Here is a 121896-nt window from a genome sequence, read left to right on the forward strand (position 1 = left end):
AAAAAGAAAAAGAACATCCCAAATCTTGCAGAGACAGCAAATAAAGGCTAACAGCAGTGACTGTGCTCCTGGGGGATGTCAGCACCTGGTGCTGGCCAGTGCGAGCTCAGTACACACACACTCACTTTTTATGTTTGGCTTTTTGTTGAACGGTGGAAAAATTATTCTTAAATATTCCTTAAATTATCCTGACATCCTTCAGCATTCACATTTTGCAAGCAATTAGCAAGGAACAGGCAGGATTTCTCCTTGCTGACCCTCTTTGCCATCATCTTCAGAAGAAACTGGAGCTGGTGGAAATGCCCCTCCCTGTAAGTGACACTCCTGCTCAGTGACACGGGGACAGATCCTCTCCACAGGACAGAAGGGCAGATAAGGCAGAAAAATGCATCTGCTGAAGGCAGAGTCCAGCAGGAGCTCCCACCCAGCAGCAGTGAAGCCTTTGAGGGCTCTGCTTTCCTTTCTCCTCTCCTCTCCTCTCCTCTCCTCTCCTCTCCTCTCCTCTCCTCTCCTCTCCTCTCCTCTCCTCTCCTCTCCTCTCCTCTCCTCTCCTCTCCTCTCCTCTCCTCTCCTCTCCTCTCCTCTCCTCTCCTCTCCTCTCCTCTCCTCTCCTCTCCTCTCCTCTCCTCTCCTCTCCTCTCCTCTCCTCTCCTCTCCCCTCTCCCAAGGAAAGTTTTCACAGCAGGCATTGTGCCCAAGGTTTTCCAGGTGTTTTTTCCCCTGCTGACACAGCTCTCTAACCTCCTGCCAGCACCAGTGGGTGGCTGTTAAATGCTTGGAAGACTCTGGAGTTTACTTTTCAATTGCTTTCCACTCCAGCTCTCCAAAACCACCACTTACTTTTTAACTTCTGCTCAAACCAGGAGCCTGTTGCTGTCTCCTGGTGGGAGGATTCCTCACAATCTCACCAACTCTTGTTCCAACGGGTATTTTTTGAGGGTTTTTGTTTGGTTGGTTTTGTTTTGTTTTGTTTTTTATTTTGTTTTGTTTTTTGTTTTTGAGGGGGGTTTTTTGTTTGTTTGTTTTTTTCTCTGATGGTTGTGGCTGTATTTACACCCTTGCACAAAGCCAGGACAGTCCCTGGTTGAAGAATGTCAGAAGTAAATGGAGGCAAGAAAAATAACACAAGAAATTCTTCTGACCACAGGGGGGAAAAAAAAAACCGAAAGGGCTGAAAACTCCCACGTAAAGGATCAAAGCAGTGAGTGTGAGCACACAGGATGAGCACAGCACCTGCACTTCACCTGCACAGGTGAGGAGAGGTTCCCCTGGGCACAGCTCTGCCATGAGGATGATGGGCAGCGCGTGTCACAGGGCACATCCCAGCACCAAAACCTACATTCAGACTGGATTTTCTCACTCCTTTCCCTCTTTCGCCATCCAACAGAAGGGAGTGTAAAATCAAGACAGAAAAGCCCTCAGAAGACAGAAGCAATGAATGAAAAGACAGAGAAAACTAAAGAAAAAGCTGACTAGAAACTGAAGAAAAACCTGATTAAAACCAACCACCGTGTTGCTGCTGCTGACACATCCATTTGAGGATGAATGAAAGCTCTCTGGCTCAGATGATGAGAATCTGGGGCCTCTGGAGGACAGTCCCCAGGAGGGGACAGTGAAGGTGCAGCAGCTCAGCCATCCCCAGCAGGGAAACAGCCTTCCCCCAGTGCTGGGAACTCCTCAGCCAAAGCAGCTTTGCTTTTACCTCTTAGTGCAACAGTTTGGCTCTGTTGCCTTTTGCAGAAGAACTGCCCATTTGGGGATCTGGGTCCCCTAAACCTCCCTCTGATCCCTCCTGAGCCACCTCGAGGAGCAGCCTCTCCTCTCCATCTCTGCCAGGCTCTGTGTTCTCTAAATTTCTTCTTATTCTTTATGCAATGCCAACATCCCTCTGGTGAATTGACTTCCTTCTTTTCTGGACGCCTCCAAGCCCTCACTAAAGAGCAGAGAAACACCCAGCAGATCCTTCTGCCTCCTTCCCAGAGCAGCCAGCACAGCCTTACCTGCTCCAGCTCACTCCTGGTGCTGGGAATGCAGCTCAGCCTCCTCCTCCTCCTCCTCCTCCTGCTGCCTGTCCTTTAAGTGCCACTGTCCCACTCTGCCCTGCACAGGTGCCACACTGTGCCACCCCCAGGCAGGAAGGTCCCAGCCTGTGCTGGATGGGGTCCCTCTGTCCCCTGTGCCTCCCAGGACCAGGGATTACCCAGCCTGTGCCCCTGCCTCCCTCTCCTCACCCTGAGCTGCAAGCACCGACTTGCAAAGTCTCCCTGGTGCATGTGACTCTCTGGCTGGGCTGCGCTCACAAATGTGGGTTTAACCCTCTGTAGTTCCTCAAAATTGTTCCCACACTGAAGGCACGGCCACAGGGGGAGGTTCTCTCCTCACCTTGGGCAGGATGGGGACCAGAGCTGGAGCTAGAGCCTGAGGAATGTGCAGAGCTGAAGAGTGGTACAGACAGGAGGCTCTCCCCCTCCTCTTCTGGGATCTGCCAGGCAGGATTCACGAACTACAAATCCCACTGTTTCACCACATCAGATCCTGAGAGTGTTTCAGTCAAAGCCAAACCCCCAGGACAGGGCTGGAGACATCCGAAGAGGCAAGCGCAGATCTCAAGGCTGACAGGAGGTCACTGTTTACCCAGAGGTCATGGAAAGCACACAGAACAGAGACGACAGCCACGGCAGGAGTTGTAGCCCTCCCCAAAGCAGGAGGCTGTGCTGATGTGGAGCAAGTTTCCCTTCCAGCAGCTCCAGAAGAAAAGCAGGAGGCTCAGGCAGAGTCAGATGCAGCCGCACATGCTGGAGTTGTTTGCCTGACAATGCTGACACCATGAAAACAAAACTCCTTGGCCTGGGAATCGTGGTGTCAGAGCTCCCCAAAAGCTGCAGGATCCACACAGGGTTGGAACAAAGCAAATCCAGTGGAGAATGGTTGAAAGAAAAAGGAAAAAACCAGTTCTTGCAGTGTCTGTGTGCACTTCCTGGAGCAAAGGCTGCTCTTCTCCTGGAGGGTGGGTTCTGCAGCCCTGCCTGCTCCAGAGCTGGGACTTCATCCCATCACATGAACAGGAACAACTCCAAAGCCTCTCACCCTCATGAGATCTTGTTACTCTGGAAACTGGCAACACCACCCAGGTACTGGGAAAAATCCCATAAATCTGTCACCAGTTGGAGGCCCAGCTCCAAACCCCACCCAAGACAGGGCTATGGGAAACTTTGGGCTCTTTTGCAAACGCTCCTCATGAAAAGTTTTGGCTCTGTTTGCTCCCCACCCACACAGAGATGCTGACGGGGAACACGAGAAGCCAAGAGCACTGCCAGCTCTGCCCAGGAAACCACCCCAGGCAAATCCCAGTGGGACAATAAAGCAGAAAGCAGCGTGGGTAATGAGCTGCAGCACATCCCCTGTGCCCCTCTTGTTCGGCAAGACTCACGAGGTCTCGGCATCCAGCAGAAAACTCCTGCTCATTCCAGAGGAGTTTGGGACCAGCAGAGGCTGCGATCCCAGGATGGTTTGGGTTGGAAGGGACCTTGAAGCCCGTGTGATCCCACCCTTCCACCAGCCCAGGCTGCTCCGAGCCCTGTCCAGCCTGGCCTTACCCTGCCCTTTACCACAACACCTGCTGCCTCTGGGGGTGTCCCCCCAGCCCGTTTTCCCAAATCCCTGCGGCGCTGTGCAGCTGCTTATGGAATGCTCAGAGCTGGTGCATTTGATTTCACCTTTCTCAGTCACTCCTCCCTGCAGGGAGGCTCAGGCTATTGGTTTCAGATCATTTCTCCCACTTACCAAGATCATTTGGAATTGTGGTTCAGTGCTCTGTACTGTTTGTATCTCTTCCCAGCTTGGTGCCCCGGACTCACATTGTACTCTCTGTTCCACCTGCTGCATTAATGAATATATTGCAGGATTCCAGGAAAATGAAAAAAAAATCTGCTTTTTCAAGACAGAAGTTTGAGCACTGTCCCAGACTGACAGTGTCCACCTACCCCTCCCAGCCTCAGGAATAACCTCACCCTTCATCACGTCCTTAATGTCATTTCTGAGGTCACTCCAGCACCTATTTGAAGTCTCACTGCTTTAAATAATCAGACACACACATTTAGTCTGGTTTTGCCTATTCTGACCATGTTCTCTCTGTCTTTACTCCATGGTTTGATACACTGAGTTCCTTTGCAGTATTTGGAATCCTCACCCCTGTGATTCCAGCTTTTTTGGCCACAGTCTGCATCTGGCTGGAGCTTCTCCCCACGTCAGCCTTGTTTGGACTGTGCATACTGCAGCCAACACTGACACATCTCATTTTCTTTTGATGAAACTGCATTTTCAGGGGAGAACTGTGCCATCTTTTTCCTATTTTTTTCCCCTAGTGAGCCTTAATTAGGAGAACAAAGTTGTTGAAAGCATTGTCTTGCCCTTCTCCTCCTTTTCTGCACATGAAGTCCTTTGACTCTGCGTTGTTGGATTTTTTTTTTTGTCAGCAAAGCTGACAGATTGGCAGTCATTAAATATAAAAATTTATTTCACACTACCCATAAATTACAATTTTCAAATGAAGAATGACACTTGCTTAAGGCACGAAGTGTGTTTCTTATCTTTTTTTTCCTCCTTCTTTTTCCTATGAAGGCTTAAAGTATTATTCTTTTTACTATGGTAATGCAAAAACCTCTTTTTTTGAATCTCAAATTAAAAGAGGGGAAGCTTTCTATGTGCCTGGGATAATGATTCAGCTATTGATCCAGAAGATGCTTTATTAGATTATTTTGAGACACATGAATGTAATTTAATACCCATTTATTTTCTATTCTTATGCTAGTCCAAGATACAAGCTTTTCTGCATGAAATTAGCACTTTCAGCCTCAAAGAAACATTACACTGTGCTCCTTCCTTGGATTAGTTTGGGGAAACATTTTCAGCAGAACATTGATCTAGAGGGTTCTTGATAGTATTTTCTGTTAAGACTTTAAAGCCAAGACCTCAGCTGGGAACAGCAGGTTCTTGCCTTGTCTCTCCTATTATGCATTAATGCAAGAACTAGTGAAGAGAGATAAAAGGGAAAGAGATTCCAGATGAGGAAAATAGAGCAGGTTTAATGCAGGCAGAGAGAAGGGAAAGAAGCTGTGTTATTCTTACAGTCATCTGTCACCCCCCATGGGTTCTGTCCTGCTGGGTGGTCCCACCTGGGATACCCCATCCTGCTGCTCACACTTCCCACGAGCTGCCCCACAGGCCAGGAACTGCTGGATTTTCTGTAGGGTGACCAAATTCTGCCTGCTCCGGGGTCAGCTAGGCTCTAGGGTAGGAGAGAACAGCAGGAGCCCAAAGCTGGGGATGGCAGGAAAGAGATAGAGGGACTGCCAGCAGCTCACTGGGCTGTGACTATAATTAAAACAGTTCCTGATGATCTTTATTAAATCTGGAGCTGTGCAGTGACCCCACAAAAGCATAAAAATGGGGAATTTAAGGTTGCCAAATTTGGACTTGGCCCCTAGAATACCCTGAATTCCTTGATGTTGCCATCCAGCGCAGCCAGCCTGGCAGCTCGAGGCAGAGAGGAGATGGGCTCCAGGACCTCCGGCAGCAGGAAAATGTAGGGTCCTCTCCCTGCTGCAAGTGCCCAAATCCAGCTGCCAGGGGAGCTCCTGCTAAAGTACTGCCAGCCAGAATTGCTGCCCCTCTAATGAGTGCTCTCTGGACTCCTGAACCAGGGTTGGATGTGATTTCCTTCCTTTACTTCATAGAATCATTCAGCTGGAGTGTCCTGAGCTGGAAGGGACCCACAGAATCATCCCTGTCCCTGCCCAGACCCCCCAACAATCCCCCCCTGTCCATCCCTGGCAGCGCTGTCCAAACGCTCCTGGAGCTCTGGCAGCCTCGGGGCCGGGACCATTCCCTGGGGAGCCTGGGCAGTGCCCAGCACCCTCTGGCTCAGGGAAGAACCTTTCCCTCATCTCCAGCCTGAGCCTGCCCTGGCCCAGCTCCAGCCGTTCCCTGGCTCCTGTCCCTGGCCCAGAGCAGAGCCTGGAGCTGCCCCTCGGGAGGAGCTGCAGCCCCGGGGAGCTCTGCCCTCAGTGTGCTCCAGGTGAACAATCCCAGTGCCCCCAGTGTGCTCCAGGTGAACAATCCCAGTGCCCCCAGTGTGCTCCAGGTGAACAATCCCAGTGCCCTCAGTGTGCTCCAGGTGAGCAATCCCAGTGCCCTCAGTGTGCTCCAGGTGAACAATCCCAGTGCCCCCAGTGTGCCCCAGGTGAACAATCCCAGTGCCCTCAGTGTGCTCCAGGTGAACAATCCCAGTGCCCTCAGTGTGCCCCAGGTGAACAATCCCAGTGCCCCCAGTGTGCCCCAGGTGAACAATCCCAGTGCCCCCAGTGTGCCCCAGGTGAACAATCCCAGTGCCCTCAGTGTGCTCCAGGTGAACACTCCCAGTGCCCTCAGTAGCTCCTCATGGGCCCCTCCAGACCCATCCCCATCTCCCCCCTTTGGACACTCTCTCTCACTGTAGTGCCCAAAGTGCCCCCAGGAACAGAAGCCAGGTGGTATTTCCAGGGATGGGAGCCCAAATCAAGGCAATCTCACAGTGGTGTGTGTGCCCAAAGCAGCTTCTGCTTTTTCTATGGTCCATGACCAGGCTGTGGCTCAGCCCTGAGGGATTGTCACAGACTGCCAGACTGGTTTGGATTAGAAGGAACCTCTAAAGATCACCCAGTGCCACCCCCTGCCATGGGCAGGGACACCTCCCACTATCCCAGGTTTCTCCAAGCCCTGTCTAACCTGGCCTTGGACACTTCCAGGGATGGAACACCCACACCTTCTTTGGGTAGAGCAGCAGCAGGAAGAATTCAGACACAGATTTGTTCTAACAGCTGGTGTGGGCTTCACTCCTACTCCTCAAACTTGCTACAAAATGTCCCAAAAATCAGATTTCAGGGGCAAGAAGCAGCATGTCCCACTCCATACCTGTGTCAGGACTGTTCCCTGCAGAGCATTTCACTGGCACAGTCTGGCTTAGGCACACAGGGCTCCCTTTCCCAGAGCATCACAGGGAAGGAGGAAAAAATCTCAACTGGAAATAAAATCTCTGCACTGCACAAACCATGACAGCCTTCCTGGAGAGCAGTAATTGGAAATGCTTCCTTCAGTGCAAAGCTGGAGTCATTCTCCAGTTAAGTTTCAGGGAAGTATTACAGAAAATTATTATTCTTGCAAAACAGTAACAGTTCTGCATGTTCTAAAGGGAGCTTCTTCACAGCACATTTGCCAAGGAGAAATAATCAAGGAGGATTTTTTCCCCTTTTTCTCCTGCCTCTGTTCTAAAGGATAGAATTTCCTCATTAACCAAGGGAAACTTATGAACCAATATGAGAAAGTGGAGCACACAATTTTTTCTGGACAGAGTCTCAGTCTGTTACTGATAAGAAAAGGAATGAAATTGCTAATTACAGCCTGGAGCAAGGAGGGCTTTGAGGAGCATCCTGCTGGAGCCTGAGCACCTGCTCTCAACAGGGAGAAATGTCTCATCTCCAAAGGACAGAGCGGAATTAACGTGGCTGCAACCTTTTATGAGGCCATAACACCTCTCCACATTACAGCACACGGATTAAAACTGCTTTCATCCTGTACTGCTTGTACCCACCTGGCTTCTCCCCCAGCCTGGCACATTTGACTTTGCAAGCAGCTTTTGTTGCAGTTTTACAACCCGTTTAATAGCTTAAATTCCTGAAGAGATCTTTCCAGGAGTACAGTGCACTACCATAAAAATGAGGAGACCCCGGAGCTGTCTGCTCCTGCCTGCACGATTCACATCCACACCTATCCTGCATTTCCCCCTCCCTATAACAATTCCAGAGGTCCAAGAGGCTTTGCAATCCCTCACTGAGCTGTGGAAATCAAGATGTTTTGTCTGAGGAACAGAACAGCACCCATGATGTTCCTTGCAAAGACCCTGAACTGCAGAACTCCTGAGCCAGATCAGGGACATGCTGAGATCCCTTTTCCATAAAAAGCCTGGAATTTGAACTCAATAAAAAAGTAAAGCTGCATTTAATATTCTGCTGGTAAGAGGAAGAAGCCACTGAAACATGAAACCCCTCAATGTATTTGTGTATTTTTGATTAAAGAGCTAGAAAGTGATGCAGACAAGCCCAGGTCTCTTCATTCCCACTGTTCCCAGGCACAGGATGCTGCAGGATTCAGAATGACCTTGGTATAAACACGCAATGACCAGCACTGGACCCAAGGAAGGGTAATTACTGTGCAGCACCTGGCTATCAAACTATTCCAATGAACTGGCACCATTTTATTTCCCCTAATGGTCACAAGAACATTTGCTCCTGAAGGTTTTCAGAATGATCTGGCAGGTAAAGCATCAGACTAGAGCCAAGAGGAGGAGCTCTGTAATGGGTTTTAACTTACCTGCTGTGACCTTCAGATATTGTCTGTCTCTCTTAAACTTTCTTTTATCAATACTTGATGGTCACTCTGCAGAGTCCAGACTCCCCAGGTGCCCAGCGAGACCTGCCAGCATTCCCAGAACAAGCCAGCAGGAAGAACCAGACTGAGCAGAGGCTTTGGAGTGAAGGGTTTTTACTTTCAGGTGTCATAGTGCCAGACTTGTACCTCAAGCTAACAGCAGAATATACAGAGGATTTGATACAGAGAAACTCAAGCACCTGAAAATGATCAGCCAGGACTTGCACAGCCAGAGAATTCTTCTTACAGGGTTTAAACCCTGTGCAGAGGTTTAACAACACACTGAGAAATGCAGTTTGGTCAACAAGAATACAGGTACAGAGGTTTAACAATTACTGACACAGGCCAGCAGCTCTCTCCCTTTTCTATTTCAGAGGGAAGCCTCTCACTGAACACTCTCACCACGCAAAGGGAGCATTCCTGGGCCAGCTGGAATATCTATTTAGTGACTTAGCACAGATCTGAGACATGGCCACTTCATGTTTGAATAAGCTCTGAATCTGTGTCAAAAGAGAAACTAAGAGAACTCCAAGAGCTTACTGAAATAATTTAACACATGTACAAGGAACACAGGTAAGGTATGGCTAAGAGCTGTACATTCCACTCGAAGCTCAGACTTGACTCCCAGCACTGCCAGGACACTCCTCTCTGCTCCCAGCACTACCCATTGATGCGATAATTCACGTGGATCTCGGGTTTGATGTCGCACACCAGTGACAGCAGCTGGGACATCACCACCTCTCGGTTCTTCTGGAAGTTCTGCTGGATTACGCTCATCTTTTCCTGAGTCTCCTTCTCCACTTCAGTGGTGCAGCTGCCATGGGAGCCAAGGGCCTACAAACAGCAAAGAGGAATCACCATGCCAAGATCTCTATTTTGTTATTCTGGACCATCTCAGACATTAACTTTGTTGAGGGAATATTAATGTTCATATTAAAAAAATACTGCTGCATTTTTTGCTCAGATCTCACCTCAAACTTGTCCATGTATTTCAACCTCAGTCTCTGCCTTTTACCTTCTTTTATAGAATCATCAAATGGCTTGGTTTGGAAGGGACCTTAAAGATCATCTTGTTCCAACTCCCTGCCATTTATTCATTATCCACCAGTTTAGAGCATGACTTTGAGGAGTGCCCAAAATAAAGGTCCCGCTGTATAGACAACTGGAACCTCTGGGCACAACTGTACTACAGAGTGCAAGAAAAGTAACACACAGGACACACTTCAAGCACAATTCCCATCTTCCCATTCCTCTTACCCTTGGAGAATCTTTATAAAAATCTCAGTCTTCCCTTCTGGTGACCAGGGACATGGCAAGTGATCTCTGCCATGTCAGCACCACGGAAACGAGCCTCTGACAGGAGCAGTGAGCTCAATCTCTTTTGGACACTGCTACACACAGCAGCTTTTGGGAGGCTGTCACCCCTCAGGGCACCCAGGAGCTTATTAAGCTCTTTCCCTGCCAGTTGAGATGCAGCACACCATATCCTGAGCCACTTCCATGGGTTTTTCTGGGACACGTGGCTGTGCCTCACAGGAAGGCACTTGGGGAAGTGCTCCTGCTGCAACTCACTCCACCCTGGGGGTGCTGCCAGGGCAAAGAAGCCCCAGCACAAGGCAAAGGGGCTGGAAAGAAGTGAGTGATGGAGAAAACCAACCGCTGCCTCCTTGGCCTTGAACTCCTTCTCCCGCTGCAGGCGGTACTGCTCGATCTCTGCCTGGGCCTCCTCCTTGGCCTGCTTCAGCCTCCGGTTCTTCCCTGCTCCCAAAGGACAAACCAAGGCAAGGAAAGAAGAGAAAGCACTGAGAGCTGCTTTTCCTAATGCACAGGCATCACCACAGTGTTTACTGCTTCCGCAGGAGGCATCAGGCAAGCCCCCTCCCTGAGTGTGCTGATCTCAGGAGGAGCCCAGCAAACCATGGCCAAGGTGACCAAGCCATGAGCTTCCACCACGGAGCAGCGGAGAGCATCTCGGAGCATGCGGATGCTTCAGGCAACACCCAGGCCTGGCTTTATTCACAGAATGACTCCCAGACTGGTCTGGGCTGAAGGAACCTTAAAGCCCATCCCATCCCACCCTCTGCCACGGGCAGGGACACCTCCCACTGTCCCAGGCTGCTCCAAGCCCAGTGTCCAACCTGGCCTTGGGCACTGCCAGGGATCCAGGGGCAGCCACAGCTGCTCTGGGCACCCTGTGCCAGGGCCTGCCCACCCTGCCAGGGAACAATTCCTGCCCAATATCCCATCTAACCCTTTCCTCTGACACTTTCCATATAAAAAGTCCCTCTGCCCCCTTTTCAAAAGCCTCTTTAAGGCCCTAGAAGGGGCTCTGAGCTCTCCTTGGAGCCTTCTCTTCTCCAGGTGACTACCCTCAGCTTTCCCAACCTGTCTCCAGCCCTGGGAGCAGCTTTGTGGCCTCTTCTGGATCTCTCCAGCAGCTCCAGTGCTGGTTCCTTCCAGTGCTGGTTCCAGGGCTGGGGCAGCTCTGCAGGTGGGGTCTCACCTGAGCCCAGGGGAAGAGGGGAAGAATCTCCCCTCCCCTGCTGCCCACGCTGGGGCTCAGCCCAGGATGTGTTTGGCACTGAAGGCTGTGAAGGCACTGTGGGCTCATGTCCATCCCCTCATGCACCACAACCCCAAGTTCCTCTCTGCAAGGCTACCAAGGCTTCTCCCAATAAGTTCTCCAAGTCTGTACCCATGTTTAGGACTGCCCCAACCCACGTGAGTGTGCACCTTCTGCGAGATCCCAAAAAAAAAGCCCAGCAGAAAGAGCACTAATTCTTAATTTTGCCTGACCAGCTGCGAAACCAAGACCAGACCTGACCACTCCCTCAACTTCCCCTCCTGGACTTCCCACCACAGTCTCCTCTCCAAGATTATCTTCATTGGAGTCAACTACAAAAATCTGCCTCTTGCAACACCGTCAGGGGTTGAACTGCAAACCAGGACAGGTATATAAATACAGATATACATATGTATTTGTTTGAAGCAGAAAAGATTTCATAAACTTGAGGGTCCTTGCAACCAGAATTTCTCTTGCATAACAGAAGAGGCTAGCTTGCATCCATTAGGAATAGCTCTATAATTACCGATATGGAAACACGCTGTTTTCACCAGGAAAAAAAGCAGCTGAAGGTAGGAATGACAGAGAGAAGCACAGCCATGCCCCAAGCGAACGCCAGGTTACGGTGGTCGCGTCCTACAGACAGCCAGAGCCCCCGAGCTCCTGAGCCCTGCGCTGCCTGGCAGGAGGGCCCGGTGCGGCCGCGACCCCTCACACCGCACCGAGCCCTCGTGAGGATCCTCCAACGCTGTTCTCCTGGGCCCGCCGAGCCCCGAGCACCGCCGGGGTATGGCTGAGGGCTCCCCGCTGCCCCACCGCCCTCAGCACCGGGCCGCAAGGCCTGAGGCGGCCGCGCCGCGCCGGGCCGGGCCGGGCCGCATTGGGCCGGGCTCCCCCATCACCACACCCCTCTCGGCCGGGGCCTGGCGGAGCCGGGCCGTGCCGTACTCACTCTTGCGAGCCTCGGCCACCTTCTCCGCGGCGCGTTTCTCGGCCTGCAGCAGCTGCTGGATGCCCTGCGACTGGCTCGCCATGGCGGCCCCTCCGTCCGGCCGAGCCACGGAAGCGTCACTGCGTCACGGGGGACACGCCCACAGCGCTCCGGCCCCGCCCCCTGCCCCGCCCCTCACGGCGACAACTCCAGTGTGCGGGGAATAAACCCCGCCCATAACCCCACCCCCACAGCGTGGCCCCGCCCACCCACCAGCCTTCACAGAGCAGCCCCGCCGCGCTGCCCCTCGGCCACGCCCCCGTAGGGCCAGGCCCCGCCCCTTAGGGCCCCGCCTCTGCGGGCACCGCCCCTCGGCCTGTGAGGGGAGTCCGGACCGAGGCCTGTGCGGACCTCCCTGCCCCCGTTCCTGAGCCCTTTCCGTGCTCCCGGCCACAAAAGCCACTTAAACCCCTGCAGGAAGGCGCTGGTGGGGTTTGGTTTTGTTTCTTTCTTGGTTTCTAATCGCTGGAGCTGCGGCAGCCCTCGGATGAGCAGTGACAAGGGCACCGGGGATGCTTTGGTCCCTCTTGGGCTGTGGCATCTGCTCCGCACTGCTGGCGTGGGGGATGTCATCCCCAGCACAGAGCCAGTGGTGCTCAGAGGGCTTTACAATCATCCTGGACCACCTTTTCCAGGAGCTCCCAGGAGATCAGATGTCCCCCGAGCACCCCGCACTTCACCCCATCCCGCCCAACCCTCGCCCATCACACCCCAGGGGCCATTGAAAGCCCTGAACGCAGCTCCCCCAGAACTTTCGGAGCATGAATTACAATTATTGTTAAATAATATCGCTGTGATGAAGCCTCAGAGCCAGGACAGTGACTCATCGCTGCCGGGAGAGTCGGGGGGGGCTACCAGTCCGCCTCCTCCATCCCCCGTGATGGAAGGGACAGGAGACAATGAATCAAATGCATATTTATAGTGCTGAATAGGAATTATGAGTGTTTTCAGGGTGACCTTCAGCTGGGCCCAGCGGTTAAGTGAATGGGCTTAGCGTGCCCATCCATTTGGGAGGATATTTGCTTCAGTATAAGATAATAGACATGGGGAGAAGAGCTTGGACCATAATTCGGGGTTTGAAGCATGGCTTGGGTGCTGGGATGGGGCACTGGGAACTGCTGGGAGCAAAAGGATGAGCTGTGGCATCACAGCCGGGCTGTGCTGGCTGAAGGAAAACCCAGGAAAGCTGGTCCTACATCATGTGTCACAGATGGGGCAGCTCCAGCCAAGGGGACACACTCAGGTGCTGTGCTGCTTGTCAGGAACACAGGAAATCAAGAATGACTGGGGCTGGAAGGGGCCTCATTTACTCCCAACCCACCCTGATGTGCTGACTCTCTTCCAAAATGTGTCACAGCCAAAACAACTGGTGGGGTCAGCTGGGGCAGATCCAGGCTCCTTTACAGCAGTAACAACCAGAAATGAGGTTCTTCTCGTCTGACCCCAAGCCCCAGGAGCCCCCACCCTCCTCTCACCTCACACCAAAGCCACAAAATCATTAAACTCTCCCTCTGACTCCCACAGCCCTCAGAACATGCCCCTCAGCCACATTCCCGTCTAGAAAGCCACCGTGCTCATTAGCTGTTCCCGTGTTTTCAGGAATGTTCCCTGTTAATTAAATCACCAGAGGTGAGCCCAGAGCAGGATGCTCTGAAAGGGATACCAGGGATCAAACAGGGTTTGGATCAAAGGGGTCCAAAGGGGTCTGGCTCTGCCCTGAAGTCACAGGCAGCACTGGGGTCTTGTTTTTCTCCTGGGTGATGGTGATTTTCAGACTCACAGCTTCTGTCTGTAAGGTGATAATGAGAACACTGCCCTTTTCTGCCCCCTGAAATACTTTGGCACTCATCACACTAAATTTTCAGACAAAAATCCCTCTAAATTTCAGCTCTAGATTGCTTTAAAAAAAACCAGGTGATATGATTTTAGTAATTTCATTTTGACAGTTAATAAATGAGACAATAACAGTTTATATTTAAAACAACCTTTTGCTTGGTTGTCTTGCTTTCTAGTTTACAATTGCCCAAAAGCTAATTGAAACCTCATGGTGTGTGTCACATGAAACACATGTGAATCCAAAAGCTGTTGGAACAACTTCCCCATTCACTTAACGGTCGAAAAAATTGCTTCTTGCTGGTTGCAAAAAACAAAAACAAACCAAACCCCATCATTTCCAATCCTCAGACTTGCACAGGGATAAATAAAAGCTGCTGGAACCACTTGAATTTTACCAGAAATGGATTGATAATTAATTAGCATCAGGAGTACTTCTGAGCTTGGCTTTTATTCCCTCAGATTCAGGAACATGAGCTTGTCACTTGCTATTAGAGGAGGCAGCTCTTGCTGACACTGACATTGGCATCCCTTTATTTGTCCAGTATTGGGCAAAAGACATCTAAGGACAATAAACTTCACCAATCTGAAATTTCATGCACCTCACATTCAACGGAGGCTGAAGGAAGGATATTTATAGAAGGCTGAGGCTGGTCCTGCTCTCTAGGATGGGAAAACAAATTATTAAAATAAAGAAATGAAAGAATTTTCTATTTATTTTAGCTGTTTGCACAGATCACAATAATGAAAAATAAATTGAACACATATCTTAATTAATATTTATTATTTTTCCAAAAGCTTTTTAATTTTATTTTCCTGCAAGCATTAAATACTTATTTTCATTTTGGAGCAGCATCTCTCTTTGCTCTGCTTTAGTTCTACACTGGGTCACAACTCCAAGCATGTGTCACACAAGTTCCTGAAATACCAGCACATATTTCTAGAATCAAGGAAAAAAATATAGCTTGTTTTTGCTTTTCTTTTAGTTTCTAAGCCCAGTCAACACGTGCCATGTCTCATGATCCTGCTGTCATTAAGGATTCCCAGATATATTTGGGAAGAATGAGATTTTAAACAGTGTCTGGTCCCTTTCCAGAGCAGGTAATTACATTTTTCCTCTCTAAATTCCCTTGCACTTTCAATTGGATCCGTTATTATTCTCCCCAAGTTCAACTGTTGTACTCTGCAATTGTCTGTTCTTTTAAAGAGGTTTTGTGCTCACCCCAGGAATTGAGCTGATCTCTCTCTTCTGAGGTTTCATTCATTCACAGAAATGCACTGACGTGGTGCAGGTGTTGGATGTTGATAAAAGATCATTGGTTGATTATTAAAAGATGGTAAATGCATTATTATTAACTAGCATTTGTATTCTGGATGGACTTTTCCATTTATAAACCAAGTATTAAAAATCAAAGTACAGCATAGGAGTAGAATTTACACAGAAAAGTCAATTAAACCCTGAAATGCACAAATTGGTGCCACTTGTCCGTACCTGACCTGTGCCAAGAATTTGGCCCAAATATCCCAAAATGAGAAAGAAAGCTCCATTTATCATCTGGAGTTTCTCTGTGATCAAGGATGATTTAAAGCCCAGAGTAACCCAATTGCAGTGATGGAATTACACCAGAATGGACTTACATTGATATTGTAAGAATTGATTTTTTAAAAGCAGTTTAAGAAGCCATATTTCTGTGTCAGCCCGTTATCCTCCTTCGGGATAAGAGAGCTGCTTTGGGGTGATGCTTGGCTGTGCCAGTGGCATCCATCACCCACCAGGCTCAGTTTCATATAAATCAGGATTTCTCATAAGAGCCAGCGTGGGAGCTCTGTTTATATATTCTTCTGTTGGGATGAAGTGTCAGCAGACCTTATTAATTCCTTGTCCACCAAAGGAAATCTCCAATTCTGTTTCCTTGACATCTCCTGGCATCCATCCTTAATCAGAGGTCAGGTGTCCTTTGCAAAGCACATGGCTGGGAGGGTAACTGGACACGAGACTGGGTGTTCCGCATGGGGCAGCTGTGTGTCCCATCCACTGGGATTCCTCCATCAGGGAGCAGCCTGGGAGGGCCCTCATGGACTCACCACAGACTGTCTAGACCAGGATTTTTGGATGTGACAGCAAAGCAAAGCAGCTCCTGGAGTAAACACAGTAATAAATAGCATTTCCTGAAATGGGCAGCACCAAAGTTTTGGCTGCTGAAGGCAACTTCCAGTTCTTCACAAGTTCTTCTCCATTCAGTGGGGAAGAAACACATAGAAAGTCTTGGGTTTTCCCCACCATAAAAGACCTCTTGGCTTCTCAGTTCTGCTTTCTCTGCCCCAAACCACTGAGTAATGTCACTGTGCACGATGCACACTGACTTCCAGTGATGGATGAGACAATCCCCCTGCATGGAGATTGTTTGGTGCTTGGAACTCTTTGAGTAAATGACACAGCACAGCACAAGCTTCATTATCAATATTGCCTGGAAATATCAAAAACGTCAGAGGCCGAGTTTAATTTGGATGCTTATCATAAGCCTGGGAGAAATGGAAATGTGTGACAATAACAAAACACTGCAGTAGTGATGCCAAGCAACCTCAAACAGCTGATGAATTTCTAGGCCACGAGGGATGGAGCTGCAGGTGCTGAGGGATCCTTCTCCAATACTTGTTCAAACAAAAGTGATGCTGAGAAGTGACAATGTCTGGAGATCCAGCAATTATCCCTGAGGCCTCTGGGGCCTGAGGAGATGTAGAACAAGAGCTGCTGGTGTGCAGCCTCCCCATGGGACTGTTCACATCACTCAGCTGCAGGGCTCCTGCCTGCTAAATGAAGCAGATTTTTTTTCCCTAAAGGCAGTGGAGTAATAGACTCTTTGCTGCACAAGTTCAGCCAAACGCTCAGAACTACCCCAGGAAGGTGAACTTCCCTCACTCCCAGCTCAGAAAGTTTGGAGCCTGAAGCCAGACAACAAACAGCTCCTCCAGGAAGGTTTTTCAGAGGTACATAAGCACCTAGGCATGCAGATAGCTACCTAGTGGAACTAATTTGTTTACAACGTTCACGGAAAAATCTTAATAACCAATTTCTATATTTAGCCTAAATGCCTTTGAAAATCCAAGCTCTACATCCCTGTGCTCACTGTCCCCATCCACTCCTGTGGGACTATGGAAAAAAGCCAAAAGTAAACCCACAGCCAGCACGACCCTCCCATGGTCCTGATCTTGTCAAAACCAACCCAAAGGCTGCTGCCCTGCTGTGGCCACACTGCACCCCCAGCTTGGACTCTTAATTACCCAGTTGATTGCAAAATCAAGTCCACCCCGTTTACCTGAATTACCCCCTGGTTCTCCCACTGCTGTCCCCTCCCCAGATCAAACCCCTGCTCCATCCTGCTTGATTTCCATTTCGATTTGCCAGACAGCTCTCAGCTGCAGGGAAAAAGAAAATCGATCTCTTTTTCCACTCCCTCACCCAGCAGCTTCATGCTCTGCCCGGCATCGAGCCTCGTGCTGGCAGGATGAGCTCCCCAGCAACTGGCCACCACCAAAGCAGCCCAGGGCCATTTGGTCACTGAGTTTCAGAGCTGCTGGAGCAGGGGCTGCAATGATCTGCCTGACTGTGCCACCGGCTCAGGAGCAGAGTTTGGGCTCTGTGTAATGGGATTGCACTTCAGTGGCTTCGGGATATTAATAGCAGGATTAACCTGAAACAGCTGCAGTAAAAAATTGATTATCAAGAACAATAAATCATCTCACACATGCAGGTAGCCTGGGGGTTTTTTGCATTGCAAAGCCATGAGTTTCTCTACAGGACTGTAACAGCCCCCAGCACAGAGCAATACCGAGGAAAAAGGCAACCAAAATATGATCAAACTATTTTGGGAATGCAGAAATATTGTTATAAAGGGGGAGAAGGCTGCTGGATTTTACAGCTCTAAGATACAGACACAAGTAATATGACTTCTTTTTCCACCCCTCCCCACCTCCACCTGCTGACCAGTTCTTTCCAGAAGACTTTGGGAATGACTTTTCAGGGCCTGGAGCCAGGACAAGATGTGGCTGCTCTGGGCATGAAGGACATGGGAAGGAGTGTGGCTACTTCAGCATCCAGCAGGCGAACGACGACCTTCTCCTCCTGCATCCCAGGGCCCTGAGCTCCCTGGATTTGCTCCTGCAGTTTTCCATACACAACCCTTGGAATGCAGAAGGGCTACTGCTAAAGGCTCAGCCCGCTGGGTCCAGCTGCCTTCAAACAGAGCTGTAATGTCTGAAGGACACTGAAGCACCAGATACCCAAATCCACGCCACAGAATCCACAGCTGGAATGTGAGCTGTCATTTCCTTGGTGGCACAAGTGAATAACTCCTGCACATCGACTGAGTCATCAGCTCCCAGCTCCTGATCCAGACAGGAAACATTGAGAGAGCCCCGGGAAGGGCCCTGCTCACACCCAGAGAGGTGAATTATTGGGGCAGACTCCTTGACCATCAGCTGTAGCATTTGCTGCATACAGGTGGAGATATTATAAAAGAAAGGCCTTATAAAATATGGTTTAGGCCCTGCTACTCTAGCTAAATTAATTTATTAACTTCTAATTTCCCATGTGAAAGAATCATAAGAATGAAAGTCAGTTAGCACAATAATCTATTCTGGTAACAGAAACATTCATACCTGCAAAACAAGAAATCTGTCCCATAAGAATCAGTGAAGAAAATATGTGAACATATCTGGAGATCGAAAATTCGACAGACATATACAATAGCCCTTACCAACCAGTGAACTGAGTTTCACTGTATTGCTGACCAGTTAGGTTTAACACAGTGCCTTCCAAAATTTCCTATAAATATGAGCTATGGGAAGAAAGAGTTGGCTTTTCCTTCATGAAGAAACTGAGTCTTGTCTGCTTATTCCTGCAGCAGGCATTGCCATGGCGAATGCACATCCACGGAGCTGGTGAGGAGCGTGGCTGAGAGGGAAAAAGGATGTGCCTCAGCCTCTGAGGCAGGCTATTTATAACATCAAGGAACATTTCAGGGGATAATTTTAAAATATTCCACAGGCACAGAAGCAGAAAAAGAGACATTTGGTTTGGAATTGGAATCCTCTGCTATAGCCAGGCCCCATCCACACCAGCAGGACTTGGAGCACACAAGTGCCACCACTTCCACATGTCTCCTGGGTACTCTGAAGTGCAGTTCAGCTGTAGGAAGGTGCTCGGGTATTTTTACAACTGAGAAGGTCCCTGTCCTTTCCATCATCTCTGATCTACACTGAGAATGTGCAGATCACAGACCTTTCCCAGCCCTCTCCCAGTGCTTGAGGAATTACATCCCAGCTGCTCTGTGCTCCTTGTACAGAGGCTGAGAGTGGAGCAGGAGCCTTCACAGGGACAGATGGGACACAAGTGCCGACTGCTGATATTAAATCAAAGCAAGTCCATCCATCCAATTCCAATTGCTGGGCCACAGCTCACTGCTTTAGTTTGAGAATTATTTACAGCCAGTGACAGAAAACTAGATCCAAGTCAAGGAGATCTCTGAGACACCCAGGGATTGGCCACTTGGAACCATGGGATCTGCTGACCTGGATTAGTATTGGCATCAGAACCAAAACACCCACAGGGCTTGGAGATTTTTTGGGAACTGCAGCAAGGCTCCCTTGAACCCCCAGAAAGAGCCTTTTCTAGAGCCATGTCTGGGCCAGGAGGAATCCAGAGAGGGATCAGCAGACTGGGTGTCTCAAAGCCTGGCACACATTGCAGTGGTGGTGGAAAGTCTGGGATGCAGATGGGAGAACTCACAGCTCTCCCAGCAGTGCTCCCAGAGGGGTGAGACTGCTGCTCCCCTTCCCATTCCTGCAGTGCACAGAACATGGAGCTGATCCACACATCCCCCAGTCCTGGGGAGCAGCAGGCTTTGGGCAACAGTGGACTAGCTGCTGTGCTCCCAGGTAACTCAGCCTGGGCTGTAAATCAGCTCCACACTGCCAGTCCTTCCCTGCAGAGCCCCAGGCAAGGTCCAAGTGAGCCCTGAGTGCTGCAGGAGCCTTGAATTCCCTCCCACGGGAAGAGCCCATCAATATCCCATCCTCTCTCCCTGTATCCAGCTCACTCTGGTCCCATACCCCACTCCCTGTCCCTTTGGAACACTCTCAAACACACCTGGCACCAGCAGCAGTTTCTGCCTCACTGCCTCGGTTGTTCTACCCACCACAAAATAAAATAGAGTGAATTTGTAATAAAAAGGAAAAAAAAAAAACCATGTAGAGTTTATCCTTGCCATCTCATTCTGCTCCTGGGTAGAACTCTGGCAGTGTCCAAATTCCAGCTCCATTACAGCCAGTCTGGCAATGGGAATGGGACTGGTTTTAATCGTTCCTACCATAGACACTCCAGTAAACCTGGTTTTACTGTTGTCATACAGAAAAACACATTTATCAAGGGTAAAATCCCCTTTCCAATTCTGATCCTGGTTTATTGGTACGGGAGGCCTAAATCCTGGGCTTTTGCTCAAGAAGAATTCAGTTTGTCTCCAATGCTCCAGCAGAGAAGATCCAAAGCAGCAGCTGTGCATTTATCTACCACACCCACATCTGGAATTTTCTTCCCCAATGGCCAGCTCCAGCTCCCTGCTGAGATTAACCCCTAGTTGTGTTTGTTTTCTGTGTGATTTCCACCATTTCAATAAAGGTATTTGTCACCAAACCCTAACATTTAACATTTACAGACTGTACATATACACACATAGAACATCCCTGTCCTCCTCTCCCTCTCGTTTAGAGAGCACGTGGAATTTGGGGCTGACACTCAGGACGGATTGCACAGAGCTAAGAGAGACACCAGATACACATTTCTTTGCAAAAAGCCCAAATTTTCCGGTTTAAATCCCTTTGCCATGACTGATGGTTGGTATTTAAACCAGCACATCGCGTTTTCTGAAGCAGTTTATCCACTTTTTAATTAAAAGCTTATATTTATAGAGCAGGGCAGGTGCACTGTTACACAGTTACAGTCCCCACTTCGGGTTGCAGGTGGCTTTTTGCAGTAACCAGCACATAATCACTCCTAAACTGGAATAAGCACCATCGATTGCCGTCTCTAATAGAGGATATGATTTTAAAGAGCTCACAACACCAGGCTGTTCAAGCTTATTGTATTTATTGATCGAGACTATGAGGACCATGATCACGTGTGAAACACCAGGGTATTCATCAGCTGTTGGCTATTCAAAAGGAGCACCCAAAACTGCCCAAATGGTATCAAACAAGAGCAAACGCTGCTGTGGGAGGGCTTTGTCACCATCCCGTGACCACAGAGGGCAGTGGTGGGGATGCTCAGCACCCACCCGGCAGAGCTGGCTCCTGACCTCTCCTCTGCAAAAGGCAGAGCAGGAAAAGCCAAGCCCCACACCTCCCAAAAACATCTCATCCCCAAAAACAAGAGGGGAGGCAGCCCCTGGCTTCAGGTGCCTGCACAGCAAAGCAAAAATAGCAGCCAACAGGTTGGGCAGCCTCTCATCTAAATCAGAGGTCAGGAGTTTCCTCTCTGAAACGGAACCTGGCTGCTGGCAAACACCTCATTTTCATGCCCTTTTACACTTGCCTCTTCTCATCCAGTGACTGCTGCTGCCCAGGCTCTGGAACTGAAATGTGACAACACAACTTATCAATGATCATCCCTCACCTTTTTTTTTGCCATATCACATCACATACACGACCCCACAACCTGGGCACAGCATCACAGCTCCTCAGGGCATGAGGTTCCTTCTGCAGTTCCGTTGGGAACAGCAAAAAGGAGTTGTTGCTCCAGGGAGGGTGAACAGGGAGCAGAGGGCAGCATCCTCACCAAGGAGAGCACAGCACCTGGGTGGGAAGGAGAGGAGCTCTAGGTTGATCAGGAATCATTTCCAGACATCCAGAAATCTCATTTCCAGATAGGTCCCCAGGAAGCCAGTCAGGAACCCAAGGCACAAACCCACACAGGGTACAACACAACCTGAGCAAAGGGCTGAGCTAAAATTCATCTCCTGAGCCCTCCTGTGAGAGCCAGGGGGGTGACAACCATAGTGGGGCTGCCCAGGGCAACCAGAGCCAGGTGCATGGGGCTCCTTTAAGGACTGATTTTGCTTAAGAACTCCTAAGTCACTCTGGAAAAAGTGTAGGATGTGCAGATGAAGTGTTTTCCCTGGCTTTGGTACTGTCCTCCCTGCGTTCCTTGCAATCAGCAGTGTCAGTGGCTGCTGCCATCTCTTCTTTCACCAGACTGTCTCTCCATCTCTGTTTTCCCCAACTTCACTCAAACTTTCCCACCACAGCCTCATTACAGATGCTTTTCCCAAGGAACACCTACATGATTTAATGCCTTTCTGATTCCTAATCAAGCATTCTACTTAAAGAAGTTCTAAATTAGCCTTGTCTGTTCCTTGTCAGATCAGTAGCCATGTTGGCTTTCATGCTATTTTCCACTTAAATCTGGGCTATAAGTGTTTTCTCTTCCCAAGTTCTTCTAAAGCATCATGTGCTATTTATCAAATAAAAGGTCTCAGTTGCTGTTCTGGTGCCACAACCTCCCAGTGCTGGGGATTTTTGCAGTGTCCTGACACGACATTTAGACTTGAGTTCCTGTCTGCTCTGTGTTGCTGTTTTTATCAACAGCAAGTACTCAGCCTATTAAAATTTGGGTTTTTCTGTCTGTACCTTCAGGAGAAAGAGGTGACCAGAGTCTGGTGCTTGGGGAAAGCAGATCTCTGGTATAGCAGTTAATAGTTCAATATGCAACACTACACACAGTCCTTGTTTTGGGATGTGTCCTTATGCCCCAAATCAGGGAAATTATTTGGTTCTTAGAAAGCCAAATGAAGTTCAGTGGTGTCTGCAAAAAAGAAAAAAAGTCCTTCACAATTTGCTGCAGGCTGGATAGTCACCCATGTGAGAACAAGCCTTACTTTTTCTAGCATTTCTTGTTAAAATCCCTGCCAAGTCCCCTGCCTAAAGGGTAATTCAGAATTTCCAAGGTTAACAATGTTAGCAGCCTCCTGGCCTATGGGTCTCTGTTTTTATACATATTCCAAATACATCTAATTTACCACTTAAATGCTCTGGTTTGTACCAGGGGGAGAAAAGATTCCAAGACCAAACACTAGGCAGCGTGTCCTAATAAATACTGCTAAAATGCCATGAAACAGGGCTCATCCTGCAGGGAGAGCTGCTCCAGGAGCTGCAGGAACAGCCTGCGTGGTACAAACCAAGCTGCAGCCCCAGCCACAGCACTGACCACTCACACAGACAAATTAATTTAAACAGTAATTATTTGTGCCAAAACTCAGCAAATTACCTGTCACCAGAAACTTGTTTGAAACTAAAAATCTCCCTTTCCTTGGGAAGGAAAGGCTCGTCCTGAGCCAGCAAGGCTGTGGGCAGTGCAAGTAGACAGCAGGAGGGGTGGGAAGCTGAGGTGGCATTGGGGACTCTACCCTTTGGTGTCCCAAATAACCCAGAAGGAGCTGCAGATGTGGCCCAGCCAGCCTGAGGCTCCTCTGCAGCTCTGAGAGCCTCTCTGCACTAAGGCAGCAAAGGCAAAAAGGGAAAAAGAGCCATTTCCATGAAGCAATGGAACAGGGGCCACCCACCTGCAACTTCCCCAGTATAAATCCTGCAAGGGAATACAAGAAGGAACTTGGATGAGGAAAATTTGAAATCCCGGGAGTGTATATTGGTGGCAGGAGAAAAGGGGCTGGAAGGTGTGACAGGGTAAGGCAGGAGCCAGGTTCTCCTGGCAGAGCTCAAGGAGGAGAATTTGGCTGCACCAGCCTTGGGTTGTGTGGATTGGAAGAGCTGGATGTTTGTAGGGAGCAATAACAGAGAGCAATCACTTCACAGAGCAGTGGGGGAAATGCTGGGATGTGGGACAGGCACAGTGCTGGGAGAGCAGGAATAAGAGGTTAACACAGCCCCTGTGGGCTGGGATGTGAACACAGATCCCAGATCCCCAGGGCTGCTGGAGCCCCAGAACAGAAGCCTGGTTGCCTTCCCAGCCTGCCCTGCCCGAGTCCAAGGAGGAGAGGGGTGACAGGAGCTGTGTGTCTCTCCTGCCTGGCAGCTGGCAGATCTCCTCCTCCTTTATCATCCTGCCCAGCTCATTGCCAAGTTTTTATGCAAAGCAGAAAAGCCTCATTAAGTGATGCTGAAAGCAGTCCCCTCTTGCTGTTAGATGTGACACCCATCTAAGGGAGCAAAATGTTCTGGCTGGGTTCGTGTTTTGTGCAGGTACAAAATGACTCGGGAAGGTGCAGAGTGGGAAGAAATCCGGCCTGGGGAGGAAAGAGAACTGAGGTTGCAAAGTGTGTCAGTCTCAAAGTTGGGAAACAAGTCCAGACATCCTCATTGTAAGTCTGATATTCAGCTACACATGCCAAATGCCTTCTGACTTTCCTGACAGAGCTCCAGGGAGCAAATCCAGGACAGTGATGTCTCCTCTGGTTTATCAGTGTTTCCTGCAGCCCATGGGCAGGCAGAGCTTGGTTTCATGCTCCAAGCCCTGTCCATTCAGCCTTTGGAGCTGTTCTGTGGGATTCCTTGGGGTCTGGTCCTCAGGGGTTCAAGAAGGGTTTGGACAATGCCCTTGGGCACAGGGTAGGACTGTTTGGGTTGACCTGTGCAGGGCCAGGAGTTGAACTTTGATGATCCTTGTGGGTCCCTTCCAGCTCAGGTCCCTTCCTGTGGCTCAGGATTTTACATCAGGCAGCTCTGTTGCAGCCAAAGGTGCTGCTGCAGTTTATACTGGGTGAGTTTGTCCTGCAAAACCTCATGGCTGGAACTCCTTCTGTCCATCACTTTCAGGAGCATCAGACCCAAAAAGTGTCAGCTCAGACCAAATCCCCGTGGAAGATGACTCCATGTTATGTTCAGAGATAGGGTGGGAGCTGGAGCACCACCAGCCATGAGCTGGGTACCCAGAGAGCCTGCAGAGACCGAGGTGCCTCTGGAAGGGACCAGGGTGCCACAGGGCTTTGACTTTGATTGTTTTTCTCTGAAAAGTGCTGTGCTGATGGTGTGGGGGGAGCAGAGGGCTGGGACCTCTGTACACCTCCAGGGAATCCTCCCTACCTAGGCAGGTACAGGGAGCCCCAGCACCTGGAACCACTGGCAGCCTCCATGGCAGGGGGGAATGGCAAATTCTGACTCTTCTGGATAATAGGAGAAGTACTGAGATGGAGAATCCCAAATTAAAGCGCTCTGGGCCTTGCCAGTGGTGCTTTTATTAGGGCTGCTGGGAGAGCAGGGCTGGTAACAGCACTGTGCACAAATTGCTCTGGATTCTGCTGCTGAAAGCCAGGAACTTGGAGCTACTGGTGGAAGATTCTCCTGAAATGATGCCTGAGTGAATCCCAAATACCTCAGAGCCCCTGCTTCCCCAAAATGGGGTCAGACAAAGATTGTATTTTCCTTTTTTTTTTTTTTGGTAATTCATTACTTACAGAGGTCTCCAAAGGTTACAGAGGTGGCACCTGTGCAGATGAGCCTTACAGTGGGAGGAAGGGTTCAGTTACTTCTTCTCTGCTTATGCCAGGTAAAAATTGTTTCCATCTGTCTGCTGGAAAACAGAGTAGAGGATGTATAACTGCAGAATTTTGTCAGATAAACCAGTGTTTAAAGTATCCCTCCTCCCTGCATCCCATTCCATCTCCTCTCCCTGGTGCTTGTCTCATTCAGGATATTATTAACTCGCTCTCCGTAGCCGTGGCTCTGCTCACAGCACAGCATTAAACCAAATAGAGCAACAGCTGCTTGAGATGCAGCAAAATTCATCTCTCTGCTCTCCTAGCTGGAGGCCTTGGCCAACACCAGGGAGAAGGTAAAAAGCAATTAATCCAGGAAAGCTGGGAAATTCAATCTTGTACCAGAGAGGGATGTTCAGGCCACATGAAAATCCTTCTACTCCAGTAGTCCCTGCTGGCATTGCTGCTTTCCAGCAAGGACACAGTGACAGGGAGATGTTAACTTGGAGTCTTCTTTCAGCTACCCAGGTGAGCAGCTACTCAAAACCTACTATGAATGCAGATATCTTTATATAGTTTAGGCTGAATGAAGGTATTTTTATTTCAGGCTAAATGAGGTGTTTTTAATGTCAGCTACTAAATTATCCCATGTAATCTGCTCGCTGCCTCCTGCTGAAGCAATGAGTGTCTGTGCTTGGGAGAGGCAGAGTAATTTGCCTGCAAATGTCTTCAGAGCAGCACGACTGTGACCTTACACTCTGAGACTTGTGACACAGGTGCTGTGGAGCTGCCAGGAGCAGAAAACCCTGCCAAGCCCACCAAGGACCCAAGAGGAGGCAAAATAATTCAGGAGAGGGCTGAGACTTGTTGCTGGCTCTGCCTCTGTAGAGAAATCATTTCCTCACTCACCATTCAGATTTTATTTATTTACCAGCTTTTCTGTTTTGTTTTGGTTTTTTTTATGGAAACCTCATTGGTGGTGTTTAGGGGCAGAAAGTGAATGAAGGGGTAGGCAGCTCTAGTTCAGGTTGTACAGTCACAGATTGCTTTGGGTTAGAAGGGACCTTAAAAACCATCTTGTTCCACCCCTCGGGACATCTTCCTCTAGACCAGCTTGCTACAAGCCCCATCCGTCCATCCAGCCTAGACCCAGGTTCAGGCTGGTAATTCAGGAATGGCCACTGTGCCCATGGACTGCTTTCTCCTCTGGTGTTTGACTCCTGCTGGCAGCAGGAGAAAGGATGTGCTGCACCAGAACAAGCCTAAGGCTCAGCCCCTCTGCACCTCTTCCCAGCTGGCAGCACTTCCCTCTTCTCCCAAAGCAATTCCCTGACTCATTCCATGTGTGTGTGGAGCAGTGGTTCCTGCAAACCCTCCTCTGTGGGCTGCCCAAACCGTGGCCACTTATTTTGTGTCTTCAGCACCTCCCATGTCCTCATAGGGAGCATGTGGGATCAGAGTCTGACCCCGGTGTCTGTGTGCCACACATGTGGCAGAGCTGGAGTGTCCCCACGTGCCCAGGTGGCTGCAGTGCCATGCTGTGCTCGGGGTGGATCTGCTGGATTATCCACGGCATGGCCCTGCAGCAGCTTTGCTGCCTCTTAGCATGGAGCTAAGTCACTGAGGGACAGAGCTCTTCTTACTCCCTGTGCCTCCACAGGGTGAGGTTGCTCTTCCAGTGAGAGAAACCTGGCTGGGAACAGACTGGGCACGTTCAGCTTCTGGAAGTGGCTCTGGAAGAAGCTTGGGCTGAGCAAAGCAGGGAACTCCAGCACCTGGAAAGAGATTCTGAGTGGAGTTATGCAGAGGGTGTTTAAGATTCACAGCAGTGCTGGCTGCAGGGTGAGCTGCTCCTCCTGCATAGCTGGGAGCTCGGGGAGGGCCACAAAGGCAGTTCCTGGGGAAGAAATAACATAATTCCCTACAATAATCCTGCTGGCTTTACCTTCTGCATCTCAAGTGATGAGATCAGGTGCCATCTAGTGTAAACCCTTCCTCTTAATACACATCTGACTCCATCCAGTTATTTCTGTTATTTCTTCCTTTCCCTGCTTTGATAAGCAAGCTCTGAAATCCTCAGCTGCTGGAACAAAAGCAAATCAGGAGATTTCCCAGGAGATTCTGCAGCAAAAACTTCACTAAGTCCTCCTGATACTGTCTGCAGTGCCAAAAGGAGGGTAGGAGAAAGATCCTACACCAACACCTATTCCGATGGGATGGGATGGGATGGGATGGGATGGGATACAGGGTTCAGTCTGTGACTGGGGGATGGTACAGCTGCTCTGGACTGTCCCATGTGCCCCTGGATAGGTCTCCTCCCTCTGTGGCATCTGCCAAATGGTTCTGGAAATGGTTTGTTGCAGGGAAGAGTGAATGGACCTAATGCAGCCTGTGCTGAACTCAGCAGGAAATGTTCCCTCCCTTTGGACAGGGTGTGTTTCCATGTGCTATGCCCTGGGTTTTAAGGCATGAGAGCAGATTTCACAGCCCTCCCACCCCTGCTGCTCTCTCTGCTGAGTGTTCCTGGGTATTCCCTGGTCAGGGTCCCTGTGGAAGGAGTTCCAGCCCTTCCAAGGCCCCCCCCATCCCCACCAGCAGGTGACTGGGCAGCGGGTGCAGAAGGCTGAAAGCCCCCTTTGAGAGCTGATATAAGCCCAGCTGGCACAGATCAGTGCAGCATGTGTCTGTAAATATTTATTCTTTTCACTCCTGACAGCTGACTTAAGAACCACTGACTCCTCATGCTGCAAAGGTGCTTTGTGCTGATTGAACTGGAGTGTGGCTGCTCATCCAGAAATGCAAAGGTGACTGGAAAATACTCAGTTTAACTCCAGTCTGAGGTGTAAAGTCATGTGGTAAATTCGGGGAGCATGAGCTGATGCCGTGAATGTTCCCACCAGGGGATTCCTCTTTGCTGAGGACACAGGGAATGGCTGGGGCTCAGTCCGGGTGTGAGAGCTTTGCTTCGAGTAAATCTCCAGATCTGGAGCTCCCAGGGCAAGGCAATCCTGCCTCGGGGGAGGAGAATGAATATTTAAAAATGTAATCAGAGTCACTGGGGAAATGTGACAGGATTTAAACGATGACATAACACGCTTGTCTTGTCTTTGCTGCCGGTGCTAATGAGCATCAATTGAGAGCATTAGCGATCTATCCACGGGCATTAGTGCGTGTGAAGCAGGGGACCACAGCCCTAATTAGTCTCATCCTCGGCTGCCAGCGCAGCCACTTCGCCTGCCCGCCGCTCTGGAATTGCTCAGGCTTTACCACAGCACTGCCCATCACCTACACCTGGTTGTTGCTGGGTTTTATCACCTTCGTCTCCCTAAGAGAAGCCTGAGCGTTTTTTCCTGTCTTCTGGCATGTTTCAGAACCGTGATGGCATCTTTGAGAGGGTTTTTTGATCCGTTTTCTCTTGGCAATTTGTCACTTTAGGAGAACTTTTAGCATTCAAAACAGATTTCCTTCTCTCTCTTGCTGTTGTTGTTTTTGTTTGTTTGTTTATTAAAACTAGTATTTGTTCTCCCAAAAGCCTCATCTCTGCAAGAAAACCAGAGGGGCTGAGTTGGAAACAAGCAAATAAAAACCTGCAGAGAAAAGATCCAGGATTCAAGCTTGAGCTGCCTGTTCTTCCTATCTCTCCAAGCTCCCAATTCTTCACTGTGGGATTTTCAGTGGAACTTCACAGAGCCCCATCAGAAGGTCTGGGCTGGCTGCAGGGTGCGGGGAGGGAATGGATCCAGCTGAGCTTCTTGTGCAGGAGATTGGGCCTCTGGCATGTCCCAGCCTGTCCCTGATAGTAGGAAATGAATTTTGGAAAATCAAATGGGCCATATGATGGATTAGATGTCTTTGCCCCACTACATTTAATCGATGGCAGCGGATATTTATTGCATTATATACTGTAAATCTATAATAATTAGTACCTCATTAACCTTTTCTTTTGATTGTCTTCCTGCAGTGTTGTACTAAGGAAGCCCAGAGCTCTGCATCCCTCTCCAGCCTGGCAAGGATGGGTTTGCAGGCTGGAGGAGATTGAGAGTGATGCTTTGGATGAGGTGTGACCCTGCAGCCCCATTATCCTCTAAATGAGTAGAGGAATCTCGGTGTAAATCATCCCCACCACGAGAGATGCTCATGGGGAGGTTCCAGGCTCACAAAGATCTCAATCCTGGTTTCCTGTGGCAATGGTTGAACAGGGAGCAAAACTCCCAGCAATGCAAAGCTGGGGTGGGGAATTGGGGATGAATTTCCTGGTGCTCTGGCAGCATTCCAGAGCTTCACAGCAGCAGTGAGCTGCTCCCCGGGGAATTTTTGGTGTTGCACTTTCCCCTGGGACACAGACAGTCTCTACACAGATGCACAGGGAAAGAAAGAGTCTCAGTGAGGAGCTGTAAGGAGCACCCCCTTCCTGCCCTTGTCGTTTGTCCCCCAAATCTGTGCAATCAGACCTTGCAGCTGAGTTTGCTGGCAGGGCTGAGTTGTGCTCCTGATGCAAACTTGCAGGGATAGTCTGTACCACTGCAGTCACTTCCACCTCTGCAGAAATGCTTGGGAAGCTGGCCCATAAATCCTGCCAGACTGACAGGCTTTCACAACCCGCAGACTGATAAATATGTTTGAATTAGATAAATGTTTTCAAATGAGATAAATACCTTCCAATTAGATTAGCTCAGTGTGACTTTGTCAATTCCCAGCGTGAGTGAAGCCCCTGATTTTCCCACCTGCTGGGAGGCTGAACTTGTGCAAATGAGCTCTGCAGTGCTCAGGTCTGATGTGAAATTGTTTGATGTATTAACAGAGCTCTTCAGAAAGTGACTGTACTTCTCCCAAATTCATTTGGTACTCCCCAGCCAGCCCCTGACACAAGAAGGATGTGGAGCTGCTCGAGTGAGTCCAGAGGGTGTGAAGGTGCTCTGAGGGCTGGAGCCCCTCTGCTCTGCAGATGGAGAGAGCTGGAATTGCTCGGCCTGGAGAAGAGAAGGCTCCAGGGAGAGCTCAGAGCCCCTTCCAGTGCCTAAAGGCACTCCAAGAGAGTTGGAGAGGGACTAGGACAAGGGATGGAGGGACAGGACACAGGGAATGGCTTTTCCAGGATTAGATGGGATATTGGGCAGGAATTGTTCCCTGGCAGGGTGGGCAGGCCCTGGCACAGAGTGGAATTCCCAGAGCAGCTGTGGCTGCCCCTGAATCCCTGGCAGTGCCCAAGGCCAGGTTGGACACTGGGGCTGGGAGCAGCCTGGGACAGTGAGAGGTGTCCCTGCCATGGCAGGGGGTTGAACCAAGGTGATCTTTAAGGTCAACCCAAACCATTCCGTGGATTTCTCAGTAAAGCATGCCACCCTGTGTGTAAGGTGCCGCATTCCAAGAGTAGCCAAGACTTCCAGCAGGGTGAAGTCCCTGCCTGATGGGTGGAGACCAGGCTGGGGCAATGATAGACCCAGCAGAGAATTCAGGAGAATTCAGGGTTGGAGCCATCAATTTACACCCTGTGCACAAAGTCAACCGCACATCATGCAGAAAGGCACCATTGAAGACAAAGAGCCTGTGCTCCCCCTCCATCCTGCAACTTCCCAGCCAGCTCTCTGCCATCCAGCTCATCTGGTGAGAAGTTTGGATTTGCTTGATAATTTCTATAGAGTGAGTATACCCAGTCCTGTGTAGTAAGATATTCACAGCCCTGAGGCTGCCTCCTTCAGCAGGTACTCCCTATGGCATGGCTTCACAATCATAAAATGGCCTTAGAATTGTGGAATCACAGAATGGTTTGGCTTGGGAAGGACCTTAAAACTCTTCCAGCTCCAACCCCCTGCCACTAACCAGGGTCAGTAAACTCACCTATCCCATCCAAGGACAGTCAGTCCTCAGGCACAGGCTCTGTGTCCTTAAACACCAAATTGAGCACCCAAGGTGCTCAAATCAGAGAGCAGGCACTGACCTGATCCTGTGCCAGTGGCAGCTCTGCCTGCCTGTGACACCCAGGCCCACGCCGTGACTTAGCCATGATTTGTGCTGGGCATTAAAAGGAAAAAAAAAAAAGCTGATGACGCAAGTGGCTTTTTCTTTCAGGCATTTCAAGCAGGACTGGAGAGTGCATAAGTGCAAGAAATTGCCGGAGAGGGGAGGAGGATTGCAGCTCTTAAATCATCTGGCTCTGCGATGCAGGGTTACACTCAGTGGTGTTGGCACCGTGGAGAGATCACTGCAGGCAAATCAAGGAGGAACTTCTGCTCCTTGGAAAGGCTTTTTCATCAGAAGATGGAGCAAATGTAGGTTTGTTTGAATGTGAATTGCTTTGACTTAGGGTTTTAGTGTCACAGCATTCTAATGGCTTGAAATCAAAATATGGCTGGGTGAAACTATTGCTGTCTATTTGATTTGATTAACTTTTAATCCACACTATCTAAATGAGTGACAAACTCTAAGCCTGTGGTGTACACCCCGTGGAAACATTAGGGTTTGGTCCTAAAATTCTCATCTTTGACATTCTCTTGCACAATGGAAACCACCAAATTCCCACTCCAATGAAGCTGTTTCGGGCTGGTTTGGCTTGGGTACAGTGTGAGTGTGGCATTGAGCTACAAGAGATTTGTAGAATTGCAGATATAAAAGGGTTTAAGGAGAGTCAGAGCTTCCTACCCCCTCTGCCTGCTTTGACCCCGCTCTTCAGGCTCTGCCCCAGCTGGGATGTGTCAGACTGAACTCGGTCTGATGAAGCACAGCAACCTCCATTCATTGGAAACATTCCTGTTGTGAGTGATTTATGCTCATAATGCAGAGCCTAAAAAATCTCCCTTGAAATGATGATTTCTCACTGCTCCTACAGCTTTCCTTCAAATCCAAAATTCAAATTTCCTTCTGCCTGTTATATCTGGAGCTGAAGAGATGGAGCATGAGCCTGTTCCTGGCACCATGGGGAACTTGAGCCTGAACTGTGCTGGATTCAGCTTTGCTGCAGGAGCAATGGTGCTGGAAGCCAAGGCACCCAGGAATTCTGCTGTAAAATGCTCTGGATGCTTCTCCCTCTGTGCTGGCTCCTTCTGTGAGCACTCAGCTGATTCCTGCATATGTCCAAGCTGTGCAAACCAGCCTGGCCAGGGACAGAGGATTGGGAGCCAATCTGCTAAACAGGGATTTAGCCAAGAGGCAGCCCCAAGTGCCAGCCCTCTCCTAATACTCCCTTAAGCAGCAAAGGCAGCTGCTGCTTCCTCCCTGGCCCTCCTCACAGTTCACCTCAGTCCTCCAACTGCAGCAAGGCATTTCCAGCCAGAATTAGGTTTTCTTGGCTTCTTGCTACAGTGCCTTTTAATTAGAGCACAGCTGCTCTGGAAACACGGAGCTCACTTTTCAAAGAGTGCCTCTGGAAAGTGATTACAGCGGATTAAAGTGGAAAGGTTAGGCAATTTATTCAGGTGGCACTTAGCAAACGCATCGGATTATTTTGTGCTGCAAGGATGATTTAAAATCCCACAAGAATAGCACCTTTTGGGCTCCTGCTGGCCTTGAGGGACTCTGCTGGGCAAGGCTGGTGGTGGAGCTGAAAGCTGTTTGGGAATGAGCAGTGCTCAGCTGCTCTGGAGCTCTCCACTGTGAGCGGGTGCTGAGGTCCCACTGCCAGGGCCTGTCAGGTCCCCACAGTTAACAAAGGTCCCGTTCAGCCAGGAGCTATCTCAGGAATTATTGTGGACTCTCAGTGTTCATGAATCTTGTCTCCAGAGGACGTTTGCAGGTGATGCTGTTTGTACCTCGCACTGATCCTCTGCTCTGAGCACTTGCTGCCAACTCTGCCCTGGCAGAGCTCCCTTTCTGAATCATCACAGGATCACTGAGGTTGGAAAAGACCTCCAAGACCATGAAGTCCAACCTTTGATTGATCCTCACCTTGTCACCAGCCCAGAGCACTGAGGGCCACATCCAGGCTTTCCTTGGACACCTCCAGGGATGGGGCTTCACCATCAATGGTTTGGGGTTAGGAGGGCCATAAAGATCACCCTGTCCTACCACCCTGCCACGGGCAGGGACACCTCCCATTGTCCCAGGTTGCTCCAAGCCCTGTCCAAGCTGATCTTAAACACTGGCAGGGATGGGGCAGCCACAGCTTCTCTGGGCAACCTGTGCCAGGGCCTCACCACCTTCCAATTTCTTCCTAAAAAATCCTGAAGGACCACTTTGATGTAGTGAGTCTGGCCCTTGGAGCCCTGCAGCCCTGCACAGGTATTGCACACTGATGGGGGGCATTTATTCTGCAGCATTATCTGGGCTGAGGAAGTTTGGAGAAGTTTGCAGAGGTTTTGCTCAGGTGTGGGAGCACTCCTGAGCCCAAGAGCTGCACGAACTCCCTCTTTCCCTCTGGCCCTAGGCCATGTGCTGCTTCCTCTCAACTGCCTGGTTTAGTGTTCACAGCAGTGGAAAGAATAAAGCCCTCAGAAATCCACCAGATTCACTTCAAAGCTGAGGCTCCATGAGAAGACCTCAATCCTTTTCTTCTCCAAAGGAAAAGCTGTGGCAGCCCCTGTCTGGAGTGTGTGGTAAGGATCCAACTTGCCAATGTGTGAACAATCTAAATGTAAAACCTCTCAGAGGAGAAACTAAAACAAGGATCACATCCAAAGGGAAGGCTCAGAGCTGTCCTGTGGCAGCAGCAAATGGACGGGGCATCCCGAGGGTGAGCAGGGTCTGCTGGCAGGGCTGTAGTGACAGCAAGAAAACAGAATTATTCCCAAATGCAGCCACTCTGTGTGTTTCTGCTGGGTAGCACTGGATTGGAGTTGTTCTGGGACTGGGAAACTGACTTTGTGACATTCTGGAGTAGTGGTCAAAAGATCAGGGACCAAGTGGCAGCACTGGGCAGCTCTGGCCATGGAACAGCCCTGGTGGCTCTGCCTGGGGCATTGCTGTGCCCTGCTGGACAGGGGAGCGATGGATGCGCCGCTCGAGGCTGGAGCTAGCGCAGAGCAGGGGCAGCTCTCACGGCAGCTGCTCGCGTTCACACTTTCGGAGTCTTCGTGTAGGATTCAAAAAGGCTGGAGGAGCTCAGACACCGCGCTGGTGGGAACAGCAGTGCTTTAAATAGAGGAGTCTGAGCAGGACTGAGCACTAGCATCGTGTCTGAGAGCAATTCAAAGACTTGCAGTACCTTGTTTGCCCTTCTCTCACTTTGTTTGGCTGATGTAGGCGTATTTTTGTTTTTACTCACTTCTCTGTCCTATATTGTCCCTTTTCTTTCCAGTAATGTTGACTGTTCCATCTGCTTATTTATCAGCCACAGTTTGAACGCGAATTTCAATTAGCAATCTGCTTTGTTTAGTTTTGTCTTAAACAAGGCATTGAGAGCTCCAACAAAGCTTTAATACATAAAGCTACTTGTAATGCAGCTGTTTAAGCTCTTCCATCATATCCACGAACAAAATGAATTCCACTGCTATCAAGCTGCATCTGATGAATTAGGTTTAATCCTCCTCTACTGTAGCAGATGGAAGGTACTCCAACAAAGACAGAAAGATTTCAAATGACTGAGATGGAAAATAGTCTTTGCTCAGTGCTCCAGAGACATAAAAGAAACTCAAACTTCACATAGTAAGAAATAACTCATCTAGCAACCAGAAAAGCAGTTACTGGATTTCTGCACTGATTTCTGATCCTGATGCTTCTCTTTTGGGTCTGAGGTCACAAGTTATGGGTGTGGAGGCAGAGAAGAGGGTGGCTACCTGTGCAGGAGCATCCCAGGTGGGCATGTGCTTCCCTGAATCCCACCTATCCAGGTTTGCAATACCTTGTGCCTGAGGCCCTGCCAGCTTCTTTATCATTGGATCTGGAACACCAGGATCCCTCAGGGGAAAGACTTCTCTGTAGGGTTTGTGTTTGCTAAATGAGGAGTTAATTGCTGTGAGTTTGGGGTGGACTCCAAACCCGACATCACCGGGTGTTTTGGGTTGGAAAGGACCTTACAGATCATCCCACCCCTGCCATGGGCAGGGACACTTTCCTCTGTCTGAGGTTGCTCCCAGCCCCAATGTCTAACTTGGCTTGGACACTTCCAGGGATTCCAGAGGCAGCCACAGCTTCTCTGGGCACCCTGTGCCAGGGCCTGCCCATCTTCACTCAATACTTAAGAACAATTTCTAAGATCTAATCTACATTTCTCCTTTTTAAAAACTGCTCCCCCAGCCATAGAGTCCTTCAACACCCTGTCAGTAACAAACGTGCCTGAATTTTGCTTAGGCGTGACTAAAACAAAGCCTGCGCTGAGCTGAACGGGTGCATCCCCAGCACCGCAACTCAGCAGTTCCGGCGCTGTGAGGTAACAACAATCCCACACCTGGCACGCCGGGCGATGGAAAAACAGCCCCGCGGGTCAGGTAACGGCTCCGTGCGCCGGGGCCGGCTGTCCTCAGTGTAAAGCGATCCCTGGCGAGCGTCCTCCGCCGTGCGGCCTCCATCCCGCGTGCGCTCGCCATGCTGGGACGGAGGGAATCTGAGGAAGCTCTGGGATGGACGCGCTCCATCCCGGGAGGGCTTAGGAAGGGAGCCAGCGCTTTCCATCCCGCGCAGCACATCCCGCTGCGCCGCGGGCAGGGCAGGGCAGGGCAAGGCAAGGCAGGGCAAAGCAAGGCAGGGCTCGGCGCGCTGATAAGCGCTGATGAGCGGCCGCGCTAATTGCGGGTCCCGCGGGGGCGGGCGCTGGGGCGGGGCGGGGAGGGGAGGGGGGTCCGGTCCCGCCGCCGGGCCGCTCTGTAGAACCCGTCTCCCGGCAACAGCGGCCGCGTCACTTCCTGGGGAGCCGCCGGCGAAAGCACGGACAGGTGGAGCGGCGGGGCCGGCCGGCACCGGTGCTGCCCGGGGGGCTCCGCTCCTGCCCCGCTCCTGCCCCGCTCCTGCCCGGCCGCTCCGTGCCCGGGCGCGGTCGTGGCGCCGCGGCGATGAGCGCGGAGCTGGACGGCGTGTCCGTGCACTCCTCCTCCTCCTCGTCGGGCTCGCTGGGCTCGGCGGCGGGGCCGGCGCCGCGGCCGCTCTCGGCGAACGTGCGGCGGCTGCACCAGGCGCTCACGGCGCTGCTGAGCGAGGCGGAGCGGGAGCGCTTCATCCTCTGCCTCAACGCCTACCACGGCCGCCGCAACGTCTGCGACCTGGTGCGCTCCCTGCGCGCCCTCCTCGACGGGCCCCGCCGCCGGCAGCTGCTGCCGCTGCTGCGCCTCGTCCTGCCGCGCTCCGACCAGCTCCTCTTCGATCAGTACACGGCCGAGGGGCCCTACCTGCCGCCGCCCGGCCGCCCCCCGCCGCCCCCCGCCCCGCCGCCGGTGGTCCCGGGCGAGCTGCGGCAGGTGACGCTGCGCCGGAGCAAAGCCCACGAGGGTCTGGGCTTCAGCATCCGCGGCGGTGCCGAGCACGGCGTGGGCATCTACGTGTCTCTGGTGGAACCGGGCTCTCTGGCCGAGCGGGAAGGGCTGCGCGTCGGCGATCAGATCCTGGGAGTCAACGGCAAGTCCCTGGACAGGGTGACCCACGCCGAGGCGGTCAAGGTAAGGTTGATCCGCGCCGGGCTCCGGTGGATGTTTCCTCCATCCCGCCTTGTCGCGGACTCCGCTGCGCGCCCCGTCCCGCTCTGCCTCTCCGGTGCCTGTCCGCGTCCCCCCGCTCCTCCCTTCCCTCCGTGCGCCCCGTCCAGCCGCGTCCCTCCCCGCCTCCATCCCCGTCAGCCGCTGGGACCGGAGGCCCCCCCGGTGCCGCTCTCCGGGACGCGGCGCCGGGATCGCGCAGCCCTCAAGGAGCGGAGCCGCTCCGGGTTCGCATCGCGCCGGCGACATCGTGCGGGAGCGGCGGTGCGCGGAGCCCGGCCGGAAAGTTTGCGGTGGCAGTGGCGGTGCCGCCCCCGGCAGGGTCCGAGCTCCGGGTGGCTCTGGGCAAGGCAGGCTCGTCCTGCGCTTCTGTCGCGCTTCTGAAACGCAGCGGTGCTGCTCGTGGCTCGCCTGCAGCCTGGGAAGCTCGGGGAAGCTGGAAAACTGCCCGAGCTGGGTTTTAAGGGACGTACTCCAGCCGCTCTAGTGGGTTTCACCCCTCTCAAAGATGGGGAAACTGAGGCACGGAGAAGCAGCACTGACTACCCCAAGGGCTGCATCGTGCCCGAGGCAGGAGCAGGTCTCCGACTGCTTTGAATGTTCCAGGGGGAGAAGGAGAATGGTTACACAACTGAGGGGCTCCCGCTCTCCCAGCGCGGCTCCACATGCCCCGGGGACCTGTTGTAGCCAGAACAGCACGGGGGCTATCGATGAAAGCTTTCATGTGGAGGGAGAACTCCATAAACTGTGGGATTTTCATCTGAAACGCGGGGTTCTGAGGCAAATCCCGGTCTGAGTGTCCCAAACCATTCCCAGAGCTGATCTTGTGGCTGGTGGGCTCTGCTCAGAGCGTTCCCGAGGCACAAACCTATCGAGCTGGAGAATCGACTTTTAGAGCAGCAATTTGCAGGCAGCGTCTGGAGAGCTGGGATCTGGCGTGACAAGGCTGTTTCCCAGCTGTTTGTGCTTTAATTTATCCATAATAAGCTAAAGTGGTTCTGTTGGGAGCCTGTTCCCTGTGGAGTGTTCCTCTGACAGTGCATTAATCTTGCACAGCTTTGAACACTTCTTCCCTGCCGACCTGTGCATTCCCTTTCCCGGCTTTAAATCAGTGCCCTGGGCAAGGGCACGACTTCCAGGCTGGAAATGAGTCCCTGGTAATCCTGAGAGCAGAGGAAAGGTTTATAGGAATTGTTTTTCTCTTGTTCCTAATGATAGGACAACAGCAGGGTAAGCTTTCAGTTGTTAGTCTGCAATTTTCGTGCCTTGGAGATTGCAGCCCCCACATATTTTGGTTATGGCATTAGGATGGAGAGGAACCAGGTGTCAGGAATGCTCTGCTCCATGACTTCATCTCCAAATCATCCCACTCTGCTGGGTAATTCACATCACTTTCTGTTTGTTCTCTAATATAATGTAATTGATGCCTTTTAGACATTATTAATTTTGAGTGAAACTAAGTGCTTCCTGCACAGAAATAATTCCTGGAGGATGTGGCTTGCCAAGAGCTATATTTTGTTAATATGATCCTGATAGGAAAAAGCAGCTTAGAAATTGTCTCCTTGTGAGTTGAACATCTTTCAACAGCAAATTCATCACTTGTCCGTGCTGGCACTTTCTTGAGCTCCTGGGTTCTTTTCACATCAGGAAGGGTTTTTATGATCCGTGTTGTGGTGGGAGAAACAATTTGCTCGGGAAGAGTGGCAGAGTGATTTACAGTACAGCTCTAATAAATCCTTGGATGTTTCTAAAACAGCCAAGTGTTAATTTGCCCTCAGATACTGCATTTAGGAGGGGGGAATGAAGAGATTGCGTTCAGCGATGCTCAAGGGCAGCATCAGAAGGTTTAAGGTACAAACACCCCAGCCCAATGTTTTGGGTGGTCAGTGTCAGAGCTGCAGGGACAAGAGGTGGTGATGGGTGGCTTCATTTTGTGCTCTCTGCTTCCCCTTGAAACCTGGGATCTGGGGCTCGGGCTGGATGCACTGACAGCTCTGCAAAGGCCTCTGGCTGTGGTCTGGTGTCCTGAGGCAGAGCAAACCTTGCCGTGTCCTGCCCTCCTCGCTCTTGGTGTGCCCTGCAGTGGGTCAGTGGAGATGAAAACATCAGCTCCGTTGGTCAGGGCTTGGTGCTCGTAACCCCAGGATTGGGGATTTGATCCCTTTATTGACTGTTCACTTAAGAGTTGGCCTCGATGATCCTTGTGATGCCTTCCAACTCAGAATATTCTGATAAACCAGAGCTGGAATTCGTGCACGCACTGCATCGGGGATCAAGTAGAGAGAGTGAAAGCTGAGGAGAGAGACTTTGTTAACACAAGCCCCTGGCTGTGCAGCTGATCTCAGACACTGGCTGCTGCTTCAGAGGAGGGGCTGTGTGATCAGAGCTCAGCTCCGAGCAGCGATGCTCCGGCTCCTGTCCTGCAGCACAGAGCTGTCTGGCCGGGGCAGCCCCGCTATCCATCACAGGCACGGCGTGCTGCGCTGACACGAGCTGTCAGAGCTCCTTCTTGGGGCCACCGCCGGGCTCGGGAAGGCTCCAGGGCTGAGCGTGACAAACTTCCCGAGCCACGGATCCCCTCGGCGCCCGCCGGGCTGCTCGAGGTGCCCGTGTGCGGCTGTGGCAGCTGCTCAGGCAGAGCGGGGCATAAATGCAATGTCTGGATTTGTTCGTGCGACCCTGGATGAGCATTCCCACGGCAGCCGCTGCGTTCCTTCCACGAGTCGTGGTAGCTGTGCTGCCTTTCTGTGCGTGTCTGTCTGGCCGAGCAGGAGCAGCCCAGCTGCTCTTGCCCTTCCTTTCCGGGAGGAGAGGGATGCTGGCTTTGGGGTAGCAGCGATTTCTGTTTGCTCCTGGGATTTTTCAGGCATCGCTCAGTGATGCACCCAAAGTGAGAACTGCCCCAAGTGACCTGTGTGATGTCCCAGCTCAGAGCTCGCTGCTGGCCTGGGACCAGTGCAGTGGTGTTTGCAGATGTTTTCAGTGTAAATAAGATAAAAAGTGGCGTTCTGACTTCAACCACAAGATTACCTCAGCACTCCAAATCAATTCCCTTAATGACCAGCTCCTTAACCTTTATGTGAGCACGGGAGTTTTATGTCTTGTCTGCTCCGCACTCGGCTGTTTCATCCAAATCCAAATTAAATGACTCCATTACAATTACAGCTCCATCATTGCAGCATTCAAGAGTGCACTTTAGCAAAAGATCACCAGCATTTGAATTATGGCTTGAGTGGAGAAGTTTGTGTTGTCTGCCATATTTTCAGAGCTCACTTGGCTTTTATCAGCCTTGCTATTTGGGACATTATGTTATGTCTATACACTATATATATATTTCCTTTTCTATTTATGGTGTGTATGCTGCTATATTTTAGCATTTTCTGCTATATTTCAGCAGTTGTGCTGAAAGTTTGTATTGATAAGCTGTCATATTTTATCCAGAGGACTTAAAATCAAGGTGTTTCTAGCTTTAGACCATCAAAATGTTACCCAGGGAGGTGTTTCCACCGGTGCTCTGGGGTGGGCATTAAATTCACACTCTTCTCTCCCCCACCTCTTACGTTTCTTGCTTTGCTGTAGGTTTTTATGTCCTTTGAATAAAAGGACATGTAGGGAGGGAGGGGATGAGAAAAAGTGAAAAGTGGAAGAATTCCTGATTTAGGATTTGGCTTAATGAGCTACACCAGCCTCAAAAAGCTGCACTGGTCCCACCATTGGATCTGCTGTTCCTGCTGGCAGCTGGGCAAATCTGGATCAGCTTGATCAAAATCACCAACACTCCACTGATTTGGATGTGCTGGGCTTGGGGACTTGGATTCTTTGGTGTTGGTGTAAATCTGTGATGGCTTTGCCAAAGTCACTGGACTGGAATTGAGTTTATTCTGGAGGATCTGGAGGAGTTCAAGTGCCCTGTCTTGGGTTCTTCAGCTGTGGGGAGAGGCTGGAGGAGCTGGGGAAAGCTTGGGATGAGGCAGAGCTGTGGCTGACAAGGCAGAGCCGTCTGGGGTGTGGCACTGGCAGCCTGTCCTGTGTGTCCTGTGACAGCCCTGCCTGGGAAGGGAGGGGGATCTCATCCCCTCCCTGACCTGTGAGGGAAGGGCATTGCATCAGGGGGTGTCACATCACACCCCAGCCTGGGATAAAGGGGGATCTCGCCCCCAGCCACCACCACCTCTTTGTTCCAGCAGAACTTTTCATTCCCTCCACCCCTGCCATCTTCTCTTCCAGTGGAAGAGTCTAGTGGTCATTTAAAAATAATTGAAAGGAGATTAAAATTCCTTTTATGTCCTATTACTCTGGGTTTTTATGCTGGCAAACAAGGTGATCTCTTCAGAGACTGTAATATTTCACAAGAAAGGACTCCAGGTGTGGGATTGCTAAAAGGTCTCTGAGAAATAACAGCAGAGATGTGCAGCCCTGAGCATCAGAAACATGTTTAGAGCCATTTTTCTTTCCAGCCAGCTTACAATAAAGCAAATTTCATGTCATTGTTTCTTGTGATGCCCAATGAATTTATTACCGTGACTTGACCCTGCGTATTTAATCACCACAGCAGTGTGGGCACGGCTCAGAGGGAGTGAATACAGTTTGGTTTGGTTGGGTTTTTTACCCTTCCAAGTGCTTGGAGCTGTGCATGATCAGCCAGAGCCAGGCTGGCATGACTGAGGGGTGAAGGCAACCCATTGATCCCTGACTCTGTGAAGATATCAGCCGTGTTCCTTTAGCTGCTGCGTGCTTGTCGCTGGCTCTGTTTTTAGAAGGCACTAAAGAAGGAGGCTTGAAACTTCTCCCCTTCCCAAGGGAGCTCGGGGAGCTGGAGCATGGAAAAGGAGGATGTGACTCGCATCCACCCCAACACTTAGAGTGGTAATCGCTGCCTTCATCTCTGGATCTGCTCAGAAGCAAAAACCCCAAAATTGCACTTAAAAAAAGCACTCACAGCTTAAAGGCAGGTGCTGTGTGATGCCAGAGCTCCTGCTGTGCCCTTCTGTCCTGCAAACACTTTCTATTTCAGCTCCTGTAGTCAGCTGGACAGGGAGAGGGTGGAAAGTGTGAGGGCACATCTCCCAGGATGTCCCTCTGGGAGAAAGGAGGAGGGAAAATGGTCACTCTTGAGCTTAGAGGAATCTGCACTTAAAATGTCTTTAAAAGCTCCTGAAGGGGGAGGGCTGATGGCAGTGGCAGAGCATGGATGTGGCAGGGCTGCTCCTGGTCCCAGGGCAGATCTGGAGCTGTGGTGGAGCAGGTTTGAGCACTGGTGCTGCTCCCCTGTCACTCTGAGCTCCGAATGAATTCCTGGTGCCACTTGGGCCAGGGTGGAGCTGTGCACCCAGCCAAGGGCTGTGGGAACGTAGGCTTGGGTGCTGCACCTGGGTTAGGAGTCACTTGTATTTGCTGCTCTGCCACTGATTTCCCTCAGTGGACAAGTTCCGTAGTCATCTGTTTCCCTTCATTTCACCAGCAAATCACAATCAGCCCTAATGAAATCAAATGACTTTATACTGATGCAAAAGATTGGAATGAGGGCCTTAATCTCTCCTCATAATGCAAGGATGATAGGACTTGGCACCAGGACTGGCTTGTTCATCAGGGTTAGCATTGTCAGGGCATCCTGGAGTTCTTGCAGCATCAATGTTATTTAGTGGGTTCCTTGTAAATAAACAGTTTTGCCTCAGCAGAGAAATTGATAACGTGGAGGATGAAAGCTTATTTCCTTCTAGTGGCCATTGGAAGAAAACAAAAGCATCAGAACTGGTGAATTAAAATATCCTTTACCCAGAACCCCTGTCCTCAGGGAAGAGGATGGATTTTCTTGACACTTCCCCCATGCCAGGGAGAATTATTCAGCTCTACGTGCCCTCAGCTAAAGTGGCAAAGCACCTGCTGGCGTGATTTACCTCGGCTTCCTTTGACTGGATGCTCTGTGAGTTCTCCCTGTCACCAAGTGCTTGGTGAGCAGAGGTGGAGCAGAGCCCTGGAGGAGCTGTGCCCCTGCCAGCTGCCTGTTGCTGGGCTCAGGAATTGCCTTGGAGCCCCTCGGGGCAGGGGAGGCTGGAGGGAGCTCTGCTCTGTGCAGGCTCTGCCTGGATGTCCTTGCTGCTTCAGCCGGTGTGTTCCTCACTTCCCCACACTGACTATTCCAAAGTTTTTCCACCAAGGAATTAACCCTGTTTAGACAACATGGCTTTGGCAGTGCTTCACATCACTCCTTTCAGCGTTGCTTGGTGTGGAGCAGAAAGAGAAGACCAGAGGAAAGAGGAGGCAGTGCTTTAATCTGCATTTCCCTTATGCCTCCCCTCTGCCCTGAAAGCACCCAAACAGCTTTGGTTTTGCTTTGTTTCCATAATTATGTGGAGTTTTCTGCTCTTTTTAGAACTGTCTCGGGCTTGCCTGAAGGCTGCACTGGGCAGGGACCAGCTTGGAGGGGTGGGAGGTTGCAGAGTGGGGATGGGGAGGTGCCAGCCCTTGGAGGGCTTGGGGAGAAGGTGCTGGAGCTAGGATTGCACTTGACCTTTCCCGGTGAAAGGGACGTGGGTTCCTGATGCCTTGGGGCTAAATGTGTGCAATCACCATAATTATACATCGATTTGCATTGATTTGCATAAGTGCAGCTATTTGAAAGTCCAACTGCTGTCCTTTGGCTTGGGAGAGGGGGAGAGGTTGGACTGTGCCTCCTACAACTCCCACTTGTCCTCTTGGAGGGAGGCTGTGCCACCCCTTTGTCCCCCCACATCTCCTGTGTCACCCCTGTGTCCCCCCCTTCATCTCCTGTGCCACCCCTGTGTACCCCCCTCATCTCCTGTGTCACCCCTGTGTCCCCCCTCCATCTCCTGTGCCACCCCTGTGTCACCCCCCCATCTCCTGTGTCACCCCTGTATCCCCCCTTCATCTCCTGTGCCACTCCTGTGTCACCCCCCCATCTCCTGTGCCACCCCTTTGTCCCCCCCTCATCTCCTGTGTCACCCCTGTGTCCCCCCTCCATCTCCTGTGCCACCCCTGTGTCCCCCCCCATCTCCTGTGCCACCCCTTTGTCCCCCTCATCTCCTGTGCCACCCCTGTGTCACCCCCCCATCTCCTGTGCCACCCCTTTGTCCCCCCCTCATCTCCTGTGCCACCCCTGTGTACCCCCTCCATCTCCTGTGCCACCCCTGTGTCCCCCCTCCATCTCCTGTGCCACCCCTGTGTCCCCCCCCATCTCCTGTGCCACCCGTGTCCCCCCATCTCCTGTGCCACCCCTGTGCCCCCCCATCTCCTGTGTCACCCCTTTGTCCCCCTCATCTCCTGTGCCACCCCTGTGTACCCCCCCATCTCCTGTGCCACCCCTGTGCCCCCCCATCTCCTGTGCCACCCGTGTCCCCCCATCTCCTGTGTCACCCCTGTCCCCCCTTCATCTCCTGTGCCACCCCTGTGTCCCCCCCTCATCTCCTGTGCCACCCGTTTGTCCCCCCCTCATCTCCTGTGTCACCCCTGTGTCCCCCCTCCATCTCCTTTGCCACCTCTGTGTCCCCCCCTCATCTCCTGTGTCACCCCTGTGTACCCCCCCATCTCCTGTGCCACCCCTGTGCCCCCCCATCTCCTGTGCCACCCCTGTGTCCCCCCCATCTCCTGTGCCACCCCTGTGTCCCCCCCCATCTCCTGTGCCACCCCTGTGTCCCCCTGTGCCGTGGTCTCACTGCTGTCCCTCCATCCGTGCTTCCCTCAGCCTCCTCCTGTGTCCTGCTCTCCCCTCCTGTCTCTGTGTGACCTTTTCCCCGTTCCAGCCCCTCCGTTCCCACTCAGGATGAGCTGTGTGCCCACATCACACCATTCCAGGCTCCCAGTTCCTCTGCTTAGATCCAGCTCCCTGCACTCTGTCAGGCAACATGGGAATGGGAGAGACTCAAAATCATGGAATTCCAGACTGGTTTGGGTTGGAAGGGTCCTTAAAGCTCATCCAGTTCCATGGGCAGGGACACCTTCCACTATCCCAGGCTGCTCCAAGCCCCATCCAGCCTGGCCTTGGACACTGCCAGGGATCCAGGGGCAAAGCCACAGCTTCTCTAGGCAACATTTGTTCCAAAATATCTTCTTTACAACTGCAGTCTGGGGTAGAGGACATTCTCTCTTTGCTTCACCTGGCACATTTGGCCTTAACCAGGTGTGCAGTGGGAGCTGCAATAGCCTTTTACCCATCCTGCCTGCAGCTGATCCCTGGAGCAAAGGCTCTGGGGGCAGGACGTGCCTGTGCCTGCTGTCCTGTCTTGGCAGAGGAACTTTTAGCTGATGTGGCTCAACCCCTCTCCTGTAAAAGCTCTGACCCCTGCAGCCCCTTCCCCTCCCCAGCAGCCACAGGGCCCTGCTTCATTCCCACTGGCAGCAGGATTGTTTTGCTCAGCCCCTCTGATCCCACAGACTTAAACCCACCTGAGTCCATCAGGAACACCCTGGGATGGAGCAGGAAATAGTGGTGGGACAAACCTGTGCCAATCCTTCCCTGCCCAGTGCTGGAACATGCTGTAAAAGCTCCCTCTGCCTCCCTCCTGTGGTATCTCAGCATTTCTTTCCCTCTGCAGCTTGATTTCTAAACCCATGCCTTATTTTTTGGGGGACATGCTGCCAAATTCCCGGTGCTTTGCTGATTGATAACCTCCACACTGACCTTTGGAGCTCACCAGCAGAGCCCTGCCCACGATTCCATGCCCATTATTCCATGCCCATTTTCCCAGAGCCAAACCAGCTCCAGTGAGGCTGTTCCTGCCAGGAGGAAAAGCAGCTGGAGGCTGTGTTGAGGGGGAGGCTGGCTCATGGTTAAAGGTGAAGTGAAGGGGCTGTGTCCCTGCGAGAACCAAGTACAGGCAGGCTGCCAGGGGCATCCTGGTGGTTAATTACCATTGATTTCTGGCATCTGAACTCCTTCTGGGGGGATTTCTGGCATCTGAACTCCTTCTGGGGGGATTTCTGGAGATGTTTTTACACAGCCTATCAGGGCCGTTGGGAAATGGGGAAGGTGAAATGGGAAAGCCCTCAGTGATGTGAGACCTGCAGGGTTTCAGAAGGGTGGCAGCTGCCACTCTGGATCCTAGGAAAGAACATGATGTACTGGGAGCTGTTTGGGTTTTGTGGGAGTTTTTTAAAGGTAATTGTGGCACATAAGATGTGTGTTTCCTTTTTTGATCAGTTTAAATGATGTCCTTTCCTCTCAGAGGGCTTGACAGATAATTAAATAGAGTGTTGTTAGGAGATCAGTGGCCTCATAGAATCAATCTGCCTCTCTCTCTGGCACTTGCTGCTTCTGATCACATTTCTGGGCAGTTGGTGACTGTTCCTCTGCTGAAGGTTTTGGCACTAATTCTCAGATTCACATAAATGATTTCTTTAAGCTGGGCTGCTGGCAGGTGAGCTTGCATGCTGTGGTGCCAGCCCTAGACCTCCCACCCCATGGTCCTCAAACACATCAGAGATGGGGTAAAGCCAGATCTTACCTGAGGCTGGAGCAAAACCCAGCAGCACTGAACAACAGGCAGCTAATCCCTGGAATGGCTTGAGAAAGGAGATGGAGCTGCAGGCTTCACTGTCTGATTCTGCACAGGGCATTAAGGAGGTGGGATTTGTTATTTAGGGGTGGCTGGCTGAGGTTCAGTGTGCCCATCAGATAACCTGATTTCCCAAAAAACTCGCAGCATGAGTTCTGCTGTGGCTTTGGGGGTATCTCTGCAGTCAGTGTACGCAGGACAATTTGTGTTTCTGGCAGGAAAAAGCATTCCCATGTAGAATTCCCACCCAGAGCTTGTCCTTTGTGATGTCTCCCTGTGCTGGGCACTGCTGGGGCCACCTCAAATCCTGTGTCCTGTTCTGGGCCCATCAGTTTAGGAAGGACCTTGAGGGGCTGGAGAGTGTCCAGGGAAGGGAACAGAGCTGGGGAAGGGGCTGGAGCACCAGGAGAGGCTGAGGGAGCTGGAAAGGGGCTCAGCCTGGAGAAAAGGAGGATCAGGGGGGACCTTGTGGCTCTGCACAACTCCCTGACAGGAGGGGACAGCCAGGGGGATTTGGGGTCTGCTCCAGGGAACAGGGACAGGAGCAGAGGGAACGGCCTCAGGCTGGGCCAGGGCAGGCTCAGGGTGGACACCAGCAGGAATTTCCTCATGGAAAGGGTGATTAAACATTGGCAGGGGCTGCCCAGGGAGGTTTGGAGTGCCCATCCCTGGAGGTGTCCAAGGAAGGCTGGAGGTGGCACTCAGTGCTCTGGGCTGGGGACAGGGTGGGGATCAGGCACATCTTGGACTCCGTCTGGGAGGTCTTTTGCAGCCTCAATGATTCTGGAATTCTGTGGTTAGACCTTTGCTGAAAAGCTTCTCCTTTTGTCCCAGGGAGCTGGGATGATCTGTATTGTCTGTGTGGGCACGTTCTGCCCTCTCTCCTGCTGTGGTGGCTTTATAAGTAGGGCTGGCAGCAAAATCGATATTGGAGGGCTGGTGCCAGCCTGGTGACACTGTAGCACCTTGCTGGGAATGGGGACAGGGAAGTGCTCAAAGCCTGAGCAGCAGCTGGGCACAGGGACCAGCAGGATAAAGGCTTCCATGGGAGGAGGACACAGTGGTGAAACCTTCTTTGAGCTCCTGTCACAGTGCTTGGTCACTGCACAGGGAAGGAGTTCTTCATCATGTCCAGGTGGAACTTCCTGGACACTAGTTCCTGCCCATTCCTCTTGTCCCACTTTTGGGCCCCAGGGAACAGAACCTTGCTCTGAGCCCTCCCTGCACACAGGGCTGAGGTCTGGCCTTGGTAAAACCTGGGGAAAAAAAAAAACAAAATAGAGGGGAAGTGCAGCATTTGTCCCTATGCAGGGAGATGGATGGAAACTACTCTTCTGGAGCTCAGCACAGCAGCTGCTGGTGGGTTCTATCCTGGTTTGGATGCAGGTGGAAGCTTCTCCCACTTGGCTCACCTGGTGCCTCGTCACTCTGCAGCTCCTGGTGCCAAGTGCTTTGTTAAAGTCTGGTTCAGAGTGTAGCTGCACAAAGGTTTTGTAGATGTGTGCCAGGTCCTGTCCCCATGCCTGCTGTTTTTCAGTGTGGATCACGTGCTGTGCTGTTCTCCCAGGGAAACTGAGGGAAAACTGCTTCCCTCTCATCTCCTCTCACAGCTGTGGCAGTTTAAAGAGCTGGTGCCTGATGGACACAAAGCTTCGTGGAAGCTCAGATGGTTGAGCAGAACTGGCTTTAGTGGTCACCAGGCTGGGGAAGAGGTTTGCACCCCTCACAGGAAGAGTTTCTTCCCAATATCCAATCTAGTTCTACCAGCACTCAATGTGAAGCCATTCTCCCTTGTCCTATTACTACATAGTCACTCTAAAAGTCCCTTAAAAATGTTTTGTGGGTGTCACTATCCTCCCTTACCTGTGATCACCCAAGGGGTCTCCAAAAGGTGCAGGTCAACAGGTGACCTGGTCCAAAAGGTGTGTCCTGAAGGGCTTCTAAGTGAGGGAAGGTCTCTGATGGGCTCCTCTTCCAGCCCTGCCCTGGGCATGAACAGGGAGGGTTTTTTGGGAAGGAAACTGTGCTGGACAGGAAACTGCTTCTCACTGAGTACAGGAGAGACCTCAGTGAATGTATAAAGGACTCCCCAGAGTGTCACCAGCCTGCTGCAGCACTACCTCTCTGGCAGACACTGTCACCAGCAGTGTCCTGCCAGGCACTCCCAGCTTCTCCTCACTCCCTGTCCCCTCTTGGATGGAGCCCTGCCCCTCCAGCTGTGCAGCTGCCCCCTCCCCTCGGGCTCTCTGCTGTCCCCTTCATGCATTAAACATCTCCCTGAGCCCGAGATCCCTGCTCCTGGTGGCCCTGTCAAGGGACCTGCAGGGGGACATAAAAATCCCCGTGTAAATCTCTGGTCTCTCATCCCTGCTAGCTTCCCTGTGCCTCCAGAGAGCAGCCCTGCTGCTGTGCCTGCCCTGCCAGAGGATGACATTTGACTGGGGATAAATGGCTCTGCCAGGCTTCATCAGCCACCTCTGCCCTGTCCCCAGAGCAGCTGTGACACTCCTCAGAGCCCAGGAGCCCCTGCCTGTGCCTGGTCCCTTCTCCTGTGCCTGATCCCTGCTCTTGTGCTTCGAGGGTCTCCTGTGCGGTACAAACCCCAGAGGGTTTCCTTTGCTCCTTCTCTTCCCTGCCAGGATGGATTCTCTGAGGAAAGGAGGGAAGGGAATCCCTGTGCCACGTCCAGTCTTTCCCTAAACACCTCCGGGGATGGGCACTCCAAACCTCCCTGGGCAGCCCCTGCCAATGTTTAATCACCCTTTCCATGAGGAAATTCCTGCTGGTGTCCACCCTGAGCCTGCCCTGGCCCAGCCTGAGGCCGTTCCCTCTGCTCCTGTCCCTGTTCCCTGCAGCAGATCCCAAATCCCCCCCCGGCTGTCCCCTCCTGTCAGGGAGTTGTGCAGAGCCACAAGGTCCCCCCTGAGCCTCCTTTTCTCCAGGCTGAGCCCCTTTCCAGCTCCCTCAGCCTCTCCTGGTGCTCCAGCCCCTTCCCCAGCTCTGTTCCCTTCCCTGAACATGCTCCAGTTCTTCCCTTGCGGGGCCCAAAACTGGACACAGATACAAGAATACAATGATGTTATGCGGACTCAAAAGAGGTTTTATAGAGGTGGCTCTATTTTGGATGAACAAAGAACATTTTAGAGGGTCGTGTACCCCATCTGGCAGGGATCCCTTGCCCTGGTAGCTCTAGGGTAGGTGAGAAGGGTCCCTGCCACCCCCAGCTCACTGATTTCTGTGGAGTTCAGCCCATCCCGAGCCTGGCTGTATGGCAGCATTGGCTCAGGAAGCTGCTCTGTGCCCTGAAGCCTGGCACAGCTGCAGTGCCCATGGGAGAGTGGTCCCCTGGAGCAGGCAGAGGGCTCAGAACCTGCTCCATCCTCCCAGAGAGATCTGGGCAGGACAGAGCATGGTGAGCACCTCTGGCAGCCTAGTTGGGCTCCCAGTGCCTGCAGGGAAGGAGGAGATCCCAGCAGGGATGTGTTTGAGAGACTGAGAAGCTGCAGGAACAGGGGCTGGAGCTGGTGAGCAGCCCAAGGGGTGACGTGCTCTGCGGGTGTCCCGATGGGATGTTGGTTTTGCAGTCCTTGTGCCAGCCCTCCAGGCACATGGTGACCTTGGGAGCGTGTGACAAGTCTGCAGCCAGGCTGCTGTGTGTGATGGAGGGGCTGAGCTGGGTCTGAGCTGGATTCTCTGGGGCTCTGGCAGGGAGGGACAGGAGTGCTGCCAGGTCAGGACTGGGATCCAGCCACTGTTACTGACAGTTTTACCCTTTACTGACGAGTTGCTGGTTTTAGTTCTTCCCAGCCACAAGCCTTGCTCAGCAGCTTCTCTGCTCAGTGGGGATAGGAGACCTTGCAGGGGCAGCTCATCAGAATGATGTATACATGGGAAAAAAGCCCCAAACACCTCCCTGGTGAGAGCAGATCTGCAGTGCTGGTGCTCCTGAGGCCTCTGGAGGGATCAGCACTTAGAGCTGTCCCCAGGGAGAACTCCTCTATGTTAATTGAAGTTCCTGTGCCACCTTCTCACAGTGGAAGCCAGTGGGGCAGAGGAGCAATTGCAAACCACCTCCTCTGGGCCCCAAAGTCATCTCTGTGTGTGCTGGTTTAAGTGTGTGTAAGTATTTAGTAATTATTCCACTCATTAATTGGCTGCTTGTGCTGGAGAATTTCTGGGAGTGCTGTCAATGTTCTCTGAAGGCAGCAGGAGTTTTTCCAGTGGCAGAGATTGGAGTTGTAGGGACAGAGCTGGGGCTGAGCTAAGGCTTTTCCCACACTGCTTTTGTTTGCTGCCAGCAAGGTCATTGAGAGGCTGACATCCCTGTTCAGCCTGGAGGGGAGAAGGCTCCAAGGAGATCTTGGAGCACTTTCCAATGCCTAAAGGGGCTCTGTGAGGGCTGGAGAGGTCTTTGGATCAGTGCTGCTCTCATCCAGCACTGCTCCCTGTCCTGCTCTGGCTCCTCTCCAGAGCTGCAGAAGCTGCTCGGTCCTACCCTGGGCATGCTTCTGTCCCTCTCACCTCCCCACTTTGCTTCACTCTGCTCTTTCCCTGGCTTATGGGAAAGGTTTTCTCTGTTTCCTCAGCAGCAGCAGCTTTGCCTTTTCTCTGTTGCAGCCAGGAGAGAACAGAAAAATCCCAGCTTTTCCCACCAGCTTTTTTATGCCACTCCATCATTCAGTCGGTGGCTACAGAGGAGCTGGAGATCTTTAAGCTTCCAGAAGTGCAAAGCTGTGTCTGCCTGAAGTGCAGGTGTCCCTGTGGGCACTAACCCCTTGTCCTTGGCTTGTGTTGCAGGTGCTGAAGGGCTGCAAGAAGCTGAACCTGTCTGTGCACTCGGTGGGGCGCATCCCGGGGGGTTATGTCACCAACCACATCTACACCTGGGTGGACCCACAGGGCCGCAGCGTGTCCCCCCCCACGGGGCTGCCCCACCACCAGAACAGCTCCCTGCGCAGGGACAGCGAGAAGAGGAGCCATCTCCAGCTCCTGCAGGAGGGGGACGAGAAGAAGGTGAGCAAAGGGGGGGTCAGACACAGCCCTGGGGGACCCTTCACATGCAGGTCCCAGCCCTCGATGTTCCCCTTGTGTGATTCTCCATTGCGCTGGCCTGGCTCTCCTTTAGCGTCCTGATTTCTCCCTTGGGCTGTGGATTTCCCCCTGTCTGCCCCCAGGAGTCCTGTAGGATGGGATGGGTTGGCTTTGTTCCTCTTTGACACAGGGAGAAGCTGGGCTGGAAGGGAGGAATTGTCCATTCTGGTCTGGCAGGGAAGGTCCTTGCCAGGAGCAGCCACCAAACCAGGAGTGGGTTTTAAGGCTTTTCCAAAGAGGAGGTTGTTTGGCTGGACATTGAGGGATTGACATCCATGTCCAGCCTGGAGACAGGAAAGCTCTGGGGAGAGCTCAGAGCCCCTGCCAGTGCCTAAAGGGGCTCCAGGAGAGCTGGAGAGGGACTGGGGACAAGGGATGGAGGGACAGGACACAGGGAATGGCTCCCCACTGCCAGAGGGCAGGGATGGATGGAATTTTGGGAAGGAGTGAGGGTGGGCAGGCCCTGGCACAGGGTGCCCAGAGCAGCTGTGGCTGCCCCTGGATCCCTGGCAGTGCCCAAGGCCAGGTTGGACACTGGGGCTGGGAGCAGCCTGGGACAGTGGGAGGTGTCCCTGCTATGGCAGGGGTGGCACTGGATGAGATTTAAGGTCTCTTCTAATCTGTGTCACCTGTGCATGTGGAGGGCTGGATCTCAGGGTGCATTCCTGCCCTTCCTCCTGCAGTTCTGATCTTTCCCCTGCTGTTCCTGCGAGGCTTTCTTTGGTCTCTTGGCAGTTCTGTCTAAGTAAAAAAATACGCCCCCCCCCCCAATTCTTCTTTCATTCCTACAAATGCTCGAAATAAAACAAATTATTTTCCTTTTCCATTTGAGGAGAGGCAGCCTGAGCCAGGAGGGGCCTGAGTGAGAACTCTGGTGAGGGGAAAAAGGAGCAGGGAAGGGAATGGCTTCTGTAGTGACACCAGGGGAGTGTGGCCAGTGCTGGCCCTGGATCCTGGGCCTCTGGCAGAAGGAAACCATCAGCACATCGAATTTCCAGACCTGCCCTTTGCTGTGAGCTGCCCTCCTTTAAACAGCCCTTGGTGTAAGGGAAGCCAGCACAGGGTGCTCAAGCTGCAGTATTTGATCTTGGGGATTTGATATCTCCTCTCCCTCACACCTCCATGGCCAGCCAGGCCTGCAGAGGTGTCACAGTGCTCAGTGGAGTGAGGCACAGCTGAGGGGACAGAGGGACAGGGAACCTCATCCTGTACAAGCACGAAATGGTGTTTCCTCATTGCCACCCATGGAATATCTTAAGTACTGTCCTAGGAGTCAGCACTGCCTTCCCAGAGATACAGGATTGCTTGAAGCCTTGACTCTTTCTATCCTTTTATCCTGAAATTGCTCTGTCTGTGCCCAAAATGTCCTCAGCTCCTGGAAACGCTGTGGAAGGGTCTGTGTGTGAGCTTCCTATCTCAGCTGGAGGGAGAGAAAAATCTAATCCAGGATGAGGCAGTTTGCTGATGAAATATTCATGTGGGCCACAAGGGAGAAGGGCCTATTATTTTTATTTTAAGGAGAGGAGAAAAGCAGGCTCTGCTGGCTGGTGTCCCCCACCCCCTGCCACCCAATGTCACCTTGAGAGAGCAGCAGCAGCTCTGGGCAGCTGTGGGGAGTTGTTCCTGTGCACATCATTCCTTCAGTCCTTGCTGTGTGTGCACATGAAAGGCTCAGAAGCCTGGAGCTGAGTGTCCCCTGCCTCTGTCTCAGCCTCCTGTGGTCCTGGCCATTTGCAGAGCCCTGGGAAGATGTGCCAGCCCTGGGTGTGCTCCTGCTCATCCTGGTGTGTGCACCAAAATCTGAGCTTGTGTCCTTCCATTCCTTGGTGCTTCTCCACACAGTCAGGCAGCCCTTTGGCTTCTTCAGAGAATCCCAGACTGGTTTGGGTTGGAAAGGATCTTAAAGCTCATCCAGTCTCACCTTTGCCACAGGCAGGGACATCTCCCACCATCCCAGGCTGCTCCCAGCCCCAGTGTCCAACCTGGCCTTGGGCACTGCCAGGGATCCAGGGGCAGCCACAGCTGCTCTGGGAATTCCACCCTGTGCCAGGGCCTGCCCACCCTGCCAGGGAACAATTCCTGCCCAATATCCCACCCATCCCTGCCCTCTGGCAGCTTAAAACCATTCATTCCCCTTGTCCTCCCATTCCAGGCCCTTGGACAGAGTCTCTCTCCATCTTTCCTGGAGCTCCTTCAGGCTCTGCAAGGCCACCCTGAGCTCACCCCAAAGCTTCTCCTCTCCAGGTGAACAATCCCAGCTGTCCCAGCCTTTCCTCCCAGCAGAGCTGCTCCATCCTCTGATCCCCCTGGTGCCTCCTCTGGATCTCTCCAGGAGAGGATCACACTTTGACCCCAGGACAGGGGGCTCTGTTAACCAGGGAACAATCTGTAGCAGCTGCAGGAAGTATTTGAAGCTCTCAGTGATGGAGCTGGGATGGAGAGGGAGTGTTCAACTTTCTCCTGGCCCCACTCCTTGGTGCTACACCAGCAGGGACATTGGTCACTGCTTGAAGTGCACAAGGCTTGGAATGCGCTTTGCAGCAGCCTCCACTCGTGATTTCCCATCTGTAAGAGCTGAAAAAAAAAAAATAAAATTACTGGCTTCTACCACTCTGAAATGCTCAAGGCTGCCCAGACACCTCCATATCCAGAGGTGCCTTGCTGTGCCAGCTGGTGGTGGAAGCAACTCCCCCTGACCCAAGGCTGCTGGCAGTGAGCAGAGCCTGCTCTGGCTGGTGTTGGACAGGGCTTATTTGGAGTGACATTTTCTGCACACAGGCTGCAGGGCATGGATGAGCTGAGTCGCTGTGGCCTGAATTACTGAGCACCATGGAGGGGTGAAAACGTGTCCCAGAACAGGGGAACAACCTACCTCCAGTTTTCTCCCTTTTTATTTGTATGTGCAGATTTATGGGTAGCTACAGATATATAATTAACTGCTGAAAGTGGGATTATTCTGTTCACAAAGAATGAAAATAAATGCAGCACATCCCTGGTTAATTCAGCCCAGTCAACCAGAACTGACAGGCACCAAGGCCTGTTTGATTTGTGGGTGGTTTTACATTCTGAGGGGAAAATTGGTTATTTTTTTTTTATCCCACTCTCTCCTATTTCTAATCGATCTGAATGTCCTGGAATAAATGTGCCAAAGCTTTCAAACAGGCAGGGTTTGGGGAAGCACAGCAGAACTGCTCCAGCCCTGCAGCAGGATGTGAATCCACTGCCACAGCTCAGCATAACTGCAACACCTCTGGAGTCAAAGGGATATTTCTAGCTTTCCCAAGGTTAAATTCAAGGCTGCTGGAGGCATCTGGCATTCTTCAGGCAGTAGAAATATCCATGTCTGAATGCCTCTTCCTCTAGCACATCTGCATGCCTGGAAGGATGGGTTTGACACTGAGTTTAAGGAGTTGGTTATCCTGAGGCAGAAGGATTTGTTATCCAAAGGCTTGAAATGGAAACCAGCACTGTGAGGTGTGTGATGGTGTAACTGATCCATCCAGGGATCTGTGGGATGATCCAGGTGGGATGAGGTGTGGAACAGGGTGGCTTTGGGCAGTGTGGTTCAGCTCCAAAGGCAGTGATCCCAGCCTGTGGCTTTGTCCCTATTTCCTGTGGACACTGGGATTCCTTCACTTCCAGCTGTGCAAGGGTCCCCACCAAAGGATTTGGGGATTGGCTTTCCCTATCCACTTCCAGGCAGAATCCAGCCTGCCCTGAGCTCAGGTCAGAGGCTGTTCTGGGGGAGCACAGGGGGTGCTGAGATCTGGGCCAGGTTTTTGGTGTAGACCTGACTTCCCACGAGTGATGGCACTGGGGAAGGGAGGTGAGGATTAAGGGAATGTTGGGCTGAAGGAGCTGCTGGCAGGTTCAGCCTGTGATTGTGCAAGGTGTTCCAGACCCTTGTTTTCCATGGCTGTGCTGTATGTGGCAGGTGCTAATTTCCCAAATTTAGCATTTTTCTGTAGTTGTAATTGGTGACTCGAGTGTCTCATCAGAGCAGGTGGAGTCACCAGTGGTCAGGAAGTGTGAAAGGAGGGGTTTGCAATAGTGCAAAGCTCTGGCAATGTTGCTGGAGCCAGGTCAGACAGAACAGGAGGTGACAGCCCCCATCCCGCGATGTCACTGCCTGCTGGAAAGCTGGAACCTGCTTCCCGTGCTCACCTTCTGCTTCAGAGCACTTGGATTTTTATAGTCTGTCCAGGCTTAGAGTCCCCTGGATTTGTCACAGCGGCAGCTAGAGCCATTTGTGCCATGAATTGTCATTGATGGACTTCTGGGATTGACAGCTTATTTCATTAAAAGCACTTTGGAAAGCCTTAGACAGTGAAAACTCGGAGGTGCTGCTGAGATGGGAGGAAGATGAAGTGTGCAAAGCACTCTGGCAGTGCTGGGCTGCGAGTTCTCTGAGAAGCACCATTCCATCAGCTGAATTGGTGCCTTAATGTGTTTATTGCCAGGGGAGCTGCTTATTCTTGGTGCAGCAGAAGAAAGAAAACATAATAGAGTGTGAACATCTCCTCGGCTTCAGGCAATTCTGGAGCCAAAAGTAGCAGTAATTATTATTAAAAAAAAATAAAATATCTGTGCTAATATTGCATGGCTTGAATGTTTGAGACACTGCTGGTGACTACTTGAGCATGAAGGATAAGAGATGCAGAAGAGGGAAGGAAGGATTTCTTGCTATTAGTTTGTAATGACATTTGCAGTGTGGCTGATCCAGCTCCCCACATCTCTCGCTGTTTACTTGCTCTGACCTTGCTGGGCTTTGATTTTGTTTACAGCTTTAAGGAAATCCAGGCTCGTGGGGGGCTGGCTTAGTTCCCTGTGGGACTGGAATATGGGATGTGAGTCACTGGTGCACTAGTGTGCTGGAGATTGATGGCATGGACTGATTTGGGTTGGAAAGGACATTTAAATCCCATCTAATCCAACCCCCTGCAGTTAGTGGGGGCATCTTCAGCTACAGCAGGTTGTCCTGAGCCTCATCCCACCTGGCTTTCAGTGTTTCCAGGAGTCATCCTTGTGCCTCGGGCATTCTGTAGCCCCTGTCCCAGCAGACTTAGGAGAAAATGCCCTTTGTGTCACACCCCAGCCCACCCTGAGGGACAGCAGTTCCACCTCTTGGTTGTTTCAGGCACTTTAAGTAGGAAAAGCACCCCAAAGTGGCAATTAGTGTGTGAGCCAAGCCCTGCCCTGTGGGGAGGCAGCGCTGGGCTCACCAGGAGCTGGACTGAGGTTTAGGATGGCCCAGGACTCAGTCTGGTCACTGTCCCTGTGCTCTGGTGTCACCTCTCAGCCCTGCGAGCTGCTCCCTGTCCCCAGTGCTGGGTACTGGGTGGCAGCCCAAGTCCTGCTGTGGCCTTTGGGAGCTGCCCGGAGCAGGGGGTGACACTGGGACAGCTCTGATGGCCCCAGCTGCTCCCAGGACTCAGAGGATGGCTGGCAGGCAGCTCTGCCTCCCCACACTCGCTGTGTGCAGATGTCTAGACACAAACTGTGGGGTTTCCTTGGGAAGCAGGAGGACGAGGAGGATGAGCCCTGCGAGGCTCCCGAGGCGCTGTTTGTGCTGTGTGGCAGCAGTAATGGCTTGGAAATAGCTGCCAGCATGGCTGAAACCTCCTCAGCCACACAGCTGCGTGCTGAGCCAGACTGGGGCAGGCTAATTCCTTCTGAAAAGCCTTTTTCTAATGACAAAATTGAATCTGTCAACAGGTAATTCCATAAACCTAGAGAGAAGAAATCCTGTGCAGGAATCAGCAAGTGCCTCACTGATGATGGCGTTTTTTCCTTCCTTTCCTGATGTAGGAGATGGCAGATGTTTCAGCGCCGAAACAGAAATTAAAACTGTGACCTTGGACTTCCAAATGTTTCTGAGTGATGCACGCAGGAGTCAATTTGGGCTGGGCACAGCCTGGGAATGGCTTGGGGAAGGAGGTGGGGACTGGGCAGTGACAGTGCTGTGGGAATGCCTGGCAAGGTGTGGGGGTGACCTTGCTTGGATGTTACTGTGCCTCCAGGACCTAAAGGGGCTCCAGGAGAGCTGGAGAAGAACTGGGGACAAGGGATGGAGGGACAGGACACAGAGAACAACTTTAAGCTGAAGAGATGGGATACTGGGAAGAAATCCTTCCCTGTGAGGGCAGTGAGGCCCTGGCACAGGGTGCCCAGAGCAGCTGTGGCTGCCCCTGGATCCCTGGCAGTGCCCAAGGCCAGGTTGGACATTGGGGCTGGGAGCAGCCTGGGACAGTGGGAGGGGTCCCTGCCCATGGCAGGGGTGGGATGGGATGGGATGGGATGGGATGGGATGGGATGGGATGGGATGGGATGGGATGGGATGGGATGGGATGGGATGGGATGGGCTTGGCTTTAAGGTCCTTTCCCACCCAAACCAATGTATTATCTGTGATATCCTCAGTTTCCCCCACAGAACAGCTGCCCTTGTTTGCTTCCTGGTTTAGGGTGGTATCAGGACAGTCTGGATTTAGGAGCTCAGAGTGATCCCAGCTCTCCCTGAAGAGTGTCACAATTTCTCACCCTGAGGGAGCTTCAGCTAGGGGTGGGGAGTAGAAGCATAAAGTGGAAATGGAACCAAAATGCCCTCTTTGGGCCAAATCTGAGCCCTGGAGTGTTAATCACACGTGTGCCAGCCTGAGTGGAAGAGCCCAAGCAGAAGGGCTTGAATGGGAATGCTGTGTTGAGGGTGTTTCCAGAGGGGCCCTGGATCACCACTGTCCCCTGGGAACCACTGGGAACATCAGCTTGGTCACAGGTTTAGCCCCCTTGTGCTTCAGTGTCACCCAGAGGCACGTGTGGGCTGTGGGGCCAGGCTGGCAGGAGTGTGACAATGCTGTGCCTGGGACAGCCAGCACGGCAGGGCACTCCTCCTGTCACCACCCCTGTGCTGTGCCCGTCACTGGAGAGAGACCCTTGGGAAGGAGAGTGCATGGAGTGGCTCAGCCTTTGCTTCATCCTGGCAATCAGCTTATCCCACAGCTCCTGTGATGTCTTGGGATTTTTGCTTTTACATTTTTCATATTTTTGTAACCCTGCAATTCTTTGGTGTTTAACTCTAAACTCCATACCCAGTGTGAGCTGCTGCTTTCCCATTTTGGGCAGACACAACAATTCCTCTCCAGGCTGGGAATCAAGGACCCCTCACTGCCTCAGGTCCAGAGATGGAAACAAAAGTGAGTTTTGGGGGGAGCAGATTTGGGGTAAATGACTTCATTACCTGAAGCTGTAATTGGAAGATTAACCCCCAATGTGCAAATGGAGCAAACTTATAAAAGTGTGAAAACCTGTGACCCATTGTCCATTTGGGGTGTAGCCCCTGGGGGGCTTTGTCTGCCCAAAATGTACCCGAAGGCCCTTCCATAAATAGAACTGCTTTTTATTGCCTTGATTTTGTCTGGCCTCTCTTTTTAGGTAACCCAAAGAGGCATCACCTTCCCTCCCCACTGAGTGCCTGCCAGCATTCTCTCCCTTCCCAATCATTCCCAAAATCTTCAGCGTGTCCACGAGCTGGATGCTCCCTGGTTGTTCCCTGGTCTCTACCACGCTGTTCCTGGCAGTTCCTGCTGCAGGGTTCATTCAGGGAGCTGTAGCTATTAGCTGATTAAGAGATGCAATTAAGCCCTCAGCAACCCAACTTTCTGGGCTGTCAGCAGCGATGTATTTTCCAGGAGTGCTGAGGTTTTTCCACACGGTTCCTGTGGGTTTTCTGGTTTTTGTGGCTCCAAGATTTCTGCATCCGTGGCTTTCCTGCCTCTGGAAGTGCAGGTTTGCCCGGTGCAGGGGTGAAGAGAGCAGCTCACGTGGCAGCACCTCAGGAGCAGAGGGACAGGGGGTATTTCTTACTCCATCTGATGCTCTCCCCGTGTGGGGGGAGCAGCTTCTCAGCTTACCAGGATCGTGTTAAAGGGAAATGGAAATGTCTGCATGCGGAGCTGCCCCTCCTGGTGCTAACCCCAGCACATATAAATGTCATTCAGGGACTTACAGAGGGAATTGTCTCATTCCTAGTCTATTCTGACATGATCTGTGATTCCAGGCACCTTGCTGCATTTCTCCTACTTGTATTTTTCCCAAGCTGGAGAATTTTTGAGAGGCACAGCCACAGTGGGGTGAAAAACTTACAGCAGATGCCACCAGACCGATTGGTAGGTAACAGCATTTCAGAAAAGTTGAACGTTTTCCTAATTTTCAGAAGCACTCAGTGAAGTGTTCTGTGGTCCAGAGCAAGGTTTCCCTGTGAAGAGAAAACTAAACTGCCCTTGGATGTGGAGGCAGCTGCTCCTTTGGGTGGGTTCAGTGCCCACCTCGTCTCTCCAGCCTGTCTGTAATTCCTTCATAATCCTTCAATGCTAAAATTGTTTCCAGCACTTTCTGCCCTTTAAAGCAGGGCAAGGAAGCCCAGGAAACATCAGGTTTTTCAGAGATGGATGCTGGTACAGATAGTTGATGTCTTACAGTTCTCATTCCAGCTTTGCATCCATTTCTCCAAATCCAAAATTTGGAGCCTTAGATGCATTTGTGTCCTGCTGCTGATTTCTTTGTTTCTATCACCAAGATAGAAAATGGGTTTTCAATAGCAGCCACTCTTAAGATTGGCCTGAACTCCCTCTGTGGTGCCGTGTCCTCTAGAAAGATGGATTAATTACTGACTTGAAGCTGGGAATTATTTTTCCATCCAGGTAAATGTGCAAGATTTTGGTTTGACTGCAGCAAAGGTGTTTAAATATAAAAGCTCTTCACAAACAGCTTGTTTCTGGTTGTTTCTGTCAGTGTGAAACACATTTTGGCTTTTCTCATTTGTTTTTATTCCTGCTGTCTGCTTTTCTCCAGAAGTGACTCAAAACTTGGGAGCAAAGCAAAAAAATAACCCTGGAGTTATTCATTTAGAAAGTGTCACGCAGCGAGTGAACAAAGGCCATTTTAAATGGAGAGTCCTCGAGGGAGCTGAGCACAGGCTTGCTCATGCACTCCAAATTCCCACCTGCACATCCTAATATTGTCAGGCCCTGCGAGGAGGAGAGGGTGGATGAAGGCAGATGGAAGCTGGGTTTGCAAATCAGCATTTGGTGGGGAGAACATCTGTCCAGGTGCTGCCTGGCAGGTTGTGGGAAATATGAAATGTCTTCTGCAATATGTGCTGGATCTATGGAAAGTTTTTAATTGGAGATAATCAGGCACATGGCTGGGAGGAGGAGCCCCTGTGGGGTTTGTCCTGTGGGGAGTGCCCGGGGTGGCCCTGCACAGTCAGCACTGCACGGGGAAGGGCACAGGGCTGGAGCTGGGCTCCTGCCCAGTCTGGGAGCATGGCTCTGTTTGCACGGGCAGGAATGCCAGAGGGGGAATTTGCAGCCAGTGCTGGCTGGCACCACCCCACTGGTGCTCGTGGGGTTTTGGGGGTTGCTCTCAGCTCAGTCTCTACCCCAGGAAGGCACCTGTGAAAGGAGAGAGTGGAAAACTGCTGTGGATCAGCTGATTTGTGGCTGAAAATCCACCCACATGTGCTGCCCCTCATGTAGCTGAGCCTCTCAGCCCCCAGAGCTTTTCCTCCTGGTGTTCCCATTGCCTCCTCCATCCCACAGGAGCTGCTGTCCAGCCCAGGGACGCGGCAGAGCTGTGGCTCTGTGGCTGAGTCCCACCTCTGTTTTGGGAAGCACTTGGACACCACATAAAATTCTCTTCCTGTTCCTCTACAGGTGAATCTGGTCCTGAATGAAGGGAAATCCCTGGGCCTCATGATCCGAGGAGGGGCAGAATATTCCCTGGGCATCTACATCACGGGTGTGGACAAGGGCTCCGAGGCAGAGAGCACTGGCTTGAAGGTGAGAGTGATCCCAGAGAGGGTGGGAGGTGACACAGGAATGTGTCCAGGTGGGTTTGGGATGTCTCCAGAGAGGGAGACTTCACACCACTCCTGGACAGCTGTTCCAGAGCTCTGCCACCCTCCATGGAAAGAATTTCTTCCTCATGTTGTGGAACCTCTTAATTTTTTATGGCCATTGGTTCTCTGTCACTGAAAAGCCTCTGTCACCATCCTCTGACACCCCTTGGAGTTATTTATATGGATTGATGGGATCCCCTCAGTCCTATCTTCTCCAGACAAATCAGCTCCTACAGTCTCCTCATCAGAAAGTCCTTCTCACCTGATGTCTTAAGATTTTAGCCTTTCTATTTTTCAGATCCTGTACTGCATTAGTGTATAACTCTAAACTCCATATAAAGTGTTAGTTAACTGTCTCCACATTTTGGTCAGACAAAACAATTCCTCTGTGCTTGAGGTGCAAGGACACGCTACTGCCTCAGGCCCCAAAAGTATAAACAAAAGTGAATTGGGAATGAGGGGGAGCAAACTGGGGGTAAATGACTTTGTTACCCGAAGCTGTAATTGGAGGATTAACCCCTGATATGTAAATGGACCAAATTTATAATTGTCTGAAAAACTCTTGACCACCATCCATCTTGTGTGTAGTCTCTGGGAAGCTTTGAGTGCCCAAGGTGTAGCTACTGAAAGCCTTTAATAAATACCTGCTTTTATTATCTTAATCTGGTCTAGCCTCTGATCTAGGGAGCCACTCCAGGGTATCACACCTCCCTGAGCTGACAGGGAAGAGATTTCCATTAAAGATCTTGGTCCTGTGCCTTCTTCCTGCATCTCTCCTCCAAAGCCATTGGGTTTGGAGGCAGAACTGTGCACCAGGTGCTCCCAGCTCTCAGCTGGGATGTGCTGGCTCCTCCTGCAGCACTGGCATGCACAGGATCACCCTCGAGATAGTGATGTCTTAAGAACCTATAAATGAAACACACCTTTGAGATAATGTTAGTAAAGGAGGTGATATAAGAGCTGGTATTTATTGGAGGCCTCCAGGGACAAGTATGGAAAATATCCACAAAATCCCCCCATGGGGTGAGCACAGTTTTGCAAGTTTAGCAAATTAGCATAATTGACAACAAACAGCAATTAGGAGCACAAGTGGTGGTGCAATTTCCTCCCTGTTCGAGCCCCTTCTGAATCCTCCCCCATCAGGTGGAACTGAACTTTGTTGATGAAAATGTGTCTCAGAGAGTTGGATTTTGGCCTTGGTTCTCCCAGGGAGAACCAAGATGGGATGGGGGTTTTGGAATGTGTTTTGTCTTTCTGCCTATCAGGGCAGGGAAAAGCACTGGGAAAACAAAGTAGGAATGCAGGAATAGGCTCAAGAGCTCCAAATACATGTGTAAGGAATACAGAGCATATAGAAAAGAAAAAGACAAAAATCATTAGGCATCAATAGAGCAAGGGCTGATCCATCAGCAGGCTGGCTCAGGGACCTTGGCTGATCCACACTCAGACAGGTTCCTGAGGGATGCTCTGGGGCTGGGCTGGGCAGAGCTGCCTGCAGAGCTCTTGTGAAGGGAGATGTGCACCTCACTGACCCCAGCACGTGCACACATCACCTCTGAGCTGCTCCAGCCTTCACTGCAGATCCCACACAGTGTTCCCTTCTCTGATCACAGCTGATCCTGGAGGGGACGTCTGGGGTTAGCATTGTGTGTGTTCTTCAGTGGAATAAGTTGGAAAAGAACAGTTGGATGTATCTCTGTGCCAGGCAGGAATGGGGCACGTTTGACACTCAGACTCCTCAGGCTGGATCAATTTACTCCAGTCACTGTTTCTTTTCTGGTGTGTTTTACCCTCTAAATGACCCAACTCCCCGCAATGACACCCAATCACTGCTTCCTCCAGTGCAATCTCTTGGGCTCTGAGGATCAGTTCTTTCCTATTCCTTATGTCAGTTGAGATGTGATGCATGCTAAACTCTGAAATGTTCTCCCAGTTGCCTGGACTGGTGCTGGGCTGCTGAGGATGAGGGGTGATCTGACCCCCTGTTTGTGCAGTGAGGCATTTCTTGGACTCACTGATCCTAAAGGTCTTTTCCACCCTAAAGGATTCTGTGATTTCCCCATTGCTCAGCCCTTGGCTGTTTAGGGCTAAGCCTTAGCTTTGCTCAGTCACTTAAAGTCACTTAAATCTGCCAAGGCTGGCAGCACGAGCTGAGGACAGCAGGTGGAGAGGGCTGGGACAGACACGGTCCTGTCCCTCAAGTTGCTGTGGCACTGAGGTCACCACAGTTCCCTTTATAGCCAAGGAGACTTTTAGGGACAATGCACTTTTAGGGACAATCCACTGCTGAGCTATCCTGAGCACTGCAGGCTCCTTTTTCCCTTTGTGCCACAGAATAAAAGTGCTGCTCTTGGAGGTTTGGATCAACCCAAGTTTAAATCTCTCTCAGGTCCTAAGCAGAGAAATGGACCCTGAGCCATAAGGGCATCCCTGGGGCATGGGGCAGGGAGCTGTAGGAGCATCCTAGAGATGGCAGAATGCTTTTCAGGCTGCAGAAATGCTGCTGGAAGCTCCCTGCAGAACCCCAGAGTGCAGGATGTTCCTCTGGGCTGGCACCTCTGCCCACAGCCCTGGCTGTGTCCCGGCTGTGTCCCAGGGATGTTGGTGGCTTCATCAGCGAGAGGGACGGTGCTCTGGGGCACAGGATTTCAAGGCAGGGACAAGAAGAGGCACAGGACAGTTTGTTTGTGCTTGGTAGAGCTGGAAGGGGTGGGACTGGCTGGAGCTGCCATGGGTGACCTTGCTGACACCAGTGTGTTGGTCCCCTGTGCCAGGGTCAGGATCCATCCCCTAAACCCCCGGGAAGTTTAAATACAGGATAAGAAAGAAGAAGCTACATTGTTTTCCGAGGTGTTTTTTCTGTTTGATTCTGCGTTGTTCCAAACCCCTGGTTTTGCTGTGCAGGGAAAATCGCTGCTTTCCTTTCTTTAGCATCCCCCTGGCAGTGAGCTCAGCAGAGGAGATGTCACAGGGCCAGTCCCAACAGCAGAACACATGCCTGAATCCCTCCATCCTCATCCCAAGCCTGCTTGGAATGCCAGGAAATAACCACACTCAGCACCCAGAGCAGTGCCAGTTCCCTGTCCCTGTCCCCCAGGTCCTGCCACTGTTGTTTGCACACCTGAGCCTCTACTGGTTGATTCTGGAGATCTTCCCCTCACTGCTCTGCTCCCCAGGCAGTGATTTGTGTGTCCAGCAGGCTCGTGCTGTGCTCAGTGTCAGGCTTGGTATGATTTGAGATCCTCACTGGCGCTTCCCACCCTGATTTGTGTATGCTATGGGCTGTAAATTCAGTGCTGCCTAGAGGTTTGGAGGTAAAAAAGACCTTTTATGCCCTGCTGTTAGACATGGTTGGGTGTAGATTGCTGCTCCAGGTGGTGCTGGAAGGGATGTGATGCCACAAGGAAGCAAGAACTAGTGGATAAATGTGATTTCCAGGTAATTTGTTGCTCTCTAATGGAAATATTGTGGGTTTGCTCAGTGTGGGCTCAGTGTGGGAAGGTTCCTGCTGGCTTCTCAGGAGTGGATCCTTCTGTGGGGTTTGCTGCTTTCACTGAGTTTGTTACCAGAATTGACCTGATTCTGAGGTGATGTTTAGATGACACACAAGGTAGAAATCCTTCCCTGGCAGGGTGGGCAGGCCCTGGCACAGGGTGGAATTCCCAGAGCAGCTGTGGTTGCCCCTGGATCCCTGGCAGTGCCCAAGGCCAGGTTGGACACTGGGGCTGGAGCAGCCTGGGACAGTGGGAGGTGTCCCTGCCCATGGCAGAGGGTGGCACTGGATGAGATTTAAAGTCCCTTTTAACCCAAACCCATCTGTAATTTTGCTGGACATTTCATTTTCACCTCCTTGTATCCATGGCACCAAATCAGAATTTGGACTATTTTAATAACTAAAATAAATAATTAATGTTTTACACCTCCCTTAAATTTTGATCGAAAGGCAAACAAAAGGAACTGAAAGCCAGGCGAAACCAAGGAAGCTTCTCTGAAGCCCAGAAACTTTTGCCAGCTCCAGAAACGGCGACCAAGGTCCTGAGCTGAAGGTCCCAGAGGAGCTCCAGCCCTGCTGATGCTGGTTCAGGTGCTGCTGTTCTGCTCCCTCAGCAGGCAGAATTCCAACAGGAACCAGGCTGGATCTCTGCAGTCAGTCAATAACTAAATATTCATAGTCTTGGCCTTGGCCTTCTTGATGTTTATTCATTCATGGAACTTCTGACAATGTGTTCTTCGTGCACGTTTTGAAATCTGCTGCCTCCGAGGAAGTTGTGAGAGTGAAAAAGTGGGGGTTAGCAGAGGGCTGCAGAGGAGGGAGGTGAGTCAGCCTTGTCTGCTTTCAGCTTCTGTCCTTCCTGCCTCCTTCCTGACGTTCCCAGCAGGGCCCGGCACGAGCTGAGCTCCTGATGCTGTTCCTGGCTCTACTGGCCCTGATTTCTTCCTTGCTCATTTTTCCTGGTGCTGTATTTTGTCAGGACTGGGGTTCTTTTTCCTCCTTAAGCCGTTTTTGTTTTCTCTCCTTGACCTTTAAATCAGAAATAGCAGATTCCAGAGAGCTTGCTTTGTGCAAACAACTCAATATTGAGTTCCCAGAACGAGGGCTGGGGTGAAAAGGGCTGCCACCATCTATATTTATCCAGATATGAGAGGAGAGGGAAAGGGAGACTGTAAATAGGAAGAGCTGAATGATTTTACATCATCAGTGGCTGTCATAGAACAAAGAATAATTTAAGCTGAAGATCTCCAAGATCATTGTGTCCAACCATTCCTCCAGCACTGCCAAGGCCACCACTGACCCATGTCCCCAGGTGCCACATCCACATGGCTTTGAAATCCCTCCAGGGGTGGGGACACCACCACTGCCCTGGGAAGTCTATGCTGGACAAGGTTTTTCCTTATTTTCCTTATATCCACCCTGAGCCTGCCCTGGCCCAGCCTGAGGCCATTCCCTCTCCTCCTGTCCCTGTTCCCTGCAGCAGATCCCAAATCCCCCTGGCTGTCCCCTCCTGTCAGGGAGTTGTGCAGAGCCATAAGGTCCCCCCTGAGCCTCCTTTTCTCCAGGCTGAGCCCCTTTCCAGCTCCCTCAGCCTCTCCTGGTGCTCCAGCCCCTTCCCCAGCTCTGTTCCCTTCCCTGGACACAATTTGGTGTCATCTGCAAACTCCCTGGGGGTGCCCTCAAGCCCCTCATCCCAAAGCCACCCCTTGAAAGCTGCATTGAGCTTTGAGGTCTGGCCACAGATAAATATCCTGGAAAAGAGAAGATTAAGTAAAAGCCTTGTGGCTCCCTCAGAGTTTGGGAATGAGCTGCAAAGTGAGAAAGTCACTGAGGAGGTTTGTGGTTGTGGTACCCAAGATGTAACATTTCTCCTGGTCCTTCCAATGGTGTCACCTTGATGGGGACAGAAATCTCCTCTCCTGGGGGACCACCAAAAACCTCCCCCACAACCACAGCCACCCCCAGAGAGCCCCTTCCCTCCCTGGGCTTTCCTGTCCCCTCTTTGTCTGCGCTGTTCCTGCTCTTTGGGCTGCAGTGTTTGGGGAAAGGACCCATTTCAGACAGCCATGGCCCCCCCCATTCCCTGTCCTGCTCCCAGGTCTGTCCTGGATCCTTCCCACAGGCTCTGTTGGACTTGGATCATCTGCCCTGACCCCTTTCCCTCCTGGAGATGCTGAGCACTTCCTTATTTACTGTGAGCCTTAATTTGGTCACTTCCAAATTGATCCATACATTTTCCTGCCCATGTCTTTAATTTCTTTTGATAATTATTTGTGCTGGAGAGAGGCTCCTTCTACTTTAATGGTATTTCCAGTGTCATTTAGCCTCTGCTGGAACTTTATTGGCATTAAACAGGACTGGTGCCAGTGCCAACCCATTTGGCATCCCTTTGGCATATTCCAGCTTGGTGTCATTTAACCTTAACTCACATTTAAAATCTCTTGCCTATTTTTCTATCTGTGTGATTGAATTTCTTCCAGAGACAATTCTGATCATTTTTAAGAGACTTTAGGTGCTCAGAACCCTTGTCTGGAGCACATTAAGTTTCTCTTGATTGTACCTCCCCTTGCCCACTGTCTCCAGAAGGAGAAGGAGCCAGGGCTGTCATCGAGGTGTTATTTCTCAGCTCTCTTCTTGTCATGGTCTGTCACCTTTTGCATGTCATGTTCAGCCCCTGCATTTCAGACTACAGTTTTCCCTAGGAAGTGAGAGTAATCCCCATTTTCAGAGGTGTTCAAGCATTCAGCACATCCTGGGTAGCCACCCACCATTAGCTGAGCACAACTGAAAAGCAGTTCCTGAAATATCCAGGGCAATAATTTTCCTGTGTTTTATTATAACTTTTTATGTCTTATTATCACTTCTTTTATTCCATGCCAGTTTGAAACTGTGAATACAGCAAATCATTTCTCATGGTCAGCTTTTGTTTTAGTAGATGGTTCTTTTGCATCTCTGCATTTTTTTTTTTTGTTGCTTTCCCACTTGTCCTTGACTTTGGGGGGAAACATATAATTATTATCTGTGTTAATTAACAAAAAATCCAGGGCCCCTCTGGTCTCCCTGATGTGAGAGCAGATAAGACTCCTCTTGGTTCACTCTTAAGAGGAGAAATTAAAGAAAGATTATTAAACCTGTATAACTGTTCTGAACCAAAAAATCATGAAAATTTAATCCCTAGTATGGAAAACCATTACAGATACATAATTGCAAGAAAGCTGCCTAATCAAATTTGGATTTTTATTGTTTTGGTGCTGCAGTGGACTCTGTGTTCCTTGTCTGAGCAGCCTGATGGATCAGAAAGACCTGGGAGATGATATTTGTGCACCTGAATGGGTATTTTCTCTTGGCACTTTAGGCATAATTCCCCTTCCCTGTTATTCTGGTAGGCAGCAATTTTCTGGCAGTGGATTTAAAGCTGACAGCTTGAAGGGAACCTGAGATATTTGTGGAGCCCCATGGTTGGGAACATGATCATTTGTGTCATTTGCCTTCCCCTGGGATCCCTCCCTTCACACTTTGGGATATTTCAGGTCACTTCCAACACAAACCATTGAACTTTATGGTGAAAAATGAGGCAAATCCACTCAGGGTCCCTGGATGGAGCTGAACGGGGAGCTGAGCTCTGCTGCATCTGGACTCAATGATCTATTCCAACCCAAATGATTCTATCTTGCTCCAGGCCCTTTTTCCCCTCAGCACCATTCCAAGCATTCTTCCAGCCTCCCTGAGCCTCCCTGTCCTTTGAGCAGAGGGAAGGGCAAACAGGAGCCCTTCTCTGGCTTCTCATTATTGCCAGCATTATTGTGTACAGCTCCATCCATCCCCCCCACATGATCTCTCTAAATTTAACAGGCCTAATCTCTTCCATCTGTCCTTTCACTGGCACCTTCATCTGCCACTGATCATTTTTGTTTCACTTCTCTGGAACTTTTCTCTCCCTGTGTCTCCTTGCTGGCCAGGCAGAGAAGAAAATCCATACTGTGCTTTGGTAGAGCTGAGCTGAGACCTATGGTTAAGCAAAGATAGGAAAGGGAAGTTTCTAAAATGTGATTTATCAGGAATAGGGTGTGAGGGGAGCAGCCCTGGATGCCTTGGGAGCACAGAGGAAGAGGAGCTGGGATGAAGGAAGGGTGAAACACCAGGTGGGTGCTGTGTCTCAAACAAAGCCAGGCTGCCAGGAAAGCTCCGGGTTCCCGCCAAGGCTTTGCTCACAAAATGAAATCTCTTTAGGAGCAGCTGGGGAGGAACAGGAGAGATGGAATGCAGCTGTCCCAGATGCTGCAGTTTGCAGGGTGCTGGAGGCTGTGGTCAGACCCTCCCTGCTGCATACAGAGTTCTAAGGTTTGGGGCTTCCACAGATGGCTCCTGGCCCCCCAGAGCAGCAGCGGGGGCTGGGGCTGGAGGCTCTGATGTTCTTTGGGGTTGGTCTGGTTGATGGAGGAGGCTGGGCAGATCAGTCTGACTTGGGATCCTGAACAGGCCCCTCCAGGCTTCACAGACTGCTCCTCCCTGGCTGCCAGCTTGAGGGACTGGTCTCCATCCAACAGCATTTTCCCTGGTCCCTCCAACTGCTGTGTTCCTCATTCGGAGCTGGGTTAGACCGGGCAGCACCTCCCTGCTGGGACAGGAAAGTGCTATTCCCAGCAGGAAAGCTCCAAGGACTTGCCAGGCTCAGTCCATCCTGATTCCACAGGTGGGAGACCAGATCCTGGAGGTGAACGGGAGGAGCTTCTTGAGCATCCCCCACGACGAGGCCGTGAAGCTGCTCAAGTCCTCGCGCCACCTCATCATGACAGTGAAGGACATCGGGCGCCTGCCCCACGCCCGCACCACCGTGGACGAGACCCGCTGGATCACCAGCTCCCAGCTCGGGGAGACCCTGCTCAGCTCAGCAGGGTACAGCCCCAGGGGGCTTTATGGGGGAGGGTCTGTCAGCTCAGAGCCCCTGGGAGGGTGGGGACCCCCAGCCTGTCCATGGAGATCCCAGTTCTGGGGTCTGGCTCCTGGATCAGGGAAGCATCTCTGGCCTGTAGGGTGAGCAGGTGTGGACAGTGGTGTGCTGTCCCTTCCCCTTCTCCCCTGGCAGAAGGTTTTGGCTCTCCAGAGAGGAGAGAAGGTGCCAGGTGCTGTGCCAGGTGCTCAGTGCTAACTGACCTTCTCCCTCCTCACAGGGCAGTGGGTGACCATGCCATGGATGTGGCAGCCAGGGTAAGACATTCCTGATGCCTTGTGAAAATATCACTGCTATTGTGTTTTATTTTCCATGAGAGGGAGGAACAGGGGCCTGTGCTCCTGGTTATAGCAGGGATACTGGTTTGGGATTTTAATGGACCGTGTTGGCAGCTGTGTTCTATGGAGTGACACAGTGGTGTCCCGTTTCCTGTGCCACTTCTAAGCACATCTGGTGCCCTCTGGCCTTAATGGGCAAGGGGCAGTGATAACCCATGGACAAGGACCATGGGGACCCCCTCCACCCTGCAGAGGTGACCATGATTCCTTCCTCATGGACCCTGACGGCTGCAGGGGTCTGTCCCAGCCCGAGGCAGAGCCAAGCCAGCTCTCTGCAGCTCACCAGGCACAGGGAACTCAACCCTGCAGCTCTGTGCCAGCCTCTTCTCCCCACAGCTCCTTGCAAAGTGCGTTGCTTTTAAATGGAAATTAAGCAGGGGGGTTTCACAGGTGGTTCTCACTGATAATAGCTTTGTACTCTTTGCTGGCAAAACATGTTCCCCAGCTTCAACTCCTCTCTGTCTCTGGGATAGTCAAGGTCTTGTCTGGCTCCATATCCCTGTGCCAGCTCTGCCTGCGAGGAAACACTAAGGACCTCCCCTCAGAGATCCCTCTCAAAGGGAAAAGGTCTTTCATCTGCAGCCAGGCTTGTCTCTCCCTGGGGCTCCTTTGGTTGCCAGTGGCTCTTTCTTCACTAGGGTCTGCTCAAGCTGGCAGTGGGTGCAAATGTGCCTTTTCCACTGGATGGGGAGATGGCCTGTCTCCTATAGCCCCAGTTCTGCCAGGGAGGAACAAAACCTGGGATTAAATCACTGCCTGGCTGGGGGACAGGATCTGCACTTGCTGAATAGGGGTGGGAAACTCAACTGGTGCTGCATGAACTCAGAGAATCAAAGTATCACAGAATACCCTGAGCTGGAAGGGACCCACAGGATCACCCAGTGCAGCCCCAGTCCAACCCCAGCCCCAACAATCCCCCCTGTCCATCCCTGGCAGCGCTGTCCAAACGCTCCTGGAGCTCTGGCAGCCTCGGGGCCGGGACCATTCCCTGGGGAGCCTGGGCAGTGCCCAGCACCCTCTGGCTCAGGGAAGAACCTTTCCCTCATCTCCAGCCTGAGCCTGCCCTGGCCCAGCTCCAGCCACACCCTGATCCATCACAGCCATGTCTTTGTGCCAGTAAGAGATAAAGGGTTGCTGCTCTGTTTTGTAGGGTGGCATGTCTAACACTGCTAAGGTCTGTCAGTGTATCACTGATTGCAGTGGATGTGGCATTGGTTTGTTCACTCAGCTCAGCTCCAGCCGCTCCCTGGGTCCTGTCCCTGTCACAGAGAGCAAAGCTCAGCTCCTCTGATCATGGCTCTGGAGTTAGCCAAACAAGTGGTGACACTGAAAGGCTGATGAATTCCTGGGGGTACCTTGTTCCTGTCATTCCCCAAATCCTCCTTCCTGTCTGATTCCCAGCTGTGCCCCAGGCAGTGTCTGGCACACAGGCAGAGAGGGCTGGTGGGCAGAGCCCAGGGCAGGGGCACTCCTTGGTCCAGCCTGTGCAGCCCAGCTGTCGCAGCAGAGCACTGCCCTCCTTCCCACTGCCAGCCCCTCGGAGTCCCAGCCCCAAGCCTGTCCCCTGTCCCCTGCAGCCCGTGTTCTACCGTGGGCTGGCGGGCTCACAGGTGACCCTGAGCACAATGGTGAACCAGACCCGGGTCATGCTGGAGGAGCAGGCACGGCACCTGCTCAACGAACAGGAGAGGGCCACCATGGGCTACTACCTGGACGAGTACAAGGAGGGCAACATCTCCGTGGATGCTCTGGTCATGGCCCTCTTCGAGCTGCTCAACACACACGCCAAGGTGAGGCCCTCACCAGGGCAGGGATGGCTTCTTGGGGCTGGTGGGCTGAGCAGAGTCACTGCCATGGTGTGGACATTGTCACAGTGTGTCACCTGTGGGACACTGTCACCTTGGTGCCTCCAAGGTGATCTGCTCAGAGAAGGAGGGAGGGTATGGGAGCCAAATCCACCTTATCGTGGAACCAGCACAGAATTTCACTCTGGTTTGGGTTGGAAGGGTCCTTAAAAGTCACCTCGTTCCACTCTCTGCCACGGCAGGGACACTTCCCACTGCCCCAGGCTGCTCCCAGCCCCAGTGTCCAACCTGGCCTTGGACACTGCCAGGGATCCAGGGGCAGCCACAGCTGCTCTGGGCACCCTGTGCCAGGGCCATTCTGGGGGATGCAGGCTGGTGTTCAGTGGCAGAGGAGCTTCTGCTAATGTTTAGGATGAAACCTCCTCCATCCAGTACATCCATCGCCACTGCTGGCCATGGTGGGAGGGAGGTCTCCAGCTTCCCAGGAATGTGATTGTGCTCCATGCTGTCTCTGGCTGTGTGCCTGGCCAGTTCTCGCTGCTCTCCGAGGTGCGGGGGGTGATCTCCCCTCAAGACCTGGACCGCTTCGACAGCCTGGTGCTGAAGAGGGAGATCGAGTCCATGAAGGCCCGGCAGCCCACGGGGCCCAGCACCGACTGCTACTCCATGATGTCCTGCAGCGACACCGTCTCGTCCTCCAGCAGCCACTTCACTGCCACCACCGTCAGCTCGGCCCGGGTAGGTCCCTCCTGCCTGGTCCTTTCAGCACCTCCTCCTGGCGATCCTGCGGCAAGCTGCTTTCCCTGGAGTGCCGTAAGGTCACTTCACCCCACAGGGAGCCCTGGATTCCCCCATGGATTCCACCAAAGCTGTTATTTTTCCGTGCAGTCCGGGTGAACTGTAGGTGATGCCGTGAGGTGCTGGGTATCTCTGTGCCCCTGACACTGAGGTGCTGCTGTCCCCTGTTTGAGGGCTGCATGTCCCTTCATCCCAGTGAGGGACAGAGCCTGCCTTGCATCCAGAAATCCACTGGAGCTGCATCCACACGGAAATCCCAGCAATGCCCCGCTGCCCTGCCGTGCCTGCTGCTGCTCCCCAGCTCTTAAACCACCTCCCTAAGCATGCTGGCTGCCTGCTCCCCATTCCAGTGGGAGCCACAGTGGCCAGGCAGCTGCATCCCGTTCCCAGCCCACTCTGCAGCACTCCCACGTCTCTGCCAGGCCCTGTCGCACGCACCGTCTAATTAAGTTACTGTAATCACCTCAGACTGTGCAGGCAAACAGCCCCCAAATTAATTTCCTCGCCATAAAATGCCTTTCATCATAAATGCATTAGTAACCTTGGAAATTAAACCCTTTATGGAAAGAAGGAAGAACAATGGGCTGAGTGAGGAAAGCAGCCCGTGGTGGTGGGATGGGGCTGTGGAGGGTCCACCCAGCACAGCCTGTGGGGGAGAGAGGAGGGGGCTTTCCTGGAGCTCTGCCTGCCTGTGGAGACCTCAGAGCATGTCAGAGCATCAGAGCTGTGCTTTTGTCCTGTCAAATCCAAAAGTGCCCCTGCTCAGGTCAGGAGGGATTTCAGTGCGATCCCTTCTGGATCTGCATAAACAAAGTGAGTTTTGCTCTGCTCTCCAAAGAGCTGCTGGGAACATTTTCCTGAGGGCTGGCACAGGTGTACCAGGATTGTGTGCTGAGCTCACACCCTGCTGCCATGCTGTGCCACGTGCTCCAGGTGTGCCTCCTGCTCCACAACACGTGCCGAACGTGGCTGCCTGGGCTGGTGTGTGAGCAGTGGCCCAGCCCCACCTGGCACGCGAGCCCAGAGGGACACCAGGGTGCTGCTGTGGCACGGAGAAGGAAGTGGGCCCCAGTGCTTTAAAAGCTTCCTTCAGGATCAGGTGTCCCCAGTGCCACTGCAGGGCATACCTGGCTGCGTGGCACCTCTCCCCATGGGGGCAAGGACACGCCCTGCTCCCAGCTCTGCCTGATGATGGCAGCGCTGCCTCTGGAGATGGCTGTGCCCACTCTTGCTGGAGCAGCTGCCAAGAGCACCAGCTCACGGTGAATGGGTGCTTGCATAGCAGGAGAGAGGTGTGGGGCAGGGCTCCCAAACTGTTCCCTCTGCCCTGAGCCCCTGCTGCTGTTCTGTCCCCAGCACCCCTCACAGGAGGGGCTCACTGCAGCCTTCCCAGCCAGCCCTGGATGCAGCTGGGTGTGGATTCTGCAGGGTGGGTTTGGGGGACAAGGGCAGCGCCGTGTCGGGATTTCTCAGCTCACTCGTTTGGTCTGCACCTTCCCTGATGTTATATTTTTGCTTTTGTGCTTGTTTTCCTCTGCTCTCCCCCTGGCACGTCCCAGGAGCGGCTCCTGTGGCTCATAGACCTGATGGAGGTAGGGGCTGCAGTGGCTGGGTCAGTGTGTGTGGGCAGGGGAGGGATGGGCTGCCCGGGGGTGCTGCAGCTCCTGCACGGGCACGGCCACCTCGTGTCACTCACCTCTGCTGTTGCTCTGTGTCTCTGCACAGAAGAGCTGTGTCCCCCAGCCCTTGGTGCTGCAGTGCGCACAAGGCTCAGCTTGAGCCACACCCAGCTGGTACCTGAGTGCCAGGGACACCTCGGGGATGGGGTTTTGGAGGGACCAGCAGAGCTGGAGCCTGGCAGACCCCACACTGCCCTCCCTGCTGCTGTGCTGTGTGGGCACCCTGGCTAAACACCAGTAGAAAGTCACAGGACACAGAATGGTTTGTGTTGAAGGGGCCTTTAAAGCCCATCTAATTCAACTGCCCTGCAGTGGGCAGGGGCATCTTCAACTAGACCAAGGTGCTCAGAGCCCTGTCCAACCTGGCCTTGGATGTTTCCAGGGTTCCAGGGGCAGCCACAGCTTCTCTGGGCACCCTGTGCCAGGGCCTGACCACCCTTGTTATGAAACTCCTTCTGTCTGATCCAAACTGACCCTCTTTTAGTTTAAAGCCATTCCCCTTTGTTTTACCACGACAAGCCCTGTTAAAAAAATCTGTCCTCATCTTTCATACAGCCCTCTCCAGTAGTGAAATGTCACAACAAGGTCTCTGCAGAGCCTCCTGTTATCCAGGCTGAGCAGCCCCAGCTGTCTCTGCAGGCTGCTCACATCCAGCACACATCCTTAGCATGGGGGAGAATTTTCCTCATGGGCCTTGGGTGTGCAGAACTCCCTGCTGCAGTTCTGGGGGTCAGTGCACTTGGACAGTGTGTGAAAATTCCTCACCCAGGCTGTGAAGGGGCATGGATGTAGGAGAGCCCCAGGAACCCCTGGACATCCCAGGGCTCCTGGCTGGGAGCAGGCTGAAGGAAGCTGCAGGCTCCAGGCTGTGGAGCTCATTCCCTGCTGGGGGAATTCCTGGGAGGAATTCACAGGGTGAGAGCAAAGGGTGGGGCTGAAAGCTGGGAGAGAGGAGCTGCAGCTGTGAACCCCACCAAGCTGCATCCCCGTGGGAATGGCTCTTAGCCAACACAGGATGCTGTAGCATTCCCAGATGGAGTTATCCCAGGCATCCCAGACTGTGGGACACAGATCTTTTTGGCTTTGTGACCAAACACTGTGACACCAGACCTGTCCCAAGGCTTGGTGAGGGAGCTGCCACCAAAGACAAGCAGGGTGAGGCTGGGCAGGCCGTGCCATGGGATAAGTGATTCCATGAAGGAATGCGTGAAGGATGCTTGGGGATGAGACAGTGCTGTGTTTGATGGTGCCAGCTGCAGGTGCCCAGCTACTGTCTGAGTGTCACCAGCACCTCCTGGAAATCCTGGGACTCCAGATGAGTCCTGCAGGGCAAAGATCAGCTGCAGACTGCAATAATCAGGTGCAGCATGTCTGACCAGAGCAGTGGGAATTCCTGATTTTTCTGGCAGTCCCTTTGTCCCTACCTCCTGCCCAGCCCTCAGTGTTGGGATGAAGGAATTGATATCCCTGTGGGTTTTATTTTTCCTCTCCTCCACTTCCTAGCAAAGCTGCTGCTATCCAGAGGTGCCTTCTCCTCCCAGGGCTCTTTCCAGAGGTGCTGGCTTGCTCCCAGTCCCTGGGATATCCCACGTGGAGGATTTCCACATGCTGGGAATGATCCTCTCAGGGGATGAGGATAAGGCCAGAGTGAAACCACTGTGTGGTGCATGCTTAGAGCCCCTCAGCTCTGGAGCAGAGGTTTGTGGCTCCTCCATCCCTGTGGCTGCGTTCCAGAGTGGGAGATGGAAGGGAGGAGAGGAGGGAAGCTGGGCTTATTCCCAGGCTGGTGCAGTTGTTCAAAATTGAAACCCTGCAGGACTCAGGCTGAGCAGCTCAGCAAAGCTCTCATTAGCAGTAACTGGAAATTAGGGGACTGATTTGGAGCTGAGAGGTTAATTAAAGGTTGGGCTGTGTTCCCTGGGGAGGTGGCAGTTTTCTCCACCCTTTAATATGCAAATGAAAACTGTCTTTCTGTCTGAAAGATTCTCTGCAGCTCCATCACTCCTGCTGGGGACTCTTTTTAGGATAAGGACAAATATTTCCCAGCTGCTCCGAGGAGGGGCTGGAAGGGCCTCACCTGGCCCTGGTTTTTATGAGGAACTGGAAAATAGATGGGGTAGAGGAGCAGGAGGGAGCATCCTTCTCAATAGAGACTCATTTTTCAGGGCAGTGGCTTCTGTGAGTCTTTCAAGGGAAATCCAGGAAGGCACAGCCTTGAAATAGCCAATTCCTGAATACAAACGTGCTCTAAAAGTCGTTGTGTTTTATGGCCCAGAGCAATCAGTGTTTAATTGCTTTTGCACCCAAAGAACCAAAGCTAGGGAAAGGCAAATCTGCTCAGACCCTGCAGCAGCCAGAGGTGCCCTGAGGAGGAGGAGCAGCATCAGTGTCCCTGGCTGGGGGGACAGAGCTGGCAGTGGCACTGGGGGGCACAGGGACAGCTGCTGTGCCCACCCAGAGGAGCCACAGCTCAGCACAGACTGGTCCTTGCTGCAAGGCCAGGGCTGGGACGTGGCCTGTGTTGGGTACAGGGTTGGGGGAAATAGCCCTGGCAGGTTTTAGGGGGCATCAGGCAGATTATTCCCATTTTAGTAGCTACACGACTGTGCCAGTTTGGCTGCTGCCAGTCATATTCCCCAGAGGAGCTGTGGCAGCATCCCTGGAAGTGTCCAAGGCCAGGTTGGATGGGGCTTGGATCCTCCTGGGATAGTGGGACGTGTCCCTTCCCATGGCAGAGAGTTGGAATGAGATATCTTCAAAGTCCAACCCAAATCTTCTGTGATTCTCTTTTAAAAGCCATCTACCCTCATGGTGGAAAAAATGAGGATGAGCTTTCCCAAGGCCTTTACCTGTCACTCCCTGAACAAGCTGTTTCTTTGTATTCTCATTCTCCAGGGCTCCTTCAGAAGCCACAGGGATAAAAGCACTTTGCATGGATGTTTTTGCTGCTTCTCTAATGGTCTTTAATTGTCTCCCGTGTCTATTTTGGGACACGAACATCTCCCAGGCACAGCAGCAGCCTCCAGCAGCTGGGGGAGATGCAGATTCACCAGCGTTTCAGCTAATCAGCTGTTTGCCCTGCAATAAATAACAGGCACTTAAACATAAACTGTGCCCTGCCCCATCCAAAGAGCCCTGCGGGCATGACAGGAGCCAGAGTTCAGCTTTCCTGAGCAGCAGCAGCCCCTTCCAGAGCAGCAGATACCGAGGGAGGGGAGGCTGAGGCTGGGCTTGCCCTGGCAGGGGCACCAGGGGAGCTGGGGATGGTCCCCCCTGGCAGAGGATTCCCTCAGCAGGGCCAGGCACAGCTCCCCAGGGCAGAGCTGCACCCCCAGCTCTGCTGTGCCCCCCACTCTGCCACCCCTGCCTTGGCCAGCTTTGCTCTGCTTGGCTGCATCCGTGGGTCCATCCTGGGCTCATCCCTACTGACACGTTCCCACAGGAAATCCCTTCTGGATTTCTGGAGCTGTGATATCCTCCAAATGATGGTGTGGCATTTCCTGGTGATGTTTTTGGACTCATAAAGCAGTGGCAGTGGCTTCTCCTTCCATCTGAGACCATTGCTCTGGGTTGCAGGGGAGGAGAGTTTTAAATTTCTTTTGTTCTTCCTCTGGGGAAAAAAAAAATAAAAAAAATCAGGTACTGAACCTGCAGCCCTCAGGGTTGGTTCCTTCCTCCTTACAAATTCAGCAGGAGCAGCTGGTTTGGACCTAGAGGAGCTCACCCACATGTATCAGGTCCACAGCATGCTCTGAGCACATTCTTTACCTCGGGAGAGCCTGTATCCCAACAAAGCTGGGGGTCTCCAGGGCACCCCCAAGGAGGCAGAATGCTTTGGGTAAGGCTGGCCCTGCATGGGGAGGGGTTTGGAGCATCCCCCTGCCCTGTCCCCATCACGCTGGCACTGTGCTGGTTGCTCCTGCTGCTGTGCCATGCTTGTCTCTTCCTTCTGTGCCCCTTCAGAACACGTCAGAACTGGAGGGAGCTGGGGACTGCCACCAGAGCAGCATCAACACCCTGCCAGATGTGTCCCTGGTAAGGCCCTGCACGGGGCTGGGTGGGAGCAGGAGGCAAACTGGGGGTGCTGGGTTGTGGCTCAGCTTCAGCAGCTCTGCCATATCAACCCCCAGGGGAGACACTGAACCCAGTTAATCAGATGAGCTCAGGAGAAGGGTTCTGGCTGGCTGGATAGGAGCAGCCGTGTGCCAACCACAGCAAAGGTTGGGCGGGTTGTTCTGCAGCTGTGCTCAGTTGTGAGTCACATTCCCATTGTCAGGTCGGGAAGGTGTTCCTGTAACAACCAGCTCCTTCAGCCAGGGTCAGTGTGAGGAATGAAGATGCACTGACACTGAGCCTGGGCATGGTGTCCTACCGGCTGTGCTTGCTTTGGCAGGATGATCTCTCCTCCTTCCCAGAGGAACCACCCAACTTCAAGCCTCCTCCTCCTCCATCAGCCCCCCAGGCCCTGGACCCCTCCTCTGCCCAGCACGGGCTCCCAGGGAAGGACAAGCCCAAGCGTCCCTCCTCCGAGTCCTCCCAGTCCGGCCTTTTCTTCGTGGCTCCCCGAAACCCCTCTCCCCCTGCCAACGCCCCCGAGAAGGACACGGTCAGCGTCACCTCCGCGGCCTCCACGTCCACCGAGGATTCTGCCCCCAGCGCCATCTACGCCACCATCTCCCCGTCCCTGCACAGCTCCCGCAGGCCGCCCGACGCCCAGCTCTCCCTGCTCAGCCAGCACCCCATCGGGCCCTTCCCCAGGGTCCAGTCCCCAACCAGGCTGAAGAGCCCATCCCCAGAGGGGCTCCAGAACCCCCCGTCCCCGACCCCTCCTCCCCCACCCCCGCACCCCGCGCCCCCTCCCCCGGACAAGGGCAGCCCCCAGGCCGTGGCCAACCAACATTTCATCATGGTGGAGGTGCACCAGCCCAACAGCGAGCCCGACGTCAACGAAGTGAGGCCCCTGCCCCAGGCCAGAGGTGGGTGTCACCTTAGCAGCTGGAAAAAACCATCCCTGGGGTGTTCGGAAAGAGATAAATGGGACAGGACACAGATCACAAAGATTCGGCTCTCCTGATGGATCTCGTGATCCAAAGGTTACATCTCTCCTATGGAGACTGAGGGAGCTGGGGGTGTTCACCTGGAGAGACTCAGGGAGAGCTCAGAGCCCCTGCCAGGACCTAAAGGAGCTCCAGGGGACAAGGGATGGAGGGACAGGACGCAGAGGGCAGGGCTGGATGGGGTGTTGGGCAGGAATTGTTCCCTGGCAGGGTGGGCAGGCCCTGGCACAGGGTGCCCAGAGCAGCTGGGGCTGTCCCTGGATCCCTGGCAGTGCCCAAGGCCAGGCTGGACAGGGCTCACTCCAGTGGAAGGTGCTTCCATGGCAGGCAGTGGGATGAGATGAGCTTTAAGACCCTTCCAACCCAGGCCATTCTGTGGTCTCGGGGACCAGAAATAATTCTGGTATTTTCCTATTAACTCTGTATTTTGGCAGGGGGAGGGAATTGTAATTGTCCCCACACTTAGCTCGAGAGTCACATTTATTCCAGGAAAAAGAAGTGGAGGCGAGGGAGCAGTGTGCAGGGTCCCAGTGGGTCCCAGAGATTGAGAGGGAAGAGGAGCCCCAGGGGAGTCCTGGGATCCCTCGGAGGTGAAGAGAAAAGGGGGATTAAGAGGGGGTCTCTCGCAGATGGAGAAGGAAACGAGATCAAGGGGAATCCCGGGGATCCAGGGCAGTCACGGAGGTCCAGGGAAATCCAGGGGCTCCAGGAGTATCCCAGAGGTTCAGGGGTATCCCGGGTGTCCAGGGAAATCCCGGGTGTCCAGGGAAATCCCGGGGGTCCAGGGTTATCCCGGGTGTCCAGGGAAATCCCGGGGGTCCAGGGTTATCCCGGGGGTTCAGGGAAATCCCAGGGGTCCAGGGAAATCCCGGGGATCCAGGGTTATCCCGGGTGTCCAGGGTTATCCCGGGGGTCCAGGGTTATCCCGGGTGTCCAGGGGTATCCCGGGGGTCCAGGGTTATCCCGGGGGTCCAGGGTTATCCCGGGTGTCCAGGGAAATCCCGGGGGTCCAGGGTTATCCCGGGTGTTCAGGGGTATCCCGGGTGTCCAGGGGTATCCCGGGGGTCCAGGGTTATCCTGGTGATCTAGGGTTATCCCGGGTGTTCAGGGTTATCCCGGGTGTCCAGGGGTATCCCGGGGGTCCAGGGGTATCCCGGTGGTCCAGGGTTATCCCGGGTGTCCAGGGGTATCCCGGGGGTCCAGGGTTATCCCGGGTGTCCAGGGTTATCCCGGGTGTCCAGGGGTATCCCGGGTGTTCAGGGTTATCCCGGGGGTCCAGGGTTATCCCGGGTGTCCAGGGGTATCCCGGGTGTCCAGGGTTATCCCGGGTGTCCAGGGGTAGCCCGGGTGTTCAGGGTTATCCCGGGTGTTCAGGGTTATCCCGGGTGTTCAGGGTTATCCCGGTGATCCAGGGTTATCCCGGGTGTCCAGGGGTATCCCGGTTGTTCAGGGTTATCCCGGGGGTCCAGGGTTATCCCGGGGGTCCAGGGGTATCCCGGGTGTTCAGGGTTATCCCGGGGGTCCAGGGTTATCCCGGGTGTCCAGGGGTATCCCGGGTGTCCAGGGTTATCCCGGGTGTCCAGGGGTATCCCGGGGGTCCCGGAGCATCCCCGGCCCCCGCGCTGCGGGACCGACGCGAGTGGCAATGTCGCCCTCGTGTGGCGCGGTGCCGTCACTGCAGGCGGCGCGTTCCCGCAGGTTAATGCGGGTCAGGGGCAGCGCCTCTTCAGCGCCTTCAGCTTCTTCCAGCCTCCAGCTGCGCTTGTTCTTCATCCTCAAAGGGCAGAAAGCTCCTACATGGCAGCACCTCTTCACCTGGCTTCATCCCTGTCTCCTCCCAGACCCTCTTGTGGAGCATGGGTGCATAAACTGGCTTCTGGCAGGATCCCTGAATTCATCACTTTCTCCCTCCAACCCAGTTTGGGATCTGGGTTGGATTCCAGACCAGAGTTTGAGGCCACTTGTCTCTTGATGCTGCCTGTGCACATCTCCGCTGTTCTGACAGGAGGGTGCAGGGAGGTTGGGGTCAATCTCTTCTCCCAGAAAACAGGGACAGGACAAGAGGAAATGGCCTCAAGCTGTGTCAGGGGAGCTTCAGGTTGGATATTGGGAAAATGTCTTCACTGAAAGAGTGATCTGGCATTGGGAGAGGCTGCCCAGGGCAGTGGTGGAGATCCCGTGAAAGAATTTCAGGGAATCCCTGAAAGAATTTAAAAGCCGTGTGATGTGGCACTCGGGGACATGGTTTCCAAGCGGCCTTGTCAGCGCTGGTCTTGTGCTTGGACTCGGCGATCTGAGAGGGCTTTTCCCATCTAAGCAATTGCACGGTTCTGAAGGGCTCTGCTTGGGAGCCTTGCTCTGCAGCCCCGGTGTGAATCCCAGGGAAGCTGCCCAGCCCTGGAGCGGAGCTGCCCTCGCCGCGTGGCCCGTGGGCACCCGGCCAGCCCGGCCCTGGCACTGCCCGCCCGCCAACGCCGCGTCTCTCCCCAGCCTCCACGCTCTCCCAGCTGTCGGACAGCGGGCAGACCCTCAGCGAGGACAGCGGGGTGGACATCGGGGAGGTCGAGACGAGCGGCAAGGACAAGAGCCGGCAGCCAGGTCCTGGGAAAAGCCAGAGCCTCAAGGAGGCCACGAGGAGCGAGGGGGCGGCAGAAGGGGCCTCCAAGCCGGTGAGGGGGGCTGGGGTGCTGCTCTGTGTGGGAGGGGGCACCCGGGGCTGTGCCCCCCTGCCTTGGCCAGCCCGTTCCACTCCCTGTGCCCACAGGCAGCAGCCACGTGCCCGTGCTTAGCTGGGATAGTTATCCTCTCTGCTGAGGTCTTGGGGGGGCTGAGCTGTGGGGAAAGGGGTCAGGAGTGACTGAGAGGGGTACTGTAGGGCTGATTGACTCCGTCCTGGGTAAATCACATCCCTCCCAGCTCCAGCAAGCAGCTACTGGGGCACGGGAGAATTCCTGGCTCTAAAAGGACATCCACAAGCCACGTGAGTGAAGTCACCTGTTGCCCAAAAGGGAAGGTGGAAGTGGGTATCAGACATAAATTAGGGAGTTCTGATGGTGGTGAGGCTGAGGGACACAGGCAGACTGGCAGAGAGCTGCTCTGCTCCTTCCCAAACCCTCCCAAACATGCCCAGAGTTGGGATTTTAGATGTCAGGAGTTGCAAAGCTACTGCAGGCTGTGTCAGTCCGTCTGCGGTGGCAGCCAGAGTGTCTCTGCCTGCCGTGGAGCCCTGGCTGAGGGATCACAGCTGGCACACGGTGTCCAGGCCCCTTTGGCAGTGCTGCCATCTGTCCCCACAGCCAGGGCTCCTGGAGCCCACGTCACGCCTGATCCGGGTGTCCAAGAGCGCTCCCACCTTGGGCATCGCCATCGAGGGCGGCGCGAACACGCGGCAGCCGCTGCCCCGCATCGTCACCATCCAGGTAGGGCGGGCTGGGACGGGACAGCTCCGTGCACTGCACATCCCTCTCCTCCGTGGCCAAAGCCCTTGAGCCCTGGGGATTTTGGGCATTTGTCCCTGCACCTCCCCATCCCTGTTCTGCCGTGCTGTGAGGACAGCATCTGTATCCTGTGGATGATCCCATCCCAGAATACCCCTCCTGGGAGCCAGCTATTTGCTCCAGACATCTCTGAGGGAATCAGGGCAGTCCTGAAAGCTTGGCTTCTGTCTGCAGATGTCTGGAAGCTGCCAGACAGAGGATTGAGGAGGGGGAATGGTGGATGGGAGCCAGGGAACGGAGCCCTCTGGAGCTGTCTCCCTGTTCGCTGTTTATTTGGGGCAAAATTCAAGTTATTTACAGAAAAAAAAAAAAAAAGCAGACCTGACTCTGCCTTGGTTATTCTTGGCCATCCCAGCTGGCATCACGCTCCAGGAGCAAGCAAGGGAGAAGCAAAATTCATCCCCTCTCCCCAAAAAGTGAAATATTTCACATCCATCATGTCAGATATGAAATATTTCCCGGATTTGTTCCCCCTGGTTGATGAAGGGAGTGGTGGGAACATGAGCTGACCCCTCTCTTTCTCCTGCAGCGGGGGGGCTCAGCACACAACTGCGGGAAGCTGAAGGTGGGACACGTCATTTTGGAGGTGAACGGCACAGGACTGCGAGGAAAAGAGCACCGGGAAGCTGCCAGGATCATCGCTGAGGCCTTTAAGCTGAAGGAAAAGGACTACATCGATTTCTTGGTCACAGAATTCAACGTGGCCCTTTAGGAGCGGGGTTTGGCGGATGGGGAGCACCTGGATGGGGATGAAGGATAGCGCCAAGGTGTGACAGCAGCGTTCCCCTCGCCGGCCGCGCCGCCCCGCACGCGCAGACACCCCCAGCTTGTCCCCAAATGTCCCCACGCAGACTCGCTGCCTGCGTCGTAGGGCAGGCTGAGAACGGGCACATCCCTTGAAGTCTCCATCCCTGTTCTCTCTGGAGTAGGGAACATCCTCTCCCCTCGGCCAGCCTGGAAGCGGGGCAGGAGGACAGTACAGTCTGGGTGTCCCCGCTGTCATTTGAGTGCCACACACACAGCAAGTGGGCCCCTGGAGGGAGTTTTGGGGGGCTGCTGCTCCCTTGGGTGGTCCCCAAGGTGCCCAGGGAGGTGGCACCAGCCACAGGTGGGGATGCAGAGAGAGCAACTGGAGGCCTTGTAAATCGCTGGCAGTGTCGTATTTATATATACAGAGCTTGTGCTTTTAATTTTTCAATAAATCTATCAGGGTAGAAAAAAGGCTGAGCTTGGGAGGTGCTTCGGGGCTGGGAGGAGGGGCTAGAAAGGGGCAGAGGTGCCAGGATATTTTTCCTAATATCCTGGGAGATTCCCAGGGCTGGCAGGGCAGGTGGGAGTGCAGTGGTGGTGGTTGGTGGACTGGGAGGGGATGGTCTGTGTCAGTCCCATCCTATCCAATCCCAATCCCATCCCATCCCAATCCCGTCCCATCCCATCCCATCCCATCCCATCCCATCCCATCCCATCCCATCCCATCCCATCCCATCCCATCCCATCCCAATCCCAATCCCATCCTATGGGATCCCGGCAATGCGCAGCGCTCCGCCAGGGGGTGCCCGCGCTGCATAAATTATGCCAATGAGGCCTCGTCAGCCGCGGCTCTGATTGGCCGGCAGCCGCGGGACATGCAAACGAAGGGTGGGCGGGGTTTATGCTAACGAGCTCGCTCTGCGCGCGCGGATTGGCGAAGTGAGGCGGGTATGCTAATGAGGGAGACCCCGCCCCCCTGGCGCCGCGGGCCGCGCTTTTGTCCGGCGGGGCCGGGCCGGGTCTGGATCGGGACCTGGATCGGGATCAGAACCGGGACTGGGATCGGGATCGGGACCGGAGCCGCCCAGCGCCGGCCCAGGAGGCGCGGGCCGGGCCCTCCCTACAGGTGGGCAGCGCGCGGGGCTGGGGGCGCCTCTCCAGCGGTGTCCTCGGGCCAGATGTGCCCCAGCTGTGTCCGGGGGGACCGGGAATGGCTCGGCTGCTCCCCGCAAGCCGCTTGCTGCAGCTGGAAGGAAGGAGAGGGCCCCCGGGGCGCCGCCGGAGGCACAGCTGGAGGCACAGCCCGCGGGCCCCATCCCGGGGCCGCATCCAGAGCCTCCGGCTCTGCTGAGCCCGGCTCGGGCAGGGCTGGCTCGCAGCCGGGAGCTGCTTGGGGTCCCTGGGCGGAGCTGAGGAACCCCCAGCCCCGGCGGGGTCTCCGCGGCCGAGGACGCGGGACACGCCGGGAGGATGCGGGACGTGCCGGGAGGATGCGGGACGCGCCGGGAGGATGCGGGACGCGCCGCTCCTGGCCGAGGCGTGTCCTCCCCACGCCATCGCAGCCTTCGTGGCCCCGGGGAAACTTGTCGTAACTTTTCTTGTGGCGGTGCCTCCACCCCGCCGGGGCCGGAGGATTCCGGGAGAGTTTCGTCAGGGGCTGCGGAGGCGGCTCGGAGGCACGGCCGGGGCTCGGCGGAGGCTGCGGGGCCGGCAGCTGCCGGCGGCTCCTCCGAGGAAGTCGCCGGGGCAGCGTTCGGCTTCAGTTCCGCGTTTTCTTTAAAGGACAGCCGCGTTCCTGGCAGCCGGTGGATGCCCGCGGGTGTCGCGGGTGTCCCGTGCTCAGCCGCAACCTTTCGGTACCCTCCGGGCAGGGCTTAAAAATCACTTTTTAAAGTTCAAGGGCAGCCGGAGAGCGCGGCAGGGCAGGCACTGGCCGGACAGGCTGGGAGAGCTGGGGATGAAAAAGTTTCAGGGAGAGCTCGGAGCCGCTCCCAGTGCCTAAATGATCTCCAGGAGAGCTGGAGAGGGATCTGGGACAAGGGATGGAGGGACAGGACACAGGGAATGGCTTCAAACTGACAGAGAGCAAGGTTAGATGGGATACTGGGGAGAAATTCTTTGCTGCGAGAGGCTGAGACCGTGGCACAGGCTGCCCAGAGAAGCTGTGGCTGGCTCACCCCAGCATAACCACCGGGGCCGGCTGCCCTGGCGCGTCCCCGCCGCCTCTCGCTGCCCTGCGCTAAGCAGGGATCTCAGTGCCAGCGGCTGGGGCGGGGGGACAGCGGCAGCGCTCTCCAGACGGGATTAAGGCTGGCCTTCAGGGCATTACGGCCATCCGGCCCTGCGGGTGTCTGGGGGTTCAGCCCTGGGGGTGCACCCGGGGTGTCCCCAGCCAGGACAGGAGGGTCCGTGTGCCAGGGAAGGGGTGGGAAGGAGGAGCTGTCCTGCCGCCGGGCTTTGCTTCGGTGCAAGTGATGGGAAAATGACATTTCCAAGGGGTTTTGGTGCCTCTCCATGGGAGTGTGCCAGTATGGGGGGCTGGGGGGGGGACATGGTCCCCCTGGGCTCTGGAGCTGGGGTGACACGTGGGCTTTGGAGTGATGGTGACAGGCGTGTGCTTTCAGAGACGAGGGAGGTTTGTCAGGCTCTTCCTCGCGGAGATGGTCCCGCCCTTGTTCTAGTAGGAAATAATGCAAACTAAGAACGCAGCGTTTCCGCTTCTCTGCCCGCTTTCATGCCTACAAAAACGGGGCTCTGTGGGCTTTAAAAAAGGGTTTATACACTAGGAATTTCTCCCTCCTGGAGCGCAGACATCTCTTGCCAAGTTTCAGCCCGAGGCCGTTCTGGCCTCCTTCAAACCTCCCTAAAAGAGATGCAAAATATCCATCCCTTGCCTGGGACCGGGGTTAAGCCCCGCCCTGCATCCCAGACGGGCACGGATGTGCAGGGAGGGCTTTAATCCATCCCAGGCAAGCAATTTTTGGGACACAGGGAAGGAGGGTGATTCCACATCACTCAGGGGATGTGGGGGTGGAGGTTTGGGGTTTAGAGCCCCCCCATTCCCCCTGCTCTGCCCGGGGTTGACAAGGCAGTGAAGGCAGAGTGACAGCAGCCCTGTCCCCCCCCTCCCTGCCACCGAGCGAGCCCTGGGGCGGAGGATGCTCCTGTCTCCTCTGCTGTCACCGCTGATAAACCCAGGAGCCACGATGGCTTCACGATGGCCTTGACGGCTGCTGCTTCCCTGCCCCACACGTGCGACGAGCTGGGCGGGCTCAGCCTTGCACCTCCATCTTCCCCTGGGCAGGGAGTGGGAGAGGGATGGGATCACTGCCTGCAGAAAGGATCAGGGGTTTGGAGCTGAGGGCAGGGACAGATAGAGAGCTGGCAGCACCCAGCGCTGCTGGGAGCATCCCTCCCTTGGCTGAGACACATCCTCACCTCCTCACGAGCCACAGTTTGGGACAGCCCTGGCTGGGATTTGTAGAGCAGGAGAGGGGTTGAGGGGCTGGGGCGGAGAAGAGTTCAGGGTTTTCTTGCTGAGGCTTTTCAATTTCTTTTTAGCCCTGTTTTCAGTTGCCTGTTGCAAAAATCCTGGCTTTCGAAGAGGAAAATTAAAATATATGGATGTATTTCTGCACACACATTTGGGATTGTTTCTGTTTGATTTGTGGCTGCTGAGCATGAAGCCGCATCATTTTTCAAGCTTTTCTGTGTTCCCATAACAGCGAGAAAATCACTTAGAAGGGGGGAAAAGAATCTGAGATTTTATTCTCTTGCCACCGTGACCATCAGCAGAGGGACTTTCTGGGAAAACAATAAATGTGGCTGGGTTTGGAAGTGGATCCTGCAGACTGCAGCTGCTGTGGGCTGTGCACACGGGAACCACTGCTCAAAAATGGGGTGACAGCCAGTGGTAGATGGGTTAGGCATGGCCTCCTTCAAGAGATGCAAAATCCCCATCCCTGGCCCAGGATGGTGTTAAAGAAACACCAGAAATGGGTTGGGAATGTTTTAACCCCTTTTATCCCAAGAGAACAGAACCCCCAGGCTCCTTTCATCCAGCACTCTCCTTCTGGGAATCCTGGGTGTGGTGTTTGGGGCTCCTCATCGCTCTGGGATCGTTCAGGGCTCAAGGTGGGGTGGGAGGCACTTTGGTGGGGGTCTCTGGGATATGTGTAAGGATTTGGGGCTGGAAACATCCCAGTGCAGAGAGGAGCTAAAGCCAAAATCCCTCTTTGGTTTCAGTAGCTCAGAGTCTGAAGAATCCCATGGGCAGCCCCATCCTTCCCGGTGGCAGGAGAAGCTGTGGAGCATCTCCAGGTGTGGAGAGTGGAGTTATCCCCTCGGTGTGTGGGGGAAAACCTCATGCAAAACCCCCAGGAGGTTTTCAAGACTCCAAGGGATTGTTTAGGGTTTGCTCCTACCTGGAATGCCCCAAGGATGCAGGCAGGGCTGGGAGCAAGGCTGGTGCAAGGATGATGCCCTTGTTGCCAGGTGGTGCTGGAAAATAACCTCAAACCTCACAAACACACAAGGAATTTGCAGACCTGAGGCTTGGGAGTGGATGAGAGGACTTTTCCCAGAGCACATGGGTGCCATGGGTAGGTTTACTCCTCATCACCTCCATCTCTGAGCCAGCAGCACCCCAAAATCACCACAGCACCCTCTGGCTAAGAGCAGCCACTCCAGGCACTGTGCTGTGGTTTCATTAGTTTGTCAAGTTGTCCTCTTCCTGCCACTAATTACACAGTAACGAGATGGCTTAATTGGCTGCCTGTGAGTGTGCCAAGACAGGCCACAGCTCGTGGGTGCAGACACAGTATCCCTGGGATTGTGAGCAGCATCCCAGGATGGGGCCAGCTGGACCCTCCCTTTGGGAATCTGGGAAAATTTCCAAGGCTGGGGTCCCCCTGGCTGAATTTTGGGACTTTAAAGCTTAATTTTAGGTCTCCTGGAAGGTCCTCATGCTGATGTTTTTTGGACCAACTGCTGATGGTCCCAAGGATCTCCCTCCCTTCCCTTGCTACAGCGTTTTGCTCTGAACTGGATTAAAACATAAAGGTTTTGATGGAAAATGCTGTGGGAGAAGGGTTCAGCCCCCACTGCGCAGGGCCGGATGGGGTTACAACTTTTGTGGCCATCTGCAAACTGGCAGGAAACATCATTTCCTCCTTCTGCAAAAGGAGGCTGCCCCACAGGCACAGGAAGGTTTCAGGGTGCTTGGAAGGACTCCCCATGGGGTCACGATAATGGGGATGAGCTGGGGCTGCTGGTACAGGGTGAGTGTCCCCTGCATGGGGCTGGTGGTGCCTGGTTTGGGCTTATAGGGCTCAAATCCAGCAGAGGGGACACTGGTCAGAAAACCCCGTGGCCTTTCTTGCCACACCCCACATTTGGGGTTTTGGCATCCGGCATTTCTCCAGCTGCTGATGGGAACCCTGGGTGGTGGTGAAGGGGGAGCTCATGCTTTGGGGTCGTCAGAGGAATTTGTGTGTCGGGTCTCTGCTGTGATCGCTCTCACTGTCAGCCCCCACCTCCAGAGGGGTCTTTGGGGTGCTCCTGCCTCCCCGACACTGCTGGTGGTCACCAGGGTGTGGCTGCCCAGCTGGGGTGACATCCACAGGGTGCCAGAATGGGCTGGGTGTTCCCAGGGCGGGACTAATCTTTTGGGCTGGCTCTGAGGGGTTCTTTCCCCACGAGGACTTCAGGGCTGGGAGAGATGTGGCAGCTCCAGCTTCGTGGTGGGACGTAGAGTGGGGGAGTCTGATCCGAGAGTGTCCCCCCCGTCATCGGGGGTTGCTCTTGTCCCCGGGATTTGGGGGACAGGGAAGACCCTGCCAGCGTGGGGGAAACACCTCAAACAGAGCCCAGCATGTCCCGCTGAGCATCCCTCCCTCTCCCCCGGCCCCCCCAGGACGCGGCGGCGATGCTGTGACCTACATTCGCGACAAGCAGGTCCCCAGCCCGCCGCCACCGCCGCCGGGCCATGAAGCGACACAAGTGACGGGGGCGGCTCGCCCGCGGGCATGGCCAGCCCGGCACCATGGCTGCGCTGGACACAAACAGAGCTGACGCGCTGGCTGGGCGAGGAGGAGGAGGAGGAGGAAGAAGACGACTTTGAAAGGCGGATGGACGAGGATGGGGTCATCGGCCTTGGGGAGGGTGCCAGGAGCCCACCGTGGGGTGAGTCCTGCCCTCCCTCCAGCCCAAAAGGGGTGGTCCCAAATGTCCCAGCAGCTGCTGGAGCCAAGGGGGGCTGCGAGGGGCCCGGGGACTCCGGCTGGGTCTGGGTGGCGACAGCCCCGCGGTGCCGGTGTTTTGCAGGTGACAGTGAGGACCTGGAGGAGGGGTCCCCGGCACAGGAGGGGTCCCCGGCACAGGAGGGCCTCTGGCACCCGCGGCAGGACCCGGCCGAGGAGGACGAGGAGCGGGGCAGTTCCCAGGGGGACGAGGGGCCCTGGGGGGCAGAGAGCGATGGGGACCCCTACCCCGAGCTGTCCTCTGAGGCGCTGAGAGGCCGGGCTCTCTGCCAGCCCCGGGGCTGCAGCACGGACGGGGGGGACACCTCAGGGCTGTCGGACACCAGCCCTGGCCCTGCCACCCCGTCCCGCCAGCACCGGGGCTGGGGCACGGCCGGGGACACCATCGGGGGGCACAGGCAGGAGTGGACCCCGAGACCGAGCCTCCCCCTGCACCTCTCCCGCGATGACCCCGGCCCCGAGCGTGTCCCCGAGCCCCAGACAGCTGGCACGGGGACGCCAGCCCCCGGCACCACCGGCTTGGCACCCAGCGGGCAGCCCCAGGGCGCTGGGGATCCCCCGGCACCCCAAGGGCACGACAGATCCCGAGTGCCCAAGAAAGAAGCGCCCGCCGCCGTGCCCTCCAAGCTCGCCCGACAGTCGCGGTCCCTGAGCCCCCGGAGGCGAACTGGTGGCAAGGGGACCAAGAATCTCTCGGGAACGGGCACCGAAAGCACCCAGTACGGCCGAGGGCGCCTCAACCACCCCCTGCCCGACCTTTCCAAGGTGGAGGCGCGGGTGAAGTTCGACCAGAGCTACCGCCCACCCCGGGGCCGGGTGCTGCCCTCCTGTCCCCGCGGCTCCGGCGGCCCCATCGGCTTCAAATCCCCGGCCGAAATCGTCCGGGAGGTGCTGCTGAGCAGCGGGGAGGGGGTGTCCCGGCAGCCCCCCAGCACGGCCGGGCTGCCGCAGGAGCTCAGGTCTCCCAGACAAGCCACGGCGCTGGTGCAGCAGCTCCAGGTAGCGCCCAGCACCCCCCCGGACTGGACGGGTCTCCAGGGTGGGCCCAGCAGGGGAATGGGGGTGTGTGTCACTGTGGAATGGGGGTGTCACTGTCCCTGGGACACCGATGGGGGTTTGGTGCTGCTCACCCCTTCCCGCTCCTGCATGGAGCTGGCGAGCAGGGATGTGGGCGGTGCTCAGGCTGGACACAGGATGCTCATGTTCCCCCGGGATAGCGGTCACCCCCCAAGGCTTGTCACCCTCAGGATGTTTGTCCCCCCGTGAGAGACACGCAGAGCAGAGTTTGTCCCCTCTCCCCACGCAGAGCAGCGGGGGCCACATCTGCACAGATGGGTCGGGTGTTTTGGAGAGGGTGTTCCTGCGCCCCACCCATGGGACTGCCCCGGCCTTGCTAGGGCTGCCTCCCCTGTTTAGCACCCACCCCTCGGGCACCCCCGTGCCGGGTGCTGTCACCCACTGGTGTCCCCTCCCCGCAGGACGACTACCACAAGCTGCTGACCAAGTACGCCGAGGCTGAGAACACCATCGACCAGCTGCGCTTGGGCGCCAGGGTGGGTGGGGGTCAGGATGCCTGGGGACGGTTCCCCACTCTGCTCTCCCCTCCCTGAGGTTATTGTGTCTTCCTCCCCCGGCCTCCCTCCTCTTCCTCCTCCCGGGGAGCTGCGGTTGAGCAGTCCCAGCCCAGGGAGGGGAGTTGAGGCCACCGCAGAGCCCACAGCAGCCTGGGGACCACCGAGCCCCCTCGCCTGGCGGGGTCCCCTCCGTGCCAGGGTGGTGGCTGAGCCGGATTGTCCCCGGAGTGGCGGGGAACGTCTCTGAGATGGCAGGGCCGGGGCGGAAGCGCGTCCCCGTGTCACCTCTGCCACCCCCCGCCCTTCACCGCGGCGTGGGTGGGGAAACTGAGGCAGGGCTGGGCCAACCGACCCCCGCACGCGTGTCCCCACCTTCACCCCACCCACCTGCTGTGCCCATGAGGTGCTGCAGGTGCCCCGGGGCACGGTGCGTGGGTCGGGGTGCAGGCTGCCTGCCCAAACCCGCTCTCCCTACCCAGGTGAGCCTGTTCTCCGACCCGCCGCAGCCCAGCCGCAGCCTCGCCGTGGGCACCGTGGCCACCGGGAGCCGAGTGATGACCCTCAGCATCCCGCAGGCACGGACAGCGGCTCTCGGTATGGCCACAGCCCCGGCCGCGGCCCCGGCCTCGCCAGGTGCAGGTGTGTTGATCCATGTGCCCTGCCCGGCTCACTGCCCTCCCACTCCGGTTCTGCGTGATGCTCCGTGCCCCATCTTCCCCACGCTGGTGTCACCAGTGCTGTGGTGTCACTTGTCCTCGTGTTTTCTCGCAGCTGCAGCCTCGGGACGGTCAGAACGGAGGGGTTCACTCCAGCCTCGGTCCCCTCCTCTGCCCGGGGGGTGCTGCCCCACCTGCCCCGGGCCGTGCTGCTGCCCCGGGCCCCGGCTCACCCGGGCACTGGCGGGGCAGAGCCGCAGGCTGCAGGCACAGGCAAGGACTTGGGGCTGCTGGGGGGCTGGGGCGTGGGGAGATGCAGGAAAGGGAGCTGTAGAGGGGAGTGCTGGGGGCTTTGGGAGGGCTGCATGGAGAAGGGCTTTTGGGGAGGGTGCTGGTGGAGACGGGGAGGGAATTTGGTGGGAGTTCTGGGGGGGGGGGGGACTGTAGGGATAGGCTGGGGAAACGTTGCAGAAGGTGCTGGGGGCAACTGCGGCGGGGGTCTGGGTTGGAGGGATTGGGGGAGATGCTGCAGGAGGGGGCTGTGGGGTGCTGGGAAGGAAGGCTGGGGAGGGGGCTGCAGTGGGGGGTCACGCTGGAGCAGTCTGTGGGGATGCTTCATATGAGGGGGGGTCTAGGGGGTGCGGAGGGGGCTCAGCCTGTACAACCCCGGCCAGGTGGAATCCTTTGAAAGCTGGATGCGTGCAGGGACCCCCACACCCTCGGAACAGCTCCAGGTGTGTCAGCCCCTTCCCGGAGCCCAGCCGGGGGGGGCCGCAGGCCCACGGGGGTAGCGGTGCCCAGGGCCCGGTGGACAGGCTCGGACCCCGGACCCTTGTACCGCAGAGGATGAGGATGCTGAAGGATGTGCAGGATGCGCTGGAGCAGGAATACCTGCGGTGCCGCCAGCAGCTCCCGGAGGCTGCGGGGGGGTTTGATCCTGACCGGTACGTGCTCGATTGCCCTGCCACCCCCTCCCCAGAGCCCCCGGAGAGTCCTCGCGGGTCGATGTCCCCCCCGCACTGATGGCTGGAGTCTTGCAGGGCAGTGGAAGGGGAGATTTACAGCCTGGGGCTGCGCCTGGAGGGGCTGAAGGAACGGCTGGAGCCGGGGGGCAGGCGGCAGCCCCTCCCTCAGCCCCGCTGCCCCCCAGCCCCGTCCCCACCGCCGGCTGCCCGCTCCCCGCACCCCGAGGTGAGCTGGGGGTACAAAGATTCCCCATCCACCCCACTGCATTTATGGTGGGTTGCCTCTCTCACCCCGTTTTGGTGTACCCACAGAGCCCTGCGCTGGTGGATGGTCATCGGGGGACAGCAGGGAACAGTGAGGGGGTGGCAGAGGGGCTGCCCTGGCCCCTCTGGCACAAGCAGCACCAAGTGGAGGAGGATTTCGGGGACCTGCTGGAGCAGTGAGTGCCCTCACAGCAGGGCAGGGGGGAATCAGGCATGGAACATGTCCCCAGACCCACCCGCTCCTGCCCGCGGATCCCCCCAGGTACAAGCACTTCAAATCCTTGCCGGAGTCGCTAAGCCTGGAGCAGCTGAGCCTGGCGGAGAGCGGGTCCCAGGAGGAGGTGGATGCACCCACCACAGGCGACGGTGGCCCCAGCAGGGTCCCCTGCAGGACACGGTCATTCGAGGAGGGGCCCAGCCTCGAGACGTTGCCCCTGTAAGTGCTGTGGGAAGTCGAGTGCCCAGGCCGGGGTGAGCAGGAGGTTTGACATCACGTCTCCAGTTTTACCTCAGAGTTAACAGCCTCCATGGGAGAGCTGGACCAGGGCATTTCCCCGCGTCTGTGGTTGCTCTGCCCCATCATTCCTGCTCCATCCCCTCCCCACAGGCACCTCCCGCAGAGAAGAGCTGCGACGCTTTCCCCCAGAGGACCCCCAAACTGTGGGGACACACGGGGCCACCCCTCTCCTGCCACTGCTGAGGAGCCACCAGCTTCTGGCAAGCCCCCCTTGGATGTCCCTGGGCCACCGCAGGTGTCGCCGTCCCTCCGCAGCAGTGGGACAGGCAGCACTGTCACCCAGCACGGGCCCCACAAGGTGAGTCCTTGGACTGCGGGTCCCCACCAGAGAGCACCCCAGAGCCTCCCGGGGAGCTGGGCACCGATCCTGCTGCCCCCGTGCCTCTGCAGGAGCAGCGCATCGTGTCCCCAGAGACCGACAGCGGCTTCGTGGGCTCGGAGGCCAGCAGGGTGTCACCCCCCGTGCACACCCCCGAGCATCATCCCCCCGGCCCAGGGTACGGCCCACGCTCCTGCCGGCAGGCATTCGGCTCTGCCTGCGGGATTTGGAGGATGGAAGAGGGGCAGGGCTGGCGGGAGAGGCACTGAGGGTGCGGGGAGCAGGGATGCGGCTGGGTTGGAGATGCGCAGAGTGCCCGTGGCCAGGGGTGAGCCCTGGTGCTGCCGGCACGACCCGTCCCTTCCCCAGGACTCCGGGCTCGCTGGGACCTTCCATCGCCATCCCCAGCACCCTTCGTGCCCCGCGGAAGAGAGAGTCAACCCCGCTTCCCTCCGAGACAGCGCTGATGGGCATCTACCCCCCGGGGGGCACGGGGGGGCCCCGGCTGCCCCCCAGCAGCTCCTCCCAGAGCAGCTCCCCCCCTCGCTGGGTCGAGAGCGCGGGCAGCGAGGTGGGGCCGGACCCCGACGGTGATGGCAGTGAGTACACAGGACTTGGCGAGGGACAGAGATCTGGGGGGGGCCCTGGCTCCGTGGGTCTGGCTTATGGGGTTCCCAGACCTCCTCGTGGTGCCGGTGTCACCGGTGTGCTGGTGTCACCCTCCCTGGAGGGAGGGGTGTCCCAGTCTCTCATCACTGTGCTCCCCTCCTCCCCAGCTCACACGGACTCGGAGGTGGGAGACAGGAGCTGTGCCAGCGCCGGTGGCCACCCCCCAGCCATGGCCAGGAGCCCAACCAGCCCCCTGCCATCCCCCAAAACGCCGTCCCCCACCCTCCTGTCCCCCGACCTGCCGTCCCTCGACCCGGCTCACTGTGACCTGCTGGGCTCCCGTCTGGAGCGCGAGTGAGTGGCTGTGTCCCCACCTCCCCAAACCAGGCCAGACCCCCCTGGGGGGCAGAGGGTCACCCCCAAAAGCACCCGCTGGGCACTGGACGCCAGCCCAGCCCAACCCAACCCCAGGCTTGGTTTAGGGGGGTGTCACAGCTGCTGGGTGCCGGCGGTGGGTGATCTGGGAGGGGGTTGCTGCCGCTCCCCCAGGGCACCCAGCACTGCTGGGGTCCCCGCTGGCTGCAGCCCCCCCTCACGGGGACATCTGTCCCCGGGCAGCCGGGCCATCCGGGCGCTGCAGGACGAGGTGTGGCGGCTGCGGCGGAGGCTGGAGGAGAGCCTGCGCCGCTCCCGCAGCTATCCCGAGGGAAAAGCCGCTCCCCGTGTCGCCCCGGGCAGGAGGCAGCCGGTGGCCAGCGGACCATCGTCCCCCCGGGACGCAGCACCCTCGGGGTAGGTGGCGGGGGAGCCTGGGGGCTGGGGGGGGGGCAGCGTGGGGACACCCCCAACCTCAGCCCGTCCCCTGCTCCGCTGTGACCAGGGAGGGGTTTGGCTGGAGCGGACTGCCAGCCTGCCGGGTGGAGGTGGTGGCAGCGTTTCGTCCCCTCTGCAGGGACCCGAGCCCCCCGGTGAGGGGCAGGGTGGCCCCCGGGGTCACACCCACGCGGAGGGAGAGGTCGGCATCGCTGCCCCGGGACAGGCAGGAGCTGGACCTCGGTAAGTGGGACCCCCGCCGGGCTGGGGACAGAGGGGACACGCTCCTCCCTGCACGCCACTCCCCAAAGGCAGCGGGATGTTCTGGGGCTACAGGACCAGGTGGGGACCAGATCCTGGTGGTCCCGTGGACCCCTCGGAGCTGAGCCCAGCGCGGGTCCTGCAGGTCTGGAATTCGGCCCCCGCGGATCCCAGCCCTCTTCCCTGTCCTCCGCCGCAGCCTCCGAGTCAGAGCCGTCCCCCGCCGGGCCCCGGGCCCCCCCTGCCCTGCGGAAGCGCCTTGGGAAGCCCCCGGGGGCGGTGACATTTCGGGGACAGTACACAGGTGCGTGCTGGTGGTGGGGCTGAAGGCGGCCACCCTCACCTCGGGGACGCCGGCCAGGCTCACGGTGGGGTTTGTCAGGGACACGGTACCAGGCGGGCACACCAAGGGCCACCCCGGCACCACCAGAAGAGCCGGGCACCTCGGGTTGTCCCCGATGTCACAAGGACAGGATGGCACCAGGTGAGTGACTCTCAGCCCCCTCCAGCCTTCCCTACCACCACCAACAGCTGCTAATGATCTTTAATTAATTAACTGAAAAGGCTTAGGGAGAGGACAAACAAACCCATCCCTCTTGGTCTGAGGCTCTCCCCATTGTCCCTTGACCGGACCCCACTGTCCCCCAGGGGGACCAACCTGGGCAGCTCTGGGGATGCCCTGACCTCGTGTGGGTCCTGCACAGGTCAAGCCCCCCTTGGCATCTTTGCCTGATGTGGGCAGAAATCCCTGGGATTTCCTGGGATTCCGTGGGGCTCCTGGTGTCACTGGGAGCAGGGTCACCCGTCCCCAGCCTTGTCCCAGGTGTGCTAGTGCAGAGGTCACCTTTGCAGACCCCCCTTTCCCTGCAGGTGAAGCCCCCCCAACCCTCCCCATCTCATCTGACTCCCCAAACCACTCAGCTCTTCCCAAACATCCCTGGCTAGCTCTGCCGGGGACATTCCTGATTTCCTCTCTCCACAGCTGGGTTTGGGGGAGGTGATGCCCCCCGGCAGCCCCAGCACAGCCCCCCCAGGAGAACATCCTGCCCCACCTGCCGGGCACCCATGGGCCCCTCTGCACCGGGCAGCAGGGACAGAGCCACGCACGGTGGGTGACAAGGGTGACACGTGCCTGGCACAGCTCCTCTCTGCAGGGGCTGGGTGGTGGGACAAGGAACGGCCTCAGCTCCCTGACGATGCTTGGGGACTGTTCCCACCCCTGTGTGGCACAGGGGGTGATGTCACCCGGGGCTGCTGCCCGAGGTGCACCCCTGGGACATCTAACCCCCCCCTGGGGACATCTAACCCCCCCTGGGGACATAATCTAACCACCTTGCTCCCCGCAGCAGAACGTGGCCCTGGCGGCTCCTGTCCCCAGGGTCCCCGCGCTGGAGCTGAGAAGCTGGAGCAACCCAGAATTTGGTACTTGGCAGCCACCCCTGCTGCCACCTCTGCCACCGTCTGCCTGGCACCCGTCCCCCTCGTGCCTTACGTGCCCTCCGTGCTGTAAGGATGCCCTGGGGCTGGGAGGGGGCTCAGGGGGGTCAGCATCCCCCAGGGGTGCAGGGGGAACCCAGGAGGGGCTGTCTCCACCCCAGGCAACCTCTGGTTTGCCCGTGGCAATGGGGTGACAGGGCCACCAGCTCCTGCGGGGGTGGGCTGTGTTTAGGGGGTGGTGCTATGGGGTGGGCATGGAGGAGATGGGGGAGAGGGATGGAAATAAGATGGAGTGGGGGCACAGAGCCCCTGGGGGGGCACAGCCAGTGAGCAGCCCTGAGCCCCTGTCCCTTCTCCTTCCCAGCTACTGCTCCCCAGCAGTTCCTACCTCACCCCCAGCCCTGGCCGGGGTCCCCCTCGGTGTCACTGCGGGGTCCCAGCGGGCAGAGCATCCCCCCCGGCCCCGGAGCCACCACCGCTGCCTGAGCCTGGACCTGGAGGAGCTGGAGGAGCTGAACTGGTCACTGAGCCGGGCTGTGGAGGCTGCCCAGAGCGTGAGGCTGACCACGACCCGCATGAGCCGGGCACTGGCCGCAGAGCTGGGCCGGGCACGGGGCCCACGGGGCTCCTGCCTCTTCTGAGGGACCCGCTGGCACCCCAAACCCTCCTGCTGGCACCCCAAACCCTCCTGCTGGCACCCCCAACCCCTCCTGCTGGCACCCCAAACCCTCCTGCTGGCACCCCCAACCCCTCCTGCTGGCACCCCAAACCCTCCTGCTGGCACCCCCAACCCCTCCTGCTGGCACCCCAAACCCTCCTGCTGGCACCCCCAAACCCCTCCTGCCGGCACCCCCAACCCCTCCTGCTGGCACCCCAAACCCTCCTGCTGGCACCCCCAACCCCTCCTGCTGGCACCCCAAACCCTCCTGCTGGCACCCCCAACCCCTCCTGCTGGCACCCCAAACCCTCCTGCTGGCACCCCCAACCCCTCCTGCTGGCACCCCAAACCCTCCTGCTGGCACCCCCAAACCCCTCCTGCCGGCACCCCCAACCCCTCCTGCTGGCACCCCAAACCCTCCTGCTGGCACCCCCAAACCCCTCCTGCTGGCACCCCAACCCCTCCTGCTGGCACCCCAAACCCTCCTGCTGGCACCCCCAAACCCCTCCTGCTGGCACCTCCAAACCCCTCCTGCCGGCACCCCAACCCCTCCTGCTGGCACCCCAAACCCTCCTGCCGGCACCCCAAACCCCTCCTGCTGGCACCCCAACCCCTCCTGCCGGCACCCCAAACCCCTCCTGCTGGCACCCCCAACCCCTCCTGCTGGCACCCCCAAACCCTGCCTCTGGCATCTCCAGACCCTCCCTGCCACCAGGAGCAGCAGGAGGAGGAGGATGAGCCCCTCAGTGTCCCTGCACTGGGTGCTCCCTGCCAAATCCAGGGGCAGCAGGGCTGGAGGTGTCTGCCGGGGGTCCTGCCCTGGCGCCCACCCCCTTCCTGCTCTCCAGCACTCCTGAGGGGTGGCCCTGTGTCCCCCAGGGCAGTGTCACCCCACCCTGAGCACTTCTGGGGATGCTCTGACCTGGTGGTGGTCGAGCCCCCTTGGCAGCTGTGTTTACCTCTGTGCCTGTGTGGGTACACAGAAATACCCGGGCTTCCCTGGGATTCCCTGGGGTTCCTATTCCACCCCTTTCCCAGCCTTTCGGCCTCCTCAGGGGGCTGTGCCCTGTGCCCTCTGCCCTTGGACTTGAACCCAGCAGGATCCTCCCTGGGGAAACTTTTTTGTTATTGTTGTTTTATGTGGTTCTTTGTTTAGCTAGTAAGCAGCTGAATCACTCTTCTGAGTGTTGATTGATGATCTATAATGTGTGTGTCTGATATATGTGTATCTATAAATGGATATATCTAGATATAGGCATATCTATATTTAGTTATATGCCTATATCTAGAGAGACAGATATGAATAGATCTGTGCATGTACAGATCTGTATCTGATTCTATAGATATATCTTGCTACAGATACATATATATATATATAAATATTCTGGATTGCATTTCCAGCACAACCTTTAGGGTGTTTGTGGGGTTTTTCTGGTCATCCCTGGATGTGGCCACCCACAGCATCATCCAGGCAGAAAATGAAATGAAGGATTTGAGCTTTTCCCCTGGGATGCTCAGGGAACCTGGGCTGGTAGAGGAGAAGTCATCTGCTGAGACCAAAGCAGGTGTGGGGTCTGTGGAGCCCCTGTTCCTCCCAGCTGGGTTCCTAAGGAGTTCATGCCTATTTTGAAGGGACAAGCATGTGCTTGGGGCAGCTTTTCCTGGGATGGTTCCAGCCAAACCCTCTGCTCCACCCCAGCACCTCAGCCTGTGTTTGTCTGTAGGATCTACCTGAAGTGCCAGTGTCAAATGTATTTATTTTTGCTTTTATTTGTTGTACAAATATCCACATTTGAACGGGAGTGACTCGGGTCTGGAGCCTTCCAAGCTCCCCAAGCCTGATGCTGACACAGGCCCAGAGGGGCTGGGAATGGGGCTGTCCCCTCCTCTACTTTTTTTGGGTGAGAGAGCTGGGTTTGGGAGATGTTAAAGAAGTTTGGGGGATTTTAAAGAGATTTATGTGTCTCTGATTGCTTCTGCTCATGCTCATGCCCCAAGCTGGAAGCTGTGACCTCCCCAGCCCAGCCAGGGCATGGTGGGAACATGTGGAAAGTGTGGTTAATTATCCCAAATGCAGTAGCCAGGACCAAATGATGGGTTTTTTCCTTATCCCCTATTTTTTATCACCTAGCAGAGCCACTAGGGTGGTATTTTGTACGAAGAAATCACCTATTTTTGAAGGAAATAAACATGGTTGGACAACTCGTGCTGATTTTCCTTCCCAAAGCCACTCCTGGGAGAGGTTTGGCATGACCACACCAGGAGCCTTCCCTCGGGGTTGGATGGAATATTTTCCCATGCCTTTTCCCTGTTTTCCTGGCCCTGAGGGAGCAGCACAGCACAGCCCCAGTTGCACTAGGGATGGAGATCGCTTTTATTTAGTCACTCGAGTGCTTTAGTACAGAAGAACAGATATACAGAGATGATACATGTTTGTGCTTCAACACTTTCAAACATTTAGATTCCAGTAATTTCAAGGTAAACAAGTTCCAAGACAGACTAGATTATTTTTTTTAAAGTTTTCCTTTTTGATAAATTATTTTTTATATAAATAACTGTAACAGAAAAAATAATAATAATAATAATGTCCAACATACAAGATCCTGAAGCATTTGCATTGCTAAACCAAGGAGAAACAGAAACAGGCTGGGAGACCAAGGGGGAACCAACAAATATCAGTGCAATGATACAGCCTTTGCCCTAAAAATATATATTTAACTTTATGGGCAAGGAGCAGATGGGAAGGGAAGGGAAAAAGGGGGGGCTAACCACCAACGAGGCAAGAAAGAGCAATTTTAGGGAAGGAAAAGGGGGGGGTCACAGCCTTCAGGGGTAAGAGAACAAAACCATAGACCCCAAAATATTGCAGTGCATCTAATGGCAAGGGAAAGGGGGCAATCCAGAGGTGTCAAATAAAAACCCAACTAAAATCAGAGGTTTGGGAAAATCACTATACACCAAGCTCGTAAGAACGTCACAAGACACAGTCATTAATATACAGAGAGTCCAGAGGGTTTGGGGGGCCCCAGAGGGTTTTTGGGGAGGGCCCAGAGGGTTTTTTGGGGGGGCTCAGGGTAACGGCACGCTCAGAAACGCTTCACCACGGGACGACACGAGTGGAGCTGGGCATGGGCACCGAGCTTCCGTGGGGATGGATGGAGAGGTATCCATGGAGAGAGAGCACAGATACATATATATATATATATAAAATAGCTTTTTATTATATATATATATATATGTATATATATATTTCTCTTTTGAAGGAATTCCCAGAGAGAGAGGCGGGGCTGCAGCAAGGCCGTGCAAGTGGATGGGCCCCAGCTCCCAGTTGTGACCAGTTTGGTCCCTTTTCACGTGGGAATTACTATGGTGTGAAGCGTCCTGGCTGCACCCCCCACACCACCCCCCATCCCAAATTCCCATCCAGATGTTGGGGTGCACATCTGGCAGGAGCACCCACCACCCCAATAGCCATGGGACAGATGGTGGTGCCCACCCAGCACCCACCTGAGCAGTAGCTGGAGCAGTATGGGGTGTCCCTCCATCTGTCCTCACATACATACAAGACCCCAGTGAGGAGCATTCCCCAAAAAAAGTGTTTTTCTGTTATTTTCCCCACCATATTCACTAGCAATGGGCAGATGGTTACTCAGCAATGAGCTCCTGGGTGCTTCCCATAGCTGCAGCTACAAATATATAGATTATTTTTTCCTTTTTCTTTTAAACACAATGCATCCATTTTCTTAATATAGATATATATATTATTTTTTTTTTTGGCTGTTATCCCCTCCCTGTGGATAAAATGAGATGGGGGAGGCGCTGGGAGGGGAGAGGGGGGGTTCAACACAAGAACAAGAGAGAAGCTGGGCCCACTGGGTGCAGGGTGGCACCTGGGGCCGGGCACCCGGCGGGGACATGGGTCGGCATCGAGTGGTGACAGCGTTTCCTTTTAACTGCTGCTCTCTTCCTCTGTTTTATTGAGTTTCTTCAGCGTGTCCAGCAGTTTCTGTGGGGTGAGGATGTGCGTGGACCCTGTGGGAGCAGAGGAGAAGGGGTGCAAGGGGATCAGAGATGGCTTTGGGACCCTGTGCTGCGTGCCAGCCCTGTCCCCGCTGTCCTGGGTCCCCCTTACCTGGCGGCGCCGGCCCCACGCCGCTGGAAATGCTTGCGAGGAAATGCAGTCTATGGGGACGGGGGGAGGGAGTTGTGGGGACATGGAGAACGGGAAAAGGACGGAGGAAGAGGAGGAGTGGAGGCCGAGGGATGGAGCTGGCGGGATGAGGCAGGGGCTGGGAGGTGCTGGTGCAGGGGGGCTGTGGCACTGGGGTCACCGCAGCACCCAGGGGAGATGCAGGAGGCACTGGTGGGGTGCAGGGGTGGGAGATGCAGGGTACAGCCGTGCCCCAGGTCCCCCAACCTGCACAGAGCATCCTGGGGACACAGAGGTGGCTGGAAGGGGTGGAATGGGATAAGGAAAAAAAGGCTCTTGTCTTCTGCTGCCCCTCGCTCGAGGGTCCCCCAGCACGGTGCCAGTGGGGGTCCCACCGTGCTGCCCACACTGGCTCAGCCCCACAGACACCCTGGCACTGCAGGGACCAGCACAAGGGGAATGCCAGGGTGGCACTCACTGATGCAACCAGCAGGAGCTGAACCCCAGAGCAGGGTTTGGGGGTCTGCAACGTCAGGAGGCTCCTGCCTATCCAAGAGCAAACCTGAGCTGAGTGGGATTCCAGGCCTAGGGCACCCCAGAGCTGGGGCTCCCAGCAGTGCCCAGCCAGTGAGGATGGACCAGGATGAGGGCTGGGGTCTCCACTGCTGCCCCTCTCCCCCAGCCCCGCTCCAGCTGCTCCCAGGGCTGAATCCGGGAGCTCCGTGCCCCTGCCCAGCCCTGGGACGCCTCTGTGGGGCAGGCGGGACCCAGACCAGGCCTGGGGAAACTCATGGCATGAGGGAGCCAGCCAGGGGACATGGCTGAGGCATGATGGAGCAACGCCGGATGCTTTTCCACCTGGTCGGAGGAACCGCAAGCATTTTCTAATCGGAGAACCCGACAAACCCCAAAACAATGATTAAAAAAAAGGAGGAACGGAAGAATCAAAGAAAACCCTTCGGGGAGGAAGAGTTTCTTTTTCATTAGTAAGCTGCCTTTACTTGGTTTCTTTGGCTCACTCCATTGCTGGAGCCTGATCCTCAAATGATACCCTAGTGGAGTCCCTGAAGTCGGGGTGCCTCAGGTCCATGAGAAATTTGGTGGGAGTGAGAATGTGAGTAGAACCTGCAGGAGAACAGAGCGGGGCTGACGGCTGCGCCGAGGCTCCCCCACGCCACCACCACCACCAGAAGCTGCTTTTGGGGGGAGGAAGAGGAAGGAGGCAGGTGGAGCCCAGAGCCTGGGAGGCACATGCAGGGGATGGAGCCTGGAGAGAGGTGGGATGGGATGGGTGACAAGCAGCACGGAGCCGGGGTGGGTGTCCGTGACAGGGACACAGCTGGGGCAGCACGAGGTGATGCAGACTGGGCTGCTGCTCCCAAGGAGAAGAAGAGATGCCGGGGACAGGCTCCACCAGGCACCCAGGGCATCAGATGAGATGGTAAAGGACACCTGCCTGTGCACTACAAGGTCTGTATCCAAGCTGTGCTTCCCAGAGGAATTTTAAGGACCTAACAGCTCCTTGCTAATACCTGGTAGAGCTGCCACGGTGTCCTCTGTGCCTGACTCACAGCTCCCCTAGGAGCAGAGATGGGCGCTGACCCTGATCATGTTCTGTGCAACTGAAAAACCCGGCTCCTGTTTGCACCCCTCTTTATTTTGCACTTTTCTTCCTGTTAATGACCCCAAAACCGAGGAGCAATCCGAGCTGCCAAACCTCCTCCCCTCTCACCCAGCCCTGCTCAGACAAAACCAGCCAGGAGACATGAAAAAAATGGAAGCAGAAATGAGGATGTTTGCAGTGACACAACCCACATGGGGAAGCGGGGGGACACACGGGGGTGACAACAGATGTCCAGAGAAAACCTTTCCGCAGAGTTCCAGCTCCCGCAGTCGTCTGGAGCCGGGAATCTGCGGATGGAGCGTGGGATGAGCAGCCAGCGGGAGCGGCCAGCCCCGGGGCCAGCACTCACCTATTAGCACCTCCCACTTGCCGCTGGCTTGTGTCACCTCGTAGGCGCAGCGCATCTCGTTCATGCTCACCCCGCCCAGGATGAAGATGATGAGGCGGGGGCCGCTCCTGTACTCGCCGGGGGCCTTGTTCTTGTGCCAGTGGCCGTAGCGAGCACTGAGGAGAGGAAGAGGAGGGTGAAGGAGGGGCACGAGGCACCGCATCTCAATGAAATCACACAGACATTGCTGCTACAGCAGGTCAAATCCAGCGCTCCAGCCACGAGCAGCTGTTACAGGAGGGAAACTGAGGCACGGGAAAACAGAGGCATGGGATTCCTGAAGGAATGGTGAGGCATAGGGTGCCTAAAGGGAAACTGAGGCACAGGATGCCTGGAGGGAAAATGAGGAACGGGATGCCTCAAGCAAAATGAAGGCATGGGATTCCTAAAGGGAAAGGAAGATACAGGATATCCACAGGGAAACTTGAGCACAGGATGCCCAAAGAAAAATGGAGATACAGGGTTCCTGAAGGAAACTGAGACAAGGAATTCCTGAAGGTATCCAGAGGCGCAGGCTGTCTGGAAGGAAACTGAGACCTGGGGTGTTGCCAGGAAATGGAGACATGAAGTGCCTGAGGGGAAACTGAGGCACGGGATGCCCTTAGAGCAGCTCCCAGACTGTTGCTGGATCCAGCCCCTGGGGCTGGTGTGGGATGGATGCTGATGCAGCTGGGGATGGACGGGGCAGGAGGGCACACACCTGACAGCAGTGGTGCTGAAGGAGGCAGAGGAACGGGTGGAGATGTACGGGTAGTGCTTGGTGTCCAACTTGTCATCGATGGCATCCTGAGGACAGATAGCCACAGGGTCAGCGAGGAGCCAGGCACAACCCCTGGCCCCACAGCCCCTCGGGAGGGCTGTGCCCAGAATTCCCCTCCTGAGCAGCTCAGGAGCAGGCACTGAGCTGGAGGTTTCAGCCCTGGGATCCCTCCCCAGCACAAGGGACACACTGCTGCTTCAGCAGTGGCAGAGGGTCAGTGCCACCTGGGAGACCTTGCTGAGGTGCTGGGGCTGCCCTCAGAAGGCCCCTCTGTCCTGGGGGGTGAGGCTGAGGGGTGTCCTGGGGGTGAAGCCACCCTGGGGAGGGGGGGGGAATTTGTGACAAAGGAAAACATGAGCTCTGTGCTTTTGGGACCCAAGGGAGCCGTGGCTCTGCTGATCTGAGTGCAGAGCTCCTAGGACAGCTCCTGGACACAGACACAGCTATACAGAGCCGTGTCTGTCCCCTGGCTCTGCTGGGACCCTGTAACAAGGCCACTCAGCCTTGGTGGCCATAGTAGCACACACACAACCAGCTAAGTTGTTACTGCATTTGTATTACATGGATGCTGGGCAAGCCTGGTTTGGGCTGTGAAGACTGAGGGGAGACCTCACTGCAGTCTAAAACTTCCTCATGAGGGAGAGAGAAGGGGCAGGCACTGATCTCTGCCCTCTGGGCCAGGGACAGGAGCCAGGGAACGGCTGGAGCTGGGCCAGGGCAGGCTCAGGCTGGAGATGAGGGAAAGGTTCTTCCCTGAGCCAGAGGGTGCTGGGCACTGCCCAGGCTCCCCAGGGAATGGTCCCGGCCCCGAGGCTGCCAGAGCTCCAGGAGCGTTTGGACAGCGCTGCCAGGGATGGACAGGGAAAGGGGCTGGACCGGATGATCCTTGGAATCCCTTCCAGCTCAGCACATTCTGTGATTCTGTGCATCCTACCTGGGGCCAGCATGCTCACAAAGGCCAGGAAAGCCTCCCAAAATATCCCAGCCGTGCTGCAATCCCAGGCAGGGAGAAGCCTGGAGGGTATGTGCTCAGAGAGGTGTCCAGGGCTGGGCTGGGTGCATCCAGCTCTCTGAAGATCCCTTCCTGGGTGGCTCTGGAATTCTCTGCTCTGCCCCCCAGCCCTGTCCTGGTGGCTGGCTCACCTCCATGATGTCCTTGATCACCGGGGTCCACCGGGACAGCTGGTACGTCTGCTCACTGATGCGCTCCTTGCGCTCGGGCTTGCTCCGGCGGCGCAGCGTGGACTGGGCACAGAGCACAGGGACACCCTGAGACACCTGAGCAGCACCGGGGACACCCCCCGGGCCACCCCCGCGGGGACAGGGCTGCCAGAGCAGAGGGGCAGGGGACACTCACGTCTGTGATGATGGGCACCCCGAGGTGGGCCATGTTGGTGATGATCTCGCTGTCCTCTGCCGGGATCTGAGCGTGCTGGATCAGCTTGTTCAGGTTCTCCTCAGTGATTCCTGGCAATGACACGGGGAAGTGGTGATCTCTCCAGCAATGCCTCACCGAGGGGACACAGCCCCTCTGCTGCCATTTTAGGACACTCAGCATGCTCAGGGAGGCAGGGCTGGGTTTTCCCAGCTGGATCATCCTGACCAACCCCGGCTCTGTCTGCCCACACCCCTGCCCAGGCGTCCTCCTCACCGTTCTTCAGGAAGATGTAGAGCAAGATGATGCGGATCTTGTCATAGGTGCTGACATTGCCATCCAGCAGGATGGGGACAATGGCCCTCATGGGGTCCTTGATCTTCTCTCCTTCGGCATCGGTGCCCATGGCCAGGTCCTGTAGTGAACACGTGCTCATCACTGCTCCATCCTGGGAGGGTGGAGCTGCAGCCCCCGATGTTCCTGTGGGAATGTGGGGCTGGGGGAATGTTTGGTACCTGTTCAACTCGGCAGAGCTTGTCCACAGTGCCCTGGTAGTGCTTCATGCAGTCCTCAGCCAGGTGCAGGTGGGTCGAGTACTGGGAACACAAGAGTGGTCACCTGTGCAGTGCTGGCAGCAGCTGAGGGTCCCTGTGCCACCACCCGCGGCCAGAGGAGATCTGCCACCTCCTGTTCCCCATGACTGGGGTGGGCTCAGTCACTGAACACACCACGTCTCCTCCCCATACCTTGCTGAGCTCTTTCTGGTACTGTGGCATCTTCTTCAGCATCTGGGACAGGTCCCTCATGGTGGTCTGTGAGGGAAGGGGACATGGTCACTCACCTTCAAGGACGTGGGGGCCACGAGCAGAGAGGGGATGACCCTGCCAAGGACTTCTGTCCCCACATGAGCCCCCTGTGGGGGTTTGGTGACACCTGATGTGTCACTGCCAGGTCTCCTCCCCTGAAGCTGAGAGGCAGGAGGGGTCTGCAGCTCTGCAAACTGGGGTGCAGTGGGGAAAAATCCCCTGAGGATCTCCCTCTGGGATCCTTGTGTGCCTCACTGGGGCTCAGATGGTCCTTTCAGCTCCTGGCCACTTTCACATCCTACTGCCACCACCTCAGTGCCACCAACTCAGGGAATGGGGACAAAGCAGCTGCTGTGGGAGGTGCATGGACCCTGTGCTGGGGGCAAACTGAGCCCTGGATGCAGAGCTCTCCCAAAGCACCCCACTTTCCAGCCCACAGCCATCTCCCCCTGCCAGGAATCTGATCATCCTTCTTCCTTGGCAAAGTGTCCCCAGGAGACCCCACCATGTGCCAGCACACGGCTGAGCCCATCCTCATCTCGGTGGATACATCAGGTCACCTTGTCACCCGTGTTCATCCTCTTGCTGGAAGAAAACTCCTTCAGGGACCGGGTCACCTCCCTGGAGAGAGGAGGAGGAGGGCAGAGCTGTGAGTGGGGAGGGGACCCTCACAGCAGGGTGGGGGGCAATGCCAAGCCAGTGTCCCACCCAGTCAGCAAACCAGCCCCAGGACACTCACTGGGACACCTCAGCGATGTGCTTGTGGCGCAGGGTGACCCACAGGTCATCATCCTCATCCAGGAGAACCTCCTTGATCCGGGCCTCACCAATGCCACTGGTCTCATACCTGGGATGAGGGGAGGGGTGTCACAGGGGGGATGGGGCTGAGGGCGCACACAGTCTCCTCACTGCTGGCTTTAGGGAGGTGGGGAAACATGAGAGCTCTTCCTGGCTGTGCAAACTGATTTCAGCTGGGATTAACCTCTTCCCTTCTTCTACCCTTCAACTCCTAAATGTTGGTAAGGGGCCAAAGGCTGGACAAGCCCTTTCAGTCCCAGTCCTGCCCACCGGGCCTGCCAGAGTGCAGCACTGGTGTCTCCCAAGGACTTGTGATGGAAGGAGGGATGCTGAGCTCCCAACTGCAGCTCTAGCACTGGCCTCAGGGCTGTCACAGGGGGATGGCAGCGCTGCACTCACTTGTAGACATCGTTCTCGATGGGCAGCAGGTCGTAGCTCATGGCCTGGAAGGTCAGCTCGTGCAGCACTGGGGACGCGGGGTCGAAGCCACGGTCCAGGATGAGGAGCTGGGAGCGAGCCTTGTCCGGACCCTGCAGGCACAGCAGGGCCATCAGCCCCGGGCTGGGGCTCCCACCGGAGCTCAGGGGGCTTTGCTGGGCTCCCCACCCAGGGTCTGTGGCTGCCACAGGGCAGGGCTTGAGCGGGACTTTGGGAGTGAAGCAGCAGCCCCAGCACCCTCCCCTGGGGCTGCCAGCGGCGCTCACCTCGCCCATGGTGGGGTCATCAGCCTTGTAGGCGTCCAGCTTGTCCTGGATGAGCTGTGCCAGCATGGCATTGTCCTTGTAATCCCTGAGAGAGGCGGGGGACAGGTCAGCCCCACAGGGCACAGCATGGGCAGGGGATGTTGGCTTCCCTGTGCAACATCCTTGGCTCTCATGGGAGAGAGACCCGAGCAGGTTTTGTTGCCTATTCCCACCTCTCCTCGACGAGCTCCACTTTGTCTTGGTGCCACTTAAGATTTCAGGATCCCAACCCTCCCAGCTCCCCAGATCATCAAGCCTGAGCTTGTTTACACTGAGCATGGATGTCTGACCATGCCTCCAGCCCATCCAGCCCCACACTGTGGATGGAGCCTGATCCACATCCCTGTGATGCCCAGGCTGGCCTTACCCGCGGTACCGCACGGCTGGGTACTCCTTCAGGGTGGCACAGAGCGTGGCAATCTGCTCTGCCAGGCGCTCCAGGATTGGGTTCTTCATCTGGGCCTTGTGTGGGCTGTAAAAGCTTTGGAAGGAGTCAGCTGAATCCAGAGAATAAACCTGGGGGTGCAGAGGGAGAGGGGTCAGAAGGGATGTCTACCCCAGCTGGGTTTGGAAACCACATTCATCCCCAGATGGACCCAGCCGAGCCTGGGACCAAGCAGCTGGAGCTCAGCAATGCTCAGGGCATCCCTCAGAACTTCCAGCTCCCAGGAGGATCCCATGGTAGGACCCCTATCCATGTGTCCCTCCCAGCTGAGCAGAGGAGGCAGAAGAGCCCTGCCCTCAGCAGTCACCTGCTCCCAGGCAAGGAAACAGAGACCTGGGGACAAGCAGAAACACACTGGTCCCCAGCTGTGCCCCCAGTAAAATCCACGTGAAGATGCCAAGAGGTCACTCCCTAGGAATGCTGAGGATTGAAGGGTTAATGGCACCAAGCAGTTCTGGCATGTCTGCCCCCAGGTCCCTTTGTCCCCAGCAGGGGCAGATGGCCCAGGGTCAGCTCCCTGGTGTTCTTGGCTGGTGGCAGAGCTGGCCAGCACAGCTGTGGGCGTGGGGCCAAGGCACTGCACCCGCAAATCCCCTGTGGGATCAGCCCAGGAAGTCATCTAAGGAGACAGGGAGGGAGAGCAAGGAGCCAGCTGGGCCTGCAAGGCTGTTACACAAACCCTGTTGGGCTGGAGAGGGACCTGGAGCACCTCCTGGCTGTCCCAAGGCCTGTCCCACCCCAGCCCAGGCTCACCTGGGACTCAGAAGGGAGGAAGGCAATGTTGATCTCTGTCAGGGTCTTGATGACTTTGGCAGCCCGGGATTTCACCAGCTCGTTGAAGAGGGCGTCAGGACAAGCTGCAAGGGGAGGAGGAGCAGGAGGGGGGTGCTCAGCATCTCTCCATCCCTCATCCCTCCCCAGCTGCTGGCACCGTTTCAGTGACTGTCCCTTCCCTCTGGGCACTCACAGTCAGTGAAGAAGACGTGGGCAGCTCTGTACTTGGAGGTGGGGGGATCCTTGAAGTCGTTGATGAGGGAGTGGATGGACTAGAAGAGAGAGGGAGCAGCTGGGCTGAGCAGGATGGCACTGCGGGCCTCCCTCCTGGCTCAGGGCAAGCTCTGCACCTCCATCCCATCACCTCACTGGAGCCAGGAAGTTTCCCATGGGCACAGCTGCCCATCCCAGCACCTCACCCAGGCCAGAGGCCTTGTCCCTGTGTCCCACACTGCACTCACCTTCTCGGAGGGGGTGATGAGATACACGGCCTCCAGGCTGGGCAGAGGCTCCCGGCGCTTGTTGATGTCTTCCACAACTTGGGGGGAAAAACAGGGATTGGGGCAGGGAGGGCTGTGGGCAGGGCACTCAGCCACACGGGGCTGTTGGACACCCCAGGGTGGTTGGACACCCCATGGCAGCCCCTCCATATCCAAAACACCCCCAGGCACTCATCCCTGCCCACCCCATCCCAGCCCTGTGGTCCCTGCTGGAGCTGTGGGTGTGGGCACCTGCCAAGGTCCCAGGGGCCATGGATCTGTCTGTGCTCCTGGGCTGCTGTTCCCTTGGTTTATCCTCACATCCCCCTTCACCTGAGGATGAAGTTCTGGCTGCACCCAGACAAACCCCACTACCCCAAACATCTCCCAGTATCCAGCCTGGGATTTCCCTCTCCTTTCCAAATGTTGCAAGGAGCTATTTAATTATTAGGCTGACAAAAAACCAACACCCGGTCCCCTCCTGGAACTGAAGGGCTGCCAGGAGACAAGGTGTTCTGGCTGCTCCAGCCCCAGCAGGCAAGGAGGGACCTGTGGAACTCCAGCTTGGCACCAGGAGCTGTCCAAGGGCGATGGGAGGTGGAGTGGCTCCATCCCAAGTGGGATAGGGCTGGGTCGGGGCTGTGCCAACCACCCTGTGCCAGCCTGGAGATGCCTTTGTGGGTGTCCTGGTGCATGGGGAGATTTGGCCCTTCCCACAGGCAATGTGGGAGGCAGGGAGGGGGTACTCACTGGTTATGCCCTCTGTCATGATGTCGGTCATCTTGCAGCAGGACGAGAGCATGCGCATGCTCAGCTGGTCCACCACCAGCACCTGGGGACAGGTGAGCACCCCGTGAGCACCCTGTGGGCACTCTGTGAGCTGGGGGCACGGCAGGACCTTCCCCACCCTGCCCACACCTGCCCCCTTCCTGCTTCCTCCCCTCCTGGCCCCTTCTCTGGGTTTGGTGCTCACCTTCCACTCCCCCTTCTTCTTCACTTTCCGGATCACATCGTGCATAATCTCTGCAAGAAAGGGGATATGGGCAATGGTGAGACCCCGGTTTCCCTCCCACAGCACCCCAGAGCCTGCTGGCAGCAGCAGGGACTGCACTGGGGGCACCAAACCCCCACCCATGTGCAGGGTCACGCTGAGCCCCACTCACCCTGTGCCTTAATTGGGGATGAAGGAGGGGATGGGGGTGGTTTTGGGGTACCCAGGGAGGGGTGATCACACCCCAGCCCTGTCTTTCCCTCATGCTTGGCACTCACAGACAGACCCAAGTCTGGTGGGAAGCATGTGCTGGTTGGGGGGGTCCCTCTGGGGAGCCTGAGGGCCACCCCACGAGGTTCAGTCCTAATCCCAAGTGCTGGGAAAACAACAGCAGCTTAAGAGCCCCTTTTAGAAACAAGAATCAAGCTGCCTGAGCCTGCTCCTTGTAATCCCTCACAATCCCATTTCACCTCCTGTGGCTGCCAGGCTTATGCAACCAGCAGGACAGCAGCACCCCTGGGACCACCCCAAATTCCCCTGCTCCAGGCCAGCTCCCTGGGAGATGCAGTTCAGGGACATGAGGAGGTGGCAGTGGGATAACTTTTGGTGCTGGGTTGCAGGAAGGGGCGTTCAAGCCTTGCCCTCCTGCCAGTGCTGCCCAAACATCTGTTCTGGGAGAACAAGGTGCCCCCCAAACCCTGTAGGTCCCCTTTCACCCTGGTGTGTGAATCACTGTCCCTCAGAGAGCTGAGTCTGAGGAAAGAAGTCTGTGCCATGTCCCCACACAGCATTTTCCCTGCATTTCATCCCTTCAGGGTTTTGCTCTGAGCCCCTGGTCCCAGGGACAGGGATGGAAACGCCCAATAAAAAGCCAGCTAAAGAATGTCCCTAAATTAGAAAACAGAGGTGTGAGGATGTCACCCTGCCAGCCTCAGCCTTGGAGACCTCCCCTGTGGGTCACCCCAAGGGTGCTGGTTCCCTGGGTAAAGCCCAGCAGGGTCTGGAGCTGGCACTGGTGCCAGCAGGGATAAAACAGGAGCCTCAGAGTGTCACTGTCTGTCTGTCCTGCTGCAGAACCAGGAGAAGAGAGCCAATCCTCACTGCCTAGCACTCATTCCTACCACTGCACGTCCATCACCTTTCCCAGCTCAATCTGCCTGTGGGGAGCCCCAAAGGACAGTGGCCTTGCCCTCGGTGTCCTGCCTGCCCTTGGTCACATCCTTTGGCTTATCCATGGGGAGAGGGGGCACAGGGCAGCTCCGGGCTGGGTAAGGGGCTGGAGGGTACCTGGGTACCTGAACTGGGCAAAACTTCTGCCTGTGCCCACGCGTGCTGCCCACCTGCATCCACCAAATGCACCAGGAATTGTCCTCTGTGGGCAGGAGCTGGCAGTGAGGGCTGCCCGTGCACCCCAGTGCTGCTCCCTGCTCCCCCTGACACGGGGCACAGCCAGGAAGGAGCGATGCCAGCACATCCCTGCTCCTCCTGCCATCACTCACACTTGGCTCCTGCCCCAGAGCGAGGATCCAGCAACAGCAGTGCCGTTTGCAGGGCAGCACCAGGGCTCCAGAACCATCATGCCATGCCATGCCATGCCACAGCCTCCATCCCAGTAAAGCATAGGGGGCCATGGTGGTGCACCATGGAAGGGGTTAACAAAAAGCAGCAGCCGGGAAGAATTCCTGCCCCTGCCATGAAAATCAGGGAAGAAGGAAGGGAGCGCTGGGATAGAGCAACCTACGGCCCAGGAGATGGTGTTCCCATGGGGAAAGAGAGCCCAAGAGCATGAGATCCCAAAAAGGGCTCCCAAATTGCTGCCTCAGCCCCCCCCCCCTCCCCAAGCGTGTCCTTGCTGTGGCAGCAGCTGCAGGGGACACTGTGGCTCCGTGGGAACACCGTGTCCCTCCTGCACAGGGATGGGATGGGCTGGGCTGGATGGAGGATGCATGAGGGGGGGAGCATCTGCCTGGCTGCAAAAAGTGCTGTCACATCTCCAGCCCACCCCTGGAACCAAGACAGGCCTCTCAGAGCAGGAACTGGGCACTTCAAAGGGTAATTTCTCTCAGCTTTGTAGGTTTAGGGTGTCAAATCCTAAATCCCTGATCCCCACGCACAGTCACTCCCTACCCTGCCCTGACCAGGGGTCAGATCTGACTCCAAATTTTGGCTCTTCCACTGCCAGAGCCAGCTCAGAGCCCAGGCAGAGTCAGGAAAGAGGCCCAGAGCATCCTCCAAAGAGCTCCAGGGTCCTGCCAAAGGGCACAAACTCGAGCACAAGCTGGAGACTGGTGTCACATTTAGGGAGATGTGGCCCAGAACTTCCCCTCCTGGGTGTCTCTGCAGCAGCCATGAAACCCCAGCTAAGGGAAGAGTGCTCTGGATTGCCAGGGGACATGGGAGGTGCTGAGGTCCCAAGGTTCTCCAGTCATGCCCAGTCCCCTCTCAGAAATGGTGCTCTCCCATTCCACATCAGCAGGCCAGATGTTGCTGTCCATGCCCTCAAACATCTGGCCAGACAGAATCTTTAGGATCTAACATCAGTTGGTGATGCTCACAGCCAAGTTTTTCATATTGGAGATAAAACCAGGTTTCAGGGGAAAAAAAGAACCATAAGAGCATCTCAGTGCCTCCAACCCTTGGCTTGTCTGGACCTACCACGTCACATCCGTTTCCTTCAGGCTGAAAGAGTTTTAATGACAATTTCTCCCAAGAGCAGGGAATACAGACAGCTCTGGATCCTCCTCCAGCATCAGAGCCCACGGACAGGGGGGAATGCAGAACCTCTGGAACAGTATGGCCCTAAAAGTGGCACCAGGCAGGGTCATGTTGGACACCCAGCCCAGCACCTGCAGCCAGGCTCGTTCTCAGGGTGGCACATGGCAGGGATGTGACCCCTGCATCACTGCCAAGCAGGCGACACGCTGGCCTAGTAGGACTTGAGCCCATCCATCCCTCCAAGAGGCTTATCCCACGTTATTTATACCCTGGCCTTCCCCCAGGCCTGCCTTGGCCAGGGAAAGAGCCAGCCCCATGTGTCCCACTGGGAAGGAGGGAGCGTCCCTGCCATGACAACAAAGCTGGGCTCCCAAGAGATGAGACCCATTTTGGGGTTCCCCAAGAGATGGACCCTTCTTGGGATGCCCCAAGAAATGGACCCATTTCAAATGCCCCAGGAGATGGACCCATTTTGGGGTTCCCCAAGCCCATTATCCTGCTTCAGAACAGGCCTGGAAGCTGATGAGCTGCCCTGACCTCCCCTGGTGGGAGAGGTAAAGCCCACTGGGACACCAGGGTGGGGATGCTGCAGCCAGGGACACTCCAGGCTCTTCCCTCCTGGAAATTCCTGCTGCTCAGAAATGCTCCTTCACTGCCACAACCCAGGACCTCACCGGTGGCCTGATGTGGCACAGGAAGATGGAGCTGTGTTATGGATGGGCAGGAGTTGATCCCAACCACGAGCTTTTCACTCTCCTCACACCTCCTGTGTCTCAGGACCCCAAATCCCTGGGCAGCTCTGGAGAGCAGGATCACAGAAATCCACGGTGAGGTTTCCTGGAGTCCCACTTCTCCTAAAAAGCTGTCAGGCTGCATCTCCCAGATGGACACGTTGGGCTTTGGGTTGGCCTGGCAACTGCATTTGTGCTGGTTCATTAACTAATTGCTCAAGCCAGTGTGAATGTTGCACTGATCCAAGCACGGCTGGACAGAGTGGAGCATGTCTCCACCTCCAAGCACCTCCAGCAGGGGCTCTGCAGGTGCCATCCTCAAATAAAACAGGCAGCATGGACCAGGGGTGGCAGGAATGGCCTTCCACGGCCACCAGCACCACCCAGCACATGGAAATCACTGAGGAGACAAAGCCCAGTAGATGTCCCTCAGCATGGCTGAGAACCATCCAGGGATGACCTGAGTCTGGACACTGCTCTGCCCAAAACCCAAGTAAGTCTCAAACACCTTCCCTTTAGCAGCTCAAGTCCTGAACATCCATTTTTCCCACTGGATTATGCCCAGCTGGAAGCCCTCAGCCTTCCTGGAAGACACATTCCTCACTCAGTAATCCAGGAGTTAGTCCCAGTCACGGTGGCAACCTGTGCTTAATTCCTCCTTCTCCTGTTTGCACTGCTCTCCTGAAGGATGTCCATATTTATCCCTGCTGGGCAAAGCCCTGGGAAAGCTGCACAGCCTAGGGAGGAGGAGGATGGAGATGTGGAGCTCTTGAACTCTGTAGAAGTTGAGTAACAGCCAGAAGTGAAAAAGGGAAATGAAATGCATGATCACACCCATGAACCCTCTGAGTGCCCTGGAGAAACAGAGTAAAATTCATGAGGTTTTCACTGCAGGATGAGGCACAGGGCAATTGTTGGGGTGTCCTGTGCAGGGACAGGAGCTGAACTTTGAAGATCCTTGTGGGCCCCTTCCAGCTCAGGAAGTTCTGTGGTAACTCCAGACAATCTCCTTGGGTCTGCACAAGGATCTGAGTTGACACTTGAGCAGAGTTTCCCTGTTTGGGTACAATCAGTGACCCACAGACCTTCAGGTCCCTGCTGAAGGCACCACCCTTCACCAGCACTTGTCCTCTTGCTCCAGATGTTTCCATCCCCAGCAGCTGCTGTCCGTGGCTGTGGTGCTGGTGGTGTGAGCAGTGCTGGTGGTGCTTCAGTGCCAAGGGGAGCCCAGAGCTGTCCTGGAACAGGGCAGCACTCACACAGTGTCACAGTGTCCCCAAGGGACACAGTGTCCCCTCACATTCCTACATGTGGCCATGACTTCCTGAGCTGGTTCTTCTCTGCCTTGGAGCCAAATGGAGGAAAACACCAACAAACTGTGGTTCTTTGGTGGGAATCCAGGCTGGGCTGGTCTCCTGTGCCCTCAGGAACACCAGGGCAGGCTGGAGGGCAGCTGGCATGTGGCTGAGTGGTCCTTGCTGCTCCCTGATCCAAGGCCAAACCATCTGATGGGCTTCACAAAAGACCCTCTGGCACAGCTGCCCACAGGTGTGTGCACATTCCCAGGTTCTCTCACATCCTGGGGGATGTGGGAGCCCACAGATGAAAGCACCTCCAGCCCTGCTCTATTTTTGCACTCTCCAGAGCTCGGGCTCCTTCCCCGCACCGTGAGTTGGAGGGAGCAGCATCTGCTCCTCAGCGTGCGACCAAAAGCCTTGTGATGGTGATGAGCCTCCTTTGAAAGGTGTTGATTTTGTGGGAAGAAGGAAGGAATCTCTACTGGGACACTTTCTCCAAGAGGTGCAGAAGAATCAGACACAGACCTTACATTTTCTTTTCTTTTTAAGAAGGAGAGAATCTAAATCCTCTCTGTTGGTGGCTTTTTTAACCTTCTTGCACGTGCAGACACTGGTGAGTGGATGCAGTCCTGCCAAACTGAGGTTTGTCACTCTTGGTCACCTTCCATGGTCACATATGGGCAGGAGTTTCTCAGTCCCTGGTGCAGATTGTGGTCTGGAGTTTCAAATTGTTCTGCAGTGCCTGAGATGGTGAATGCTGAATTTTACAACGATTTTTTCAAGTTTCAACTTGGAGCCGAAGCCAGAGGTGAGACACAGCCTGGTGACAGAGCTGCAGCCCCAGCAGAGGCTTTGCCCATTCCTGTGCCCACACAGCAGGCATGGGGACTCCTGGGAAGTGGGAACTGGCAGCATGGGCTGCCCAGGGAACCACTGGATTGAGGGTCTGCTCCCACCCATGGTGGGGACAGGGTACAGAGACCTCCTGCTCCTCACCCATCCACTTCTGCAGCAGGCTGAGGTCACAGCTGTGCCCTGTGCAGGCAAGAGGATGCCATGGGCATCCTCCAATGGTCCCTCTGCCCTTCGCTGCCTCCTCTTCCTCTCTGCCTGGCACAGCCCTTGACAGGCCTGGCACGGGCATCACACCAGCCGTGTCCCCCGGGCACTGAGACAGGCTCAGAACATCCTCCACGAGCAGCGTCTGACCCTCCAAGGCTCCCTGTGCCCTCAGCAGGGGCTGGTGGCAGCTGCAAGGTGCCCCAAACAGTTGGGCCAAGTCAGGTCCCAGCAGGTCCCCAGGCTGTGCCCCAGGCTGGCAGCAGCCCCAGCCCTGCCCCTGCCTCCTCCCCGTCCCTGCAGGTGCAGCACAAGCCCAGCCTGAGTCCCTGAGTCATCCCCAGGCAGGGCTGGACCCTGGAGAGGCCCAGCTGGGGACACGGTGTGACACTGGGCAGTGTCAGACCTTGTCCAGGCAGGATTTGGCCATGGGGCTCCTGGGCACGGCCCTGGCAGGAGGCACAGGGCACAGGTCAGCTCTGGGGGAGGCTGTGCAGGTGAGGCTGCTCCGTGGGAGGATCACCTGGTGGCCTGGGGGAAAGGTGTTCTCTTGCTGTCTCTGCAAAGTGCTTCCTTATCCCAGGGCTCCTCCGCTTCTCCCAGCTGCCCGTGACAGCAACGGGAGCAAAAGGAGCCTTTGGGGAGCTTGAAGGGGTGCAGGGGTTTTTTGGATCCAGCATGGAATCACATCCATGTGCTCCAGCTGTGTGCTGCACCAGCCCAGCATGGTGGCAGGAGCTGCCCCCGTCACCCCTGCAGCAGGGACCGTCTCTCCTCACTGCTGACAGTTCAGTGAAGTAAAACCAGCCTCCTCCTCCTCCTCCCCCTCACTACAGGCTGCTGCAGGAGAGCCACCACCGGGTTGGGCAGGGCAAGCTCGGGGAAGGTGGCCCTGAGATCCCAGGGGGACGAGAGGATGGGAGGGATGTCCCTGCAGTTGGGGGTCAGGTGAAGATTTGGGGACGGTGTCCCTGCAGTTGGGGGTCAGGTGAAGATTTGGGGATGAGTGTCCTCAGAGCTGCCACTCTCAGGTGAGATTTTCCCAACCAGCACCAGGGCAGAGGGGCCAACTCTCCCTGGGACAGAGACACAGCACGAGGACCTGGTCCTCAGGCATCGCCTCTGGGGACAAGCACACTCAGCTCTAACCCTGTCCAGACCACAGCAGGTCCGGGAGGATGCAGTCACCATCGCTGGACACCTCGAGAAGGCGCAGGGACACCCCCAGCACACACCCCACAGCTCTGGGGAGTGACAATCTGCTTCTGCCCTTCTCCTCCTGCAGTCCTGGCCCACCTCTCCCCCTGCCCACCACCTTCCACCTCTTCAGAGGCCTCCAAACCCCGTCTCGCTATGGCACCAGCTGGTCAGAGGAATAATCCGGGTCTGGAGGGAAGCCAGGGCAGAATGCAGCTCGGGAGGGGGGGCTGGCAGAGCGAGCCATGGCAACGCGGCAGCATCCTCCCCATCCACCCATCCTTCCTTCCCTTCCTCCTGGAGAAGGAGCCCACAGGAGATGTCCTGCCTCGGGGTCAGCCCCAGGCTCGGCCCTCTTGCTCCTCAGGAGCAAACATCTCCTGCAGAAAAACCTCCAGGGAGCGCCAGGCTTGCGCAGCCCGGGAAATCTCATTGCAGCCGCACCGATACCCAGGGACAGGGGGTTTGGGGACCCTGCAGGCCGCTCCCAACTCCGGGGGTGCAGCTCCACCTGGAACAGCCCCCCAAGGCAGGCACTGATGCACCAAGCCCAGGAGCTCCCTGCGGCAGCCGGAGCAGCGCCCCGATCCCTGCGGGGGGAGGGCTGGACCCCAGGGTGCTCCCCCAGTGCCACCCCTCGCTCCTCTGCAGCATTCTGCCCGCACAAACCCTGCTCCCCCCTCGCAGCCACCCACGCTTCCCCGCCAGCCCGGCTCCACATTATCATTTCCAGTCTGGAATCATGTTTTTCATGGAAAGAACGGAGCAGTTTGTCACTAAACCCTGAAGGGGAGGATTAAGTCAGATTTCCCTGATGCTGCCTCGAACCTCTCTCAGTGTGTCTGTGCGTGTGTGTCTGCGCTCTCCCCGGCACAGAGACAATGAATGAAAATAAGGGACACGCAGTGGCGCTGGTCTCTGGCCCCTCTCGGCATGTGGCACTGCCAGGGCTGCGTGGGCAGCGGGTCCACCCCCCCACCCCGCATCCCACCGGGCTGGGGCAACCCCGGGACCAGCCCCCCACCCCCAAAATAAACCCAGCAAAACCCCAGAGCCAGCTAGCCCCCCCCCCACCCCCCCAGCGCCGATCCTGCAGCACGGGAACACCGGGACATTTCCCTGCCTTTCCCCGTCCACGTTGGGCTCTGTCCCCGATGCAGCCCCCCATCCTCGCGGCAGGTGACACCGGCAAGGTGGCAGGGCCACGGCTCCGTGGGGATCCCCCCGTTTCCCCCCCTGCCCATCACCACCCACCCGATCACACCACCAGCCCCGGCCGCGCCATCTGCAGCGGGCGAGGGAGGGCGGGGGGACGGCCACGGGCACGGATGGCACGCCAAAATCACCCCAAAAAACATCCGAAAACCAAAAAAACACCAAGATCCGGCCGCGGCCGGCCACGGTGCCACGGAAATAAACCCTGCGAGAGGCGGGGAGGAGGAGGAGGAGGAAGGCTCATGGCTGCGGGGGGAAGTTCCCACCGGTTCCTGCCCTTTCATTTTCTTCTTTTTTTTTTTTTTTTTTTTTTAATGCGGAGTTTTTTTCGCCTTAATTTCAACCCGGGGAAAAAAAAGCGCCCCTCCTGCCTCGTCCAGCCTCGGGTGTTTTAGGAGAACAACCCCCCCGTTCCCCCCCCCCCGGGAAAATATCGCCTTGCAACAGCCGGGAAGGAGGAAGCGGAGCCGGGGACGATGGTGCCGTGCCCCCGCCCGCGGCTCCCGGGAATACTGCCGGCCGGGAATAGCGCGGGGCAGCGGGACCCCCACGGGATGCCCGGGGAGGGGGGAACACACATAGGGGAACCCCAGGGTTGGGGGAGCGAAGGCACATCCGGGAAAAATAATAATAATAGTAATGATAGGAATAAGACATAATTAAATAAACCTCAGCGTTTGAGCGGGATTTGCTGCAGACAAAGCGGGAGGGCCCTGCCTGGCACCGCGCTGGGGGAGGGTTTGGGGGGTCTGCACCCCTCCGGGCACCCCCCCCGGGGCTCAGCCTCAGCCCTTCGGGAGCCCGGGGCCGCGGGGGTCGAGGGGATAAAACCGAGGGGTGCTCCAGCGTCTCTGGCTTCCTTGTCCCCCCTCCCCCCCGCTCTTCCACCTGGCCCCGTCACCAATCTCCCCCCCTCCCCCAGCACTGCAGAAAAGCCCCCAACACCCGCAAAGATTCAACAAATAGAGCCCGGAAGGTGACAGCACCCCTGACCCCCCCAGCCCACAACGCCAGCGTGTCCCCGCCGGGGTATCCCGCGTCCCCCCCTCCCCCAGCGGCCGTATTGCGCATCCGCAGCATCCCGCCCCCCACCCCCGGCCAGGGCCGCTCCGGCCCCCCGCCCCCGCGGCTTCCCCGCGCTGCCCCCCACCCCCAAAGCCCGCGGGGCAGCGCGGATCTTACTCTCTCCCACCACAGCCTTGAGTCCGATGGGGGCCATGTCTCCGTGCCGGGGGGGGTCTAGGGGGGCACCCAGAGGCGCGCACGGCCGGGCGAGGCTGCGGGTGGCGGCGCAGGGATGCGGAGGGAAGAGGGAAGAGGGAGGAGGAGGGGGGGGCGCGGGGGGGCGCGGGGGGCGGGGCGGCGCGCTCAGCTGACCGGGGCGGGGCTTGGAGGTTGCGTCATCGGACACGCCCCGGACACGCCCAGGCAGGGCCACGCCCCGCGCCGCAGCGCCCGCCGCCAGCGCCCTCTGGCAGGCGGGACCCGGTACTGCAGCGGCGGCACCCGCGAGCGGCGGACACAGGGACAGGGGGACACGGACAGGGGGACACGGACAGGGGGACACACATGGACAGGAGACACACATGGACAGGAGACACACATGGACAGGGGACACGGACAGGGGGACACGGACAGGGGGACACACATGGACAGGAGACACACACGGACAGGGGGACACGGACAGGGGGACACACATGGACAGGAGACACACATGGCAGGGGACACGGACAGGGGGACATGGACAGGGGGACACACATGGACAGGAGACACACATGGACAGGGGACACGGACAGGGGGACACGGACAGGGGGACACACATGGACAGGAGACACACATGGCAGGGGACACGGACAGGGGGACATGGACAGGGGGACATGGACAGGGGGACACACATGGACAGGGGACACAGACAGGGGACACGGACAGGGGGACACACATGGATAGGGGACACGGACAGGGGCACACACGTGCAGGGGACATGGACAGGGGACATAGACAGAGCGACACAGACATGGGGACACGGACGGGGGACACACACAGGCATGGGTACACGGACAGGGGGACACGGATGGGGGACACAGACGGGGGACATGGACAGGGGGACACAGAGGGACATGGACAGGGGACATGGATGGGGGACACAGACAGGGGGACATGGACAGGGGGACACAGAGGGACATGGACAGGGGACATGGATGGGGGACACAGACAGGGGGACATGGACAGGGGGACACAGAGGGACATGGACAGGGGGCATG

The 121896-nt window shown here is 55.3% G+C and overlaps 5 protein-coding genes across 14 annotated transcripts in view; 2 read left to right on the forward strand and 3 right to left on the reverse strand.

The window, feature by feature from the left end:
• TMEM268 (transmembrane protein 268) overlaps positions 1-2450 on the reverse strand; it is an 11466-nt gene extending 9016 nt beyond the window's left edge. The window contains exon 1 of the mRNA XM_062505725.1: positions 2383-2450. The gene's annotated coding sequence lies outside the window, so the exon portion shown is untranslated. The remainder of the gene's footprint in view (positions 1-2382) is intronic.
• A 6104-nt stretch (positions 2451-8554) lies between these two features.
• On the reverse strand, positions 8555-12117 carry ATP6V1G1 (ATPase H+ transporting V1 subunit G1). 2 transcript variants are annotated; one of them, XM_062505756.1, is made up of 3 exons: positions 11979-12117; positions 10121-10221; positions 8555-9297 (listed from the first exon to the last, which is right to left on the reverse strand). In XM_062505756.1, the coding sequence occupies exons 1-3, from the start codon at positions 12058-12060 to the stop codon at positions 9124-9126; spliced, it is 357 nt and encodes a 118-aa protein (XP_062361740.1). In that variant the 5' UTR covers positions 12061-12117; the 3' UTR covers positions 8555-9123. The 2 variants fall into 2 exon arrangements, with proteins under 2 accessions (XP_062361740.1, XP_062361741.1); XM_062505757.1 differs by having other exon boundaries at positions 8555-9255; positions 10199-10221; positions 11979-12107.
• A 24135-nt stretch (positions 12118-36252) lies between these two features.
• On the forward strand, positions 36253-83716 carry WHRN (whirlin). Its single transcript, XM_062505943.1, has 12 exons — positions 36253-36852; positions 51198-51413; positions 61202-61327; positions 69573-69775; positions 70051-70087; positions 71746-71958; positions 72505-72711; positions 78414-78485; positions 78844-79426; positions 81998-82176; positions 82804-82926; positions 83534-83716. Exons 1-12 carry the CDS (start codon positions 36253-36255, stop codon positions 83714-83716), a joined length of 2742 nt encoding a protein of 913 aa, XP_062361927.1.
• A 1103-nt stretch (positions 83717-84819) lies between these two features.
• On the forward strand, positions 84820-98580 carry AKNA (AT-hook transcription factor). Of its 5 annotated transcripts, none has more exons than XM_062505620.1 (22): positions 84820-84880; positions 89669-89937; positions 90079-91013; positions 91493-91567; positions 92068-92227; positions 92360-92517; positions 92919-92978; positions 93088-93188; positions 93285-93435; positions 93522-93649; positions 93736-93909; positions 94081-94288; positions 94381-94487; positions 94679-94908; positions 95086-95272; positions 95537-95710; positions 95871-95974; positions 96138-96296; positions 96375-96476; positions 96975-97100; positions 97339-97498; positions 97794-98580. In XM_062505620.1, the coding sequence occupies exons 2-22, from the start codon at positions 89781-89783 to the stop codon at positions 98068-98070; spliced, it is 3933 nt and encodes a 1310-aa protein (XP_062361604.1). In that variant the 5' UTR covers positions 84820-84880; positions 89669-89780; the 3' UTR covers positions 98071-98580. The 5 variants fall into 5 exon arrangements, 4 of the variants coding, with proteins under 4 accessions (XP_062361604.1, XP_062361603.1, XP_062361605.1 ...); XM_062505619.1 differs by lacking the exon at positions 84820-84880 and adding an exon at positions 88947-89033; XM_062505621.1 differs by lacking the exon at positions 84820-84880 and adding an exon at positions 88947-89033 and having other exon boundaries at positions 97342-97498.
• A 96-nt stretch (positions 98581-98676) lies between these two features.
• Positions 98677-120854, reverse strand: STXBP1 (syntaxin binding protein 1). Of its 5 annotated transcripts, none has more exons than XM_062505493.1 (19): positions 120818-120854; positions 111403-111452; positions 111180-111261; positions 110412-110488; positions 110144-110222; positions 109930-110024; positions 109099-109247; positions 108693-108777; positions 108388-108518; positions 107930-108037; positions 107751-107811; positions 107131-107196; positions 106900-106980; positions 106661-106799; positions 106367-106476; positions 106153-106254; positions 104950-105035; positions 104211-104365; positions 98677-102119 (listed from the first exon to the last, which is right to left on the reverse strand). In XM_062505493.1, exons 1-19 carry the CDS (start codon positions 120852-120854, stop codon positions 102037-102039), a joined length of 1776 nt encoding a protein of 591 aa, XP_062361477.1. In that variant the 3' UTR covers positions 98677-102036. The 5 variants fall into 5 exon arrangements, with proteins under 5 accessions (XP_062361477.1, XP_062361476.1, XP_062361475.1 ...); XM_062505492.1 differs by having other exon boundaries at positions 104211-104399; positions 104981-105035; positions 109930-110033; XM_062505491.1 differs by having other exon boundaries at positions 109930-110033.
• Between the last annotated feature and the right edge of the window lie 1042 nt (positions 120855-121896).

The sequence above is a fragment of the Cinclus cinclus genome, chromosome 19 (genome assembly GCF_963662255.1).
Source record: "Cinclus cinclus chromosome 19, bCinCin1.1, whole genome shotgun sequence".
NCBI lineage: Eukaryota > Metazoa > Chordata > Aves > Passeriformes > Cinclidae > Cinclus > Cinclus cinclus.

Excerpts from the sequence above, each read along its gene's own strand:
- STXBP1 (XM_062505490.1), bottom strand. The coding sequence starts at position 120,854 with ATGGCCCCCATCGGACTCAAGGCTGTGGTGGGAGAGA. Across the intron at positions 110,223-110,411 it reads TCATCACCCCCTCCGAGAAG|TCCATCCACTCCCTCATCAA; the intron begins GTGAGTGCAGTG and ends TCTCTCTTCTAG. Across the intron at positions 108,519-108,692 it reads ATGACCCCACCATGGGCGAG|GGTCCGGACAAGGCTCGCTC; the intron begins GTGAGCGCCGCT and ends CTGTGCCTGCAG.
- WHRN (XM_062505943.1), top strand. The coding sequence starts at position 36,253 with ATGAGCGCGGAGCTGGACGGCGTGTCCGTGCACTCCTCCTCCTCCTCG. Across the intron at positions 70,088-71,745 it reads CCATGGATGTGGCAGCCAGG|CCCGTGTTCTACCGTGGGCT; the intron begins GTAAGACATTCC and ends TGTCCCCTGCAG. Across the intron at positions 78,486-78,843 it reads CCCTGCCAGATGTGTCCCTG|GATGATCTCTCCTCCTTCCC; the intron begins GTAAGGCCCTGC and ends TTGCTTTGGCAG.
- ATP6V1G1 (XM_062505756.1), bottom strand. The coding sequence starts at position 12,060 with ATGGCGAGCCAGTCGCAGGGCATCCAGCAGCTGCTGCAGGCCGAGAAA. Across the intron at positions 10,222-11,978 it reads GGTGGCCGAGGCTCGCAAGA|GGAAGAACCGGAGGCTGAAG; the intron begins GTGAGTACGGCA and ends CTTTGGGAGCAG. Across the intron at positions 9,298-10,120 it reads TCAAGGCCAAGGAGGCAGCG|GCCCTTGGCTCCCATGGCAG; the intron begins GTTGGTTTTCTC and ends TGCTGTTTGTAG.
- AKNA (XM_062505620.1), top strand. The coding sequence starts at position 89,781 with ATGGCCAGCCCGGCACCATGGCTGCGCTGGACACAAACAGAGCTGACG. Across the intron at positions 94,488-94,678 it reads CATCATCCCCCCGGCCCAGG|GACTCCGGGCTCGCTGGGAC; the intron begins GTACGGCCCACG and ends TCCCTTCCCCAG. Across the intron at positions 96,297-96,374 it reads ATTTCGGGGACAGTACACAG|GGACACGGTACCAGGCGGGC; the intron begins GTGCGTGCTGGT and ends GGGGTTTGTCAG.